Raw genomic sequence first — 111,561 nt, 5'->3', positions numbered from 1 at the left:
ACATGTGTAGGTTGTGCACAAATTTGTATGTATGCAAATTGGAGTGTGTGGCTGCATCTATATGGCTCGTTGCATATTTTGCATCCTGAACAGCGGCAGGGAGATAAGAAGTGCATGTGTGTGCATGTAAATTAGACTCATCTGTTTAATGATTAGGGAAAGTAGCAAATTGTGAAAGAAGTGTGATGGAGGGAGCTGTAAGACAGCGCAGAGGACGAAACTACTGCACAGTTTCGTTGAGTTACCTCGGAAGCTGTGGTTTGGTCTTCGGGGACAAAGTGCTTGTAGGATGAGAACTCAAACGAGACAACATTTATCACTGCTGTTGTTCGACCTGAAGTAGCCACGGCACTCATGCATATTCCCATCTGATCTAATTCGAGCCTATAGTGTGGCAAGCATTGAGGTGAACCCCACTGAAAAATCATGGATGCAGAAGATTACAAACCCTAATAATAGTTTCAAAAATAACATTTAACTGTTGCAGGAGTTTGTCGTTAATTGTTTGAAAACCTGGAACGTCTGCACAAAATTAAATATGAAAACATCCAGGTTTAGTTTGTTATTTCACTGTGTACCAAAGTAGTGCACAACATCACAATGACAACCTCTGTAGAACAGCGATATTCAGCTTTCGTGGCAAATCACGGCCGGCAATATGATGTAGAATGAAAATAAACTGATTCACACTGTGATTTTTTTGTTCGTTTGTTTATGTAGTAAATGATTAATAATGTCCCTTGGCTGCTACTCAGTTGTTTTAAAAAATGAATCATTTCAAGAAGGATGAGTTGTAGGCCTGTAAATGCTTGTTGATTTGATCTGATAAATGCAATGTGCCTAACCTGGCTAAAAATAAAAGGATCACTGAGGTTTGTACAAGCTTTAACTTATTAGACTAACTGAGTGCACTGATTGATTGTTAGTAGCCATATACAGTAATTTACTGATCCTTAAAGGAAAGGCACCAATTATCACTAAGAGGAGGAAGAAAGACATGACTCAGATGATAAAGGGAAACAACACAAGCACAGCACACGCACATATAAAACATAAATACTCGCACACCCTCACATATGCTCCTTACACAACACAGTGTGTGGCGTAAACACTGGACGGAAGAGTTCTCCGCTCTTCCCTCAAGGCCTGAAGCGGCTCAACTGAACTGCACGACGCAGATGAGACTCAAGATACAGAAAAAAAACAAATACATTTTGAGACTCTTGCACTCAGTACAAGAGATGATGTTTAAAAATGCATAAGCCATTAAAGTGAAACATGTTCTTTTGTACCTCCGGCCCTCGGAAAGCAAACGTGTTTTGCTGAGAGCTTACAGCCAGCACTGCTGCTCTGGTCCTGCAGGAGATAACGGAGGACTGCTCAAGCGAATCGACGGCTGCAGCAGAATTTCAGCTGACACTGTTTTTGTCTCATTCTGTCAAGAAAATCTATTTGTAAGCCCATTGTCGTTTTTCTGCAAAGAGATAAAGTAAAACGCAGGGCAGATATGTCAGAGTGGTTGAGGCCACTTACAATGAGAGGGGACAAAGCATCTGAGTGACAATGTGAGCAACTTGAACTGAAACAGTGGATGGATTAGTGGAACTCTGGAACTGATTTGCAAGTGCGATGACTGTGACAATACCTCAGTAAGCGTGACATATTCTTTCACAGGGCTTGTTTGGAAGTAGTGTTGTTAAGTATTTGAGGATCGGTAGATGGATTACTTTGCTTTAAACATTTCAACCTACTCCAGGTGAAGGTGACTACCGCACCAAACAGGGGTCTCTCTGTTTATGACACTGTATTGTTATTTATCTTATCTTACTTGTCCTACATTTGTATATACATTTATCCCTAATTGTTTTATTTATTTTACTTATCTTAATTTCTTTTCTTCTACTTAATTTCTTACGTCATTGTTGCACCGCCTGCTCTTTGTGCCTTTGTAATTGCCCCCTGGGGACAAATTAAGTTTTCTGAATCTGAATCTGAATTTAGCTGAAAAATGATGAGTAATAGATGTAAACAATGTCATTTCAATCACATCATAAAAACACTATTAGTACTGCCACATTTGTCTCCTTTGCTTTGTATTCACCACAATATATTGGGCATGAATAAAATTTCTTGTGAGACGGCACTGAAAATGTCACTAATAAAACAATGGCCACAGTTCCTTAACTGGATCTACATAATAAATTCAAGCCTTGTGCCCTCTGTTTTCAATAATGGTATTAATTCTGATATTTTCTTCATAAAGAAAACCATCAGGGATGTAGTCTGTCCTCATGTCAGTTTACTATAGCGATTGAACCCTCAGCTTCTGCTATCAGATCCCACCAGGGGAATCAGGTGATTGACATGAGTGGAGCTACACATAAGCTGTCGCTGTATGCAGATGACCTGCTCCTCTGCACCACTGATCCAATCAAGAGTCTCCCTCACCTCCTGGACTTAGTGAATCTCCTTGGAAAGCTCTCAGGCTGCAAATTAAACCTGTTGAAAAGCCCACTATTCCCTGCTAACAAGGTAGCTAAGCAACATATTTCCTTTGAAAGTCTATCAGGAATGCTTCACATACCTCAGAATCCGTGTCACAAGTTCATTTAGTACTTTTTCAAAGTGCTTTTATGGTGAACAAAGGGAGACCTGGAACCGTGCTTAAACATCCCCTTCTCCCCTTCGGAGTGCATTCATTTTGTCAAAATGAAAATGCTGCCCAGGTTTTCATACCTATTTCACATAATTATCTTTTCTCTTTTTTTGTAACCAAAACCCTTTTTTAAAAACAGCTGGACCTTTTTATTCCTACCTTTATTTAGAATGAAGCACTTCTCAGATTAGAAAAGCAAGTCTAGAGATGATCCAAAGGCATTCTAAATTAATATACACTAATCAGCCACAACATTACGACCACTGACAGGTCAAGTGAACAACATTGATCTATTCGTTACAATGCAATGTTCTGCTGAGAAACCTTGGGCTGGAGTATTCATATGGACGTTACTTTGACAAGTATTACAGAACAGCTCTAGGAAATAACAAAGATCCCAAGACACAGACCCACATCCCAAGCTGATTAAGCATTTAAGGGATATGAAGCAGAACAGGGGAATAAGCCAGATCCACAGAGGACCAACCTGCCTGTGGTCTTTACTTTTGACCTATTTGCAAAAATACATGCAGGTCATTCAGTTCTTTGTGGTAGGACATCTACGTCTCTTTGAGACACAAGCTTTGGTCCTGCCAACCTCTGACTGGCTTCTGGTCTCATCAGTATAAAACAAAGCAATAAAACCTAACCCTACTGCTGCTATCTGGGGAGTAGTCCCAAAGGGGCTTTCGCGTCAACTAGGGTGTGCAATCGCATTTACTTTCCTTTATTCAGGTCCAGAAAGTGATACCAATGCTTAAATTACAGAAGAAATAAATGTGTTTTACAGTGATCTGGGGGGACCTGATCGCTGTTTATTAGATACGTTGAGGATATTTCATTTGATTTAAACAAATAGGCTGGTCAACTGGAATACAACATACAACGCCTTCTTGGTATGATGCCTGGCTTGCACTGCCCGATGATGACAGACTGCATTTTTCCATACGTCAAAATGGTAAGAGATGACACCAATAAAAAGAAGTTGGGAAGACAAACAACAGCAGCATCGTTTTCCCTTTCCCTGTTACTCTGCATAATCCTCAAAGCAGCCTGCCAACAGTTTTCACAGAAACTTTACTTCTCCTCCTAAGGATTATCCTGAGTAACTGGGACACACGTTGTGAAAAAGTGCTGCTGTTGTTTTTCAATTTTCAGAGTGCCTCTGTGAATAGTGCTATAAGGCGTATACCATAGAAACACAGCATCCAGTTTGATTCCAGTTGGACTCCTTTGTTGTAATCATATGCCTCTTTTTTTTTCTTTTTTTTTTTGCAGTGTTGTCGACAGGTTGTAGTAATACTAGCTTTTATTTACTGGTTGTGAACAGTTCCCTCGATGATTGTTTGAGTTCATTAAAGGTAAAAGTAATTCAGTAATTAGGAAAAATATGCTGATAGTTCTTGGCCACGTCAACTATCAATGGCGAGAAAATAAAAAAAAATAAAAAAATAGATACTTGAGCTACTAAAACCAGTTTGTGTGTTTGGGTTAGCGGTGACAGTTTGATATCCCGATTCCAGCACAGCGAACAAATAGTTGGCTATTCACGTCCAGCCCTATCAGAGATGTAAAGTAAGTAAACCTACTACTGTGCATTATGTTTTTCAATACCTTATGCATCCTTTATTTAACCTGGGAAAGGCTCATTGCGATTAGGAGTCTCTTTGCAAAAGCTCTTGAAGTGTCAGGCTACTTTGCAACTGATTCCAAGCAAAGGGTATTTAAGTGCAGCTGTGAGATGCTTTATATTTATGCTACTTCCTACTTTAATGCCACTATATTTGTGTGAGCAGAACTATCTCCAGCTCAACCCCAGTAAGACGAAGGAGATGGTCATTGACTTCCATAGGAGGAAGACAACCCAGACTGCACAGCTGAACATCCAGGGTGTGGACATCGAGATGATGGAGACCTATAGACAACTGGGCGTTCATCTCAACAATAAACTGGACTGGTCCAACAACACAGATGTCCTGTACAAGAAGGGCCAAAGTCATCTGCACCTGCTGAGGAGACTGAGGTCCTTTGGAGTGTGCAGGACTCTGCTCAGGACATTTTATGACACTGTGATGGCGTCTGCTGTTTTCTATGCAGTGGTCTGCTGGGGAGGAGGGAGCACAGAGAGGGACAGAAAGAGACTGAACAGACTGGTCAGGAGGGCCGGTTCTGTTCTGGACTGGTCCCTGGACCCCATAGAGGAGGTGGGTGAGAGGAAAATGTAAGCATAGCTCACATCCATCATGGACAACCCCTCTCACCCGCTGCATGAGACTGTGGGGGCTTTAAGTAGCTCCTTCAGCAGCAGACTGAGACATCCACCCTGTAAGAAGGAGCACTACAGCAGGACGTGTTATACAGTAAATTTGGCCACCTGACAGCATAGTCTCAGGTATAATATTTAAATGCTGCTTGCATGTTAGTTTATGAGTATTCATGACTCAATAGTATAACACAACATATAATATAAAAAAATAAAAGACTAACAGAACCTGTTTTGGTGTATAACGAATACTTTTACTTTCATTTCATTTTGCTGTGAATACTTACAAGACATATGTTATTTCAGGAGTTCTACAATGTAGGGATTTTACTTGTGTGTATTTTTAAATGGTATCATTGCTTCCTTTTACTTAAGTCAAAGATTTGAGTACCTCCCTCATCACAGCAAAGACTAACCCGGGGGCAGAATCACTCCATGCAGGTTTAAAGCAGTTAACTTGAATTTAGGAGCTCCATTAGTTAAATGGTCCACTAAACGAAATGACCCCAAAACCACAGCTTTCCTAATGAGAACAGTTTGAACATCTGACAGCCTGCAGTTACAGTAATCATGCAAACAAAATGAAAATGAAGTGCGACTCAGCTCAACTGATGCCAATGTTCAGCCACTTCTTTACCTCATATTAGTGAGCACCAAGACAGTAAATTATGAAAGAGTGTCTTGAGCATATGATTTGTTTTGATACCACTGGCTCCCAAAGACTCGTCACTACAGGGACACTAAAAAAGAAAAAAAGAATTTGAGGCTTAAAAGACTTCAGGAGGAGTATCCCTTTAAATTTGATGCCGTGGTTTTGCTCAGAGGATGTTTTGAAGCAAAGGCAGTTGAGGATTTGTTCCACGTGCATCCTTCAGTGATTAATTAAACAAAGGAATCAAGGCGTGATTCCATAAGATGAATGATCCGAGGGCTTAGCAGTGCTACTCCCACACCAGAAGCCTAAAGGCAGCAAGCATGTGCATTTGCTCTCATGTACAGCCTGGATAAACAAACTATCTGTGTGCATATGTACATGTGAACATGCAGCCACACACACACAAATGCTCACTCATGCAAAACACATACAGTGCATGCACACAAGCTTCCCTCTGGAGGTTACCTCCCATCGACCACTGCTCACTCATGTGTAGATAGCACGTAGTTTTCTCCGAGGCACAGTGCATAACTTTAACTATGGCACACACACTGCACAAAGAGGCACACCTGATCTCATGCTCCTCTTTGCCGCTGCTAGAAGTAATAAATGAAACATGAATGCTACGCTGTTCCTGCTCATTGTTAATTTCTGACTGACGCAGTCGCAGCTCACTCCATCATTTCTTTCCCCTCACATGGGGATGATGAAACCCCTCATCCCCAGTCATATGTTACATTATTAACAGGCATGCTGAGTTTGACAAGTACATGGCAGACTGGAGGTGAGAAAGCAGGACGTACGGTGACCTTCGCACCTGAACGTTTCATTACTGAAGTTTGGGTGACGCAGAAGTGAGGACAAAACTGGAGAGGACGTGTATTCTCAATCTCCTTTTCATCTTCCCCGTGTGTAACACTCACGCGTGTGCATACGCTCACCGCTTGTTAATAATGTAGCAGGAGCACAGTGTGCTATACATACTGATCACAGCAGAGGGCTTATACAGGACTTTTAATATTGCACAGATGAAACCCTTCACTTGTGCATGTTTGGATTTCTCTACTTGTATTTCCTAGCCTCTAAAATGAACTAAGTTTAACCATATAAAATCTACAAATAATCCCAACCCTTTAACAAAATTTCCAAATAAATTTCATACAATAAACACAGACTAAAACACACAACGTCATGTTGTTATTCTTTGACTGGTCAGCCAGCGGTTTCAACACCGTTCGCAAGCATCTAGCATTGTTCTTCCGATGTCAAAGCCCTAATAATAATGTTTTTACTACATGCTAATAATACTATTCTTGACAATGGAGTGGACAGTTTTATACGATCTGTACTGCAATTTACATGTCTACTGTATGTGGCTACCAAATGTACACCTAGCAAGGAAAGAAACAGATTTCATTCAGCTGGAAACAACAATATGCCAAAACTTAAGCATGTAGATTTTATGTCAACAGTTTGGTGTGTAGAGTCTTTACAGGAGACAAGAAAATGTATTGCATTTGTTCAAGTTCCAACAAACAATGTTTATTTAGGGAGGACTTCTAGCAGCTCTAAAAGTCTTTGTTCTCTGTTTCGTGGATTCTCCACAGATGCACCATGCAGGTGAGAGGTTTTACACCACCAATTCAATAAAGTGTGACTTGAAACAAGAGAGAGCTGACAAACAGTGTATTTTCTTTTCTCTGCCCATCATTGTTACCAGACCTTAACAAGATTTAGTCAGGGACACACATTTCTGCCAAAGAAATCAGTTCTCTTCCTCAGAAAATGCTCTCCTCTTTGAGGCAGCTGTTAAAGAATCTAAGCAGCGACCACCTGCTGGGATAACTGATGCCCTCCTATAACACAAACATGACTATCACATCTAAAATTACATTCTGATGTTAAATGGAGATCATAAAAAATGCAGCATGCACGGATCTATAAGTTTTCTGTTTGTCTGATGTTACCCAGATTGCCAGATCGTGCATGAAACACAATCTACACACACAATCCACACACAATTTCAACCCATCTGTCATTGCAACCTGGCAATCCACAACCCCCAAAGTGATTCAAGGGGCGTCCGCACAGCTGCTCTCAGCAAAGGCAGGCAGGCCGGTTGAATGCTGAATGAATCAGCTATCTAACTTATATGTTGTCAGAATTTCAGGGCAGGATGGCGTTCCACCTTAAAAAGAAACAAAATCACACACACCTGCAAATGTAAGGAGAAGACTGAAACGTTTCCATTTAAATCTGTACTCTCAGTGGGCCATTACTGGGATGTTATGAATGTTCATAGCGAGCTCTCGTTTGGTCCTGGTCCAACACTCTGAATAAGATGTAAATGGAACCTTTAGTAAAGGTTCAGATGTAAATCAAACTTTCCGTCTGGTGCCTCGGAAGTCTCTTGTGGTTTCTGGGAGTAATGTGGGTGTCAATGGAACAAGCCCATGTCTTTTGCGAAGTCTGTAGGGGCGATTTTAAGATAGAGCACAATGGTAAAAATTATGTGAGCCAACACATCAGCCCTCACTGACTCAAGGACATTGTTCAGGAACAGAAAAGCACACCGTCAACGTCGACCTTCATCACCAAGACACAGACAGACAGGCAGAAAACATCTCAGAGTCAGAACTCACAATGTATTTCATTTTGCAACTACTTCACTGCTAGTTTGGCCGGCGTGTTCACTGATTCTGTGACTATGACTGTATTACCCACAATCACCCCAAAGCCTTGCCAGAATGGATATAAAAGAACAAAAAAAAATGTGCTGCATAGTCCTCGAAAGAAATGTAAAAATGAAAGAAAACATCCTTAAACGTATTGCAGTTTCTGGAATTGGAGTTCTTGATGCCAACAGAGAGAGGCAATTAACATGCTGTCGCTTTGGCAGTGAAAGGGCAGAGCAACGTCTTTGCAATGCTGCCGAGTAAGCGGTTCGCTGGTCGGAGATTCTCCATCGGGGGAGCTGTTGTGTTGAATCTCCACGGCAATTACCCAGGCTTCACAATCTGAGCCGCTACAGCTACACTTATGAGTGGAGGGAGCTTGTTGACATGAAAGTATAGTAGGAGCTAGGGCAAACATGCACCAATGACACTGTAAGTACATGAATAAATAACCTAATTACATCCTTAAAGCAGGTGGCAACACGTGTGCGCAAGCTGGCACTGGAAACCTCAAAACACAGAGGCAATAATATGGATTTTGTATGATGGGATTACAATGCGCCTGGGTGGGATGAATGAACACACACACTCACATGTGTGCCCACAGCTAATTTTCTCTTATCCCCCCCCCCATTTGTCGACATGCAATTAGATAAGCGAGTGTTCGACGAGGCACTTGGCGCCCACACGCTTCCATTTCAGAGCTGATTTCATAACTGTAGAGCTCAACTCCACCAGCCCACTTTGACCAAACTCTATCAAACAGGAGCCCCTCATCCCTCTCCAACACAGGGAGTCACATCCCGGCCGCCCACTCCAAACTAACTCATTTCCCCCGCTGTCACACAGTGTCTAGCCCTAATGGAAGCACTCGTCATCCTCCTCCCCCTCCGCTGCCCCACGATCTTATTAAATATGATTCGCTCGCACTCAGCTTAACCATATTCTGTGTTATGAAGCTGGTCAAAATTGCTTTGAAAATTCAATTCTCTCTTTTTTCCGTGACGGCTGTTAAAAGTCAATATTAGAGAGTTGAGCGGCGTGGTGATTTTTGATTCAATTTTCAAATGTCATCACTGAAAACATGTTTTAATAATGTTCGGAAAATGAAAAAGTGATCTATTTGGCTGAGTAGTCCAGGAGAAAAAGTGGGAAAAAAAGAACATTTCTGTAACCAGCTACTAAAAAATATCTTTCTATTTCAAGTAAGTATTTGAAAGGAAAGCTGTGACTTCACTGTGAGTAAAGCAAGTGCATAAAGCCAGGTAAAACTGCTGGTTCTCAGTAAACTCCTATCTCTGAAATGATACAAAAAGCACTAAAGACACACAGCAATAAATTATTTAAAAAAACAATTGCCCGCACTGATGCAATTTCTTCATAAGCGTGTCGGTAGGTTTCAGCCGAAGAGCTTGTTGGATGATCAAACAGTGCAGGAAAGCCCCTCCTCCCACATCTTTCTGATGCTAGAATACAGTTTTTAAGCGGGAGGCGCTGCTTCAGGTGCCCCGGAATTAAAAATCCAATTTACTGTACCCCATGAAAAACGTTGGGTGACTCCCTCAGCAGGTCAGGACAAAAAAACAACAACAGACAGTACAGAGCAGTAGCAAAATACAGAATTACACAGTAAAGAACACACGAGACACGCACTACAAAGACGCTTCACAAATTAATGCTTCTCAGATAAATATGACTCATTAAGATCATAAGACCAATATTATCACCTGTCACATCAGCCGCTCACTTCGCAACAGCAACCTCATCCACCTCCTCATCCCCAAAGCCCGCACTGTCTTTGGCCGCTATTCATTTCAGTTTTCTGCAGCCCTCGACTGGAACCACTTACAAAAAACAATGAAACTCAGTGTATTTATATCTGTATCTTCTTTTAAAAATATGGTGAAGCAACTTTTTATCGAGTCCTGTACCTGCTTTTAGTGTATTTTATCTTCAAAGACTTTTATTGCTACGTTTTGTTTGGGTATTGTTTTCTTATGGATGTATTGTATTTTCTGCTCTGTGCTGCCTCTTGGCCAGGTCGTTATTGTAAATGAGAACCTGTTCTCAATTAACCTACCTGGTTAAATAAAGGAAAAATAAAAATGAATAAATATTAAAGTCAGTGAGTTCAGACTTGAGCAGCTTTTATCAGACTTGGTTAAGTGCTGATAGAACAGAGGGGTTTACTGTAAAGGGAGACTAACGGGCAAACAAGATCAAGGTCAGACCTATCAGTGGATTACAAAGGTGGCTCAATTTTAACTCGCTAAATCGCCATGGTGACTTATACTGCACAGTTACATTCAGAGTTTGGGATTAAGGCTGGTATTAAAAAGGGCCGCTTTTTCTTTTCCTGACGATTCTCTCTCATTCTTAAATGAGGAAATAAGTTATATCTGAAAACCTTCTGAACCACACTATAGTAAGGCCACTGAGCAAATTAATTACAGCAACTCCCAAGTTGCCGCAGAAGCCTGCATGCATTTACTTGGTGATGCATAAAATACATAAAGAGGTTTTTGTGTTTGGCCACAATTTGCTGCCAACTGTGTTTTAGAGTGAAACTAATAGAGAATTGATTAGTTTATTAGTATTTTTTATTTTTTTTTGTTGCTATGGCGCTGTGAGAGTGGCAACCAGTTGCAGCGGCTCCTACCTACTTTCTGTGTTTTTAGCTCTTTACTTTGGTTTGTCTTCTATCTTTTTAATATTTCAATTTCACACAGCTGTACCACGTTTGTGCGGGAACAGTGGAGATGCAGATGGCGTTTTTTGTTGGTCTGTTCTTTGCTTTTTATGAGTTTTTTGGGTCTGCGTCTGGTGAGCAATTGAGCCATGGCTCTGTTGTTTTTACTCTCAAGAACAGCTGTTGGCGCTGAGCCAGGCCAAGCCACCGTCGTAGGAGAGACTGGGCATCCCCGATGAGCTGGAGGAAGAGGGGATGCAGGGCAGGAGTGAAGCGTCGGGAGACGAGGAGATGCTACAAGCCGTCCGTCCATCATCATTGAAACATGAAGTCTCTCCCTAACGGGCTGGAAGAGCTAACGGCTAACAGCTAACAGCTAACAGCACTGACCCGGCTGCAGTGGGAGTATCAAGAGTGCAGCCTCATGTTGTTCACGGAGTCATTGCTGAACAAACTCACTCTGGACTCGCTCGTAACTTTGGATGGATTTCACCTGGTCAGAACAGACCGGAGCTTGTGGGAGAGAGAGTTAAAGAGCAGCGCTGCACGAAGGATGTTGAACTGCTGGTGGTTGGTTTGCAGCCGAGGGAGTTTTCTCACTTCCTGCTGATTACAGTTTACATCCCTCCCTCGGCTGATGCTGCTGCAGCCTGTGAGCTCATCCATAGTTCAGTGTCCCAGCTGCAAACATCACACCCTCAGTCTCTGATCGTCATCCCAGGAGATTTTAACCATACATCGCTCTCTACACATTCAGCCAGTATGTGGACTGTCCAACGGGAGACGGTGGGGCCTTGGACCTGCTGAGTGCGGACACCAGGATGCATATTACTTCATTATTGTTATTTTCTTGTATTTTCTATATTTTTGGATAATGCTGTGGCGTGCAAATTTCCCAGGTCTGGGATAAATAAAGTCGACTCTATTCTATTCTATTCTATTCTATTTATCACAGAGAATATTCAATCAGTAACATTAATTTAACTCTGATTTAACCAAAACTGCTACCAAAAGTGTTTTCCACTTATCCTACAGTATCAGATCTAAATGCATTTCTTGAGTATCGTGTTTAAATGAATGAAGGTTAACGGTTAAGAGCTCTGATGTGCAGCTGCAACATTAGAATTCAACGGCGGACGTTGAGGGTACTAAGGGACAAGATAAATATATTCCCTCACATCATTAACAGTTTTCTACCAGCATTCCTCTCTTGCATCATTTGTAGTAACAGCCCTTTTTACCACAGTAAACTGTTATATTCCTCATAGCTCTCAAGTATAATAACCTGCCTTGATACTATGTTTGGGTTTTTAGGTTTTACAAAACCAGCTAAAACAAAGAAAGCCTGGCTATGTTGAACTTGCTTCATAGTACACAGTTTTTTTTACATCGCCAGACTGACTCTTCCATTAATTTGTGGCCATTACAGAGAAAAATCTAATTTTCCAGTGCATGTATTAGTCCGACAGCTGCTAACTCACCTGTAACAGCATATTTGTATAAAACAGCACCATCAGCATACATCTGCAGTTCCACAACACTTCCACAGCGTAGATCAGCATGAAACTCCATCCATCCACCACCTATACACCGCTTTATCCTTTAAAGAGCAGGATCAGACCTGAACATTACGCTGTTGATAAATCTAAAATCAGCTTACGTCTGTTTGCTTTGAATTCTGTTTCACATTTAACAAAAGTTAGCACAGATGATTTCTTAACTGCCGTGATGAAGTGCTTTGAATGCCATTTGTATTTACGCTTGGCTTCTTCTTCATGCCGACAGCGCCTGAGGGTCATGGGCATTGTTGTATTTGAACCCATCTGCCATGTCAAAACGATGAACAAACCACAATTTCTCAGAGGCAAAGCTGAAATAATTACAGCTGATAAACATCTGGAGTCAATACATTATCCAGCAGAGTCCAGAACATCCTCTCACTTCGTCTAACAATTTTGTAGTTTTTTTTCCAAAAAGTAATCTGACAAGCACACAACTGTCAGGAGGTGATTGTTTATGTATGCAGAGGTGAAATCTCATGCAAGACTAGGAGCTTTCTGTCCACCAGTCTTCTGTTTTTCTTCCTACAGTTATTTCTCTCACAGCAACACAAACGTATTTTAAGGCACACTGTTTAAAAGTGTTTGCGATTGTCCCTATTTGTATGATTCATCTTGTCTCACTACTCTATAACAGCAGTTTTTCTCCTACCTTCAACTGTGACCTTTCGCAACAGCTATAAACAGTTTTTCCTTCAGGCGTGTTTCGACAAAATTTTCACACAAACTAACTCACGATAAAACTCTTAAAACCGGCTGCAGGTGTCGGCGGATGCCACTACCATCAGGGAGGCATCTGTTAAGTGCCAGATTCATTCTGCAGAATGACGTAAAGAACTATCTTCAGTAAAGAAGGAGTCCTGCAACAGATGGTGTCGTCCCCACAAAGCTCTCATCTCAATGTCATCAAGACAATAGACACCGAGACAGCAGCCTTGAATCCACAGACAAACTGTGACAACTTCCTCAAGACGCTCCGAACAACCTACCTGCTGTTTTAAAGGGAAAGATGGTCATATCGAATTCATCTGATTAGTTTTTTTTTTCCATTTGCTGAACTTTGCATGAGGTTTATTGATGGATAAAAAAAGATTCAAGGCCTTATTTCTGAAAGCAGTCTTACTTTTAATAGATTTAAGTAGTCACCAATGAACATAGTACAAGGTATGCAAATAAACCTTACTGACGGTTTATCTAGCAATACTGTGATTATACTATCTAGTCATATTCTTTCTCTTTCATCCCACAAATAACTCATCACATATGCTGACTGTAGACGTTCCTCCCTCTCTTAAACCAATCAGATTTTGCCTCCATCTCTGAGCCAATCAATTTGTCAGCTGTCACTTCAGTGTCTGATTGATTCAATGCTCCTCCATTTCCTCCTTTCATGACCAATTTTCATCACAACCAGATAGTCTATAGTGTCTATATGCTCGTCAGTAGTTTTGCCCCGCACCATATCCACCATCTGAAGATCTGCTCCTCCACTGCCACCAGTGTCAAGACGGGAGACTGAGCAAAGGATTTCTTTCAGGCTGATACAGATATGGATTATTGGTAATCAGGGAGGCCAGTAACCATTATTTTGAACCGATATACTTTAAATGTTATGTATCATGTCTTGTGATAGAAGGGAAGCTGTTATTATGAACTAGGTTTCTTCATTAATGAGGATGACTACCCATTAAAGTGATGGTGACAGAATGTTGCTCTCCTCCATTTACAGTGAAACTGAAAATGGTTGTCTTTTCCGGCAGCTACGTCTGCTGTTTTTGCTGTTTTCCTAATCTTTTCCTCTTGCATAATTTGTTAGAATTAGTGATTTGTCGAGTGTCATCTGTGGCTGTCATCTGTTCGCCTCTAGCATAACCCAGCTCTTTCAGCTGTTAGCATAGCCTTAGCCAATGTTAAAATAGCTAACTGTCTGATATGTGCATCTTTTTCAGCTTTTGCAGGTTTTATCTCTGCTAGAGAGACATATCTGTCAGTTTCAAAACAAATCAAACTTTGCTCTAGATAGCATTAGTTACAGGCCTGATAGAACAGGCCTTAGGGGCCCCATGATCAACCATGCTGACAACCTTTCAACCGCTCGTCTACATTCCCCGCTAAAACAGACAGCCACTTCCTTGCATTCTGGCTCTGTACACAAGTTGGGCAATTTTAATCAAAAGTAACAGCAAAGCTGTCCGAGATCCTCACCCTCAGCATCCGCCTCTCCAACTCCAGCTGCCTTTTAAGCACTTTCACCTCACTTACAATCTCACAACACATCCAAACTTTCTGTCTTAATACCATTAACTGTGGCCAAGCACTCCATGTTGCTAAACTGGAAGGACATAACAAAATTATCAGTGAATCACTGGCTCGATCTGAAAACCTGGGAAAGCTTGCAACAACCCTTGAGGACAATCTGATCCCATTTAACAACACCTGTCCTCCTTTACTGCAGTTCAGCCGGAGCTGATTCCTCTGTACATCGCCTCACTCACTAACTCAGGTCCTCTCAACATCACTATGACAACTTTAGCCTAACAAAATAACACACAATATGTTTGCTCAACATCATGACTGGTACCCCCACGCACATTTTTTTCAATGTCCTAATGTCATTGTGTTTCTGGCTTCTGGATAAATAAAAGCAAACAAAATCAACTCCATGTAGGAGATGTTCCTTTATAGCTCGAGGTATGTTGACCCCCTTAAAAAGATGATGTTCTGATGGGGTCTAATTACCAAAGACTCCAAATATATTCATTTACTTTCTCCTTACGCTGCACATGGCACATCATGTCAGATAAATCACTTGACTGGTATTTGAACCTTTCTTTGATTGTTTTTGGTTTCCTGATTGAGCTATGGTTATTTACAACATCCATCAATGTTTGTGTGCATCTAGGATGGGCCATATTATGCATACTGTTTTTCATTGTTCCGAAACATAATTATGTGTCCTAAGCATAGCTAGAAACTTACAAGATAGAAGACCCTCTTTCCCTTTTTTCCCCCTCCTTTCTCCATAGATCAGAGTCCCTGAATGAGCCATTCAGATTTGCAGCCAGTTGTGATGCCAAAACAGTATGAGTACTGATGGCTCCTCCTCCTCCTCTGGGCTCCTCTCTGTCACTCATTGAACAGAGTAAAAACAGAGTCTTTTCCTGAAGGAGGCATGAACGGCAGCAGTTCAGTTGAATTTGAAACTACACACACTAAAAAAAAAGCCAGCCCATTTGGAGCAGGGCTAAAATCAGGGTATGACATGTATGAAAGAGTGAATAATCTGTGCAGTACTTTGAGGTGAAACTTGAAGGACACATTCTGGAGACATGTGAGACTTACAATAAAGGTCCCATATTGTGCCCCTTTCCAGTAAATTATTTAAAGTCTCAAATGTCCTTAGAATGTGTCTTTCCATTTTTAAGGCACAGCAAAGATTTATATCACCATGACTGTATAAGTCCCGGTCCTCTTCTAAATGGGCCGTTTCAGTATCTGTGTCTTTAACTGTAGCGCTGTGCAGTGGCTGCATTTCAGTCTCTATTTCATACTTGTATAATTCCTCTGTTGTCTGACAACACAAAAAGAAAAATATGGAATTGAGATCAGGTTTATTAGGGACTCAAATGCAGTATATGTGAGCACAGAGAGCAGGAGAGAAGCCAAGCCAGTTGTAAATACTGGCTGAGCTTAGGTTTCGTTAAAGCACAACAGATGCCATTATAAAACCACACTAATCCACCCAGCTCATGTTTACTTGTTTCCAATCAGTCTAAAAGTTCTACCATCTGAATTTCCTTCTCCTTTACCATGTCCTCAGTGCTCTGACTTGGACATATGATCAAAGCTAATGGTAACGTTAGCCACACAGGCTGCAGAACACACCAATATTGAGGGTTTTCCTACTATTGTGGTGACATTGCCAACAAAAATAAGAGTAACCTGGTGGGTCTTCAGTTCCTCAGAGGCTGGGAGAGCATCAAGACTTTTGTGTTCATGCTGGTAGCCAACAGTAGAATATTTGGCGTATTTACTACTGTAAACCTCAGTGGGTTTGGAGCAGCTCAGTTTATTTCTTACTGGCTTGTAAAGCTGGGAGGTTATCTAGTTGGGTGGGCTTCAGGAATGGCAGAGGTAAATGTCTTCATTTCTTAACAGCTTACACTTAACACCGACAGGTTTATAGCAACCACAAAACCCAATAAAAATGGATTTTTACCATATGGGGCCTTTAATTTGTTAAAAGGGATATAACATGGGTTCTTGAAACAATACTACTGCTCTTAGCTAATGAAAAGTTCATCCATTATCTATACACCACTTAATCTTCATTAGGGTCATGGGGGCTGGAGTCTATCCCAGCTGACTTAGGGTGAAGGCAGTGGACACCCTGGACAGGTCACCAGTCTATCACAGGGCTACACTTAGAGACAGACAACCAAGCACACTCACATTCACACCTACGGACAATTTAAAATCACCAGTTAACCACAACATGTCTCTGGACTGTGGGAGGAAACTGGTGAGAACCTGGAGAGAACCCACGCTGCGCAGGGAGAACATGCAAACTCCACGCAGAACGATCCCAGGCCCAGGCCGGGACGCAAACCGGGCCTCTTCTAGCTGTGAGGCGACGGTACTAATACTAATCGTTCAATAGTTATTTTACTTTCTTGTTATTCTTTTCCTTGCTCAGTCCTAGGGCGACACCAACAGCCGGAACCAAATTTCTTGTAAGTTGTGTACATACTTGGGCATTAAAGTTGATTCTGATTTTGATTCTGAAAAGTTGACATTTCTAAATGCATATTTTGACAGTAACTTTTTTTTTTTTTTTTTTTAAATTAATAATGGGTTGTCACAAGTTTAATCCCTGGAACAGCCACATTCCTGCTAACAACTTTGAACAGCCTCTGTAGAGCCAGTGCTCTCTTTACAAATCTTGTTGGATTACTCAGCACAACATTTGCCCTTTTAACGATTTGATTCCTTCTGCAGCCAAACCCTGCTAAAAGGTGCATACACTATACATTGAGACACAATAAAATGTGCTAACTGTGCTCCCCAGAGGTACCAGCTGCATATTTGCTCATTAAGTTTATTGCACTTGTGGTTTTCTGCCCTCATAGTAGCAGTTGAAAATGTGGAAGGGCACCTTGAGGGTCGATGGAGGGCCGCTGCCCTTCGAGAGGCTGACAGAGTCATTTGTCAAACGGTGGAAGGCCATGAATTCACTGCACCCGCTGTCTTATCCGCATGTTTAACCCCCTGCACTCCTAACACACACACGCACACACACATTTACCACCTGCCCCTGCAGCGTACCAAGGGGATCCGGATCTGATGGAATTAGAGGGAGACAGAGCGGGAGAGTGAGGTAGAGGGAGACAGGGAGAGAGTTTATTTAATTAGGGAGAGACAGGAAGAGGACTGAGTGACATCATTTCAATGTCGCCTCGCCACCCCCCTACACTGAAACTGTTCACTGTCAAGAGCTCCATCTGGTTGACACATGACACACACACACACACACACACACACACACACATATTCATGTCCACACACGTATCCACATGGACACACAGACAAACGCTGCATGCTCCCTCACTGAGTCAGTAGTTCAGATTTAAAAAAAAAAAAAAAAGGCTCCTCGTTTCACACATCCGAGCTTTTAATCAGATGCTTCACTGCCACCATATGGCTGTGACATTCTGCCCATGTCACTGTTCATGCAGGGGTCCATCAAGCCAGTCCTGTCACACGTGACACACTCAGATTGTGTACCATGTGACACCAAGGCTTGAATGGATCAATTTAAAGGAACAACTTAGTTTTTTTTGGCAATTGTCCTGTCAGTTCGTGTTCTCGTAGAATTGAAAATATTTTTTTAAAGAATTTGTGACAGTCCACACAAAGCTTCTGGAGGCTGTTGCAAATAATAATCATAATAAGAGAGATAGATTCTTTATTGATCCTTTGCAGGAAAGTGCTCACTTAACAAGCTATTACTTAAATCAGTAGTGAAATTATTTATTTCATTAGCTAATCTCTAACATAAAACCGCTTATAATATCAATGTATAGAAAAAATGCAATATAAAATAACCACCCCAACAAAATATTATTGACTACAAAAAATAGGTACGTATTCCATAGCTTTAGTAAGTCAACGCAGTCTGCAAGTAAAATGGCATGTTTCTTCAGTTCACTTTCCATATTCTAGGAGAAATCCACCACACCAGTTGATATTTTGACAATGAACCCTTCCTGATTTTACCAACATCCTAACATAAAAATTTGGTTTGTACCTTGTTAATATGTCCATATGTTTCTTTTGTTTTTTAAGATATTTTTTGGGCCTTTTTTGGGGGGGGCTTTATTAGATAGGACAGGGGCTGCAAGGTGGTGCAGTTTGTTAGCACTGTTGCCTCGCAGCAAGAAGGTCGCCGGTTCGCGTCCTGGTGTTGGCACCGGGATCTTTCTGCGTGGAGTTTGCATGTTCTCCCTGTGCAGCGTGGGTTCTCTCCGGGTTCTCCAGCTTCCTCCCACAAGGTCCAAAAACATGTTGAGGTTAATTGGTGATTCTAAATTGTCCATAGGTGTGAATGTGAGTGTGCTTGGTTGTCTGTCTCTAAGTGTAGCCCTGTGATAGACTGGTGACCTGTCCAGGGTGTCCCCTGCCTTCACCCTAAGTTGGCTGGGATAGGCTCCAGCCCCCCGTGACCCTGGTGAGGATTAAGTGGTGTATAGATAATGGATGGATGGATAGATAGGACAGAGAGAGAGGAAAGTGGGGGGAGAAGAATGGGGGAAGGACCTGCAGCAAAGGGTCATGAGCGGGACTCGAACCCATGACCGCTGCGTCGGGGACTGCAGCCCCTGTACTTGGGACGCCAGCTCAACCAGGTGAGCTATAGGGGCGCCCCTGTCCATATGTTTTTGATATGGTAGAACACATACCATGAGCAAAATAAGCAGTCGACGCCAGTATTTCCACCATGAAACTACAGTGTACCAATGACAGTCTCAAAAGCACAAATTCAGACTTCTGGGGTTTCATTTGTAACAAAACTGAGGAACCAATCCAGTCTTATGAAGCTCCATTTCATATGTAAGATGGGCAAATTTATGCACTAAATGCTAAATAGCATATTGCCAGCTGTGTGAAGCACAGCAGGTACCTGTCCCCTGAGCTGCAACCAGTCTGCATTAGCCACCATATGGAGCCTACGTGGAGTGTTGTGACTATGAAGAAGGAATTATTTTATAAACAGGACTGTATAAACCACATGTGACACTGTGTTTTTTTTTTGAAACAGCTCCTCTATACACTCATTATGGCTTGTTAGATTTAAATTAAGAGTGTCTAATTTTTATCTGTGTAATATGCAGATGGATTTCAAAAAATCAGAAAATTAAGGTTATCTTTACTAAAAGAAAAAGGCAAAATTGAATCTGTTCCATGACCAAAAAGACACAACACAGGCTTCATCAATTATATACTATATTTTCCTCCAATTATTTTAAAAACTCTAATTTTTATGATCTTGGCTTCGTGCCGAGAATATGAACACAGCTCTTGTGTTAGCTAAACAAAGACCAGATGGCTCATAAAACGGCAAGTTTCCCAGGGGACAAGGTTGTAGGTCTGCCCTATGTCCTCAAATCACAGGTGGAATTGGATGTCAAAGTCCCATGACCCCTTCTGCAACTCTGCAACTTCAGAGTCACGTCTTGCCGATGGGCTGGGATGAGAGTAAGCACCTCCAAGTCTGAGGTCATGGGTCTCTGCTGGATTGCTTCATCTAGGCTGGGTGCAAGTTGCTGCCCCAAGCAAAGGAATTTAAGTTTGTCGGGATCCTGTTCACAAGTGACGGGAAAATGAAATTTGAGTTGGACAGGCAGATTGGGGCAACATCAGCATGATTGTGGGCATTGCACCAGACGTTGGTGATGAAGAGGGACTGATCTCGAAGGAAAAGCTTTTAACTTACCCTCATTTATGGTCACGAGGCCTGAGTAGTGACCGCAAGAAAGAGGCTGCTGATACAAGCACCCAAAATTAGTTTCCTTTATATGATGGTTCTTCACTGGGCTCAGCCTAAAAGATAACGTAAGGAGGTCGGACATTCAGAAGGCTTTCGAAAGAGAGTTGTTGCTTTGTCACGTCAAAAGAGTCCAGCTGAGGTGGTTTGGCCATGTGATTAGGAGGCCCCCTGGGGACAATCTTTTGGAGGATTTCAAGGCTTGTCCAACTGGAAAGAGACCTCAGGGTGGACCCAGAACTAGCTGGAGGGATGACATATCTCATCTGGCCTAAGAACCCCTTGGGATTGCCCAGGAAGAACTAGAAATTGCTGCTGGGTCAAAGGACATCTGGCATGTCCTGCTTAGCTTGCTGCAACCCGAAAGAAAAAGGATGGCTGGATGGTTGGATAAATAGTAAGATATTTATTATATAAGATGTATTGTCTGAAGCCCTGTTCACAGCTCTGACACCATACATCATGTGTTCATGCTAACATCGAGGTGCAAGTGCTAACATGCTTTTGTTAAGCAGCAACATTGTAGAACAGCTTAGGTTGTCAGCTTGTTAACAATAGGAAATGGTGTACCGCTGAGACTGGTATTTGGCGATGAAGCAAATTAACTGACAAGTGGTGAAGGAAGTAGGCCTTGTCCCCATGGCAACCATAATGTCCACAGCTACACAATTTTGTGGCAATCCATAAAACAGCCGTTGAGATATTTCAGTCTGGGGACTAAAGAAACTGCTAGCATGGCTACAACCAAAGCTTTAGCTATCAGGGGAGGCATTCTGTGACTGTCCTCTCTCTCTCGCTCTCTCTCTCAAAGCTGAAAAATGACCCAATCCCTTGAAAACTCTGCAGATTTCTTTAAAACTCCAACCATCCCATCCCCTCTGAATGTACAGAGCCACTGCGGTGTACCTACACTGAGTCCCGGAAGCACAGAGCATACGTGCATGAATTTTTAAACGGTTCACAGCACATGCGTTGTGTGACTGTGGAAGCTTTTCTCTGTTTAGTGTTTACCCAGTAAATGTATGTTTTGTGTGACTCAGCATGTCTGTATGTATAGCAGTATATGCTGAAAAGACAGTTTGTGTTCAGTATGTTTGTTTCCTTGATTGAGTGTGTGTGTGTGCAGCTCAGCATGCAGGGAATGGAAGAAGCTGCAGTGAAGAAGAACCACACAGGGAGGTGAGAAGTGATCGGTGAAGTGTGCTTCGTTTATTCTAGAGTGTGTGTCCCATGTACAGTGCTACTGGAAGAGTAAACCTCCCATGGCTGGATCAGTACTTAACCACAGGGAATGAGAGCTGTCAGTAAAATCCAGCATGAGTGCATTTTACACATGAGCAGGCGACATTTAATGGATCGCCTCCATTTGCACAGATGGAAGATATTACATATTTGTTAACGAGTGACGCTGTCATTGTGTAAACAAATATAATCTCCCATTGATGTAGCTTGGATCCTCTGCTTGAGGAGATTTCCAAATCAGATTTGCTGGACAGATTGAGGTTGGAGATTTGTTACACCTGAAACTGAACAAATGTATGTTTAAAACAAGCTTCATCCATGTGTGTTCTCCAAGTCTGAGATTACTGTTTTAGTGCAACAACAACAACAACAAAAAGCAGGAAAAAAAGTAGATTCTGTTTACATGTTAGGTCAAATGGGAAGGAAGCCAAGAAACAAACTACCAACTGCAAAAAAGTTAAAAGAGAGCATTGACACCACTCTGATAATTATCTGTGAATTATGAAGCTAGAGCCAGCAGTCAATTAGCTTCATTTAACGAGTGGAAATGGGGGAAAACAACCAGCCTGTCTCTGGTAAAAGGTTACAAAATCCATCTAAAGCTCACAAATTAACATGGTCTGTTTCATTTATTCAATCTCTGCAAAAACCAAAGAGAAAAAAAAGACAATGACAGTGTCAATGTCAATTTGCCATTTCACTGGGTGTTATGTGTGGCGAATGAAATCTTCAATCTTGCCGGCATGTTGATGTTGCCCAGCAACCAGCAGACTCACTGTCACTGCTCCTGACCAAGACATAGTCCATCATATTAACTCCCTGTAACACAGTGGATTTTTTTTTGTTACTTCAGTTTTTTTTTAACATCAGCAAGAATGAGAATAAGCATATTTCCCTAAAACAGTCCATGACAAGCAACATATTCTCCTGTTATCTAACGCATGTGCTCACAAATATTTAAATATTTTTGAACATCAACGCTCCTCTTCGAATATCCACTTTGTTTTGCAATAGCTGATGTTTTGTAAATCAAGGTTTTAAAGAAAAGTCATTTTTCAGCTTAAAAATGTTAAGGTTCAGCTTGAGGCAGACCTCTGTTGAGCTTGAAACTATAGTTAAGCTATTTTACAACGTGTCCAAAGGAAACCACAGGAACGAGTCTTTTTGTAGTGCAGAAAATAATTTCACCTCATTAACGTCATAATAAATCTCTTCCTGTTGTTGCTGTTCTACTGTTGGGAGGGAAAAGGAGAGGTCACATTTATTCATAATAGCTGAAAGTGAGTTAAAATGAATGTGTGTATGTGTGCACATGCAGGCGAGTGCTGGTGATAATGATAAATTATACAACTGAGGTTTGACCACGTCACAAGACTGACAGCTTATTTTAAGGCCCGTACCTCATCCATCAGTGTAACCCTAACTGATCACAGCAAACCCACAGATTAAGCTTCGTCCCAGTTCATGAAAGCGCTGCCGTGGCACTACATGACGACCTCGGGGTCATGCTGAGACGGATCGGGGCCAAGCAAAAACAGCACCCCAGCAGCAGGAGCAGAAATCATCAGGGAGGCTGTAAAACAGCAGGGAAATGGCTTTTGCTCATAACCCCTTGTCAGGAGGGGTCACAGCACAGATTATTTTACACAACATGTCAAAGTGTGTGGGTGCCATTATGTGAAATACATGCTCGCGGGTGGAAATGGTGGGATCATAGTGATTTTTTTTTTTTTTGGCCCATAATAAAGTCCCTTGATAGCAAATGCTCGTAATGGACTGCACTGAGGTGAGACATGGGGAAAAAACTGCAGCTGCAGCGAGCACCACAGAGAAGCTCTTCTGCTGCCGCTGCTGAAATTGAGTTCTTCATGGAAATCTGCTGCTGTTGTATCACATTTATTGCATTACTCTGATATATGAAACAACACGAGATTCTGTCAAAGCAAATCTCCCTGAACATTTGTAGATATTAAGAAGGAAGGAAATAATGAAAAATCTAAATCATCTTTTGGACGCTTCACCTTTTTAAATTTGCCACTTAAACACACATACTGACGTCGCAAACCACATTAGCACTGACATGAAAGGCAAGACATCGTGCTGCTCGTACAAAATTACACTCCTGAGGAAAATGGGAGTTCAGTGGAGGAAATAAGCAGACGGTTTGGGGCTGAGAGGAAGAGATGGCTCTTTGATGTCATGAAATTAAAGTTTGTGTTCTCTCCGGTCGAGAAAACACTTGAATGCATGAGTGTGTCTGCACATGCATGGCAGGAGAATCGGTGTGAGTGCAGTCAGCGGTGTGTCATCACGCATGTACACTGTATAAATCTTCTGTGACAGTGCATGCTGTGCGTGTGTGTGTGTGTGTGTGTGTGTGTGCGCGCGCGCAGATACATGCTTGGGGAATTGAGTCAACCTCATGAGTTCAATACTTCCTCAGGGCCCGGTGAGGATCCGTTATCCCTCACTGGGCTAATGTCAGCTGTGTCAGTTAATACAGAGGCTAGTGTTTCGCTGCCACACACTGTCACACACCATTCATCATAATTACAGAGTTACCATCATTTTTAATGGCGCTGCGATCCTGTCATCGGGATTGCAACAGAAGCCCGCAATTAAATTGTGATTTTTTTTTCAGTGTTATAGCCGGCAATACTGAACAATTTCACAAATGGGAGAAGCCTGTTCGGGGACACAATTTGAGACAATTAGAGAGCAGTTTTTAACTCTAAATCCGATTAATCAAGCTTAGTTACAACAAAGACGACATGCACCAGTTGACAAAGTCCAGTGTGTGAAGGGATCAAGAAGAGAGAAGATCACATACGCACCACAAAAACCGCCTCTTCCAAGCAAACAACTAAATTCCTCTACTAGAGCTCCAGGAAAAGCCTGTTAGTCTGAGGTGAAACCAATCGAGGCCACATTACCCACTTTTCTTTTATCCCAGCGGTGCTTTGAGGTGCATGTAACAGCACCTCTGACCCTAAATTAAGGATGCTAGTGCTGGCAAAGAGCTGGAAAATAGCCTTACCAATGCTGCTGATTGTTGAAAATTCGAAAGAGATGGAGAAGAGGAATCAGGATGGAGGGAAGTGGAGAGAAAGAGGCTGACAGATTGAGAGACAGAGAGAGAGAAGATAGACAGAGAGGAAATAAATGGATAGGTGGGGGGGGGGATGAGGGGGACAGAAAGGAAACCAGAGAGAAGCATTTCTGAAAATGAATCAGATAATCAGCCTGCAAAACACCTGCGGTGACACTGACACCCTGCATACTGATGGATTCATATTTTTTTTATATTTTCATAGCACACGTGAACCTGCGCAGCATGTATGTTTAAGTCGGTGAGTGTAGGTGTGTGTATGTGCGCTAAGAATCACAGGCAAAGGTAAACAAAACTGTAAAAGCAATTTCACAGCATCTGCGTAGGAGAATGAGTTTGTATAAAACCACAGGAGGCACATACATATACTGTAGAAAGAGATAATTTTGAAGACTGCTGTAACGTGATAAAAAATAGAATCCCATCAGAGGCTCACGGGGGAATCGCTAATCTAGAGAAAAACATCAAAGCTTTGGAGTACAAAACAGATAAAAGCCCCAAAACAGGTACACTGTGCATACACACACACAGCTTTAATACACACATCACTCAGTGTTCTGTATTCAAAACAGGTCATATTAGACGTGTGCGTCATGGTTTGATTGACCTAATGGTGTTGTTCACGAAATCTCAGTCCAGCATCAACCCCTCATCGTGCCCAGTTCAATCCCAGTCACTGGCCACCACTCCAGACTGGTTCAAGGTGCTGCTGCCTTTGCCCCACGGGCTCTGTTTTGAAGTGCTGATTGGTTTTTGGAGAGGTTCAGGTGAATCGTGTTTGAAGGTTTTTCGATTTAAATGAGAAACTGCTTTTTTTATGTGTGAAATGTGGAGAAAAATGTGGAATCAAGGTTAGAGAGCGATTGTATAAGGGTTTGTTTTGACAGTCTGTTCAACAGATAACAAAAAGGCATTCATCGTTAATCATTTTTGTCACTATAGTGTTAGTTCAGTTCTGCTTATTTGACCTCATTTTATGAGCCCAGAGCTTAGCACTTGCTTTTGTAATTTTTATTTGTCATTTTTTTGGGTTAAATAAAACCCCTTTTTTGAAAACATCTGCGACTCCTCTTGCTTTGTTGCTCGGTCCCTCACAACTTAGAATGCTCTCTCAAAGTCCTGCTGTGTAAACATGTCAAGTAGCATCTACGGTGGTGAGCTGTGTCAAAAGGACAACTTTTCAACCTAAATTACAGAAGTTACAGGGAGCCAAATCTCACGACAACTGCCCTCCTGACCTGCTGCACCATGTCTAATCTTGGAAACATTGGGCTCTTCCACTCTGAAAACTGCTGTTTGTTCTCTTGATGGTAGCTGCAGGCCCACCTCATCACCAGTAATGATCCTTGATACGAAGGAAGGCTTATATCCAGACGCTGACTCACGCAGAATCTGATGTTTTCCTCTCTGCTCCAGTTTACAATCCATGGAGAAATCACAAATATGCTCATATTGCACATACAATCCATATTAATGATTAAACATTTGGGAAAATTGACGCTGACCTTCTTGTAGAGCATTAGATTGGATTGATATGATCCAGGCAGTTAGTTTAGCTAAACATAAAGACTGGAAATTAGTAATAAAAGAAAAAGACGACTATTGGCGCCGCTAAAGATCACTTATTACAATGTTATATCTCATTTGTTTAGCTTGAAGCGTATAAATGTGTTAATTTAATGAAATGCTATGTCCAGATTGGTTGCCTGCTAATCAGCCCCCCCCCAAAAAAAGGTGTGACATAACTCCTAACAATATATATTTTTGCATGGAAAAAAAACATGTTAATTAATGAGCTTTATTTTGTAAATACATAGATATTTCTAGTCTTTAAGCTAAACTAAGTTAACCAGCTGCAGGCTGTAACGATCATTTTAGTGAATGTGAAAAATGTGTAAAATCTAAGAGAGAAAGATTTGAGTATATGGAAGTGCAGGAAATTGAAGAAGAAATTCAGAGATAAACATGAGCTTGGAATCAAGGCAGAACGATCAGGAAAATGGACATAAAAGACACAAAAGAGACAGAAGAAGAGAGAGTTACGGGTGAAGTAAAAACACAAGAAAGAATAAGTTCTTTACAAAATTGCTCCCATTTTATCATCTTTAGACATTTAGTACTTTTCTACAGAGTTGGCTTAGAGTGCTGCTTTCTATCAGCGAGGAGTGGTTGACACTTGTCTCCCAGTGGTGAAAGTGTCATTTTGGAGTAATGCAATTCATATAAAAAGCAGAAGAGAAGGTATTATATGGGGACCTGAGGTGAGGAAGAAAGTAGAAATGACGGCAGGACAGAAGTAATTCCCTTTCCTCTGCCACAGAGAAGGTCACTCCATTTGGAACAGTGGGCAACCCCATCTAACTGTGCCCAACAAGCCACCAGGCTTAGCGAGCATTAGCACAAAATAAGCTCACGTAAGTACAGAAAGAACACGGATCGCTGACTCATATCACCATGCAGAAATGGTGGTTCAATTACAAAGCCTACTCTTTCTGCTGAAATCCATTAGACACATACTGGCCTATGAAGGACCTCTTTTTATTACAAAAGGCAAGTTTCAGTCAGCTCTCAGAGATTAGCTAAACTCAATGACACCAACTATGCTGTGCCTAACGGTACGCTAAGACCTACAGTACAGTGACCACAGTTTGTCACTCTGATCGCAGTGATTAAGTCCAAGGTTCTGCAGTTAAACTACAGTTCTGATTAACAGAGTGACCGAGTCCAGCAGCTACATGGCCGGGTTGTATTCTGAGAGTGTTTTTTAACGGTTTATTAGCTTAAAGTTGAAAGAAAATGTTTGTTGAAAAGAAAGACAATCAGGAGACAAGCAGTAAAAGCTCAGGTACAGGCTTGCTCAAGATACTGAAATCACATGTTACACCTTATTTTAATGTGTCACATATCATTGTGATGTTAGAAGGTAAGGTTGCACTTGCATTCTGTAGCCGTCAGTTAACTAAACAAGTCAGGACATTATGCTTGATAATTAGCAGATTGTGACTAAGTCTTAGTTCAGCTGGTTCGGATGCTCATATTTCTAATTACCACTAAGCAAAAATTACTGCTAAAGTTGGTGGAAACGTCAATACTTGTGCAACCATTCAGTTATTAACCAAAGTGTTGGGCAAACTGAAATATAATTAGGGGATCGAGGTTATTAAAATGAATTCTCTGGGGACATGAATGTCTTTACCAAACTTGCATTTGCTTAATGACAATAACTGAAATATTATTTATTGTCATAAAGATCTATAGTTCTGATTGTGGTGCTAGAGGAAAAGATCAGGGCATCACCTCAGTATTTACACCAATTAAGTCTAAATTGAGCTATTCTGCTGAGTAAACAGAAAGCTTGGTGGAGCTGAATGTCATCCTCATAGTGGTGCTTGAAGATCAGAGGATCAACAAAGTCAGCTGGATTCATCCTCTGGGGACCTTTTGTGCCAATCCGTCTAACTGTTGTTGAGATTTTTCAGTCTGGAACAAAGTAGCGGACTGTCTGATGAGGACACTTGCATCTCAAAGTGACTTTGACTCAGAAGAAGTTTGATGTGATTGATACAAAAAACAATACAATTCTGAACAGCATATACGTTTACTGTCTCCTGTCTCATCTGTTCTCCATTTCTGCTTATTCTACTGTAAACCAACCTTTCAACCTTTGAAAAGTGTTCTTTTCTTCTCACAAAACCTATGAAAAACCACGTCAAAGCCACGTATTTCACCAGGCTTTTTCTTTTAAGGACTCCGTATAAAATGCTCTATCGTGCCAGTTTCCAAATTGATAAAAATGTCTTGCCAAATAGTGTAAAGTGGGGTTTAACCACCTCTCTGCAGCACTCACAGCATTTTATTTTACTCTAAGCTCATGCTGAGCACTCCATTATCACAGCTTTTTCATGTTGGTTTCCAAGAAAGAGGAGTGCCGGCAGGACGCTCTGCAGCACCGACCATGGCATTCCTTTTAAATGGACGTCTCTGGGTGACCTACAAGTCTTAGTTTACTGTGCTGTTGTGTTCATTGTTAGTGTGTCTCTGAAAAAGGTCTTTGTAAAACTGCTCAGTGTGCAGACTTCCAGGGACTTTAGGTTGCACAGTTGAGAGCTTTTACATCTCTCTGTGAGTGATGGCACCAATACAGAAGGCCATGACTAAAATCAGGATTCAGCATGTGTACATGAACAAGAACTTGGTTTTCAACATTAGAACAAGAAAGGTTTTTACAGTTGATACAGTGTTTAGGTTATTATTTCACATTTCAAATACAACGTCCAAGCAATATAAACCTACAAGTATAAACACATATGAATAAATGTGAGACTGAAGCAGACACCACAAGGCAAAAGCTCAATATTTCAATTTGATCATAACTTTGAACACTTGTTTAAATACTTTATTCATTATTTGTAGTTATAATGTCAGATATATATCCATTTCTTTGGCTAATTATTTCAACTCTTCCATTACTGATTGCCAGTGGCGGGACATGCATTTTACTCCGAGGCCTTTAGTGGCGTCCAACCTGAATCACCTCTCAACACCGTCACTATGACGCCACGGCTATAGAAACCATCAATATTATGCAGAACGGCAGCATAACAGGACGTTGCACCGCAGACAGGTATCTAATGTAGTGAGAATGAATGCCATCATTAAAGCATGAAACCCAATCACTCTGTTGAGCAGGTAATCCGTGTGTTTCACTTCCAACAAGAAGTCCTGTTCTATCACCATGGAGGCTAATGCTAAAAGTGGGGTCTGTCTAGTCGTGTTTGTGGCAGAAGTTTTAATTTGCTTTAGGGCTCAGAATGTCCACTTGCTTAACTTACAAACAAACAAAAAAAAAAAACGTAATACTTTTATGATAAAGTTTTAGCTTGTGCAGGTCGCTGCAGATACGACAGACGGCCCACCACTGCTGTTTGCTAATTATGTCAGCTGTGGATCCATACATTCGAGCTAGTTGTTTGAATTCTGGCTTCTTTTGGCTAAATGTTCCAATTGTTTTTCTTTCAGCTAATTAGTCAAACTGCTTATCCACATAGCTACCTGTTTTAAATCTTTAGATAGTAGCGTTTATTTAAGCTAACTATATCAACTGTATATCCAATAGTGGCAATTTTTATGCATTATTTTAAATAATTGCATCCCCTTTGGGTTTAATTAATTGTTTCAGCTACTTTCTTTTAGTTAATTGTCTGAACTGTTTATGCACAGCTACTTATTAATGTTTTTATTACTAGCATTTTTTCTCTACGTTTTATTTGTAAAGCACCATAATAAAAGCCTATAAAGCAAATCAAGCAATGAATTGTTCTGCTCCAACAATCTCAGCATGTGGCTTTAATGTGTTAAATGTTGGTTGCAGATGAGTACTGTATAATTAGCATGGAGCTGGTCGCTTATTTAGACCCAAAAAACGGAGAAAACCACTGTCATTTATGTTTTAAATTCAGTACCATGCTTTTCAGTTAATCACAAACACAGCAATAACCTCCCCAATACAACGGAGTGACTTTACAACAAACTGCATTTAGCTTTAAAGTTTTAGCTACTGAGTCAGTTTGTGTTTGTTTGCCCACAAGGACCCTGTGTAGGTGTTTCATTTCATCTCAAAATGTCAATCTGTGTTGATCTGTGCAGTTGTTCATTATGGTGTTTTATTGTGCAACAGAAAACATTAGAGACTGGAGTTTTACAGCAAGCATAACCTGACAGAGTGACAGTTTTGCCTCACATATCCCCTGTGTAATGTACTGTTTTTGCAGCTTTTCCTTCGTTCTTTGCCTTCTGCTTCTTTCAACTGCAAAACATCAGAAAGATGAATAGATTTAAAAATCCAAACTTCCCACACCATCAGCCGAAACATATCTTAGAGGAGCTTAGACAAATCCCTTCACATTCTGAGATTAAATTTGGGGCTTTTCCCAACCTCACTCAGGTACAGAACTTTTGGCATTAGATCATCAAGCAGCTCAACCAGCACAGGGCTAATAACATTCAGTCATCTTCATCAGTTGAGAGCAGGCCTGAGCCCTTTGTGTTCACAAAGACAAGGTCAAGTAAATAGCACTTTGTATTGATTCAAGCCGAACAAATCAGGGTCCCTTTGCCTTCTGTGAGGGTGTTCGTGACAGACCTTCAGCTGTGTGTCGTCTAAAGCCCCTCTAGGTGACCTGATGGTCAGGACTGGCCTAAATGATTCCCCTCTTTCTTCCAGCAGATGGATTGAGCAGCAAGAAGATGATAAACAGGTCAAAATGATAGATGAGAGAGGGAGGAAGATCTTTCAATCAATCTGTCAGCCGCAGTTCCTGTCTCATCGGTGGGAGACAGGACTGATGCCTTTCTTGATACAGCCAGGCTTTTGTCACTGGGAGATGTGTGTGTGTGTGTGTGTGTTTGTGTGTATGCTTTCAAATGGCGTACAGTAACCTGCTACTGTCAGAGGGCGGTGTAGGCATGAGACGGGTATGAATTTGTTTTCTCTGTGTGTGGTGAATGTTTGTACAGTTTAGGTGCTTGAGTTTGTGTGTGTGTGTGTGTGTGTGTGTGTGTGTGTGTGCGAGTGTGTTTGAACGTGTTGTGCTGAAGTTAAGTAGGCAAACTGTCACCATCTGCTGCCTGGAAATACCCGCTGACATTACACATCAGACAATATGAATGCTCACTTCAGCATGTTGGCTGAGTGGAAGCAGCTCTCCTAATCCACAACATGTGTGTGTGCGCTGTGCAAGTGTTTCCTTGTTTGATGGTATTTCTTTCTACATTTAAATTCCAGGATGAGAAGATCGCCTCCTATAAGACTGTTTAAGATTCTACCGCAGAAAAACAGCACTTGAAAAGTTTCTTTGGTCACTTTTTTCCTGACAATGTTTGAGTGAGCAGGTCTTTATCAGATAGGCATCTCGACAGGCCGACGTTTAAAGTTTATCATTTGAAATAGCAGTCGAGAAAAGAGTCCCACCACAGTGTCCACAGTTTACTGAAGCTTTGATCTAATCACATGCCTACGTTGCTCACTTGTCAGGGACAAGACATCCTAAGAAGACAAGAGAGCACTACAAAGTTAAAAACTGAAGTAGTGAAGCTCTGAATTTCAACCCTGTGTTAACGCCTTTATAAAATGAATAAAGTATCAACTAGTAATGACATGAAAAAACAACAGCTCCTTCTGCTGATGAAAATAATGTGATATTATCTCATCATGTTTAAAAGCTCCAGAACTACAGCAAAATGAGCCTAGTGGAGAGGCTGTCATCTCAGAAAACATTTTCTGGGCTTTCATCTGTTGTATTTTAGTGTCAGCTGTCAGTAGGTGGCTGCTGCTGTCTTGTGACGGAGCCAAAGAGTTATCAAACTTCTCAACAATGAACCGCCTCAAATTCAAGAATATCAAGAAGAAAAAATATGAGCCCACTGGTGCAGCATGAGTTTGTGATAAATCCTCCATAAGTCACTGGGATGTGACACAGCTAAAGCACACCTGGGATATGAAAATAAAGGGCATTTTCCCACGATCCACCCGCCACTGTCCACATAATCCTTATGTTTATGCAGGAGTATACATACTGAATCCTACAAAGTACCAATAGGGAATGGCTTACTTTGAAGTACTGGGTTAACTGCATAGATCCGTTTGCTCAATTTGTCTGTGTAAGAATAAGTAGTAAACTATAATGTCAATCCATTGTTCTCCAGCTTACATTATTTCAGAGTTGTAGTTAAACTTTATTGAGTCAAATACTTCTGGAGAGTACTTTTTCTCTCCTTTAGATTCAGCTATTCATGGAGTGGCAACAGAATGTATGTGGGTGTGTATGTAGGTATATGTATATATGAGTATGTATGTATTATCTGTCACTCACAGGAAGTCTTCATCCATCCATCCATTATCTATACACCGCTTAATCCTCACTAGGGTCATGGGGGGCTGGAGTCTATCCCAGCTGACTCAGGGTGAAGGCAGAGGACACCCTGGACAGGTCACCAGTCTATCACAGGGCTACACTTAGAGACAGACAACCAAGCACACTCACATTCACACCTACGGACAATTTAGAATCACCAGTTAACCTCAACATGTTTTTGGACTGTGGGTGGAAGCTGGAGAACCTGGAGAGAACCCACGCTGCACGGGGAGAACATGCAAACTCCATCAGGAAGATCCTGGTTCCCCTACCAGGACGCGAACTGGCGACCTTCTTGCTGCGAGGCAACAGTGCTAACCAACTGCGCCACCTTGCAGCCCCACATGAAGTCTGATTGTCTATTATTATTTTTTATTTCTATATTGCTATTTTCTTTTCTTTCTCTATTTTTTATATGTTCAAAATAAAAGAATAAATTGAACTGAATCTTTGACTCAGAGTTTCAATAAATATTGTGTGGTTTCAGAATGATGCTCACTCAGGAGGACTGACTCACACACATACATATTGACTGGACTCGTCTACACAATGGCTGCTGCTGGAAAGTCAGAGTTTCACTTCACACACTCGCATACGAACGCATCTTTACACAACGGAGAAGCCAAACTGATGACATAATATTCTAATAATATTCTCTCCATTATTCGCATCATTAACAAAATAAACAGTGCTGTCCTTCCTACTCTACCTGAATACAGCAAAAATCGTGACTGGCTGTGACATAATTAGGACGACGCTCCCCGGACGCATAACTCTTGGAGGAGTAACTTATTTAACAGAAGACAGCAGGACGGATGAAGAACAGTGGTGAGCGGATCCGCTTCCTGAACGTACCGTTTTTATGAATCCTTCTTATCAGAGGTTGTGAATTTAGATAATTACTGTTAACGCTGGGTTGTGAGCTCTGCCTCCTATCCTAGTGTCAGCACTCTGTATAATCCCTTAATTGATTCAATCAGGGATTATGTACGATTTCCCTGCTGCAGTTATTTTCTGGTTTCTGCTTCGTGCTCTCTGATAGGAGCTCTACAGCGAGCGATATTGATTATCCAGCTCTTCTTGAGGGGCAGAAACTCAGTAAGTGCCAAAGCTGCAGAGATTTAAATCCCCACCTCCGGTCAGAACTTACAGAATAAAATCAGAGTGGAAACGGGATGCAGAGATTTGCGAGTTAGCCTTGAGTTGAAGTGACAGACTATGTATCCAGGCAACCATGTGAGTTTGAGTAAATCTGTGGGGAAGGGAGCACTGCGACTGAGGCCGCAGATCACGATTCCACCCAAAAAAAATCATTCGTTCATGATGATATAATGTGAAGAACATGTTTGTTTGATTAGCACAATGTTACCAAGGTCGATACAGTTAAACACATGTCAAATTAGAGTAATAATTCAACAAACATGGATTATAAACAACATTATGAAAGCAACCCTGTCGTGTCATTAAAGGTGTGCTTGTAATTGTCATAAGGATTAAAGCCTACAAAAATAAAATACTGCTTTACTTGATTATAATATATATTAAAGTGAGACCCCACAGTGCTACTATTTATAGAGAACAACCAAACTAATGTAATAATAAAGCTGGGCAGTATGGTACCATGATGTGGTTATCTGTTCCAAGTGGCAGTTTATACACACTGCAGCCCATCGTCATTTATCAAACATAATAAATACACATATTTCACTTTTGTCAGACATGAAATCACAGAGCACAGGACTAGAAATAGCTGCAAGCAAACAAGACCCAGCCAGACCAAGACATACACTGACTGCCCAGCTGTTAGAGAGGCAGAAAAGAGACGCAATAAAAAAAAATCCAAGCTCGCACATCAACTTAATGTAACTGTTATCTGCTGACATCAAACTCAGAGAGAACACAAGATTATCTCCTTGCTGTTCCTGCAATTTACTTGCAATGTTGTTTTGTTGTTGTTGCAATGTTTCTCTTTTTGTGACCAGAAGGATAGTTGCACTTTGTTCTCTCACTGAAGTTGCAAACTTCTACTTTAAAGAGTGTTTAAGGTCACCCTGCATGCGACCACCTCCTTTACCAGAGGAATGGAGCAAACAAATCAAATAGGCCTGCTGGGTACGCCTACAGTATATACAGCCAACCTTTTATAAAAAGGTTAAAAATACGAGACATTTATGGGAACATATTTAAACGGGAGGCGGGCAGGAGAGCAGGAGAAAACAGAGCAGAATCCCAGGAACAACAGGAGTGTTGGCAGGTATGAGCTAAAGTCATGCAGGGAATCAGCTCTGAGACCTCTCTAAGCTGAGCAGGTTGTCAATATCTGTGCAGAAGGAAAACTACACTACAGCAAGTCAATACTGACCAAGACAGTATGCCTTGGTTTGCCAGTGGTTTACACTGTTCTCACTGTCTCTGTCAGTGAATTAAGTCTTTTGTTATCATGTGATGGATGCTCCACACTTCAATCAGCTCCCGTGACACCAGAGCAATATCTATTTACTGCTTAAAACCATGAGGTGAGGTTGAAGGTTTAGAAAAAGCATGTTTGAATCTGCCTTATTAGCCATATTGGGTTGGACATACAGTGCTGAAGAAAATTATTAGACCACCACTGAGTGTAAGGTTTATGCCACAGCTGCCCTGAATTATTATTGCTATTAACATTGGTATGTTTCTGTGATGGTTAATACACCAGCATGTACAAGCTCTTTAACAAAAATGATCTTTTTAATGCTAAAATATAATTATTATTGTTTTCCATGAATTTTTAGATTTACTGCTTTACAAAAAAAAAAAGAAAAAACTCTAAAGCACATTATTATTTCTTGATTAAGATGTCAAATTATAGTTGTTTACTTGCATTTATGAACAGAAAAAAATGTTTTACTGGTTGCCTGTTATGTTTAAATTGCTGTAAATTGTTAGATTAATTTCTGACATCTCAGAGAAGCCCAGTGAGCCGGCTTAAATTTGGGTATAAAAAGGTGAATTCAGGGCTGCAAGGTGGCTCAGTGGTTAGCACCGTTGCCTCGCAGCAAGAAGGTCGCCGGTTTGCGTCCCGGTGAGGAGACCCAGGATCTTTCTGTGTGGAGTTTGCATGTTCTCCCCGTGCAGCGTGGGTTCTCTCCGGGTTCTCCGGCTTCCTCCCACAAGGCCAAAAACATGCTGAGGTTAATTGGTGATTCTAAATTATCTGTAGGTGTGAATGTGAGTGTGCTTGGTTGTCTGTCTCTAAGTGTAGCCCTGTGATAGACTGGTGACCTGTCCAGGGTGTCTCCTGCCTTCACCCTGAGTCAGCTGGGATAGACTCCAGCCTCCTGCGACCCTAATGAGGATTAAGCGGAGTATGGATGATGGATTGAAGGTGAATTCAATTTGTAATTCCTCCTTCCTGTTCAAAATGGTAAAACATTGAGAGCTGAGTGCTTATTAAATCACCTTATGATGCTGGATACACTGCTTAACAAATCAGACAAGTGCTCTAATACTTTGTTTAGCACTGCATAAGGATTTTAGCTGCTTTGGCTCTCAGTGGACTTCTAAATACAAACATACAGGAAGAAACAAAATAAAACTGCATTCTAGAAATTATTAGTATCATTGAAGAAACAAAATACAGTGTGAACCCAGATTTATGGGGCAATGTCCAGAAACAGCACATAGCTTCCCTCTGAAACAAAAAAATCATGATTTACAAACACAACAGTCTACGATTCGACTTGCAGCAAACTTTCCCAAAGAAAACCGAAGTGGTTCAAGGTATTCTGACGTGAATCATCGCCCACAATTCATGCATATTCTGAAGAGCACGTATTGTGCAGCTCAGAGAGATAATCCTGCTCTAGCTCTGAGAAGTTGCTAAATGTCTTGCCAGCAGCAGAAACCCAGAGTCAGAGCAACTGCTGGGAGGGAAACCAGGGAGCAGCATTGATTACCAACATTATCACCTTCGTTTCCACCGATTGTCCTCAGTGCACACACGTTAACACACATGCACGCACACACACCGCCATCCAAGGTTATTGCAGTTTTCTTTCAGTTCAATATTGGCCGCTGCACTCAGAGTAAACTATGAAATGTTCAAGGCCTTGGATTTCTCACATAAAAACAAGAGTTTCTGGGGGTTTTCTGTCTGAGCGAGCCGAGCAGTATTGCTATGTGATTTATGAAAATCCGAAGGACTCGCTTGTTCTCATCCAAACTTGGTTCATCGCCGCTGCTGAAGCTAATAAACATCTTATTTTACAGTGTAAGAAGGCCTCTTAAAAGCAGCGTATACACGTAAAACTGCATATGAGAATTGATTGGCTTTCTCGAGGCAATCAATTCTTCTAAAATGTCTCTAGGGAACATTTGGACGTGGTGTTTATCAAATCTTTTTCTTTTGTTATCCTGCTGTTTTGTTGATGTTTTCAGCTTCTGCCAAGGAATTATCATTTCATCACACGTTCCAGCATAAAAGGTAAACACATTAAAAAAATCAAATAACACTGCTATTTTTATCTCTTTTTAAAGTTTTGTAATCAGCACACAGAGAGCTCCTGTTCACTTTCAGCAAAGTGAAAGCATTACAAAGGTAAAATGCAAAAAAACAACCAGAAAGTCCAGCCTGGTGATGCCACCAGTCAAATTCTGTACCATAATCAAATCACATCAAGTTTATTGTCATGTTGCTGTACATACACAGTAGTACAAGCAAGATGAGAGCGTTTCTTCAGGATCATTTAATTATTACGTTTTGCAGAATGCACGTCTGGGATAAGAAACTAAACGTAATCTGAAGTTGCAGGCAACCGGCAAAGACTAGAAGTTATCTTTCCCTGCCAACAAATCCTGAACATAACCCAGCATAAACCGCAATATTTGACTTCTGCTCTTTGGTTTCAAAATACAAAATGTGAATTGGGGAGCTTAGGCAAGCTGGTAGGCGGATTTTGTTCCTTTTTAATTAGAGACAGGCTAAATGGTTTCCCCCTGTTTAGGGCTAAGTTGAGCTGACCATCTGCTGGATGCAGCTTTATAGTCACCGTGCAGGTATGAGTGGAATCAGATTTTTCAACCTGTCAAACTATTCCTTCAACAATAAAAGTAGATTTCACTTGAGTAAAAGTGACAGAACCTGGACTACAATGCAGGGATGCACAAGATCGTTTAAGGAGCATGTACCTGCATGGTGATCACACTGCTTACACATGGGACAGCGGTTCTTCACTGAATTACTTGTTATAGACGGTAGAAGCTATGTAAAACTTTAGGAAATCATTTCTGCACTGAAACTGCATTTTCTTATATGTGTTTCTCATTCACTCATTCACACACCAGTGGTGACAGAGCTACCATGCAAGGTGCTGCCTGCCATTGGGAGCAACTTCAGGTTCAGTGTCTTGCCCAAACACTTCGACTGTGGGATCAAACCACCAAGCTTGTGATTGGAGGACAACCTGCTCTACCACCTGAGCCACAGCCGCCCACAATGAATGCTGTTTACACAATGTAAAGTAAAAACAGCAAGTAGATTGAGAAAGGTAGAGGCGTTGTACATGTTAAATTGTCCACTTTCACAGCATATTTCTTTCTTTTTTTCCCCCACTGTCAGTGTCACAGACATTTTCACTTCAACTCTTTTACAATCAGCCATCAGTACCTTCATATGTTCCTGTCTGAGGTGTGTCCTGATGCTCAGCAGGCTCTCTCTCTGGTCTGGAGCTTTGTGGTTGCACCTACAGCGAATAATTAGAATCAGAATCAAGAATGTCAATGTCCAAATCATTTTCTATTCATGTCTATGTGCGGTTTTGTGTGTAAATATATGTACTAGAATACAGGGAAATTACAAAATGTCATATTAGAGTTTCTGAACATATTCTGTTGCCACAGCATCTCACATTTCACAACAGCATTTGCAGTCATTTTACTTGATCACCAGGCTCTCTAACACTCACTAACCCAGAGCTTTTAGGGTTAGCTTATTCCAAAAAAACACTCTCCAGCCCTTTTCAGAAATGCACTCCTTTCCATTATCTTACAGCTTTTGAACTCGTCAGCGTCATGGCTTCATGAGCACTCTGTACACTTGTCTGTAAAAGTCGTAATGACGATCTTTCTGGACCAGACCTACTAATCTTTCTGTGTCACTTTCAGCAAGGCTGAAAAGCAAGCAGTCACATGGACAGAAATGCAGACGTGCGCCAATAACTGGAGTTTCGTGAAGCAATTTGGGGAAGGCTTATTATCACATGTCGGGACCAATATTGGTCCAAAAACATCACAGAAATGTTCCCATCCATGAACAACAGTGAAAATTTAACATCACTGCAATGAAGACAGAGAATAACCGGTCAAATGAATCCGGCTCCCCAATAATAACTGTAATCTGACAAAATATTATCAGTAGCTGAAGTTCAGTTTGTTGCTTCCAGCTCTTTGTAGTTGTTTTATTCTGAGTTTATTCATAATCCAGCAGCAACAGACAGCAGGAGGATCCATGTGAGCGACTCTCCAACAGCAGTGCCTCCATTAATTACTTAGAATTATAAATTATCCCTAAGTCAGAGACAAGACGCATCAGGATCTAACAGCAAGTCACACTGAACTACTCCTCTGGCTGTCTGCTTGGTAGTTAGATTATCAGCACACATGGAAAGAACATTTAGTGTTTGATCATAAAACAAAACAGGCAATTAGATATTTAGACAGTTTGAGAAGCATGTTATTAGTTTAGGTTTGTTTTATTGCTCTTTAATGTTTCATTTTGTTCATTTTCGAAAGACAAACATTGTGTGTCTGTCATTTGTCTGAATGAATCCCTGAGAAACAATAACATAACTAATTGTATGTATGACTGAGAGAATGCAATCACTACAGCAGATGAAGAAAATAATGTATTCCATGTCTGAAAAGGGCTTATTAAATATGATATTAACACTGAAACTCATTTACAACATGCACAGACAATAGCTTTTGTATTCATCATTGAATATTAGTTATTAGCCTACTTGCAACTCTAACAGATGCATTGGGGAAAAAAACTTCACATTAATTATGTAGGTGATGTTTGCTCAACGTTTCTACCACTACGCTTCACCTCTTGGCTGGTTGAGTCCAGCTCTACAGACTCATCAGCTCCTTCTGTGTCTGCTGAAGCCTCCTCCTGCTGGCGCTTAGCTTCCCTCGTGTAGCTGCGCATGTTAGCCGGCTAGCTAGCGAGCTAGCTAAGGTTTGTTCATGTGTTAGCATGACTTTAGGCTTCACGTAACACAAACGTTACAAGTTGTGTATTGTTCGTGGAGAGATGCATTCACAGGGAATCTCATTAGTTGTATTTGTTGGTGGTAATTATTTCCACAACTTGAACAAAAACTCACCCAGCGGCCTCACACGGTCCACAGCGACAGGTGTGGACGATACGCGGTCACGTGACATTCGATCCGCTGACGGACTCCAGCTGATCAAAAAGGTGTAGGTTTGGATGATACGGCGGTTTAATTTGGTCTAAGTTTAGCCAATGTTGGCTGCGTGTGTTTATGCAGCCACATCAGCACTAACAAACCGATATTATGATTATTTTCTTCCGGAAAGAAAAGCGTACACCTGGCCTGTTGCTATGACAACTTCAATTTAGCCTTGTTTCCGTCGTCGCTTCAATGAACGCAAAGCAAAAATATAAAAACAGCATGTAGTGTTTTTTTTGTTTTTTTGTTTGTTTGTTTGGGTTTTTACAAACTTTTTTTTTTTTAAATGTTCATTTCTTAATAGTTTGTGCAATATCAGTGACTACTATCAGTTAGATTTTATTTTCAGGAGCAATATTTCATCCTCATGTGAAGGATTTCATTTTAATGTGTAATATTTCAATTTCACATGCAATATTTTAGTTCTTATGCAACTTATCTTATCTCATCTCATCTCATCTCATCTTATCTTATCTTATCTTACCTTATCTTATCTTGTCTTGTCATACAGCATCTCTACAACAGAATGAACATCATGTAATAAGAAGGTTCTTAAAAATGACAAAGTGCAGATTGGGGCCATAAACCAGAAATCCATCAGTTACAGGCCACACTTTTGCAACTCATAGAGTTAATTAGGTTGTTGATGCTACTGGTGAAATGTTGTCCCTTGAACGCTTTAATGAACATTGTCAAACACAGAGTTGTCTGAAATGATTTCTTAGACCAAAAAACATGGGCTACAGCCCCAACTGACTTGTCAGCATCCAGCGTTGCAGCAGCACACTCTCTCTTTCTCTTGTAATCTGCAGCATTGTGTAGTTTGAAAAAAGCTCCATTTTTGGGTGGCTTTTTATAGTCACTGATCAGGGAGAGTCTGAGTACTGGTCACGCTGTCTGATTACTGTAAATTAAAGGGCACTTGGAGTAGAATTACCAGTTAAACAGCTCAAAGGAGGAAAAAAAAGTTGTGCACAATCAGCAAAAGAGATTAAATTTTGCAACTTTTCTCTAAGTTGGAAAAGAAGACCAATGTTTCCTCTACATTTATTTAGGAGCAGTGGGCCGCCATTCCTAAATCCTAGCCGCTGCTCCTTCAAATATCTTTATTTATTTATTTATTTATTTTTTTATTGTTGCAAATACACCACTGCTGCATGACTCCACCTTCACAGCAGAGTCCTGCACTGGGTCGGTGCTCGCAAGTACGAAGGTAAACTACAGATAGTTTACCTGGCTCTGACCAGGTGAAATCCGTCCAAGGTTAAGAGCGAATCCGGAGCGAGTACTAAGGTAAGCTACAGATTAAATCTTGCTCAGTATCTACTCTTTGGGGATTAATCAAGGGCGAGTATGAAGGTACACTACAGATAACTATCTTGCTCAGTACGTACTCTTTGGGGTTAATGTGACGTCAATTAATCGCGACTACTAAGGTAAACTACGGATAACTATCTTGCTCAGTTTCTACTCTTTGGGGGTTAATGTGACGTCAATTAATCGCGACTACTAAGGTAAACTACGGATAACTATCTTGCTCAGTATGTACTCTTCGGGATTAATGTGACGTCAATTAATCGCGCCTACGAAGGTAAACTACGGATAACTGTCTTGTTCAGTCTGGACTCTTTGGGAGGTTAATGCGACGTTAATTACTGGCGAGAGCGCGGCCTTGAAATTGACGTCTCGTCCAGCACCAGGCTCCAGGTCAGTCAGAGGAGGGTCGTCTTGGAGAATAGGGCAGCGACTTACCGGAGGAAAGGTAGACTTAATAGCTTAAGATAACTCAGAATAGATTTTACAAGTTAAATAGACATTCGCAAAATACTGAGGGTAATTGGGCCCGGTGTCAACTCAGTGACGCTAACGTGAGTAAACGAAGTGATAGTATTAAGCTAACATCTACACGCCATGATTGAACTGCTGACTGCATCTTCAGATCAGCGTGTTCAAATATTTCTCTAAGAAGAGAAAGACACCTGATGAAGATGACGCTAGCCAGGTAGCATTAGCCTTTTACTGACTCATAAATGATGATGGTTCGGTAAAAAAAATAGTGATCACACAGTAATCAGATGTGACGTGGGTGTAAATGATCTCACGTTAATGTTTACCGTATAAGACCAGTAACATCAGACAGGGAGGAGCAGTGGAGCAAAGTGAAGGAGAGCCGAGTGGAGGAGCAGGAGAGAGAGATGAGAGTAGAGGAGGAGAACCTAAAGGGAAGCTCAGGCTTCAGGATGGGACCCTACATGGGCTGAAAGAAATAGCTGCTTCCACTCATGGCTCTACCACACTGATCATGGGGAGTGTCCATGAACCTTTTGTCCTTTATTATTTTATTGTATAATATACATGTCAATATTTATTTTAAATAAATAAAAACTAATAAATAAATTCAGTGTATTTCCATTGTAAGACAATGATCAATAAAGTCACTGTACTCTGTCCTGATAGGAATGATCTGAATCAGGCTGCAGGGGATCAGCTGCAGCCTGGATGCTGCTGAGCCTCTCAGAGAATTTACCTACAACAGAGCCTCAGAGCTCTTCGGTAAAAAAACCCCAGAAAAATTCATTGTTCTGAGCCGTAGTGTAACTTTGCCACTGATGCTACAGCCCCATCAAGAAATTATTATTTATTGTTTTTGTTTTTATTTATTTCATTACATTTTATTTTTTAATTTACATTCAGTCGTTAAGAAGTCATTTTCAGCTGGCCATTCAATAAATAGGTTGTAAAAGTAAAATCTGCAGTCAAGTTTCATTTGTTTTCGTGGCCATGGCTCCTGGAGAGCCTGCTGCCCTCGCTGCTGGAAACAATCCTAAAAGAAACACTGAAGACGATATACATGCTGCATTTATATCTTTGCTTGGCGCACATGAGCCACTGAGAAGCGTATAACTTTAAACATCTTCTGTGCAGCTCTACTCACAGACAAACAGAGTGAGAACGGTTGCACCGATGCTGCTGCAGTTCATCCTTCTGCTCCTACAATGTCAAAGGATATATTCTGCAGCGAGTGAACGCTCTGTTCTTGAAGTTGACGTGTTGGTGGCAGGAAAAATGGACAGCTGGGGGATCTGAGTGACTTTAACGAGGACCGAATTGTGACGGCTTGACGAATGGATCGGATCATCTCCAGAGCAGCAGGTCTTGCGGGTCGCTCCCAGTGTGCATCGGGCCTGTGTATTCTGGTTCCAGCTGCTGCAGCACGGACTGCAGATCACCTGAACGCTGGCTGTGACAGAACGATATGTGAGCACGCAGAGCACTGCAGGCTCAGAGGAAAGATACGTCAAGGTTCTTCTGGGAAATCTTAGGTGTTGGCGTTCACGTGAATGATGTGCCTAAACTTTGCTGCAGACCACATAGATGTACCTTCATGTATTTCCTAATAGCAGTAGACACGTTCAGCAGGATGATACTCCCTGCCACACTCTAAAAACATGACAAAGAGTTCAGGGTGTCCTCTGAATTCTCCAGATATCAGTCAGTTTGAACAGGTCCCAACCTTCCAAGTTATAGGACCTAAACAATCTTCTGCCAGCTTCTTGGACACCTTCAGACATCTTGGCAGGTCAGAGCTGTTTCTGCAGCTCACTGATGCATATTTCTTTAGCCTCTCTGTAGAATGAGGAAAATAAACCCATCCATCCATCCATCCATCCATCATCTATACACCACTTAATCCTCACTAGGGCCGTGGGGGGCTGGAGTCTATCCCAGCTGACTCAGGGTGAAGGCAGAGGACACCCTGGACAGGTCACCAGTCTATCACAGGGCTACACTTAGAGATGGAAAATAAACCCTAGTTACATTTTGTTTTGCAGCTTTCCTCATAAAATATTGCTTAAGCAGAAGTTCAGCCTGATTTCAGAAGCTCCTCTGGCTCAGTCAGAATTTGGGGCCTGATCAAAGCGCTACTTGATGCTCCCTCCTGAAGCTGCCCGCCCAGCTCCATCATCCCACATCCAGCCTGGCATTACTCAAGCTGATCCGCCTCGTATTAGCAGATTCATTGTTCGCCTGCATGTCGGTCGCGTGGTGGGCCGATGTGGCACCTGAGCCACGAGGCAGAGCGATGCAGGTGATTAATGCTGGCAGGACCGAGTTGATCATAAATAAACAACCCGGCCGCCCAGTCGCTGTTGTCGAAGCAGCCTCCTGCCATCTGCTGCGGAGATAACATTGCTGCTGAGTGTTTGTCGACATCAGCATGACGTGAAGATACACAGGGAACTAGTTTCTGAGTTGTGTGTATGATTGTGTTTACAAAACGCAGTGATCCTGGGTGCACTGCATCCTACATGAGCAGGTGTACTTCACAGAGCACGGGTCAGGCAGAACAGGATGGATGTCGCTGAAACTTCCCTCCTGCGCATGAACCAATTATTTCATCTGGCTTCACAAGTTTGTTTTTTTGTGCGTGTGTATATTTTAAATGTTTCATTTCCTGCTCATTACTTGTTAATTATTTACGGCCCACAAGGCTGCACAGATGAGGAGGATGCAGCTTCATAGAGGGGATCAGCTGGACACACGACACCCTCTGCTGGTTACACCAACACAACTTTTACTGTGTGCAGCGGATTGCAAAGCAGATTAAAGCGGAATGAGGAGTTCAGTCATCGCACAGCAATCGGTACTGTAGCTCGTCTTTAGAACCATCAAGTCCCATTTTCTGTGAAAAAAAAGTCAAATATCTGTAATCCTTCAGTACAAGACTGATTTCACCAAAATGCACCACAGAGCGCCACAAGAAATGATTCCTGCCTTCAGATTGTACAGCTGAGTAGGTTTACGTTGGACTTTAGACTTTTTAATAATGTGCAATCACCCAAATGCAGAATGTACATTTATTTTTTGTGTTTAGATATATTTTATGTCATATTAACACTTATGTGTATATTTTTATTATATATTTTTACTTTTTCTACTTCTTTGAACACTTCTGATCGGGAGCATCTGTAACAGAAAGCAGTTTCCTCTTAGGGATCAATAAAGCATTTCTGATTCTGATTAACAAAAATGTGTCTGATTTTAAACCAGAAATGTATGCTTGAAAAGAAGAAAAATAAAATAAACTGTAAAGTGAATATATGATGGTTTTCCATCTTCCTGTCTCTCATGGTTTTGGTTTTCTGACCTATAATTTTAATCTGTGTTCATTTAAAGCTTTAAGCTGCGAACAGGCTGGAAAATATGCACGATATCTTACAACAAAAAAAAGATTTCTTGTCACTCTGAAAATTCAGAATTTCAAAGGCTCTGAGCACAATAAAGTGGGTTCGAGGAATGTTCTCCTTGTTGGCGACGAATGTGCCAAATCTGACAGCCGTCCTGTCACATGCTGCTCAAACTCCCTGAGACTTTTTTTTAATAAAATGAGCTTCTAACATGGAGGATTAATTCCAAAGCATCTCATTAAATGACCTGTCAGACACAGATGTGCTTAATACCGTTAATACTGGTGCTGCTCAGTTTAAGATGGACCGCTTCCAGCTCCGCCTGTTGTCTCTGCTGCTTCACTGAAACAGAGCCGTCGTTGACATTATTAGTTCCACTTGGTCTTCAGCAGCTGTGACAAGAGGCTGGAAAAGGAGAGTTTACAAAGAAGTAGTGTTTTGGATTCCAGAGTTCCACATCAATGATTTGTTGGAGTTTATGCTCCTGAAACACACTCTTAACTTTGCTATAGTCCTATTTCGCTTTTTATTTCTATCTGTGTCTGTTAAAACTCCACAAAGGTCATCGATTAAACCCCTAAAAACTCATCTTTGTGCATCAAATTCACACAACTTAAAGTTTTGTCCTTGAAAATAATCCCTTCCAGCCTCAAAATGGCTTCGATTTAGCTCTACGTAGTTGCTTTGGCTAGAAAGAGTAGATTTGTTAAGTGTCGCTGCAGCTCAGCACACCAGCTCACCCGTGACTCTGTTCAAACGCTGAAAACTACGTTACACAATGAAAAGTTGTAATATTGGAGTAATTCAACAACAGACGTACATGTTGATAGGATCAAATCAAATCAAATGTATTGTCATCTTGCTGAACATACACAGGAGTAGATGAGAGCGTTTCTTCAGGATCCAGTAACTTAAAGCAATTTAAATAAAGAAGTGTTTGCATATAATGAAGCTGCTGATCATTCTGGAGGTTCTTCCAGTTTGTGAAACCACAGAAATTTAAATCCATGTTTTTGGTAAGTTGTAAATTCAAGGTGGAATCGCTCATTGTTTTCCTCATAATAACATAAAAACATCATATCGACACAAACCTGGTGGAAAAAAACAACAAAAAACTGAATTTTTACCAGAGAGGGTCTTTAAAATGTTCTATATTTGGCCTCTTATAGAATGAAATCTAAATCTTAATGGGACTTTTTGTGGTTGAATCAAACAACATTTACAGTCTACTTTTCAAATATCTGTTCAACAAACTCACAAGACACTAAAGAGAACTTTAAAATGCTGTTTGCACCTCTAACTACTGCTAGCAAGACTTTTCACAGCAGACATTTTGACTTGTCATCGCAGGAGAAGAGCAGGTGATGATAATAAGCTGCTTCTCGTCTATTCCTGCGTCCCAGAAACCTGCTTTATGATTCACACCGTTTCCTCCTGTGACATGAAAAAATCACTGCTGGTGTCATTTAAAAGAAGACATGAATGCCTGGTCTTTAAAAACATTTTATTTAAAAGGGAATACTGAGCGTCACCATCTCGTTCCCACACCACCAATGGTCAATTTTTATGTGCCGAGAAATAAAAGCTGGTCTCGTTGCCGTCTCTACATATCATACAGGTCTGACTGATCACAAACAGATGCATATTGCAGCAAATGAATACATGATTGTTTTTGTGGACACCATGCAGACAAACTCAGACATGACAGGATGTTATATATGGAACATAACATTACAAGGAGCACATTATTGTTGATAAAGGCAGTTTGCACAGTTTCTCTCCTCAACACACACTTAATACTTTTCAAAGTTGCACATTTACTCAAACACACACACACACACAGATTCACAGAAACACATTTATAACAAGACAAACAGATTGGATTTGGTCCCAACCAACCAGAGGGCCGCCATCACTGGCACGCAAGGAATTATATATGAAAACTGGGAAGTATTCGGTACCAAACACAGGAAAAAAAAAGAAAGAAAAAACAACACATGGATACGTTTCACTGATAAAAGCTGCAACCCATATGACTATTAAATGAGGGCAGCTTTGGGTTTCTCTGAGGTTATTTGTCACGCCCACCTCCAAACACTTTCCGCTACAATACAAATTAAAACGTGAGTATATTTCTGTGAAGAGTCAGATGTCTGTGCCCAAAATCTTACTCTGAGATCATCAAACCACCACAAATTACAAGGATTGTACGCTGCACTTCGATTTCTTTTGCTTTTCTTCTATTCTTTGACATCTTCAAAGCGCCGACCGAACAATTTATTCCCTTTACTCAGAGCTGACTTTTATATGAAATGTAAAAGAAAAAAAAAAAAAGGAAAGAAAAAAGCCGTTTCAAACCAAAGGCATATCTTTGTACACATTCTCACACATATAACACATTCTCTTCTGGTATATTACATATTTATAATGCGAGGGTAACTAGTTTGTTTTTTGCCATACAAGGAAAACATCTTTCCATCAAAAAGATTAATTGCACGTTTTTGTTGGCTAAAATATCTTAGTGACACAAAAAAAACATTGAAAATGGCACCGTTATTAAAAATAGGTCAATATATAAACACAATTGTACATTTGCTTTTCTCAAACTTTTACAAAATGAGAATTTTTTTTTCCCTTGGATTCAAAAAATTTAACAAAGGAGCTGCTGAGAATGTAAAAAAAAACAAAACAAACAAAACGCTGTGTACAGGATGATGTGTTTCTAAAACAGACCCTTGCTTTTCTTCAGATTCTTCTGCTTCCAGTTTGGCAGGGCATTGAACTCAACTCGGCTCATCTCAAGAAGCGTCTGGAAAACACGGAAGTAAGAAGACAAATAAATGTCAGTTCAAGGTGATTATATGTTGTGGGACAAATGCTGTGAGAAGTTCTTTAGGCGATGGCCAGTCGTGAGTTAGCACAATTAACATGAATCATGACTTTGGCTTCCGACAGTGAAATGAACGTGATTCACTGTGATACTGACATTTAAATGTGTGCTCTGCTTAAAGAAAACTCTGGCACACTGGGTACAGTTTTATTTATATTTGACCTTAAGGAGATTCTCTGAAATTACGTGAGGAAGAACCTTATATTAAGTCTAATTTTATGCAGATTTGCTCATTGGCAGGATTGAAGCACAAGATGGAGGTGAAAGCAGTGCTGGTTGCTAATGTGAAGCTGCAATAAAAAATGTAGTAAATGTTCCTTAAATCGATAATTGTGATGAATAATCATGACTTAAACACTGATCAAAATGATGACGATAACCATTTTGTCCATAATCATGTAGCCCAGGATGATAAACTGTAGCTCTCTGTATGTATGGATATTCAGCACATTTTACATCTTTCTACATTCACATCAGCTCTATCAGCTTTGTCACCTGCCTTCTCACAAAATTAGGTCCTATTAAATCACTCAGATCACGTAATATGCAAGTCAGACGACACCCAGCGTGTCCTACCCTGAAGTCCTGGTCAGACAGGTAGTCCTCCAGACGAAGGGGATCCACTCCTTCAGGCAGCGGCTTCCTGGTCAGTTCCTCGATGGAGTACTGCTGCTTACTGAGCTTGGACAGCGCCTCCTTCACCAAGGTCACTTTGTTCTTGGAGTTCTCGGACTACAAACATATAGAAGTCACTGTTATACCAGGACAGACCTGCATCATCATCTTCATGCTTACTGGCACTGATTAGTAACACAAGTGTTTGATAATAAAAACAGAAATATCACAATGAAAAAACAAAGGTCGCCCACCTTTGAAGTGATACTGGAGTCCCTCTCCCAGTATGGGAAGATGTTGGTGAAGGTCAGGGGTTCACAGCCTGCCATGACCAGATAGGCCAGAGGGGGGCGCCGAAGATTCTTCTCTGTAAATCAAACAGATGAACAACATGCATTTAAGCACCAAAAGCAGCAACAGTTTGAAGACCAGCTCTGAAAGTAAGTCGTGTCAGTTGAATGTAAAATAAGCACAAAATGAAAACAATGAGACACACAAATGATTATTTAGATTAGAGAGAGCAACTTTAAGGCTTTATTTCAGACTCACATAAATAATCTACAGCCCGACCGATTCTGGATTTTTGGGCCTGATGCCAATACAGGTTTTCAGAGAGCACAAAATTCTGATACTGACAAATCAGCCGATGTTATTAATAGATGTTGATTTTAATGCTGTAGTGACACTGACTGACACCTTTTCACTGCAGAAAGACAAATGCTGGATGAAAACTGAATTGTTATACATAAAAAAGTACACTGAATAAGTTTTCTCCCTTGTTTTTCCTTTTATATCCGTCACATTGATCGCCAATGATAATCAGGATCTTATGAAATGAACCGAACCTGTCTGTCTACATTTAGGGTGCAATGAAAAATCCATCCATTATCTATCCACCACTTAATCCTCACTAGGGTCATGGGGGGCTGGAGTCTATCCCAGCTGACTCAGGGTGAAGGCAGGGGACACCCTGGACAGGTCACCAGTCTATCACAGGGCTACACTTAGAGACAGACAACCAAGCTCACTCACATTCACACCTATGGACAATTTAGAATCACCAATTAACCTCAACATGTTTTTGGACTGTGTGGAAGGAAGCCGGAGAACCCGGAGAGAACCCACACTGCACGGAGAGAACATGCAAACTCTACGCAGAAAGATCCTAGGTGTCCTCACCGGGATGCGAACCAGCGACCTTCTTGCTGTGAGACAACAGTGCTAACCACTGATCCACCTTGCAACCCACGATGAAAAATACAACTTTTTAAAAAAAATTACCACTTTGGAGAAAATATAAGACATGTATTTCAGCCGTCGTCGGCCGCTTGGCTAAAATGCCTATCGGTGAACTCTGACCTTTGCAGTACTGCAGCACAGTCTCCATTGCACACTTCCTCTCGCTGTCCCAGCGCATCTTAGCAGATCCGGTGCTCTGTGTGTCTTCAGGCTGCCATCCCTGCCACAGATACACCTCCATGCGGTTGTCCAGCAGAAACAGGGCTGAAGAAGTGAGAACACTGGCGTTAGATGAGATGGTGGCCGGGAGCAACAGCAGCAGGTGATATAGTACAGTTATGTTGTCTTCTGGAGCTGCTGCTGAGGACTGAAAGCTGCACATTAAAAATGATAAAACATAATCATCTACAGAGAAGCCCGGGGGACAGTCTGTTAAACACCACTGGAAGTTCTCTGAGGTCCAGACGGGAAGCAGTGTGTAGCTTGATGATGCTGTTCGTTTTTGTGTTGTGCTTTTGTGCGTGTCCTCAGAGGGAAACCTGTCAAACTTTACTCTGTGATTCAGAGGACGACTCAAGGGAACAAAGCAGCAGTACAGCACAAAAGAGTTCAGAGCTAGTATTCTTCCTCTGGCCATCGATGTTGGCAAATGTCCCAAAAGTCAGGAGAAGAAGCTGGTGCGAGCTGTGTGACAGCTTTACTCTGATTTGTATGTAACTTCAGGTATTGCATGATCTGAGTTTTGTTGAAGATGAATGTTTGAGATTTGAATTCTTAGAGTTAATTTCACTTGCAACACTTGCATTATTTAAAGAAAAAAAAATCTTTTAATCCTTCTCCAAAAACGTGTTTACAGCATTACACCAAAACACCAAGTCAGATTTCTCAAAACTGAAAACCTACTTGGCAATTAACTTGATTCTGATTTAGATTTTACAGTCTAAAAAAGAAACATCTACATAAACACAACTTTGGCTGCGATTTATAAAAAATTCATGAGTGTGTGTTACCTGGCTGCGGTGCAGAGTAGAGGCTCTCCTGCAGGAAAGGCATCGCCATGACTCCCTCTGTCACCCTGGCGGGATACAGCTGCTCCTCCCCTTCAAACACCCCGGAGCTGGCACTCAGCCGGAAGAGCCGAGGTGTGTAGTTGTACTTCCCTGGATCTGCAGAGGACACACAAACACACACTCATTCATGATCTCTCTACTTTCTGCTGAACATCTCTGTGGATTTCAGACGCCTGTGTGTGTCGAGCCGCACCTTGCAGCATGCAGTCGTAAGCCTTCTTATCCTGTGGGCCCAGAGCCTTCAGGAACTCTGCAGGTTCAGATCCTTCCTCCACCTCCTCCACTCTCACACTGCTGGTGCTGCTCAGACCCAACTCCGTGGGACACCTTCAACACACAGAAAAGTATTGTTGCACCACACCCTCCACGTTTCCATCCATCACACATCTATTTATCCACCTGCCTGTGCTTTACCTCTGGCTTAGTTTGTCCACAGCTCTTTTGGCCACCTGCTTGGCACTTGCATGTGCTTTACATCCGTGCCACAAGTAGAGATTTCCTTTCTGAGCACTGAGCAGCACCAAGCTGGCACGAGAGCGCAGACTGGCACGCTGGCAGCTCACCTCCACCAGTGAGGCCTCCACCTCCGCCTCACCGCGGACACAGAACAACCTCCAGTCCCCTGCACATGTGAAGCACACAGGAGATGTTTTCTGCCGGAATATTGCCGTAATATTTCAGTGTGCTTATTTGACAAAAAAAAAATTAAATAAATAAAGGAACACATATTCTGGGTTTATCCTTGTGTCAAAGCAATCAGCTAAATCTGACCATTAGTTCAGATGGAACCCAAACAATTTATAAGTTGCCCGATGATATCTGATGATAGCTGCCTGTCACATATATCAGTGTATATGCTGTCCATATTGCAGAAAGAGAAGCTTATATGAATGTTGTCATCATACAGTTTGCTTAGTAGAGCAGCTCTAACTCCACTCTTTACAATACTGTCAGTAGTGTCTGCAGCACATGTAGCAGAGTACATATCACAGATGATGGAGCGGAGTCATGTGGTATCTTCATAGTAAGTTGCTAACTAGTTAGCAAAATACATTGCTGGAAATTTAATAAACAACGACCCAATCATTTCCCCTTATTAATGTTACTTTAACATATAGATGTACAGATATGTGCATGGAGAATTCTGGCTGATATACCAATATCTGAATTTTTTACTATCTAAAAATCTCTAACAGTATTGGCCCCTAGGCTCTAATGATGAATTTGAACCAACATTTTACTGTGAATTAAAGCCTCTTTATTATTTAATAGTACAAATATTTCCATTTGTCATACCTGTGTTGTTGGTGTTGTCGTCTCTGCTGCCCTTATGGATGATCAAGCCTCCCTGGAAGAGCTGCAAGAAGCAAGGCGGCTCTTTTCCTTGACTCACCAACATCTGGACAACGGATCAGAAGCAAACAGATGAAGAAAGACATACGACGTGGATAAACTGCAACCTGAACACACAGGCATTAGTGTTTTAAAACTGACAGAATAATTGAAGCGATGGGTGAACTGGGATGAACTGATACTCACTTGCGACCCCCTGTGGCTGCCCAGCTCCACCGTCATCAGAGCTGAGGTTCCTTTCTCACTGGCGCTGGAGCGACAGCCCTGCCAGAAAAAACAAGCCGTTCTCTCTCTTCCAGGAGCTCCAGCACTCAGCTCACCGGGTTTCTGCCGTTTCCCCACTGACAGAACAGAATAGAACCACAGTAAACCCAGTGGATGCAAACTCCAAAGCTAAAGCCTGTTTTCTTTTCACCCCTTGCCAAGCATAGTTAGAGCACATTTGCCTCTTTCCTTACATCTTCTATAATCGTCTATTGTCATACGTGTATTATTCATAAAGTTTTTCTGCTTTGTTTTTATTACTGTTACACTCCATTACAGAGTAAAATCCTCCTGCCATTAATCTTCTCAAGTTTTTGCTAATTTTTCATTGCATTTGAACCTCCCCTGTCATAAGTCAGTCCACTGTTTATTCTACAAGCTCCCTCTGTGCCAGAAAACATGACTCACCCAGTGTGGTGATAGAGTACTTCCAGCGGATGATATAGGCGTCACACTCGTGTAGTTGGCCGAGGCTCTCTTCTGGCAGTTCCTCTTCGCCGTGCTCTTTGATGTGCCAGGATTCTACGGCTACCGTGGCCAACTCTGCCTGCCTCCCATCCTCCGTCCTCACCAGGCCGTGGCCCCGCTGGACGTCAACCCCCTCCAGAAGTGTCTTCACCGGATCCGGCTCATTGTCCAGCAGGGCTTTGGCATCACATGGCTGCAGCTCCAAGTCAAGCGGGGAGCGTACAGCGGAGTGCACGGGGCTCTGAGCAGACAAACAAACACATTAAGTTAGTTTTAAACTTGTTACTCCGCTCAGGGCAGCAGGAGCGCCTTCAAAACAAATTGTACAGCTGCCTACAGATCAAGAAATTATAAGAAAAATCTAAGCAACAACTGACACCACCTCAAATGAACCCAAACAGTTTTATAAAAGCTGTCACGTTCAAAATAAAACTCCTAGATCTAATCACATCTACCTTGATTTCCTCAGTTTGAGCTGCTTCCTCTTTTTTCCTCTCGGCCCAGTCCAGGAACTTCTCTCTGAACAGGGACGTCTCGTTGTGCTCTGACAAACGGCCAAACAGAGCCCAGCTTGGACGACCGTCTCCCTGCCTGGATGTTACACATATCATTAATAAAACAGAGTCTCATACTTGCAGCTGTACAGGCAGAGCAAAACCACAAGAGGCTGCAATAACACCAATAATAATGTAGCAGACATGCTACATCCACTTTAAATGTGACGTAAAAGGCAGGAAAGTGCCACAATGCAAGCTAAACATATGCTTCATCAGAGCATTCCTTTTACAAATGTGTCAACTGCAGTAAAAATGAACGTCTCATACTCACTGAGGCACATCTTTATTTGTGCAGGAGGCGTCCAAAGGATTGACTCTGCAGTTGCTGTAGTCGTAGCTGCCACTGTAGAGCTGTTTGCCCAATTTGACGGCTACTTTTCTGTCACTCAAAGGCACGTCTTTGCCGTGCCAAACGTACACTTCGCCGCCAAAGTCAAACACTAAGACCTGGTGTTAGGAGCAGACAAGGTAGAGAATGTTTCAGTTGTTTTTGCAGCAATTGCAACACTAGAAACTATTTTAAACATGTACTGATATATGTGTTGTGACTATTATTGATGCCTTTATAGCATCCTAGCAGACTTCGTATACAATTCCTAGAATTCTCTGGTATGAAATGGATCACATTTGTTTTCTACATTCTTTCAAATTTCCTAGACATGAACTATGAGGGGTGTTACCTCTTTCGAGTCGAGCAAGGACACACTTGGGATGGAGGCCCAGGCATCTTCGTGAGGCACCAGTTTGTCTCCCTGGAGTCTGTACACCCCATTAGAATCGACCACCCCACTCTCATACAGCTCGTCCTCCTCTGGCTCCCCTGCCCCTATAACACACACAGAGTACAGAAATCAAGGTAAGCGTATGTGTAGGTTGCCAGAGGGCTGAGTGGTAAGACACATAATCATTCAAATGGTAAACCAGCCCTCAAAACTCAGTGCAGCTGAAGAGTTCTTTGGGGGAAGAAAAGTACCTACTGGTACCAATTACCATTATTAGAGGCACAAACCATGTGTAGCTGAACGGAGGCCAACTTCTCCCTCTGTGTTTCTTTTCACTTAACATAATGATGTGTGATGTACCTCTGTATTTGGTTTTTCCACCCAGCAGGCTCCAGAACTCTTTGGCCCACCGATTCTCAGTGTTGATGCCCTCCTCCAGCACTGTCACCTGAGGGGCCTTACAGCCGAGGTCTCTCTTGGCCTGAACGAACGCCGCCATCTCCGACGCCTGGTCACACAAAGGACATTGAACATTTTACACCCATATACAGGTGGAATGCTTAACACTGAACAGCAAAAAAGGGCACTCCAACCGGGGCTCAACACACTGTTTCAGTTTATTCACACTGTGTGAGACGGGGCGGTTTCAATTAGTGTCAGGCTGTTCGATTTAGATATGAAGCATGTTGACTCGGTCCTAAATTTGTGATGCTGTCTGAATTTGCAGCAGGTTCTTTGTGGTCGTCAAAGCTCCAAATCAACCATTGGTAGATGTGTCAGACTGATATAGGATGACTGAGCAACAACTAACAGTGTAAAAAGGGCCCTTTATGTTAGAAGCCTAGATTTAGGGTATATTGATTAAAACATGGTTTTAACCTCACCAGGTGTTTATCAGGGTGGAAATAGTAAAAACTGTTTACACCTGGCACATCATATAAACAATACACCTGAAAAAAGAATCGCATACTGAACTGAACAGATACAGGGAAAACAACTACCAACAGTAATAGTCAATTGTTAATCAAAAAAAAAAAATCTAAAGTGATGACAATCACATCACACAGTATGATGCCATTTCATCAACAGGTACAATTAGGACAGTTTATAAACTATTTCCTTGTGAATACCTAAATGTACCAAAGTATCACACTTAGCAGCAGCGCTTTCAGTTTGTAAAAAACGTGTACCAGCATCTCTCTCCAGAAAGCCTTCAGAACTAGTGCTCTGATGTTATTCTGTGTGAAGTTCACTACCTTAGCTTTCTCAATGACGTTGGCAAACTCTCCACTCCACATGAAGCAGTGTTTTGGTGTTATAAGAAGGAAGCAGTCGCCGCTGTTTAGAGAGCGAGCTGTGGGTTCCATCAAGCGCACCTGGACGTGCCTCCGACCTACAGACAACAAAGCAGCTTTTACTTCCTTGCAACAATAAGTGCTGATGTAGATCTTCAACTAATTGTTCTTTTTTTATGGTCTATTTACTTAAAATTCTTAAGAAATGACAACGTCTTTGTGGTAATTAATTACTTCTACATTCATTAGAGAGTTGCAGAAAACAGTGAATTCTTTTGTGTTTTCTGACCTTTGATGCGAATAAGCATGAGCTTATTGAACGGCAGTGCACTGTTGTTGGTCACAACTTCGGTGGACTTCACATTGCGCAGGCTGACCTTGCGAAAGTTCTCCTTGCTGGCAAGACCTGCCAAAGCCACGTCAGCCAGGTTGGAGTGTTTTGCCACTGGGTGTGAGAGAAAACACCAGAGACACAATTATCAACACCTGCCATCTAAATATTGAACTGATACTCAGCTTAACTAACTCATAATGTTTTGGGCTGATTTCTGTTTCTTGATGTGACATGTTACCAACAAATAAAGAGAAGTTACAAAGCTTTAGTAGATACCGTCAGAGACAGGGCATGTTTAATAATCACTTTTATCATGTGAGCAATACTAGACAGCACACAGGCAGCTGTGGTGCTCACTTCCTCTTGTGTAAACTGTAAAAAGGTTAACTATGGCCAGTCTAGTCTGAAGAGTGCCTATAGAGGGGAAGTGAATATAGAAAACTGCAAATACATGATATTATTATCAGGTAGCTCACAGGTACAGCTGTTTGTACTCTTAAAACATCGACAGTCTTTAAGCACAACTAATTGATTTCCGGATACTGTTGGCTTTCTGCAGTAATCTGCTTTCTTTAATTTCTTATAAACAAGACATTTTGTCCAACGTATCATTTTATTTCCCACATGAGGTGACAGGAAACTATGAGCACCATTATTCATTGACTGTAAACTAACTAGTTTTTAAAAATATGTTTTTCATAATAAAACTTTTGGTGGTTAATGCTTCAACTACAAAACCTGAAAATCACCTGCAGGTTTGAACGCTGTGTTGTCTTTACAAAGGGGACTTTTCGGCTGAACTGCAGGCTGTGTTTACACAGAGTAGGTAGAAGACAAATATAAAATGTAAGTATTAAAATATGGATAGAATATAGAGTCACTATTTTTTCCAGTATTCGTAGCAAATGTAGGCACTTAGAAAAATGTCAAACATGTTGATTCCATTTTTTTTTGGTGAAAAATTTATGTTTTTTTTTGTTTGTTTTTTAAAAAAATGATTTTATAGCATAACTTTATTGAACTGCACAGAAGACATTTGAGTTCTCTCTACTTCTGGCCATGCTTGTGCTGTTTCCATAGAAGTGCAGGACTTTATCTTGCAGTAAAAAAAAAGAAAAAAAAAGATCCCACAGTCAGTAAAAATGTGAAAAGCGTAAAAAACACCTACAAAAAACTTGAGGTACAGACGGCTAAAGCCATTGAAGTTTCTTTAATGTAACTACGGTAAGAACCTTAGCAGCTACAGCAGGTTGGTTGAAACACACTTACTTCTCTCTACTTGGATTCTCTTGGTCTCCACTTTGGCCACGTTGAGCCTCTGTTCAGTGTAGACTTGTCGGATGTCATTGCGGGCAGCCAGAGCCCGCAGAGGGTTCCTGGAGCCCTGATTCCTTCTGGCTGGTCGCACTGCTCGCTTGTGTTCTGCTACAGCAGAGGTGAGCCTAATAGCATAATTACACAAAAGAGGGTTATTTAATCATTTCATTTATTATTCCAAATGAAAATATTTTATACATAAGACATGATTGCTGTAAAATGCTTACAAACTGCACACTTCTGTTGGGAAGGCGCATAAAATACATAGCAAAAAAACAAGACAAAAATGTGATGCATTAATTCATCATTATCATAAACTAACTTGGGTGTGTCGGCCTGGATCTGGCTGAAGGCCTCCTCAGTCACAACCACACTGGAGTCCTGGAGTGTCGAGGGCGAGATGGATTTGTAGAAGTTGCCAAATGTCTCGTCGTCATCCAGCGTCATCACTTCTTTTTCCGTCTCTGCCGTCACCTCGATGGTGGACACTTTGCTTTTGCCCACGCCTGACACCCCCAACCATACGAGGAAACAGGAAGGATGGAACAGGAGGTTTTACACAACTTTTATTATTGCTCATGATGCTTTTTTGCTGACTTGTGCTTTCAGTGAACCGGACAAAGGAAAGGTCACGGTAAGGTGATTTAGATATACACTACATGTGCTGGATATCCTGGAAGTTTCCTGAATGTTTTGTTCACTATTCGTGTGTGTAGGTTTGTCTATAATGTGCTTCTCCAAAATGTTTGATATACACTGGAGCCATGCTGCAGAGGAAGTGAAATCATTAAATGAAGAACATGTGTAATAACACCTGTATACAGATACATGTAGAAAAAGCCTTGTGACAGTAAAGAAGAGAAGAAGAAAAAGGGGCATTGTACCTTTATTGTGGAGCTTGTCTAGAAAGGACTCCAGCTTGTCGAGGCGCTTATCTCCTTCCACCTTAACATCCGTTCTACTGGAAATTTCTGTCCAGCATGAACGAACATACTTAGTGTTGGCTAGTACATTATACAATTAAATTAGTTTAAAATGTACTAGTAGCTACTGAAACATTAAGAAATAAATAAAATGATTTAAATTAAAGCCTTGTACTGTTGAATAAAGTTGCAGTTTGAGAAACACAACCACAAGAGTACAGCTCAACCATCACTATTTAAAAAAAAAAAAAAAAATGCACATCTGCTATAGTAATACATATCACATGGATTTATCAAAACACTATTATATTAACAAATAATAACAGAATACAAACATTAGCATGATTAATAGATCATACCTTCATGTGGTTTCACAGGCGTGGCATTGGACTTCTTCACAGAGATAATAGGCGCCTCCGCATCTGACACGAGACCTGACAGAACACAATCGGAGAATCACGGCTGCAGCTGACAATTATTTTCAGTATTGATTAGTCTTTCAAGCACGAGATAGACAAGCGGCACATCTGACACAGCAGCAATTAAAAGTTAATTGAAAAGAAAAGCACTATCAGAGCATCAAACTGATTGCCTGAGGAGATGCTATCCTGTCCAATGTGCTTTGTGTAAATCATTGAACGCTGAGTCTGTGTGTACTGAAGGTTGAATGTCTTCTACATGCTGGTGAATGGGCTACAGTTATTGTCTGTCCACTTTTACGAAATAACATATATTTATCTGTTCATTCTTTTTGAGAACTTTGCGTCAGCTTTTCATTTATCTTTAAAAAAAAAAGACCTGTCAGGGCAGAACAATGACCTTATTTAGGCTGCCTGACCTACACTCAGAGAAGATCACTGTAATTTCACCTCTCTTGGCCATACGTCCAGCCACTGTGAACTGGACTGAGTCATTGGCTGCTCCTTTGCCTTTGGTCTTCCACTGCTCCTCCTTGTCCTTGAGGATCTTCATCCTGTCAGCCAGCGACATCTTGGGCCCCACATCTAAACTGGATTTCTGTTGAAACATTGATTCAACTTACTATTTTGGTTTAGGAATGCATAAAGGGTGCAGACCACACACTCTCATATGCTGTGGATTTTGTTCCATATGGGAGCAGACAGTTATGAAATGTTACATGAGGATAAGAAACACTCTGGTGATGAAGGATACAGAAGCAACTACCCAGGCAGAAATGAATCTAGCAGGGAGTTATGGAAAATCCCATGACTTACTGCAGAAGCTTGGCTCTTTCCAAAAGTAACTGCTTCCAGGGATTTTAACGTGTTATTCAAACTTTGTTTGTACAAAAGAAAACATGAAGAATGTTGAGTCCTGACACTAAAACACCCAGAATCCCTTTTTATATACTGAGGACATCCATCACCCACTATTCAGTAGAGCGTTCCTCATGTGATTTACTCCTGCTGCCATTTTTGCACCTGAACTCGACCATTAAAAATGAATTGGCGGTGCTTTACTGGGCCCCCCCGTCCCACCGGAGCCCTGGAGCTACAGCAATTAATGCTATTCCACTCCCAAATATGTGAAGCGTTTTATGGCTCTGCATGGGTTTTTGCTGCCACCCCTTCTTCCTTTACTAATAATGAGCAATTCACTGTATGTAATGTGCCGTGAGTGGTGACTTCCTCAGCTTACACACAGCTTAGTCTATTTTCCACATCATTTTTTGATGATTGTGGATGCAGATACCAATATCCAGGGGACACATATTTTTCCACTTAATTGCCAAGAAGATCCAGTCTCTTCTGTAGTAGAATTAACATATTTTTATCCCTAGTCTTATTGTAATGGATCACTGGCATAACACTGACGTAAAATACAATGCTTGTCAAATGTACAGATTCTTATTTTTGTATGTTACATTTCAAACAAATCTGTGAACTTTTTGATTCACGTTTTCTGCATGTCAACGTTCATTCTAGGATGGTGCCAATATTTCATCTTAAAATCAGCCAATACAGAAGATTTGCCGATACCATCATGCATCTCTATTAGATATAAGAAATACACCCAGAAAATTAATTCCAAGAAGAAAAACATATGGTGCAAAAAGACGATAACTGCTGACTAAACAAAAACGGTCATCGTAAAAGCTACACGGTTTGTTTTTGCATTCCTTTATGTGTATGTAGTCGTTTCTTGTTTCGCTGGTGATGTGTAACACAGGGCATTCATTCACACCAAGGCAGCAGCAGTGCACTCAGTTTGACCTGCATTAAATTAAAGTAAAAAGACAAACAAATGACTGGGATTCCCCAAAACCAAATAGCTTGTTTCAGTCACAGAGGAATGTTCTTTGTAGATGAGTGATGATCGGCGTGATCTGCTGACTGTCATTCTGTAACTCACAGCATCATATTTACTGTAAGCCCTGCAGAGTCCACTTAAACATTTACAGATGGCAGCAGCTTTAAAGAGAGAAAGATGTCTGGCTGAAACAGTGGTGAAATGCAGCTTGGCATTAGGAACTAGAACAGGAAGAGTTGTCAATCTTCACTTTTTTTTTTTTTTAGGTCAAAACAAAAATGTCTAATTGCAATTTTTTGACCAATACAGAAATTTAAACTTTGAAAGCCCCCCATGCAGATATTTACTGAAAAGTAAAAAGCAAGAGAACCTGTACCAAGCATAATCAGAAGCATAAAGAGATCATGACATTAAAGGTTAAAGGTTCTTTCTTTGGCAGTTTTCCCTAACAAAGACAACCCATCTTTGACTGACTTTAATAATAACTTCCTGGTCGAATGCCAGAAAGTCGTGAAAAACGGTACATTATAATTCCAGAGCTGTAGGTGACGTCATCATATCGTTTGTTTCATTTAGTCAACAATAACAATATTAAACAGGTAAACAGATATTTTGTCTGTTTTGGGCCCAGCTATATATAAGACACTGGAAGCAAAAATTCCCCTGCCACATAGTAACAAAAATAATCTCATCCAATATGTTGTTTTCCTGAATTTAAATGACTCAATCTGTAATATTTAAATGACCATAAAGTACAACAATGTCCCAGGTGTATGAACACCCTGAAACAACTGTTCGCTCAAACAAACCATAAACTCTTTCTTTGTCTGTCTCTCACGTTACACAAACTTTACTCTACTTTTTGTGGACTACAATGTCAAACATGTTGCATCAAGTGGTCAAATATTAGCTCAACGTGAGACAAAAGCTCAAAGAAATGCTTTGAATCATGCTGGTATTCACACAGAGGCAACTGAGTCGACTGCACTTAAAGAGCATTTTCCTTTTTTAACAGATAAATGTTGCCTCTCTTTCACAGACACTCACCAACAGGAACAGAGCTGCCATGCAACATGCTGGCCTGCCCATCAGGACAAAGACGAAATTCTACACAAAGTTGCCGGAAGTTTGAGTCCAAGGAATTTTTTTTCAAGGAACTATAAGGTTAGTTATCTGCGTTTTCCCTGTGGGCTAAAGACAAAACATGAGGCAAACTGGCAAACTGGCAAAGTGACGGTTGGTTTTACGCGCAATTTTTGAGTACAGCTATGAAAGAAACTGATTTCCTCCAGTCCAGTAGATGACAGTAACTCAGATGACTGTACAACAACAATGATGTAAACAATGGTGTAAAATGAAGGACTGGTGGCGTCTAATGGTAAGCATGGAGGAGATGAATTATTACTTTGCAGATGTAGGGAGTCAACACCGGCAGATATATCCAATACCGGTCAGGCTCTATTAGTAACAAAGCGGTTGAAGTAGATTTCTGTGAATGTTTAGAATTGTTTATTGTTGCAAGCCCAACACTACCAAAGTTCTTGAACTTTGAGACTTCACTTTTTCCCGAGCAGAGGAGGAAAAATAATTTCCTCGGAACTTCATTTAGACCCAAAGATACCCAGTCCCTGGAGACGGTTCCTGCGGTTGAAATGTGGCTTTACTCAACATCACTTAAATTAGACACTTCGGACAGGCGTATCCAGGGAGTAACCTATTTTACCTCCTAAGGCCCAGCCACCCCAACACACTGGAGCTGGACATTAAAGTAAACTCTGCTGATTTCATAAGAGCTTTATCTTATTTCTTTAGAAGGAGAGATAATTACAGTAGCAAGAAACACTTGTGTACAATAGTAGGATGAACTTCTGTACTACAGGACTGAGCAAATCTTGTTTCTTCCACCATTAGATAGTTAAAAATACCACAACTGTTCCTTTCCACATCCTATTATTGGCCTAGTAATGTAATAATACTCGTACAGCCATGCTACAACACAGAACTGTCTCATCACAGTCCAGAAGTACTCTCACACACTGACATAGGCTGCCTCTGGAGTCAATCAGAGAAGGGAAATACCTTGGCCTGACAGGACCCCAGAGAGAGGGGAGGAGAGGAAAGGGCCTCAAACCCCCACAGGAAACCATTTTTCTCAGCCCTGCCTTACTGTACGGTGTAGGAAGCCCTTCAGCCAAACCACTAACACAGATACAGACCACCTGTGGATCAGCAAACCACATTCATGTAGCGACGGCGAGTGTGTCGACTTCTCAGAGGGAATCGGAGGCCAAGAGGTTGTTCAGTTGAGAAATTGGAAGCAAAACATTAGGTAAATAAGTCCATGCTAACAGGCACATACACTACATATATGTGCGCACACACACACACTCACCTGAAAGGATGAGGAAAGGTTGACAAGCAGGTGTCAAAGTCAAAGAAAGGGGTAGAGTCTGCAGGTGAGGACAGAGGCCATAGGGACACAGAGGAGAAGGGGAACTAGACAGAAGGCGAAAGGGAGGAAGGAAAATAGGAAAAGGAGAAGAAGAAAGGGAAATTATAACAGGAGAATGAGAAGAAGCAGGGCAAAAATAGACTGCAGCAGTTGGCGTTAGTAAGATTCAGTATGAGAGTGTAAAGAAGAGACACGGGTCATCTGTCTGGCATAAAGTGGAGCAGGGTGGGACTGATGATAACAAGGCAGCCTAGATTACTATGTGACAGTACAATGTGCACATATGAGTCACTTACATTTACAAGGGTAGGAAACTAACTTCTGTATTTAGCTAGAATTATCTAATGAAGTGTTTCCCCTGGTAGATAGGAGGTCAAAAATGGATGCTTTTGAATTGGATTCTGTTATAATTACATCTTCTGGGTTTTTTTTGTTTTGTTTTGTTTTTTTAACAGCAGATACTATATGTGTCCAAGATAAGTTTCCTCCAAGACAATAAACTTTATCTTATCTTAGGTTATTTAGATCTAGCACACTTTTGATGTATTGGAGATAAGAAACTCAACTTTTCTTGATGATTCAACTTAAAGTCACTCTCTTGTCTTCAGCTGGTTCAGAATTCAGCAGCCTGGTTTCTAATTGGCTTTAGCAGACGACATCACATCACCCCAAACTTGGCTTCTCTCGACCGGCTCCCTGTTTGTTTTAGAATTGATTTTAAGATTTTACTGAGTATTTTGAAGCACATCTGGGTCTCGCTTAAATCTAAAGCTGATCGTTCTTTTGCCATCAGGCCCCTTGCGCTTTGGAGCGACCTGCTGGAGGAGATGATTCTTTTAAACACTTCTTAAATTCATTTTATAGACTTGCTGCTGGCTGTCCCCAAAACAAGGCTGAAGCTAAGAGGAAACAGAGCGTTTGCCGCTATTGCCCCCAAGCTCTGGAACGAGTTGCCTTTGCGCATCCGACAGGCCCCGTCACTTCCTGTTTTTAAATCTCTTTTAAAAACACACTTTTATTCCTTGGCTTTTAATACACTCTAATACATTTTAACTTATTTAATTCCACTCTGTCTGGCATTCCGTGATTAAGCACCTGCTTTGAGCTTGTTTGTTTGTTTGTTTATTTGTTTATGCTTTAACTTTTATTGTCACGTATCAATGTACAGCACTTTGGCTACCCCTGTGGTTTTAAAAATGTGCTATATAAATAAAGTGATTGATTGATTGATTGATTGCTTGTATGTGATGTTGTCTTTTTAATACTCATTTATTAATATTGACGTACTGTGTTATTGCATATTTTTGCGCCTGTTGTCTTTTTGTTTTTACTTACTCTTAATTTCACCTTAATATTGCCTTGCTTTGTTCAGCCTTACCGTCTGGCTCCCTGTTATTATCTTCCTTTCGCTTTGTCTGTGAAAGCACTTTGTAAACCCTTGCTATATAAACAAAGTTATTATTATTATCTTCATTGTCCTCACTAATACATTTTCCTGGAATCAACACACTGAGGACAATGTTTCCAACCTATAATTAGTCTTAATGCATTTCAGTTTCTCTGTGGGAGCTGCAGTGTCAGTGTTTTGGCTCTTGGGGAGATGTCCAACCAGGCTTTGTTGAGTCATTAGTGGAATATGAAACCCAGGCATTTAGCAAATCCTGAAGGATTTGAAAGCAAACTCTGCATTTTTAAACATTTTTTAAGCTCTGTGTGAATGTTGTGGAGACGTGAACATGAGTGCTAAACAAGAACAGCATTTAAAGTCATAAAGCAGTGTTTTTTTGTGTGTGTTGGATACTATTAATTATTAACTGGAGGCATGCTGTCATCGGTCAATGCAGCTTATGACTAAAAGTCTTCAAGACAGACTTTCTTTAAATTAAATTTACAACACGGTATCACTTTACAACACCGTGGTGCACAGAACAGCTTAGCGAGCTTAACAGGAAACATCTGGAGCTGGCCACGGTCTGTACCATGCATGATACATTCTCTGGTCCTCCACATATCAACTGAAGAGCAAAAACATCTGATTCAACTTGGCAGCGTTTGAGATAAAAGAACATGTATAAACATTCAACCAATGGCCTTTTCTCAAGAGATAGATGGAAACCTAACGAGTCACATGCAAGTAAATGCCCCATAGCACCGAGGCCAGTAATTTAACCAAACCACATATTATCTGCATCCGTGACATAAGTTAGTTTCCCAGAGTTCTACAGTAGCAGCCACAGCAAACAGCAGGTTTCAATTCACAAGAAATAACCTCAGATAGAATTAAAGAAAGAAATCCAGACTCTGGACACCAGCTTGGCACTCCTTCGTGCATTGGACTGTTGAGAATGCAGTTTTCATGCTGTTCGTGGAAATGCACTAAATGTTTATGGACTTTGCATTGATTTATCCCACTGAAGACAAAGCACACAAATATAAAATGATATCATTTTTTCAGTATTTGACTGGGGATTTGCTCAGATTCTGGCTGGCTGTACTTACTTATAAAAGTAGCTTTTTCCAGACTTGGAGTGGATTTATTCTAAGGTTAGCTCATCTTTGGATGAAGCATGAAACCAGACCAGAAAGTCCCCCCGAGAGGATCACTGATCTTGACATACCTCCAGCCAAAGGATGCTCAGTATAAATAAATATGAGATCACCTCTAGCTTAGAGTCCAACTGACTGTTTTAGGGATGTCCATGGGGAGCACATGGGTTTTTTTCCCCCACTGGTGAAGTACCATCCTGTAAGTTCTCCATCCGAGGACGGGTTATTAAACAGTATAGTTCTGTTTTTCCTCTTCAGTACTCACTGGCACTGGTGCTCTTGTTTATATAGAAGAGAAGACCATGTAGAAATTTGCATAAACCTCCATCATCACCAAGTACAGTTAGCATGTGTCTGCTAAATGCTCTGTGCTGACATCTGCAAAACTGTCTGACCTGGATGTTTATATACCTTTATGAGAAATGAAAGAACCCTACAAGGAACACAAAAGCTTGCTTATGGAGGAAATTATTTTTCTAACTTTGGGGAGCGGAGAAAAGGGGAGAGCGCAAAAGTCGACAAAGGAAGGAAGCATTAGCTTGGAGGACTTGCAGGTGTTTGGTCATGGTGTAGGATTTTGTTTGAACAAGGGGTAGGAGGTGTGTCCGTTTTTGTTTTTTTTCCTCTTTGGGAGGCTAGCTGAGCCCTGGATCTCTGGCTTTGGCATCACCACTCCCAAATGTGCTGTAACCCCGAGCCCTCGTAACCTCACACCCTCTTGGCAGCAACTCAGGGAAATAAGCTGATTCAGCGGAGGGAGAAATGCGTCCACAGCCAACTCGGTCTTTGCCTGAACACAAAGCTGAGGGGAAGCTGCAACATATGCTCATTTTTGTTCATTACCGCCACTTTTCTCAGCCCAGAAAACAAGCTCCAACAAAAAGGGGTTTTATGTTTCAGAAGTCTTGAGGGGGAACAGTTTATACTAACTGATCAACTTTGCAACCCAAGAACACAGGTAGTTTTTTTTTTTTCCCCCCAGTCAGACCTTACCTTTTTCTTCCAGGCATTTTCAGCATCTTGGAGCTGACTGAAGCGATCAGCCAGGGATGTCTGGACCTGCTCACATGGCTTTGGCTTCTTCAGTCTGTCCTTCTTCTCACTATTGAACTCCGTCAGTCTTTAAAAAAAAGACATATCAGTTTAAGTTTAAGACAGCAATAAAATGAACCGTGTACGTTACATTTATTATGCATTCTAGAAAAACTTAACCCTCTGAACCCCAAAAGCCCACCAGCAGGTTTGAAAGACATGTTATCTGTTTGGGAAAAAAGCCAAAATGACATAATTTATCGGAACTTCATTCTACGCGTCACACTTCAAATTTTGCCACAAATAAAATCGACTAAACTCATTCTGTTAAAAACAACCAATTCTGTGCTCCATTAATGACTCCGTTGAAATCAACAGTTACTTGACAAAGATTGGAGTTTTTGGCTGAATTGCAGGCAGTGCTTACACAGAGCAGAAAGGAGACAAGTTTATACAAAAAAAAATTAAAATGCTAGTTAAATATCTGTAGTATATAGAGTCACCATGTTTCTAGCAACACCTGTGGACACTTGGAAAAATGTTGTACATGTTAAGTTTTCCTTTTTTAATTTTTTTTTTGTAAAGTAAATATATCAAAGAAATTGAACCTACATTTTTTTTTCTCTTTATAGCATTATAACTGCATCATACTGCACACAAGACACTAAGTTCTCACTACTTTTAGCCGTGGTTGTTTTCATAGACATGCAGGGCGTTATTTTGCAGTGAAAAGTGACAAGAGCTACAATCACCCAAAAACTTATCGGGGTTCAGAGGTTTATTTTGAGCCATAAGTCTGAGTATTACAGGTATTTTAAAGTTGTATTTGTTGGGTTCCAGGAAATATTGTCACACTGTAAATGAAGGATTTTGCAATGTCAAACTTTCTGTCTATAACAAGTCTCAAAGTCTTTTTGCTCAATTAAAAATGAATTTAAACTCTACTTAAATATTTTAAGATGATGTCAAAGAGGAGAAATATTCATTATCAAAAGCTAACAGACTGTTGCTCAGGTTTCAGTATTGATGCCTACAGTAGACTGTTAGCTTTCACTAACTGTAATCAAGCATAAAAGGTTTCACTAATTTTAATCGCTATGTGTGTTTGTATACATTCTGACCTCTGTTTGAGTGACGAGCCCACGCTTCCTTCCAAACTGCTCTCCAGCTCTTCAACATCCTCCGACACCGTGGAGGTCTTCTCCAGGCTCTCGTCGGGCGAAGGACTCCGCATCTCCTCGAAGCTCCCTCTGCTGCTGCTGCTGCTGCTGCTGCTGCCGCCTTCCCTCTGCTGTCTGTCCATGCTGAAGCACCCTCCGTCTGGGAAATCATCAGCTAATGACTCATCCTCATTCTCTCCATTGACCTCTTCTTCCATCTCATCTTCCTCCTCCTCTTCCTCCTCCTCCTCCTCCTCTTCTTCCTCCTCTTCCTCGCTCTCAGGATGGCTCAGGGTGACACTGCTCTGTCGGGCTGGCACCCGCTCAGGCATCGAGCCATCGCTGTGGTCTGATTCCACGCTGGTAGAGCGGCTTTTCTTTAGGATTCCCTTAATGCCCTGAGGGCCCGAGTCTTGGCGCTGCAGCGAGGAGGCAGACTGGCAGGGAGGACTGGGAGGGGGAGAGGCGTCTCTGGTCTTGCTGAGGGGGAGAGTTCTGTCAGAGAGGAGACTGGAAGGCTGTTGTGGAGGGGAGGAAAGAGAGAGGGCAAGCTGTTTTTACTACCAGCCATTACATTCAAAATATATGGAAAAGACTAAGTAAACCTGCACAACAACTTGAAGTGTATTCTATGGTTTCTGACATTTTCCAGTTTCAGCTCCTCTGTAGTTTCTGCACAAACAGTGAAAACACATTTTCGTATTCCTTGTCTGGGAGACTATACAGCACAAAACCATCATCAAAAACGTACACTCCCATTTCAACTTTCTGATTTCAGGGAGCTACTGCTGCTATCAACAGAGTCTGGGTTAGTGTGTCAGACGAGCATGATGATGGGTTAGAGGGACAGAAAAGTGAGAGTAAGCAAAAATAGAAGACACATATGGTTGAGAAAGGAGGAACAATGGTGGTTAGAAACAGGGATCAAGTGAAAATCCAAGAGTTATGAGCTGAAACAAAAAAATGAATGTGTAAAGAAGGACTGGGACGGGTTTCTATTTCAAATCTACAAGACTTGACTGGGACATCATTATGTAAACGGTGTTGCAAAGCCAAGCTATCTGGAGATATATTAAGCATTTTAAAGCTGCAATGCTTTTTCTTTTTTCAAAATGAACAAGGAAAGATGCATGTTTTGCGCGTGTTCATATGTTAGCACTTAAACGGCACAACAGCAGCTGAAACAACAGCAGACATCCTACTGACAAGTCAGAAGTTATGAGGGCGTGCTGATTTAGGAGGAGATGAAGGAAGGAGCAGATTGCGAGGCCAGCTGGGTGTGAAAGTGCAATGCTAACGTGGTGGTCCGCTTTAATGAACACCAGAGTGCGTGACGTGTGTGGGCATTTGTGTGGAAGCATGTGTCCATGATTTTATTACTTGTGAGAATCAGTTGAAGATCTGGGCGACTGAATAACACTTTGTCCAAATGAGTTAAAGAATGCGTGTCCAACAGCACATCAGCGACGTGAGTTATAATCTACGTGTCAACCTCTAAAACAAAAAAACTAACCTAAACCAGACTGGAGAGAAACAGAGCCAAAGTGAAGGTGAGTAAGGGTTTTGGAATTGGCTTGCATGTGGAGGTAAGTGCAGCAACAGTGGTCAAGAATACGATCTTTCCAAAGACAAGGCACAAAGATGGCTTTTATCCTTAAGCCTCTGATTTATGAAAAGTATCTCTGACAAATAAAACACATTTATAGGTTCTGCAGTGCAATTTTTAATTTCATCTTTTAACAATATTTTAGTAGCTTTAAATACAAAAAGAACACTGACCTTTTTTTCCTCTGCACTGGCAGCATAGTCACACTGCTCCTTCCATGAAGGCGTCTCTGTAGACTCTTTCTCTTCCATCATCTTGCTCATATCACTTTTAAGGAGGCTGAAATTTCAACAAAAATGGACACGTATGTTACAAACAGAGAGAAAGAAAGGAAAAATGTAAAATGCAAAAACAAATCACCCAGAAAAAGCTGAATTTAAAACACAGACTAAGACATTTAGCAATCATAATGCTGCCATCGTGACATCATCCTTCTGTTTTGAATATATTCCATGTGGTTTGAGCTATAATTACCGTTTGCATTTATGTAATTTATATGAGTAAAGCTTGTATCAAAGTTGTACTCGACACAACTGCAGAAGATTTTATGAACACAGAGGGAGCTGTAAAAATCAATGCCAGTCACTGAATTGGTGTTTTCCAAGCGATGCAGGCACCGTTCCAGCAGAATGATAAACACTGAATGAAGAATTCACTAATACCCCGCAGTAAACCCTGGCAAGCCCAGCCTCAAGCTCATAATGATCTCATCTGATCCTGTTTCTGACCTTTGAAAGGTAATGATGATAACAAACCTTTACTTTTGCTTTCAGCATGCTGCTCCCTTTCTGACCACTTTTTTTTTGTTTTTCTTTAAACACAATAGTTTTCATAATTAACTCATCAGAAGTGATTCATTATGTATTGCATACACTATATTGTGTGCAAATCAGTGAAGCTTTGCTAAGTAGGCCAGTCTCAGGGTTCAGCTGGAAATGCTCACATGTACTGAAATGATTTCTGGCTTGGGAGGAAACTGAAAAGTTCTGTTTAAACTCCTTGCAGACAACAAAGTGACAGGAGTGAATTCAGTTACGCCTTTAACCTATCTAATCAGTCGTGCACTCCAGAGGGTACAGTGCTAAGTACAGTCTGGCTCTCGCTGCTGCAGCTATTAGCTTCAATCTGGTTTGCATCACCATGGCTACCACAGACCCCTCAGTGTTTGCGTGTTTATGCATGTACATGTGTGTGTGTGTGTGTGTGTGTGTGTGTAAGCGCTGGAGAGAGTGCACCGTATTAAAGGCAAGCTCTTCAGGTTTATCTGGTTCATCTCTGCAGCTGTTTGCAACATTAGACAGCCTTTCAATTGGCCTGTAATTACTCCTGTGCTTCAGCCTGTGTCTGACTTGCTTTCAAGGTATCGCCACCAAACTGCTCGTGTCGTACCAAATATATAATGCACCACAGCTGACGAAAACATCCGAAGTTTTAATGTAGTTAGTTTAATGAAACGGTGTGGCCATGTTGGTATGCTTACCTGGTCGATCCTTCCTCTTCGTCACCGATGATTTTCTGATGTGTCACTCTGTCATCAGCACGCCAGCCGCTGCCTCCATCCTCCGTCCCCACGACTTCCTACAGGTACAGCAAGAGAGAGGGGAGTGCAGGAGCCAAAACGTTAGACTGAAGTTTAAAAGGAATACTGCTCAAGTCCTAAAGCAGCTGTAAAGAATATCTAGATAAAGGAAGTGAATGAATGAATAAGACTCCACCCATCCACTTGAGAAAACTAGTTAACCCCTGCAGCGCTCCAGCTGACTTGCTTAAAACATCAGTGTTGTAATTTGCGAGAAAGTACGAGACATCCACCCATCCTGAGTACATACAGTTAAAATTAAAGCAGAAAGGGATGAGCGCGGCCAGGGCTACATTTTCCACATTAAAGCAAAGCCTCCTCAAGGGAATCGTTGTGGTTTGTTTTTATTACTTTTTACCATCTCCATGGTCAAATATTGCTTCAGTGGGCATGCTGACTCTGGCCTGGCTCTTTTTAAGGGAAACAAAACCCACCAACGAACACCTCTAAATCTTTTTAACGGTTTATTTCCCTAATTACTACATTTTATTTTTGCACAGACTGAACAAACAAGACATTACGTGTGAATTACATAACATTAGGTGTGTGTCGCTACCTTTGGAGAGCGACAGTCCAGCCCCATGTTTCCAGTCTTTAATCTAAATCTTGTCAAGGAAGTGAAAAAAGTCGACTTCCCCAAAACATATTTCTTGAAAAGTAGAAGGATTTATGCATCTCATTTTATCTGTCTGTTTTTCACAGTCTACTAGTCTGGCTTTTTCCAACTTATACAAAGTGTGAAGCATGCAGGTGTGTCAGTAAACACTCTGCTGAGCGCCTGGGGTGACCTGGAGAGGATAAGTGGATCTCCAGCTGTGAAGAAAAACACCGGAATCCAAATTCCCTTGAATTAGAGAACACTTACAAACTAATTGAAGCTCACTGATTATAAAGAAGGAACTTATGTTTCACTGAAAAGGATGTAGTGCCTTCTGCGAAACAGATTTTTCATACATGCAGGGAACTCAAAATATAAATGAGCTGTATCTTTCTCCAGGAGTCTCGGTGTACATATTTTATTTCCTCCATCTGCGTTGGAAAGCAGACGTGCTGTAACTCTGTCTTCTTGTGATGGAGACACTGACTCACCGATTTTCATCAGGGAAATGTGGAGGGGAAGTGAGTGATAAGGAAAAAGTGAAGACAGGAAAGGGATATCTGTCACTGCTGATGACGGTCAAACGAGACACCTTAAAATAACAGATCTAGGTCAGAACAAAGGATAGAGGATGAGGAGGGGAGGAGGCAGTGTAATTCTAAGATGGACTCTTTGTGGGAGCCTGTTTTCCCAGCAAGTTTTTCAGTTAGAGCAACTTGCTGCCATCTGGGTTCACTTGGCCAACCTTGGCACCACTCCTGCTCTGTAAAGGCCAAGTTAGAACAGCTATTTACATCAAACATCATGAAACCGAACCACTTCTGAAACCTAAGCAGCCTGGGAAAGCCCCATACTCGGTTCATTTTTAAGCACACATGCGAAGATCTCCCTTAGGATTGGGGACGTTATCAATGTTTTGTTCCTGAGTGCATCTTGTAGCCCTCTGGACTTTTCTTCCCACCGCTGCTCTAAGACCTTCATGGACTGTGCGAGCTGAAGTCATGACTTTGGCCAAGCGTGCATCCAGGTGCAGAACAGCTCAGCGCTGTATGGAGCGGCTCAATTTGTTATTAATGGAGCAAACTTCCAGGGGGGATTGGAAGTGTAGACCAGCTGCAGTGGAAAAAAAGCTGCGAGTAAATCAGCGAGGGAAATGAGAAGAATTAACCGAAGACTCAAAGAATTTAGATCGAGCAACTGTGACATCACCTGGAAGTTTATAAATTAAAGTTTCGAACCTTGGATTTGGTTTTTCTGTGATTTTGCAGGTGCTTGGAGCCATTAAATTTAAATTTGGGCAAAAAGAGGATACAGCTTGGATGCAGCTGAGGTGGGAAAGTGCTTCCTCAGGCTACAGCAGGGAAACTGGATCTCACACATGTGCAAGGAAATGTTTGACACAATTAATAGATTGTGTGCTACATACTCAGTCATACCATTTCAGATGACATTACACTGGGTGGTATTCACTTCCTGGAGCATTACCCGAACCCCCAACTGTAACCTAAACCTAACCCTACCCTGACTGTAAGCCAAGTCTTCAGACCAAAATGTAATGATTTATGTTAATTGGAGATGCTTTTTAATCACTGAAAAAGAGGAAGATCCCCACAATGTGGCTATAGCAACTGATTTATTTCCCCACAACAGGCACGCAGACTCCAAAAAGCTTGAGACCGAGGGCAGATCAAAATACCGTACCTTAAAAAGAGACATCTTGGAAGTTACACTGCTCTTGGCCGAGTCCGCAGGCTTCTCACCAACTGAAAAGAACACACACATACATAAGGTTGAGCATGAATACAACAGTGAGAATTAATTTACCCAAATAGCGCAAGTGCTTCAGTCAGGGTGTCACCTTGGGATAGAGTTTCAACACTGACAATGTGTTTTTTGTATCCACAACATGATGTGTTGTTGGGGCACACAAAGACAGACTCAACAGGTATTTTATTGCATGCATGCACAAACATATTTGCACAAACTCTCCACACACTGATGTCTCTCCCTGTTCAAAATAAGCAGCACTAAAAGGGTCAATGAGCTGTGCACAGACACACACACACAGACACACACACCAAAGGTTTTTGGGTCAAGTGGAAGTTTTCCTCGCTGGGGAAAAGTGTAGAAAAGGAAATTGAAAATCATATTGGCTTCACCAGTGTTTCTAAAATGTCTTTAGACCAGAAAAGTAAACGAAAAAAGCCACTAACCTCAGATTTAGTCTGAAAAGTCACTGGGCATCTTTGGATTCAGTGAGTCTTTCAGTAAAGCAAAAGATATCTGACTTTTTATAAAGAGGGGGAATACATTTACTTTGTGTTTGTGGATATATGCTAGAGAGAACAAGGCCTGTCTAATCAAAAGCAGCCCTGAGAATATAGTCTTCTAATCTGAACAAAGAGAACCCATTAAATTTAATGGTACTCCAAAACAACACAAATTTCTTAAGTCAGCACACTTAAATCCACTCTCCCACTCACTCTAAATCTGTTTTTATTGCCTCGACAATGTGACATTTCTAGTCCAAATGATAGCACGACTCTGACAAACTCAACGTTTCCAAGGGAAAGCTCCAGTTTAGATTTATGTTTCCAAGCTCCCCTGCAGTCCAGATCTTAGCATGATTTAGGTCAGATGATGAAACATTAAGCATCGCAGACTGGTGACTCCACTCAGACTACACTCTTATAGTTTTGACTTCAGTCCAATCTTTTTTACATCATCATCCATCCAAAGTCCAAACTAGAGACAGAATGAGGGGGGGAAAAAAAAGACTCAAGAGACGGAAAAATCTCCACTTAAGTTTACGGACTCAGCTGTAAGTGGTTTCATCCATCTTTTAAGACTGCTCACTTACAGCTGTTGAGAGCTTATTGGATGGTCCTTTGACCTGTCCAATAGAATATATAGAAATAATAGCCAGTGGCCTCTGAGGAATAGTTTGTTACAACATCAAATCTGCATATGACTTACAGCCGAGCTTGCCTTTTTCCGTCACTAACAAAAGTCAAACAGAGCGCATTTACTGTAAACATGCTGATGTTTACATCCTTACAACGGGCACCGTTACCTGCTGTGTACAGTATAATGATTATGTGGGTACCAGCACCACTGCAACTTGGTGATTAGTTCATTAAAAACCAGTTAAATGTCTGCATGCATGCATCACTGACTCGCAGAAAAGCTAAAGAGTCGGGGAAACCCTCGATGCGATCATGAGAGGCGTTTTGGCTCAGAGCTCTGACTCCTCTGCCAGCTTGGACAGGAAGCTTATCAGCCGTATGAATGCACTGCCAAAGGCCTCTCAGACCCACAAACACATCTTGTCTTCTAACCAGAAAAACACACTGCTCTTTTTCTCTTCTCGTCAGCATATCTAAAAGTCATGTCAGACAGATAATTAATTGTTATTACTGTGTTCTGTATTCAAGAAATTACAAAATCCTTATATTAATATACATCATGTGTCTAAATCATCTTATCTTAAATGCTTGAGAACCTCCTGTTTTTTCAAGAAGAAACCCACTTGAGTCAAAAGTGGATTTACTTTTTTTTACAATGTGATGGGAAATATATGTATTTTTTAAAAAACGTAAAAACATCTGGGACACATTTAGTGTTTAGGAAGAAATATAGTAAATCAATGTTGTGTTTAAAGAACAGAAAAGCCACTTAATGCGGCCATATGTGACAGGCAGCTGAATAGTGACTGTTCAATTTTGCCTTCGTGTTGTCTTTTAAATTTCACACCGTCTCAGAATCAGTTTACTGAGAAGAGAACGCAATCGCTGATGCTGCGAGTGAGTCAGCGCCTTCGTCAAATACACTAATCACTGTTTGGATAAATCCTGTGATTTATTTACACATGGATACATCGTTGAGTCATTTATGCTTGCTGTGCACTTATAGAGCGTCGAGGTGAAAAGGTGTTAGATAAGAGAGCTAGCATAAATAAGTATAGATGTTTTATTCGTGTGTGGATGCCACTGTCATTGTCTAAGCTGTGGTCTGCTCGGGACAAAAGCCTGACAGTGGACGACACTAAAACTAATCCACACATGAAGCAGCTGAGAAGAGGAAGTTATCAAAGCCTTTTCCCCATCATGGACAATATCCCCCGCCCTCTACAAAGTGTTCTGGCTAACCAGAGAAGCACATGTGGCCAAAGACTAACAACAACAAAACGCTCCGCTGAAGGTCACGAGGCCATTCCTTCTTGTGGTCATCAAGTCAAATAATTCCTCTTTCCGATGAGTTTATTTATTTAATGATTTAATGTCCTAAATATGTGAATTTGAGCAGCTATTACAAAACAATTTCCCTGTGAGGATCATTAAAGTTCATCTCATTCTCATCATGTAACCTCAACGTAATTGCTTCCAATCTGACACTTAACCTGTTATTCACTGCAGCTTTAACTACTGACTCTGCATTATTAAATAACAAGCTGTGATTACATGTAAAAACAAATATGACTTCCAGACTTCCTGATTAGCTTCAAGAGTGAACACCGTGTTGAGCAAATAAGATGCTACACAACATTGCTTCACGTGCCATGAAATAGTGAAGTAACCGTCGTTTCGTTTTCTTACGCAGTGCAGCACAAACACATTACTGACTGGCAAGTAAACAAAGCAGGGCTGACAAATCTGTTAGCATAGAACCATACAGGTAGGCCAACCAGCGTATAACGAGGCAGGAAGCCACTGACCCAGACACACTCTCAGGCTGTGGGCTCAGGTGGCTGAATGTCAGTAGAAAAGCAGCCGGAGGTTCATATGTAAACTTGGCATTTCCTTCTCTTTATAGCAGAAGGCTTCCAAATTCAATTCTAAAGCCTTCTGACTGAACCAAGCCTCTAATGTAACAGCATATAATTAGTCATTATGAAAGAAAGAAACACAAGCGTAAGCACTCGCTCACAAAGTCTTTGAATAAAACGTCTGCCAGCACGTGCCAAATATTATCTCCTTCATTTTCTGAAAAAGAAAACCATCACCTAAGGGTAAAACACTCACATTAAATTATACATCAACAGCAAAGCTGAGCCAAGCACGTCAGATTTATATTCTTTTACTCCTCCTCAGTGGAAGAGTGCTAAAAAGCCAACATCTATAAACCAGGTAGGTAATCTGACATCAGCAATGAGCTCAGTGTTCCTTTCACACTGAGTAATAGACAGAACTTGAATGAGTGTAGCGATAGAGCAGTGAGTGGAACAAAAGAGATATGAGAGTGCAGTGAAAGTGGAGAGTTCATCTTACCCTTTGGGTCTTCTGTGTCACCACTTTCCAGCAGCCTACGAGAGAGAGAGAGAGAGAGAGACAAATGGGATCACTCTCACATAAGACAGTGATGACAGAAATTACATATGTGGTAACACTGATGCTGAAGAAAATAAATCTTACACACATTACTGTAATCCACAAATGTACACTCAAGTCAAATGGGAAAATAGATCATCTAACATCAGCTAGCAAAAGGACAGCAAGCCACTTACTGTGCCTCATATCATATGCAGCGTACAGCATTTACTCATGTTGCCCTTCCAGTCCCGTGTTGGCAATGATATAACAGCAATGTCTGTGCAGCGACTGAAGGTGGCCATTCATGTCTAAGTAATGGGCGTTAAAAATGGATGGGGACAGCAGCTGCCTGTGGGGTAGCAGCGATGATGTAACAGGAGGAGGGGAGAGGACTGCTTTTAACACAATAGAGAGTCGTGGTGGACATCTGGGAGGGGTCAAAGGCTATTGGAGAAGGGGAGACAGACTCCAACTGCACGATCGAAATCAGCAGCGACTTAAGCATTTTTTAATTGACTAGTACATCCCTGTCTCCATGTGTAACAGAATATAATACAGGGAATTCTATTAAATATTACAGTGAACAGTAGTGATGTGCTGTCCAATCTTGTCACGTCGACAGCATGTATAGCTGTTCTGCTGTCACAGTCAAAGACAATGAAAAGCAGCTCATTGTTCAGAGGCTGGAGATATATTATGTAAATATGGGGCAAATGTGCAGACAGTATTTCCTGCAGGGAATTGAAGGTGTTCCTCATACACAGCTTACATAAAATCAGACAAAAAATAAGGAAAACTATAAATGGATATATGACATTGTTGGATCTAGCCCTGCCTCCAATTCTGATAGTAAAAAAGTATGGGGAGGGGGTTTCCAAATGTATGCTGTCACAGAAGAAGCTGTTGTCCCTTTAGTTGGACTTTGCAGCTGAATTGTGCCAAAAAATGTCTCTAATAAATGAAGCATTATGTCTATGTGTCTGTTTTTCATGTTACTTGATCATGCTATCATCCACATTGCCAAGTGTGAAGCTGTTAGGAGGAGTGGTTCTGACTAACATTAAATGACAGTCAGTGAGGATCTACGTCAGGGCTGGGCTGACTAATCGATGTAATTGATTACGACAACGACACATTGAAAAGATGGCTGAGCCCAGTGAAAGCACGGATGCCCCCGGAGAACAAGCTGCAGCTAAAAATTCATTAAGAAAGAAATAACTTGTTCACAGTCATCTTAAGGGCCAAGCGTGGCTTTGACACATCCATATGTGCAAATGTGGGGACTGAAAATGGACAGGGCCTGCAGTTCTATTAATATCACAATAGGTATGCGTCAGGTCACATTGCCCCTCACATCAAACACAGGCAAACACTGAGTTGCAGCACCATGTCAGAGTAGCACCATGTCAGTGTGATTACATCAAGGTGTTCTGATCATAGTGGTCGTATACAGCACAGGATTTTCAGCAGAATTTGGAACTCCTCAGTATGTTTTGGCACCACTGATGGAAAGCAAATCAAAGAACCTCCAAAGTCCACTAACGACTACCTCAATTACAAGTCCTTAAATGAGAAATTTCAAAAAGCTGTGACTAGGGAGAATCTCCTTGTACAGTCGCTCTGCAAAACAAGCATTTCTTTAAGCACCATTTGTTTTTCTGCCATATGTGTGAACTCTTGTCTCTTGTCATGAACTGGCCTTAAGCGTGGGAGTATTTTAGACAGAGACCCAACAATATGGTGCTCTGTAAGAACTGAGGATTGGAAACAGATTACGACACAGTACAAGTACTATGCACGAGCACTTGAAGTGAAAGCATCCCAGAGCGCCTTATCGAGGCTGCAGCGACAGATGGCACCATCCTGCCAAACAGGCACATTCCAAATGGGGACTGCAGTAATTCATTTAAATGGTGGATCTGACTCATTATTGTCTGACTTTTTCTTGGACTGATGTCATACGAGTCCTAAAATATTGTTGAAAAGTAATTTTTACTGCAGCGTATTATTACGAGTAATTCTGGGATTGAGTTTGGTTACGGTGGAAAGTTTTGTTAGTTTTGGGCTGGCTCGCCTCCTTAGAGCTTTGTGATGTAGTGGAAATCAGAATATACCAGACCAAGGCATTTATAGCATTTAATTCAATTTTTGTAGATTTTCAGAAAATTTACTTTTTTTGTTGTTTGCTTGAGATAATATCAGTCAAACTGAAGTTGAGTGGGTTTGACTCAGTAGAAATGACAAAAATAGAGATAACTTAGGTTTGATTGATATTGTCTCATGTAGATGATGGAAAAGTGGGTTTTCTGATGGTTTGTGAAGATGGAATTATCTGTTTTTGCAAATGGAAATTAGCCTTGTGCTCAATCAGACATATTTACTGCAACCTGAGATTGTATGTTCATTAATACGCACTGTCTCATCCAAATAAACAAATAAACATGTAGTTGGAGATGGTAGATAAGAAATTAATGTAGGGTTTGCAGTAAGTAAACAGCCTAAAACACACCAATCTCTCGCTGCAACACAACTAAAACTACTTAAGTGTGCAATGTACCCATTAAGGCCACTTGAAAATGTGTTTGCACACCCCTCTGATCTTGTTGGATGCCACCTGTTTCTAAAACACTTTAAAACCTTCCTTTACAAACACAGGACTCAGTGACACTTCACCTACCCCGCCCGCACTTTGACAGTCAGCTGAAGGCGAGGCGAGACATGCATCAGCCCTACGCTGTCAAAACTAACCAGAGAAGAAGAATGGAGCGCAGTGCAAAGAGGAGGAGAAAAGAAGTTGAGGAGAAAGCAGCTAAACACACATTCAAACCAATGCAGGCGCTTCATTTATCAAACACTTAGAGCAAACTTTCTCCATTAAATCATGTCATACACACAAAGCATGAAGGGAGACAATGAAACACAGAGAGAGGGGATGAAATAAGAGGATAAAAATGTCATGTTACATAATCACTGTGACATATTTAAATAATTAAACTTTATTGTATCTAATAAGTGCGCTTAACTTTAGGAAAACAGAGTCATTCATTTTGGAGGTACTTCAGCTCTGTAATGGTTCAGCCATGTCAACAATAATTAGCCCCAATCCCATTCTGTCTTGTTTCTAATCCAAGGCGACTGTCTAACCCCACTGAGCCAGCAACACAATGACTGGTGTTTACTACACATGCTTAATAACACCCAGAATATCCGACCCAAAATACTGCACATTAACACTCCCACTCATGTGTAGGACATTTCTGAGATGTTGGCTACGGTTAATACTAAATCTTTCCAACTCCTATTATCTTTTGTAAGTCATATTTTTGCATGATAATGCTGCATTGTATTAGACACACACGCCAAGTTTCTCTACTTATTAGTTTGCAGACTGATAGATAAAACAGCAGTGCACTTATGTGTGTGTACTATTGTTCAGCTGATGACATTAACTACCACACCAGGGAACTTGACGTCACAGTGTTGACTGTTAAAGTAGATTAAGGAAACTAGATTACATGTACATGAACAGATATGAGGTTAAGCAGTGGGACAAGACAGAATTTCTAGATTGTATTTCTTAAATTTAACTGTTCATCGTAAATGTCAAAACGTAGTGTTTTGGAATGTCACTCTACAACTGTGACTTACACGCAAAGGATTCCTGTCTGTGGCAGATAAACCTGTTGACAGTTTACGTTATCGCTGGGACAGCTGAGCTTCAGTTTCCTTTATGCTATTTCTGTAACAGACACTCCGCCATGTTGATCATGAAGGATCAGTGAATATGTGTGGAGTTCTGATCATAAAGCACGTGTAAGTTCTTTTTAAAAGTGCAAACACCTCCAATCACCCCCGAGAATTTGGTGAAAGTGACATCATAATCCAAACCAGTACAATCTGGCAATCCAATGAAGAGTTGTTAGCTGACAACAGTAACTTCTATTCAACCTCTTTTGTGTGTTGCATAAGCGTGCCTGTACACAAGACTACACAGCTGAACTATGGACTGTGACACGCAGCAAACGTCATGACAAAACTGACAGGATTAGTAGCTAACGTGACAGGCATGCGAGAAACACATCAACATGTCAACCCGTCTCTGTGCTCTCTGTAATTAAAAACATAGTCCATAACTTTGTGTGCGACTTTACTCCGTGTTTTGCCAAATATTCTTTGTGCTGTGGTAAACCTAAACGCTAAGAAAAGTTTCTTTCGCATTTCATAATTTGGAAAACAAAAATGTGATCTAAATCCATATTTTTCATAATGGATCACTTTCAATACTAGATTCTATGCTTAGACCACATTTTAAAATTAGCACTGACATGAAAAAAGCAAAATAAAAAATAATCAAAGCAAAGCTGAGCTATGGAAGATGATCTGGGCAGCTTAGCTTAGTTTTGCTGAAACATGTCATGCTGTGTTTCTCAACTCTCTTACAACACAGGATGTGACTTTCCTAGTTTAATTAAATAACTAGTCCACAATGTCTAACAGTCAATCAATCACAGCTATCTAGATAACTTGCTTCATTAAACACAAGGCACGAAAGCTTGGCAGAGCTCAACAACCCTGCACCCGCAAGCCCCAAACTCTGACATTATCTCAACACTCTGTCCATTTTAGCTCTTCTCTCTCAATCGTCACTCCCTCAGGCAGTTTTTTCAGGAACAGACAAGTCCGGCTATGTGCACACAGCAGAATCCCCAGCTTGATTACAGCTCAAACATCCCCAGACCTACGACTGGACATGTTTAACTCCATCTGTGTATAGTTCTCAGAAGTGCATTCCTGGCAACCAATGAGAAAACTTCTTCCAAAAATCCTGCTGACAATACTGGTTCGTTATTTGCAGACTTGTTAAATATGCGTGAACCCCTATAGGAATGCACAGTGAACCAAAACAAGAAGCTTGTATGTAATCACAGCAAAACATACCAAAATAAATGTGGCAGTTCACTGCTTAGCACACATGGCCAATTTTGGAAATGCTAGCAGTCATGTTTACTTCAAACAGAAGATAGCACTAATGTGCCAATTTGTTGCCTCCTCTTCACTCACTGGGAGCCAACAAGCCCTTTTACAGTCATCAAATAGCTGTCTTTACTACCTAAGCTGCAAATGTTCTCTAAATCAAGGCATATCTCTTCAACTGCAACAGAACTAAGCTGATTTACATGCAAGTCTGCACGTAAATCTGCTGCTACACACAAGTAGATCTACATTAAAATTAAATGTACTGCAAAGTTTCCTGAGGAGATCCACTGGCACTGGCTTTCTGACTCTCTCTGCCTGGGCAGCTTTGTGCTTCATGTCTCTGGCCAACTTCATGTCAACACTGCGACTGGTCTTGCACAAACAACGTCCAGAATAATGTGCATTTGTCTTTAACTTGTAATAATATGAATAAACCCACCTGGAATGAGATGACGTCTTTGAGGAGGAGACAACCTCTGACTTTGAGGAGAAAACTGTGTCTGTTTTGAGGAGAGTAGTGGCCTCTTTCTCCTGGACTGGCTCATCATCAGCGTGCTCCACAGGTTCTGCTACTCGACTCCTGAGGCCCCTCCTGGTATATGTTTGCTCTGATCCATTATCCTCATATTTTTCCTTCTCCTTGGTTGCTGAAGACACTGTGTCGGATGTGTCGCCAATTTTCCTGTCTCTCCGGACATATTTGGAGGTGAATTCCTCTGTGTTGCCGTAGCGTTCGGCCAGCTCCCTCCTTCGTTCTGCCTTGTAGCGAGCGATTCGCTCAGCCTTGGTCTCTGGGGCAGAGCTCTGCAAGGTGTCTATTCCATCCATTGTGCAGTTCAATGCAGTTTGAGTGACAAAATTCAGAAGGTGTTTCTTCAAATGATGCTTTTTAAGATCTCCTGTGACAGCAATGTCTCACTCCGTCAAATTCATCCCAGTGCTGCAAACAAGGGAGAGAGACATCATTAGTACATGGTGACTGTAGAGCACAGTTTCAGATGACTGGTTCTAGAAAGTTGTGTAATACTGGACACAACAGGATGTATGCTTCTCCAGCTTTCAAAGGAAACTGGCTCAGCTGCAGATCTCCAACCCCTGCCCTGCCCTGCCCCATCCACCCCCGTCCATGCCCTCCCCACCCCCGATGAAGATGATGTCAGCCAGCTCAAAGGCAGCCGACCACCGCAGTGAGAGTCTCATATAACCTCTATTCCATCGACTCACTTCACAGAGAAAGTCAGGAGTGCACATCAAATAACATCTTTATCCCATTTTATTCCTCACTTAGCTGAGGCTTTGTTCCCAGGCTAATCACCTCTTGAAAACTATCCCCCCTCATAATGACTAAACACAATGCATGAGAAAATATAAACAGCCTGTAAATGTGTTTTTCAGTGCATTACCCCTGTTGTAGATTTGCAGCCTACGCAGGGTGACTGCGACGTCTCGAACAATGCGTGTCAGGACAGGCTTCAGGTATCTGTGTCTGTGGTAAGGATAATCTGTTTAACATCTCCAAACCACAAGAAAAGCTGCAGTTTGATCCGTTTTGATTTTTCAGTACCTAGTTACAGTTGTGAAGTAGAAAATAAGACGTTTGAGTTGAACTCAGTTTGTTCCATTAAGAATTTCACAGTGCAGAAAACCACACGTGGCTTGGAGAGGTTTGAAAACTGCAGTCATTTAAATGCGTCGCCAGCTGACAACAGCAATAATCATTATGTGTGCGCTGTTTCTGGCGGCTCCACACCAAGCACAGGGGCTTTTCCACAGACATTTCTCACGGCACAAGTATGCTTGTGATGCTTTGGGGCAGTCAAGGATAAGAGAAAAAGGGAGATGAATAAATGGAGGCATACTCGGGCTAAAGAGGGGAATGGGTAGTCCCTCGGTCTCCCTCCAATTATAAGACCATGAGTGAATTGAGCACATAAGTTCCTCAAATTGATTAGGAAATGGGAAAATATAAATGAGAGTTCTATGTCTGGACAATGTCAGTAATGAGAGAGTCAAGGTGAAAGAGGGAAAGTGAATGGGGTCACAGCAAGAGGGAAAATAGAGGTGAGTCGGGTCATAAGGTGGAATAAATGAGCTGACTTGAAGAGCTTATTCTGTAATGATGACAAGCTTGAACAAATCTCGAGTGCACCCCTTCTGGCCTCTGACCACCTGCTGGTTTATAAATACCAGCCCAGAATCATGACTCTTGGACCTCTTAAGAAAAAAAAAAAACACAGCTTTGAAATATTACACAGGAAATCGGTGTGTGTATATATGTCAAGGAATATGTGCCTGTGTGTAAGTGAGTACGTGTGTGTCCGTCTTCACCTTGACCTCTCCCATCCCTCCTCCACCTAACATAACAGTGCTGGGCTAAACACTCAGATACCACAGTGCCTCCCTTGTGTACATTTAAATGTAGTTTCAACATAAACTGTGACTCTTCTGGACAATTACACGCTGTCTGCTTATTCTTATAAGCCTGGAGATGTCTAAAACACCTACAATTCAGCTAATGTATTCTCTACATTATGTAGAAGGAAACCCACCATCTGTTTGGTACATTAACAAATCAGCACAGTTCACGTCTATTCCCGTTAGTCCACTAACAGGCATCCATACCTGATTACAGTAAGCCAGAGCAGAAACAAAAACAGACGATGTACGTACTCAGGCTTAGATGAGGATAAAGCTTGTAAAATGGAGTTTACTATGCAATATGGAAACCAAATGGCCTATTAAATATGCAGGTCTAATCAATTGGTAGCACTAAATCCACTACTACCGAGCCTGAAGCTTCTAAGAGCTCCACAGCTCGATGGGAAAAGGATGTTGGGGGAGTTGTATTATATTTCTGCTTGAGGGTTACAGTTTAGCATCTCAAAATAAATTTGGTTATACAGTCTGTGACAAAATAACACAAAATTGCCAGAAAATGTGCAAAATCCAGGAAGCAGAATAATGTGATGCTGCCTGACAAAGAGCCATGTTGCTCCTCAACAAGTAATGCAGATATCTGCAACTCGGCTTTCCTTTTGGGTTTGAAATGACTGAATGTTACTTCAAAGCAAAGCCTGTGAATTGCCTTATGAAGGCAAAAGGACCCTGAGTTTGGATGTTGATTTCAGGACTATGCACACACTTACATAATTCACCTAGGTCACTACCTATAAAAGGAGTGCTACACAGTACACTAAAGCTTGTCCGTGGAGACCCAGAACATCGAGGCTGCTTTGTTTGGAAGCTGCCTCTGTTATTTTAAGCAACAAAGGGGACTGAAAACACAGTTGTGAGTCATAGATTAAAAATCATCACTCCTATCAGCAAAACGTGGACTCACCCAGAATATTTGTTTTGCTAGGTGATTTAAAGCACCAAAACACTGCATGGTGCCTTTACCTATTTATGGTTATTTCTTCTGAAGCACAGACAGGTGGAGCAACCAGAATTATGCAGGGTCAAAGAAACACTGAGACAGCTCTGATCAAGTACTAACAGTAATAACAGAGATGATAGGTGGTTTTGGAAGGAGGGACAAAAACATGCTTCCATTTGCATTAAATTAAAATGGATAAGTAAGCTGGGTCAGCCCGACTCAAAAGGCCGTCAGGATCACACTGATAGTTACAAATGAGGTTTTCTTTTGATAAGACAGAGGAAAATATCTGTGATTGGCTTTTGTGTCACATGTGACAGTGCAGCTGTCTGGCTCGATATGTAGTCACACCAGTCCTACCTGCTGTTTCATGTGCAATATTATTTCTGCTCCTCTAGGGCATGTAAACAAACTGAATCCTCAGTTTCCAGTCACTGGAGTGTTCTCTGACCTTTCCCTGCCCATTGGGAGTTGTTACTGGCTACAAGAGGAAGATCTGTCTTAACAAAGGCCAAGTGTGTCACTTCCTAAACGTGGCCCACATCCTTCTTCATAAAAGCTCGATTAAATAGGAAATGTTACTCGAACCTGGCAAATGTCCAGAACTCTCTTGGGAGATGGGTAAAGGCAGTGAGAAAACTCTGAATTGTCTCAACAGCATGGCATCTCCTTTGCACTCGAAACAGTTTGGAATCAAGTGTCATCACTTCCTCTAATACGTCTAAGCACTGCGTGATAGTCACATTTTTAAATATTTACTTCCCTGTGTAGACGTCCAGCCATTATCAGTAGTTAGTTAAGATTACATAACACTCGTTTCAGGCCTAACAACTGTAATATACCCCAAATACAGAAGTAACAACAACCAAGACGACCAAGAGTTTCTGTTCTTTTTAATATATGTCCATGGATCCTTTTTGGTCAGATGTACTCCTATAGCCCTGTTGGATAAACCCATGTAGCCCTTCATAATCAACATCCTTTATGTGAAACTGGATGTCATTTAACCCGATTCAGAATACAGAACAATTACACAAGTGAACGTGCAGTGTGTCACAGACTGGTCGTTATTGATAAGCTGAGTCAACTTGAGCACCTGAAGAAAATGTAGTCAAATTTCATTATGTCAACGTTACTCACAGCCTGATGTCATTATCTGCAAGCAATGGGAAGCAGGTGTTTCATGGGAAATGAATACCTGTCACAGAGTTCCACAGAAAGGACACATACACGTTAACTGTGGATGTTTCTAAGATAAGGGCCAGACAATAAGCCGCCTCAAAGGCAAACGCTGACCTGTAGCCCACTAGACTGTGTATTTTTTCAGAAATCACATGTCCACACAAGAGGACAGAGCAGGAATGCAGCCCACACCCTACTTATAAACAGTGGATTTGCATGGAAAAGGGAAGGGGGATTTTGACTATAAAATATTCAGGGGACTTCTCGTAACGTGAGCAACACCCAACCTGGGGCTCAAAAACACAAAGTGACAAACTGAAGGTGTAAAGTCAAGCAAAATGCATGCAAGCGCGGTTTAGCAAACAGTTAGGGTATTGTGACATGTAGTCAGCTTTTAACCACAAAGCCCACAGCGCTCTATAAGTCATCAGTTTAATGATGGAAGACACAGCACTACTGCAACCGAAGGCAGATACAAACATGTCCATTTTTTGGCACTGCCTTTGTTCAGCTTCACTGGAATTCCCATGAGTCTTCTACCTTTATCTTTTCCTTGAAACCCTTAGTTAACACCACAGAGACTTACACCTGAAACTGCTCGCGTTTTGACAGTTATTAGGTTAAAAATATACACTTCTGCAAAGTTACACTCATGCTTAAAATGGACACTGCACACGGTACATGTTGCTTTTATTATGACAGCAGTTTGCCACTGTAAACCTTCAGGAATCCAAATAAAGTCACCACAAGCATCAGACAGACATTTAGACATCACTTTTCTTCATTGTACAAAAAAAGCTGAAGACGGATCCAGCTGCCGACACACTTTCTTCCTGAGGGAAGAGGGTGGAGAGTGGAAAGTTTGCTCTGCTGAGGAAACCAGGTGCCAGTGCAAAAACAGACTCGCGGTCCATTTTTAAGAAGGACTTTCGGCTGGAACCATAAAGGGGCAAAACAAAAGATGGAAGTATCCCATTCACTCTTTGGTGGAGAGGCAATTTCAATGCACAGGATATGTGAGGGCCTTACAAAAGCACTGTTTCCTTGCTTTGAAGTTTAGGCACATTAGGTGAATCTTTAAACACTCAAATGTTACTGTCAGTATTCCAGTGTAAGAAGAGTAACAATCAAATTCTTATTTAATGTTTATGCATCCAGAAAAAGTAGCATATCATGCTACAGTGGACAAATCGAACTAAATCAAATCAGATTATTGCCTAGAGGTATAAAAAGGCAGTTGTTCTGGGATTTGTCAGTATACAGGATGCTGCATGTTTCTCTGCATGGGTGTGTATGACTGCAATCAGGTCACGTGACCAACCATTGAAAGCAGATAGGCCTGAGTACGGGTCAACAGTCCCTAATCCAATAACTCCATCTTCCACATACTGTATATTAAGCACTGGCCTCTAATGACTCTGTTCAAGTAAACAGATGCATCACTAAACTGCCGGGCAGGGGGGGGGCAGATGAAGGGTGTGTCACACTTTTTTAAGCCACCCTCATACAACAATCAACCACATACTGAGTGGCAAATGTGTTTCTCATTAAAAAGGAATCTTTCTGCACTTAAAAGCGGTTTAAGTACCTTGCCTGCAACAACTGGAGAATTAAGTTTTAATTGAAATCGCAGAGGTTCGCAACACTTCATCCTGCTTTAAATGCGCCAGCACTAATAGAGAGCTTCAAAGGACGATTCTGACAGGAGGGTGTGTTTGTCTAACAAGACACAGGCACTTCACTCACATGACTCAACTCTCCCCTGGCTTTGAGCTGTAAAGGAAAAGCAGGACAAGGGGGCAGATGGGGGGTTTCAGTGAGAGGAAGGAAAAGCAGCTGAATGAGGAAGAAGAGTATGGAGGGAGGAGGAGGATACAAAAAAAAGGGGGAGGATGAAAAGAGGAGAAGAAGGGTGCATACAACAGCGAAAATGAAGGAAACTGCAGAGGTCAGAGTAGGGGAAAAGAGGAAAGAAGTAGGGAAAGAAAGCGGGGAGAGAATGGGCTTTTGTGGGGGTGGATGTGATGGCTTTGTGGGGCATGTGTTTCCAGGGTGCCAAGGGGCCCCCGTCTGGTGATATGGGGGGGTGAAGGGTGGAGGACAAGATCTGCTGCTGTAGAGGAGGAGGATGGGACAGAAACAGGGCTCAAGACTAATCCATCTCTCCCTCTCCCTCCCTCTCTCCCCTCTCTGTCACACAAAGACACAAACTCCCTCAAATCCCTTTTACCAGAAGTCCTGCTGACTGTAGCCAGTCACCCGAGAGCCAGTTGACATAACAACCCCCGGGTACTCATGCCTGCACTCTGCTTTGCCTTCGTAACTGACACTGTAAAAATGTACCGACCGGCTTGAGACGGCGCTACCCTGGTCACCAGGAAGACAAAGAAAGTGTGCTGCTTCCCTTTCCTTGAAATCTTTGTCAAGGCGAAAAACAGCTTGTGTCATTCAAACTCAATAAAGCTTCAGCGTTAAACACAGGACAGCATGTGTGTGTTTTCTCCTATTTACAGGCTAGCTCTTTGTCCCCAGTCTTCCGGCTTTCCATTTGCTGCATTCAGACGAGCCATTAAATGTGACGTATGGGAAAGCAAACAAGCAAACGCACTCACAAACACACTGGAGTGCCCGCTGACACGCAATAAGAGAATCACAAAAGCGGGCCAAGAGAAACACACACACCAGCTCTCCAGCAAGGCTGCAATCATGGAAGTTGGAGTGGTGAGTAGGAAGGGTGGGGTTTATGGCGTTTTATCTAGCCAGGGGATCATACGATTGCATGCATGCACACATGCGTAACACATAAAGTTGGACTCCACTCAAAGACTCCATGTAGGCCAGAAGCAAACACCCACGCAGATTTTTATAAAGGCATATGAACTGTAGTAGCTGCAGTTAAAGCGCTCACCCTCATTCCAGACTCCAGCCCTGCTGCATGCTGACATACAGAAACAACTACCGCGCTCCAGCAACACCTCGAGTGCACAGGTTTCGCCAACTTTTGATGGAAAATGTGCAAATTGACCAGGACTGGATAAAAACCGTGCCAACCATTTCAAAACCTGAACTCAAGTCAGTTGCTCTGAGGAGAACTGCTGTTCAGTTGAATTTATCTTTTCCCTTCCGTGTGCACTTGTAGTATTTACTTTACTAGTTCCTGACGCCACATTCCATCAAATATGCACCGACATATGTGGCTATTAAAAAAATCTAAATGTGTAAACTGCCAGCAAGGGGAAAGTTTGACAAACAAATGAGTTTAGACAGTAACTAAAGTGGTTAGAAAATGTATGACCTCATCTTATTTTTCTTTTAAAGTAAATGTGTTACAGGTGGGCAATGATTACTGCACACATGATGATAAATACTATTAACTATATGTGCATGGTGCCAACATATATATACTTTGATTTCTGTAGCACCTCCGTATGTGAAAAGCCATGCAACTCTGGCTACTTCTACAATTACGCTGTGTCAGACACTGAAATTTGTGACCTCTGCTGTCATTCTTGCTCACAGTTCACTGCAGACTAACTACAGAGTTGTCGTCCCCTGGAAGTCACTGTGAGATTTTTCCACTCGCCAACAACTTATCAACATGGACTTCATCCCCAGAATGGCGGCCTGTAAGATACAGACAAGGCTGAACTGAGAGAGCGGGGGCAACATGAGGGGGGTGGACTGTCTCATCCGGAGAATCCTGCTGGTGGGGTTTCTCCCTCTCAGCTCTGTGGTGTCCGCTGTGCAGAGCAGACACCATCTGGCCAGCTGGAATGCTACCAAGCAGGGGGTGAAGGGGTTAAGGGGTCTTCTATCTTGCAAGGGGGAGGGGATGGGTTATGGCTAAAAGATGGAGTATTAACAGTATTAACCCTTTAATGCCAGACAATCCGAACTCTTTCAAGTGTCAAATAACGCATGTACTACTCACGGTCATGCCACATGTGGTGTCCTCTAACACTTAGCAAGAAAGCAGATAAGAACATTTTCTAAAATGTGACTTTAACTTGAATGTTCACTATGTGAAGCTTGCAGAGAGTTATGTTTTGTGGTTGATGCTGCAGGCGGCTGATGATGTTCCCATTTAAAAATAAAGTAACCACTTACTTTAGCAGATGTTCACATTAATTCGGACTTGAAAATACAACTGGTTCCTCAATTTCTGAGAACCTGGCTTTTTTTATGACACGACAGCAGAAACTTAAAATACAACATTCTTAATTCATGCAAAATCTAATAGCAAGATCCCGATCCTGACTGGACTTCTGGGGCCAATTCACGAAGTATGAAATTCAGGTATGATACATCAGCTGATCTCGTGTGCATGTGTGTAGAAAATTGGAAGGTAAATTGCAAATGGAAAATCATAAGGTCATTGTCGATTAACATGGTAAGTTGCAAACTAGTTAGCAACTTACCAGGAAGTCAAGGCGCGACTCCACACCACCATCTCTGTTACATGTGCAGCCAGTGCTGTAAACAATAAAGTTGGATCATTGGAGTCTGTAAAAATAATGTGAGCATGTATCAGAGAACATACATGCCGATACTGTTATATCTCTGTCAGTATCAGCAGATCATATCTTCCAACCAATATACTGCGCTGTAATAATGCTAAAAACATTGTATGTTTAACATGAAAACAGGCAGCATTATTTGGATTTGCTCTGTAAACTTTCACAATTAGTATAAATACAAGGCAGTCATTAAATCTATTTTTCAGCTTGCATTGACTGAAAGTGTTGCTGTCTTTACACACAGTCCCTACATATGGTTTACCAAAGAACACATTCGATTGTGAATGTTTTATTCATGGTTCTTTCATGGCAGCATCTGTCACTCACATGTGCATAAAGGCAATGAAACCCTGGTTGACAGGAGCAGAAAGTGTTGGCTCCAAACTCGCTTGTTTTGAATGTAGATCCAATTTTATTCTAAGGCTTTATTTTCAGTTGATCATGGTGTCAGATGAAATTGTGCTCTGGCACAGGGCTAAAAACAAAGTGAAATGCGGTATGGAGAAAGGCTTTGTGCTGCCCCTACGCATGGAAACTATTATGCGTGTGTGCAAATCAAACGAAAGTCTGAAGCATAACCATATGTTTATGTGCCATGCAAATATTAAACCGGTTAATAGGCGTCATTGAAGCGGGCCTTGGCGGTGGAGTTGCTGACCAAATACAGTTAGTATCTCGGTGTTGAAGCTGGAAGCGCTCCACTTTAACTGCTAGCTAGGTTTATAAATATGTCTTAGTGGAGATTAGCCTGAGGGTAACCCCTAGCACTCTTCCCTGTGGAGTTCCTATCGCTTACACTGTCACATCCCTTCTGCTTTATATAAATATTTGTAATGCATAACTTCATGTCTGTGCAGCTGACATCAGACTCTACTGAGAACTGAGGAAGGGAGGACAGGTCAGGCCGACAAAGCTGGAGAGGATCGGCTGGAGTGGGTGGATCTTGTGCCTGACTTTCTGCAGCCAACTTTTACAGTTCAGCTGCTCTACTGTATGTTACTTAACTGTTGAGTAACACAGACAAGTACTGTACAACTCAAGACTGAGAAATACTCTTATAATGCTTACATCTCACTGACTAAATGTATCAGTACGTACAGTAACTACTGTATTAAGCATACACTGTTTTATTAGCTCTCAATACACAAAACTTTTACCAAAGAGCAAGAGTGATACACTTGATTAATTTTTCTTAATAGAACTGCAACAAACAATTAGTTAATTGTCAACTAATACATTAATTTTCTAAGTCCAAACGATATATCTGTCTGCCAATATTATCACCCTGTACTAACCTATCACAGATATATTGTGAAAACCTATTTTCTTTTGAGTGCTTAATGCAGAAAAAGATACCTGAAGTAAGCTAGAAATGGCATCATCACATAGTTTGTTCAGCAGAGTGGCTCCAACTCTGTTTACACTGCTCTCAGCACTGTGTGCAGCACATACAGCAGAGTACACATCACACGGAGCAGACAGCGTGGTGTCATCATGGTAAGTTGCTACCTAGTAGGGATATTCTTGATTAATAGTTCATCAATTAATTGCTGTTAATAATTTAACTTATTAAAAATATAACAATCAATAGGGCAGAAGACAATGACCATGCATGTCAGAAAAAACATCATGGATTTGATGTAGTACCTGCTTGTTCCACCAGGTGAAACCTTTTACTGTTTATTGAGAAGGACGACTGCAGCTCGCTTGCGGTGTTTAATACGCTTTAATACTCACGACCAGAGGAGGCAGTGGCTCAGATTCCAGGCAGTTCCGTGTTGGAAATCACAAAGGACCATGGGAATGTTAATATTTAAATCGAAACTGCTAAATGAGTAGCTATGTGAGTGTTATTTCAGTTGCATTGTGTTTGAATTGTGATTGTTGTGATTGGATGGTTGAGGTTGTTTTCTGTGTTTGGGTGACCCAGAGTATTGTGGGGGTTTAGCGAGCAACAGGTCACCATGACAAAGACTTCTGTAGTGGTTAATGGCTTCTAGCCAGAACAGGTTCATGTTTACTGGCACAGTATCACAAAAAAATCCATCATCAGTGGGACTCTATTCTGCATTCAAGCCTTCAGCATGTGATTATAAACACACAGTGCAACTACAAACATAATCACAAACAACAAACAAGCCTTAAAGACCTGTTTTGCCCTTTCACTCATTCTTTCCAGGTGTAGAAATGCATAATAGGAGAAGCATTAACAAGAACAACTCTATAAAGACATTCACCAACAATATGATGTAGGGAAACATTCCCCTCTAAGCATCACTTCAGTGATCCAAAAGAGACTTAAAAGTAGTTAGCTGCTAATTTCAATCTAAAATGAGGCAATCTGGGCGTACTTATTTTGGGCCTTCCTCCTTTAGAGCCTTGTTAAAGTCCTTAATTGCCCATATAAATCTAACTTACAATTCTAATTTAACAAGAGGGTTTTTAACATCCCTTCAATTACTTTTGAGCTCGCAACACTCTCTGGGAGGTACACGCACTCAGTGCACCAAGAAATCTTTTAGCATTTTGACATCATGTTGGCAGTACTGCAGCACAATATACAGAATAAAGGCCCAATGGGAGCTCTTCAACCCATCTGTTGTATAAAAAGAAGGGAAATGGCAGCCAAAAAATAAATACACAGCCACCATCTAAGCAAGGCAACGCTTTGGTTCCTCAGTTTGTGACCTGATCATTCAAGGGGACTGGCCTGTGATTCAGAGCCTTGCAAACCATGGCATTGTTTTCTTGTGGTGTTAGTTATCTGGGAACTGAAACTTGATTCACAATTGCACTTCTAACAATGTGCACTGAGGAAAAAGAAAAAACAACAAGTTAATGTTCCAGTGCAAAAAAAGACAAGTCTCTGCAGCAGGAGCCCTCATCCATGGCACGCTCCTCCACCCTCCTAAAGGCCCTCTCACCACTGTTGAGTAACAAGATCCCTGCAGGGGCAACACAACACCACCATCAGACTGACACGAGGCGTTCAGGTGAATGATAATACCGACTACAACCACATAACACTCACTTCTGCTCGACAACAATGGAGCGCCTGTCTCTTTGTTTGGGGTCTTTACACGGTCCGAAGAAAAGGCAGGTTAAGAGCAGCAACATTTTGTAGGTGGGACAGAAAAAAAAAGAAAAAAACAACCATGACAAGAGCCACTCCCTGCTTTCTGGTCCTGCTGCTCAGCTCTGTGCTGGATATTACTCAGTCACAACTGTGCATTGTCCTCCAGCTTTCTGTCATTTTCCAACAACATAACAGCACAAAGCAGCATATTCTGTTAGTGAAAAGCTGAGGAGTCATTTTAACATGTGCTGTCCTGCTTTGTGCCCGACACATCTTATCAAAGCTAGCATCGGTTTTCTTTCTTTTTTTTTTTTTTTGTCTTGCTCAACACCAGCTGGCTCAGGAAGATCCTGGGAAGCCAGTTTTGACACAGGCAGCCGAAATGCCTTACAGTGGGAAAATTACAGTCTGGCAAGCCTCAAATACCATAGCCCTTGGATATGAAGCTTCAATGAGTTTCATTGTAGTCATCATTTGAGAAAAAGTAACAGCTACTCTTGAAATGACAGATAGCACAAAACTAAAAGAAACCACACCATTTTTTCTTTCTTTCTTTTTTTTTGCAAGATAGGAATCAAGTAACATACAATGTAGTGAACTTCAGGACCATTTCTCTCCCTAACGCTACATTATTTTGAATTTGCAGCCTGGTGACAGTGTTATGAGCCAGACCCAGTTAAAATCATAGGAATAAATAAACATAGGCTACACATCACAAAGAGTACAGTCACCATATTTCAAAGCAAATCAAACAAGGCTCATACACGTCCAAGCAGTCTGCAAGTATTTGCATAGCCACGGCAGTTTGTCACAGATAAACATGACTCTGATTCCAAACTATTTTGTGTCGACCTAAATAATCTAGTTTGCGCTGACATTACTGCAATCATTTCACCTCAGCAGAGGAGGAAACATAACGTGTGCAGTGACAGTCGGCCCTAAAGTCATTTCAGCTTTATCACACTTTTTCATCACTTTGTTTTCACAGGTGGTTTTTGCACAACACAAACCCCAAATGCTCACTTCTCTCTGTTTGCAAAAGGACTGCTCAGGGTTAGGTCATCGCTGTGGAAAGAGGGCAGGAGAACTGCACTCAACAAGTCTCTGTTGGCCAATTTGCCAAGTCCAGAGCAAGGTGAAAGAATAAAACCAGCTGGCTTGGATGTGCTGTCACTTGATATGTCACACTGGGACAGCCTTAACAACAAAACAAGTCTGGATCCAGTGTAGTATTTGGTGTTGCTCTCTTTGTAGGATATAGTAATCTGAAAGGCACAAGCCTGAGCAAATAGGTGCAAGTAGTGTTTGATAAAAAGTACAGCTTCCTCTCGTGGTTACTTTCCTGGTGAGAACGAGGCTAATGATAAAGGAAGGAAACTCCCCTGACTAATGCAATGACAGCTGCTGAGAATGAGTGGATGACAGTGTTTCGACACTAAACAGTGCATCATATCCTTGAAGGCAACACTTCGTACTGACCGATGTTTCCTTAAACCTGCCACCTAACTTCAAATAGGAAGCTTTGTGCTAAAGCCTCTAAACACAACAGAACTTAAGTTACGCTGCAGGAACATCACAAAAACACGAACTGACAATTCTTACTGTGTCATAACATACCTGTAATCCTTTCTGCGCGTCTCCTCAAGCTTCAGCATACACTGAGATATCACTCTAAGACCCCTGTGAGGCAGCTGTGCAAACAAAATGCGCAGCACAGTTTCAACTGCTCGGCAGCGATGTGTTTTGGAAAGTTCGTGGCAGAGCTAACGTTAACCTGAGCACGTCGCTGCGAGGCGGAGGTTAACCGGCAGGAGCGACGAGTCCTCGACGAAGCAAGACAGAGAAGTGAATAAACGCGTGCCTTCTTCAGAAGACAGTGTGTCTTTCGATACTCATCCTCCGGCAAAACTGACAGAGGGGTGGACACAGCTCAGTCCTGTCCGGGCGGTATGCACAGACAGCGGGCAGAGCTGCTGGCAGGTCCGGGCTCTTCAAACTTAAAATGCCTTCTCGCTTCTGATTGGTCGAAACTCAGCGCCGTGCTGCGTTCATGTGCCGCCAGTAAACGCCCTCCTCCCTGAGCGTGAGGTGTAAATTACATACACTGTCTATGGTTAAATAAAACGTATCCGTGTTTAGCAGAAACACAGTATAAAAATGAAACAAGTGAAAAATTACATGTTACATTTAGTTAGGAAACAAGCTGTCTACAGAGTATATTTAGATACTTCATCATTTCTTGTTTCTGGTACTTTCTACACACTGTAGTTTTTGGATGCCCTACAAACTTAAACCAGCTTTTAAAGGTATAGTATGTAACATTTGTGCATTCATGTCTATAGACTACTAGGCTAACTTTATACATGTTGTTGACCTTTTTTCCTACATCATCCTAATGTGTCCAACAGTGTTTAAACCGAGAGAAATCCGTGATTTTATTCAATGTAAAGGTGTGTTTAAAGAGTGTGAAAGGAAGATGACATAAGCAAATAAGGAGCCGATCTGTTTTGTTTGTTTTTTGTTTTTTTCAATCTCTTGTTTTTGTAGCTCACAATTATTTTAGTATAATTTTTTTGACCATGAATAACAGTACTGGGCTACCCCTAGTAAATTTACTATATGATGTTAGTTACAGTGGCTGTATCAGTTGTTGGCTGTAATGGTAAGCTCCCTTTTACATAAGCTAACTTAATGCTAATGCTGATTTATTAAAATTAAATTATAGTTGACTGTAATGGTAAGCTAGCTTTAACACAAGCTAACTTTAAGACTAATGCTAATTTATTAAAATGAAATTATAGTCGACTGTAATGGTAAGCTAGCTTTTACACAAGCTAACTATAAGGCTAATGCTAATTTATTAAAATTAAATTATAGTCCACTGTAATGGTAAGCTAGTTTTTACACAAGCTAACTTTAAGGCTAATGCTATTTTATTAAAATTATAGTCGACTGTATTGGTAAGCCAACTTTTACCCTAGCTAACGGTAACTCTAATAAAATTAAATGAGATAACATGATGTGACTAAATGTAACTTCAATGACGCATTAGCTCATCTGTGTACATTACTTCTAAGTCATATCCATGAACCGTATATAAAGAGGTCACATCATAAAGATTCCTATCAACAATGGTGTTATGACAACAACTCTGATGATCCCACGCTAGGATTGGGTGATAAAATAGCAATGTGTACCAGTGGCAGAAACCTAGTCAATAGCAATATGAAAATTCTTTGATAGTGTTTCAACAAATTCATGTATGTACATTGTCATGATACTGACATTACCTGTGTACCTCAGTTACATTCAATGCTGGTGTGGTGCAGTTGCTAGCACTGTTACGTCACAGCTAGAAGGCCCTTGGGTAAGGCCTTCCTGTGTGGTGGTTGCATGTTTTCCCTGTTTGGGTTTTCTTTGGGTGGTCCGGCTTCCTCCCACAGTTAATTAGTTTAATTGGTCACTTTACATTTTATTCAATTCAAGTTCAAATGTTAAATTCAAATTATCCCTTTTCTCTGCTGGTCAGATAAAAAAAATAGAAAGTATTTCATTAAAATGATCAAATGTTAGCAAAAGAGACTAATATAAAACATTTCATCATGATTCATTTTTCAACTTTATTACCCAGCCCTCAACTTCAGAACAATATCAAACCAGGCTTTTTGGTATTGTTTTGAGTGAGAGCCCCCTAGTGGCATAAATACGGCACATTTAAATATATGAATTGTAATAGTTTGCACCTGTGGTTTCCAGATATTTGGCTTTATAATCTGCCTCGCATATATCCGTTAGAGTCATTCTCCCATGATTGGCTCATCAGTGAAATGCAGGTAATCCTATTTAGGATTTCACACACACACACACATACACACACACACACACACACACACACACACACACACACAAAAGGGAAAATCCCACAAACCATTAAATTTTATAGAGCGGACCGATGTTTTTTCGTCATTACTGTTTCAATAAACCCCTTCTGACCCACCATTGCTAGCGGCCCTTGTAATGCTGAACAAAGGGAGTCACCAGCTCCATTAGTGGACTTGTTTGCTTGCTGCATCAGCAAACTGAAAGAGGACATTGCAGACACTTTCTTCATGTGTTTATTTAATTCATTTAAACTGCATTCGAGGGGAAGGGACTGGTATCTACAGTGGGATGTTTATCATTGTAGTATTGCTTTACCAGTTTTCTGTAAATTTGTTTGAAAGCTAGTTCTGTTTTTGCCGTTCTGCGGTCACACAATCATAAAGTCAGGTTTATCAGCAGCTTCTTTGTTTTCATGTGTGTCACTGCACAAACATGCAAATGCACACTTGATATATGTTCGTCATTTACTTACACATCCAGCAATATAATGCAAAACAGGTGACGTTTGCATCGACAGTGGCTGGTATTGTTCACAGGCTTGCGTTAATGTTGTTACAGCGCACCCTACTGCTCGTATTTAGACAGTGAATGCATCATTTGGCATTTAACATATTGTTTTACAGTCAGTAGGAGGCCTAGCTGACTTTTATATGTGTAAATAAAAGGAGAAAAACATTTAAATCCTGGAATTTGACTTTCTTCTTAAACATAATGAACTGGGTTTACTCAATAATTAGCACGTTACTCTGAAATAACTAATTAGCTGTTTCTTCCTATTCCAGGATAAATGAAATAAAAGTGTCACGTTTTATCAACATGAATTAATTTATAGTGTTTTTCTTTGGTCTCTATACTGCAGCTTTGTGTGTGGAACGTGTGTGAGGGGTTAAATCCATAGCAACACGCTTTCAGTTAGACTTATCTTGATCCGATATCTTGACTAGATGAGATCTAGCTTAATTGCATTTGCACCTGACATTAGGGATCTGCTGCATGTACACTGAAATTGGATTGTATGGGCATGTAATGGATGTGTGTGTGTGAGTGAGAATGATTAATGATCTTGTCTTCTAATCACATCTTTGTACTGGTCACACTAAAAATAAGTGTCATGCCACCAAAGGTTATGTGAATTTGCTTTGCTGTAATACCCAGAGACGCCAGCGTGCACGCTCACACGCACGTACGGAAACTGCTACTAGAATGTAAAGAGTGCATCTTCTGCATTTGTTTGCTCTCGTCGTGTCAGAAACAATATTTTCCTGTCTTGGCAGAACTGAACGCGGTGAATAACTGACATTCAGATGACAAATGTGTTCACAAATACAATTTCTTTCCTTGATTTGGAAGAGTAAGTGTTTTGCAGTTTATTTTTTAAACCCAAATTCATGTTTATTAATGTTGGCGCAGCTTGACGTCCGCTGTCCTGCCACTCAGTCCGCTTCCCTTCATCTTCACTGCTTCTGCCTTCAGGTCAGTTGGGGAACACCAAGCCCACCTGTTAAACATAAACACATTTATATAAATTACCATTTACCGGCAGCTTTAAAATCCTTGCTGGACCCAAATCTTTTCCGTACAGAATAACAACAATGTCTCCTGTCTTGCTGCACTCAGTACCTTGTCTGGGCTCATATTAGGGCACATCCAGTTGTACAGGAAGTAATGAACACTCCGGTCGCTGATAGTGAACTTGAGCGTCTCCAGGAAACTCTGGTTGTCCATCACATCGAGGGCACAGAAGATGTCGACACCTTTCTGTTAGTGAGGGAAAAGAGACTGAATAAAACTTGGAAAACGATTGATGTCAACAGTCCTGTTAAAGTTTTGCAAAGGGTGATGATTTAACTGCGTATGTCATTTGGAGGGAAAGTTATGCAAAATTGATGGCAGGTGATTCATTGAGGTGATGTTATGTCAGTATTGTAAGTTGTAATGGATGTAATCACATGTGACTCAATCAGCAATATGCAATCGATTTATCGCCTGTGTGAGACATTGTTAACCCGTCTTAGCATCTGAACGTGACGCATTCACAGACGTCTGAGCTTCTTGTTCCATCACACTCACAGCTTTAGCCAGGACCAGCGCGTCCTCCATGAGGTCGGTCAGCTCTGTGGCAGCAGAGGCAGTGTAGAGGAGATGAGCAGCTCTGAGGCTGGAGTGAACCGGGTGATTCAGCACTCTGGAGGAGACGCTATAGAAACTCACCACATCTGTCAGCGCACCATCATCATTCTGTGCGTGAGGGGAGGAAGGAAATCAATTATTAACTTTGGCAGCATACTATCAGCTGAATTCTTGTTTTGACAAAAAGGTGAGAAGGGGTTTTTTCCTCTCTTTGAAATCATTTCTAGTGGAGATATTGTAAAGTCTGACCTCCACCACATAGGTGTCAACCACATCCTCCCTCGGCAACAACCAGTGCTCTACTTCCTGAGGAGACAGGAGGGGGCTGAGCTGAAACTTGCAGAGGTTTTTCTGGAGCAGCGACTGTATCCCCGGAGCATCTTCTTTGGTCATGGGGCGCAGACCTCGTACCTTTGTCGCCTTAGAAAAGACAAAATGAGGAAAAGCAAAGGAGACAGTGCTACGAGGATGGCCACTGTACAAATTCATGACACAAAAATCAATATCTTCACATCTTCTGTTTTGCAGTCCAACATCTTGGACATAAACTTGAGTGATTCTATGATCAGCCCTGCGTTGTGCACTAGAGGCAGTTATACATTTTGGCCTCTAGGTGGCAGCACAGACTAACCTCAGGTAGGCGGTTCAACTTGAGGGCTCTCTGCAGGCTCGTGTTCTGTCTCAGACCTGGGTAGTTGACCTCCATCAGCTTACGGGGATTCAGAGGGCGATGCCAGAGTCTAAAAGGATTAGATTGTTTGTTTGGCAGAGACAGTGAAGGTAAACATCGCTTCATAAGGAAAACGCCACAGACCTGATGTACAGGGTGTTTAACTCAGGATTATTTCTAGGCGTTCTTGTGCTATTAGAGGATAAGAAACAGCATACATGTACTTAAAACAAAGAGTGCACATTTGGTATTTAGAAGAGCAGAAACCAGCACCCTCAGACAGATTTAAAAATCACTCACTTTTGTATTGTACTACAACTTCTAGAAGTGGGTTTGTGAACCGTGTGTGGCAGCTACTACCTGCAGGAGCTGATTGGTGTGGGCAGCACTATGCCGGCCGTGTAGAGCGCCTGGTAGAGGCCCTGCTGGTTCACCCGTCTGGTGAGCTCTCGGATCAGAACTGGAGTCATCCGCTTGAAGCGCAGTTTCTTATGAACACATAAGAGTTTGACCTGCACCACCCGCTTCTCCCTGCACAACACATTTTTTGAGCCTTAGCTTCGAGACATGCGCTAGAAAATTACCACAGTTTTGTGTTCTGAATACTAATGTCACTCATCAGATTTCACACAAATACATAAATTTGCATATATCTCAGAGCTACTCACGTCTCATATATGCGAACATCTGCAGGAACGGCAGCAATGAAGCCGACCAGCTTCTTATTGGTGTCCACTCTGACGCCGCAGTGCCACTGGGGCAGCCAGTCAGGAGGTTGTAAAGCCCTTAAGAGAACACAAACGACACTGTCTGCAGTACAGCAATAATGGCACTTAAATAAACTCCGATTAATCATATTTCCAAAAAAGGAACTGACATGACGATGCTGACTTAACCTCAGGGACAAACCCTGAAAGCAAATGTTAATTATTCCTTTCAAAGTAAAAAGTTTTGATCATCCCTGAAGGTAGCGATAGCGTTTATGGAGATCACTGAGTAAAAAGGCAGCAGTAATGAGATCAGAGTAGTTGGCTTGTTTCTGATACGATGAGTTGAGTCAGATCACAAAGCCGAGTGGGGAAAATTACGCTGTCCTTTTAAGACACATGCTTTAATTCAGTGTAACACAGAGACTAAAAGCAATGCGGCGGGATTACACTGAGCAGCTTCCAGCTGTGAGTCTGTGAAACATTAACCCCTGCTGGGCCAAAGCAAAGCGAGTGCTTCTTCACTACATGAATAAAAAAGTTTTAGAAAATACATTAATACTGAAAATGTAGAAATCAAAAGTCACTAAATGCATCTGCTTGGAGCTCACCACTGCAGATACTCCAGAGAGAAGTCAAGTCGGATGGTGTTGTCATCGTCTTCTGTGTAGTTCTCGTTTAGCAGACTGCACAGTTCTTTTAACTGAAATGGTGGGAAAGCACTGAGTTTGATGCATGGTCTTCAAATAACATGCATTTTTCCTGAGTTTACATTAAGAAAGAAGCAAAAAACGAGCATCTGATGAGTGTGAAGTGTTTTGTTTTGATCCATACAGTACGATACCTACCACTGGAGGGCTGCTCAGGTCCAGAGTGTCCCAGGAGAAACCCTGAGGGAGTGAGTATGGTTCCTCTCGGACACTGGCCTCACCCTCTGCTATCGGGCCGTGAGTCGTAATATTGTCACCTGAGGACACACACAAAAGAAATGAAGGTTTCTGTAGAAAATGAGGTACACATAACTTAATTCTCAATATTTAGTTCATATAATGACTTTTTATACTACTTGTACTTCAGAGCATTTTGGGACTTCTTGTACAAAAGCAGGACTTTGTGGTTAAATGAACATTAAAAGCCCACACGACTGAGAATTTAAATCTATTTTTATAAAAATAAAAAAATAAAAAATCCATGTAATTACTATGAAATGTTATCCAGATGCGATAAGCAGTGGAAATAAATATTTAGAAATGTAATGTTTTGAGGATTTTGTCCCACATGGTTTGTATTTCATCCAGTAACAACGTACACATGTTTTTTTTGCTCTAAAAAGTAAATATGTGCAAATAAAATGTTAGACGATGATGCTGGTTTGAAAATATTGATAGAGTTGCTGTGGTTTTACTTTGATTATTTCTGCACATGGACGAGCACGTGTTTTAATACTGTAAGGAGGACTTTTATTTTGGTAATTAGCCACATTCACTTTCTGCAAGATGAAGAATGCGATGGATACCGCTGTCATTACTGTATATTGAATGTAAAACAAAAGTGTTTTAAAGTGTCTTTCCCATTCTTTGTGCTAAGCTAAGCTAACAGGCTGCTGGTAGAAGCTTCATGTTTAATGGTCAGACCTGAGAGGTGTCAAGCCTTCCCATCTAATCTAAAGTATCAGTCTTTTACTGTTACCAGAACCACAAACCAATGTTTTTGTTGAAGTTTTTACTATGTTGTTGAAAAACCAATGACTTCTTACCCAGTTTGGGAACAGGCTGCGTGTTCCAGAAGCTGTAAGCGTGTTTCTTGGCCTGCTGCAGGGTTTTCGGCGTACTTGGGCCCAAGGAGAAGAGGTGAAGGGCTCTCTGGATCTCCTGCTGCTTCTTCTCTGGCAGAGAGTCCAGCTGGTACAGAACAGGACGGGGAAAGGACAGGTTACCGTGGTAATCCGCTGAAGTGAGAAAAGTTTGACTGCGCCTACAATGAACTGACAAGCAGATCATTTCGGTGTGCAAACATACCTGGTTTATGTGTGAGACAGGAACAAAACATCCAAATGATATACAAGTGTGAACATAGTGCACATTAATACTGTATGAATGCCCTCACACAGAGACACATACCAGTGCAAACGGGTCTCTGGGTCCCGCTGGTCTCCATGCATCCTCCTTCTTTTGCTTCTTTTTGCTCTTTTTAAGGCTGCCGCTCTCGCCGTCCGTCGGCTTCTTATCACTAGAAAACATTTTTATGCGCTGAAGTTTCCCATGTACCCGTGTATCAATACCCTCAGCTCAGATATTCAGTCATTTTTTCTGAAAACAGCGAGTACTTACTTTGAATCAGTCATTGTAAGTGTGACTCCTCGAGGCTGGGGGTGAACTGGGGAGAGTTTTCTGACACATTTGCGGTTTTTCCAGCTCTTATCTCGGCGAGCAGCGAGGGGAGGAGAACGACCGCCTCAGCCACCCAACCCAAACTCCCACCCAGCGGACAGATAACCGAGAACAATACCAACAATTAACTATAACTTCTCACGGTCTTCATGTGTCAGACGGCTGCTGAATCGAGCCCTCTGGCAGCTTAAAGCTTACAGCAGCTTGATCCAGGTATCGGATTTAATTGGTTGAAATTGTCTAATTGCAGAGTTTCTTTATGGTCCTGCATTTAAAATTCAGCAGTTTTTCTCGAACTTTAGATCTCCTGAGGGCTAGATGACTATTGCACATATTCAGTGGAATGTAGCACTGCCACAGCAATATGACCAAGAAATCCGAGCGCCGATTAGTTGAAGATTATTCTGAACAAAAACGCACAGTTTAAATGTTATTGCTTATCATTATACACATTGATGACAAAAAAGTAAGTAAAAACACATGAAGAGCCACTTTTGTTCAACAAACTGCTTTTGTGGCATTTTGGCATCATAATCAAAAATTACATATATATGTTTATAGGGATGACTCAAGGTTGTGAAATTTCCTGGGAAGAGACTCAAAACTGCATCACAAGTGTTTGATAAGTGGGCTCATTGGCCCTTTATCCGGTTTAAATACGGCTTCTTTTACTTCTCTGTCAAACCATCTGTCTTCTCTGTCCAGAATGTGAACTCTACTGGTCACTTTGCTGTCCGACATGAGCCCTTTATCATCTATCTAAAGGCTAATATATATGAAATTATTGGGATTAGCATATTTTGGATGACTGACAATCTACACACACATATACTGTGTAGTCAGGGCCCGACCGATATGGATTTTTTTGAGGCAGATGCCGATTCCGATATTTGTCAGAAAAAACTTCCGATGACTGATTAATTTAAAAAACATATAATGAATAAAATAACTTATTTTTTGGTCCCTTAATGCTACAACAACAAAGAAATGAATTACAGGCAGAACATTTTACTGTTTTACAAAACATTGTCCTCTAGTATTTATTTAACTTTACAACAGAGGAATTTTCAAGCACAAAAACATGTAGACATTTTCACTCAAATCACCTCTTTGTAAAGGACTAAACTACCCGATGCCCCTTAATTGTTTTAGTAAACATTAGAAAAATGATATCTAGAAAAACACATTTAAAAAATCTGCCTATATTACTTTTACTGCTCATATGTTTATTTTCCACTGAGAAGGGAACATAAGTTTTTGCATCAAATTTAGGAGCCCATATTAACTTATGGTCACGCTGAGAAAGCAACTTTGAATTTTAAAGTGTGATAGGTCCTTATCAAAATAAAAGCTCTTTACCAAAATAAAAGACGCCCTGGTAGTAAGGAATTGCTCAACAGAAAAAAGCACAAATGCCAACCTTTGACCACTTTCTAGTATACAAACTTTCATAAAATCAATCTCGCACTCTGTGGATACAAGGGCAAGAGATCAAGCCCAATATTAAGTTGCTGACCCCTGTGTCAATGTGCTCCAGGAAAGAAGGAAAGTTATGTATTTTAAAGCTTTGTCAGAGAGTGGAGCAGTCTAGCTAGTTCCAAGGGATTTGCTGTTGTTTTTTTTTTTTAATCCTTGATTTGTGTTCTATCATATTCTTAGATTTGACCTTCATTTTAATAAATCAATTTAAAAAAGATTAAATAATTACTTCAAAGAGATATTTTTTGTTCTTGTTACAGTTTTCATGTCCGTCGGCAACTGCAGACCTTTCACCCGGCTGTAATATTATTTATTAATCAGCTTTTTTTATTTGTCTGCGAGTCTGGTGTTGGCTCTTTAGTTTGTCAGGCAGCTCATTATCACACAGAACCCCAATTACAGTCAAACAAGTCATTCAGTTTGCTCACTAAACCCAACAGTTCACGCTTTCTCCCTGCTGATCATTCATGCCACTTTAATTAACAGTGTTTGTGGCATCTCTTGCAATGTGTACGATGAATGTTGTCCCCCTGTATACCCCCCGAGGGAGGTTTTAGTGCAGTCCCTGTGGAGTCGGCTGCTCGCTGCTCGGATTCATCTGGTGAGCGTCCTCATGAGTACTGAGCTCAGTTCATGTGCGTTACCATTTCAGCTATAAATGGTCCACTCTGCTTTGATCCAAGTGTTTTTAGCTAAAATATACTTGTAAAATAGATGCACCCTGCATCCTTTTTTTTCTTTTCTGTTTTAAAGTGCAGCCTGGAGCTATTTTTGTCCATACGTCATGCTTCCACTGTGTTATTATCAAGCCACTCAAAGCTAACTGCCAGGAGGAGAAGGACGCCACCAGCACCTGTCATCATTCAGGCTGAGTTAGTGGAGTCAGTGCAAAGTTCATACACAACTGGCCACTGGATAGAAAAGATGGACAGTGCAGGAGAGGCCAGAAGAGCACGCTCCTGTTGAGTCTCAGGTGTTTCAACATAACACAACACTTTACACCTACCAATTACTGGTGGCTGCTGCGCTTTCTTTTGCATGCAGCGCCGTGCTGGAGAGGAAGCGCCGACTCTTGGTATGCAGACAGGATGACCACAGCGGTGACACAGCTGGCTCAGCTGCAAACCCTGGAGGCACAAGAACAAGACGAGATGAAATTTCCAGCTGAACGCCAGACAAAGCATCTCTGGTGAGCTGATAAAGCTTCTAATACATTTCATATCTAAGTTCATCTCTATATCTAGCATCAAGTTTTGTTTTGTTTTGCTTTGTTTTGTTCTAGTTGTGTCCCATTTCTGTTTTAAAATCTGATCTGTTTTCCCCAAAAGTCATTAAAATTTAATCTTATATCGGAACAGTGGCCCTCTCAAGGAGTTACTGAAAGACTCATGTGGAAAATAATTCAACCGTTTCGTCAAGATGGGAGGAAAGTAAAGTGGAATGTTTTACTAATTTCAGTCTATCAGTGGTAATTACAGTCATGTTGCACAGATAAACTAATCACAACCTCAATTCACAGCATAAACTTGGATATTTGTCTATTGTGTATCTAACACACTCAAAATTGTGATCAACTAAACACGATGTCTTGATAACCACAGCACACATTGAACTCTGGCACAGTGCAGGAGAGTGATAGGACAGGACACACCTGCATTTGAAGTGTTTTGGAGGAAATCAGCAGTTTAGGCTCTGGGCATAGTTTAAAAATAACAGTCCTTAACATCATCTGACAAAATGATGAAGTTTGAATTTGAGGGTTTTTTCCCGACACGTTAAAAACATTTCAGACACTGTAATCACTTTTTTTTTTTTTTATGGGTGGAAAACTGCATTATATGAGATGAATTGGTCCTTTAAAGCTGTTTTAGTCTTAAGAAACAATTGAACTGGTTACAGTTTAGGTCACAGAGCAGGTAAAATAATGCAGAGACACGAGGATAACAGTGTTTGGCAGAAGTTTTACGTTCTGAAAATGTTCTGGAATGTTGCATGAGAATGTCCTTCATCATGTGACCAATGTTACAGAAGAACGTTCTCAGCAGCAACATCCCCAAAACATCCTCAGAACACTGCAGGCAAAATGTTCCACCTTTATATTTATGAAAATATAACATTTCAGGAACGTTTTTAAAAACAAAACATCTTGAAATCCTTTTTTTTGAATGTTGGTTTGAAAATCGTGACAATTTCACAACATCCACTAAATATCCTGTAAAAGTTCTGCCTTAGTTCACTTTTAACTTAATAGAAACATTTTTTAAACATAAAACAACAAATATCCTTAAAACTGTCTTTGAGTGTTTTCTTTCAAACACACTTACCGTAGGTTGTGTTAGCCAATGTTGTGGGAATGTTCACTGCTTTCTGGGGTGCTTCCTGATGAAGTCGAGGTTTACATGAAACAAGAAAAGAAAAACAATGTCAGTACATCAGACAGAAACTTGAATATTCAGCTGCACTCCGTTACAATAATGGAAATCGAGATATTTTCTTTAATTCGTCCCTATTTGGACAGAACATGATGAACAAACTAATGAAGATTCACACATTCGTATGTGACAGAACCGTCTTGTTTGCTTTTCAGTAGAGCTTTGTTTTCAGCTCATCTGCTAAGAGACACCTTACACATTATTACACATATTTTATCAATTGCTTGGTTTTTGTTTTGCTTTGTTTGCTGGCTGCCTGCATGTTGGCGCACTTTAAAGTTTCTAGATATGAGACGGAGATCGACAGGTTCTGAGGAGACATTCTGTTTTCAGTAACTCCAGCATCTGATTTTTGCAAAAAGCGCCTGATTTTTCAGTTTATTTACTAAAGCGTGTATCTCAAAATAAATAAAATATTATTATGAGTGAAAAATAAATAGCTTACACCCCCTGAAAAAAAAATAAAAAAATAAAATAAAATAAAAAAATCAATGTCCTATGTGTAGATCTCAGCCTCTAGATGGCGCTAAAGCACCTACAAGACATTACAGCTGATAAATAACAAACTGCAGTGTGTCAATTTGTTGCTCTCTGCTCTGGGGATGTGAGGACAACCAGGCAAAGGTATGTTTGCTGTGTGTGTGTGTGTGTGTGTGTGTGTGTGTGTACTGCAGGCACCACACACACACACACACACACACACACACACACAGCCAGAACCATTACTAATCTGTAAATAGATCTGTATTGCTGTAATCTCTGCCGAACAAGATCTGCCTCGCTTTGTCTCGCCTTCTCTTCTTCTTCTTCTTCTTCTTCCTCTTCTTCCCCATCTCCCTCGTCTGTCTCAGCGCCTGTGACTCTGTTGTTTGCAAGACTGGATGAATGAGCAACAATCTCTTCATCTCTCTTTCTCTGCTGACTCTTGTCTTTCAGCCTCTCTGACTCACTGTCTTTCAGATTTCGTTTTCAGCTTGTTGTTCTGCCCTTGTTCCATTCTCTCTCTCTCTCTCTCTCTCTCTCTCTCTCTCACTTATGCGTGTTTTTATTTTATTTTATTGTATTTATTATTATCTCAACTCACTTATTCTTGGTAGCAAATAAGCCGTCATGATCTCCAAATATATAGCATACATTTATTTAAAAAAAAAAAAAAGAAAAGAAGTGTCATGCCATTAGGAGTCGGCTTATCTTTCTGCATTTGGCCTAAATAATCACTGGACTACATCATGAAGCAGTGGGTCTTTGCTTTTTTTTTTTTTTTTAACAAGATAAAAATTCAATTTTGTTTTCTAACATATTTCGAGAAGCACACATTTGATCCTACAGTCATATATTTAAACCACCACGAGGAAAACAAGCTTTTTCAAGAATTTAGTCAACTAAAATATCAGTAGATATAATATTCTTCTGTAAAAAGAGTCAATAAGTGGCCTCAGAAGCTAGTAATGCCCCCATTAGTAAAAATATCATCTTGCAGGCATTTTGCATAATTGTTTACCAGTTGCTCAAGTGTTTGACCACTCTTCCATGTAAAAATCCTTCACAAGATGTTTGAGGGTTTTATTTTTGCATGTGTGCCCATTTAAAAAAGTAAAACAACCTTATTATGTTTTAGTTAGATTCAAAAATCAGGAATTCGCCTCGGCCGTTCCATAACCCTTCATTTCTTCTTAGAGTCAGTCCTTGGTGGATTTTCTTGTGTCTTTAGGATCTTTATCCTCTCAAAGGTTGTCCTTCCAGTTCAAATTTCCAACAGATGGCCGCCAATGATCTTTGAGCAGTCTTTGATATGATGCATAGTTGAACGACTGCCCGGCGCCCGAGACAGCAAAGTACCCCCACATCATAATGCTTCCACCTCCGTGCTTTAAAGTTGCTATAAGGCTCTTCTCATGGAAAGCTGCCTTTGGTCTGAGCCAAACATGTCTGCTCTTACTGTAGTTCTCTAGCTTTGATCCATCCATAGTGCAATATTCCAAAAGACTGGCTCTCTGCCTATGTGCTCACTGGCAAATTGCTATAATGTTCTTTCAGGACAGAAAAAAAAAAGCTTTTTCCTGGCATGCCTCCCATTCAGGTCAAATTTGTGCAATAAAGTACTTTGACACAAAGAGTTGCACAGATCCCGTGATTCCTTTTTTTCTTTCATTTAACATAAAACAGTCTGTTCTTGGGCTGAATCTTCTCCGAGACAAATTGGTCGTCGTTTAAAATCTACACCACTTGTAGGTGATTTTCCTCACTGTGGAATGATCCTTGGTGTCCCTTGCCAGACTCACAGGCATCCTGAAGGCTTGGATCCATTTAAATCCAGGAATGATAACACCACACTTCAATAGCAAAGACAACACCAGACCCCAGATGGCCAAAGTGTTCTTATGTTCAAATTAAAAAAAGAAAATTATATGAATAAATATATATAGTCTGTTTCAAAGAGGTTCAAGTGTTTACTTCTTCAAATATGCTGAAAAAGTCAACTATTTCCATGGTAACATTTTTCATGAGTGCCCATGGCAGAACATAGAGAAGAAAAGCAGCTGTCTGACTCAGTAATGTCAGCTAGACAGCATAATGTACAGCAGGTTGTTATGACCAGCGATTATCAGCTAATGACTAATAACCAACCAAAGCCGTCAGTGCAGGAAATGGAGCAAAGGTGAGCTACATGGCCAATAAATAGAATTTTTTTCTCTGCGACAGAAAGAATGTGTTGTTTGCTCTTTCACCTGTACATGTCATTACTTTACATATTACGCTCACTGCACGTTCTCATGGCATTAACCGAACTTTCGTGGCACACTGTATCTCCAGCATTGATTTCTCATGGAGTAAATGGACAATCTTTCAGGTGAAACAGGAAAAAAAGAGGACATTTGGAGATTATCCTAAAACAAAAGCCCATCTTCCTTGACATTAGTTGAAACTGGACACATGATACTGCGCATAATTACGTCCAGTTCAGCTGTGCAGCTCTTTGTAGCCTACCAAAAAGTGAAATTTTTTGTCTTTGAGTGATGCTGAAAACCTTTTGACCATAGTGCTTTTTTTTATTTATTTATTTTTAACCCTTAAGGCTTATTTTTTTAGCAAAATGAGGCATTCCTGTTTTTTAAAAGATTGGATGTGTCACCTGCTTTAATTACTTTAATGCAACAGAGGAATAGTGGACATCTACGGAGCCCGTCTGGTGACATCGATAAGAAATAAAAATAACTCGTTCCCACGCATTAGTAAATCGTGGCCACAAGTTATTAATGCGTGGGAACGACATAGTTAAATTGTGGCCTCGCATTACTAATATGAAGAAACAAGAGAAGTTGTGGAGCATATTTCACAGTGCGGTCATACCAGCTGTCGATTAAGGTTTTCCTTTTATTTTAACCCTGGAATGAACTACACCGATATCCTGCGATCTCTTGCGATGAAACACCGTGTGATAATTATGTCGTTCCCACGCATTAATATCTCGAGGCCACGATTTACTAATGCGTGAGAACGAGTTATTTTATTTCTTATCGATGTCACCAGACGGGCTCCGTAGACATCAAGGGGTTGGGGTATTAAAGCTACCACTGGGCAACACCAAAACCCGTTCACACCAGACTCCACCTAAAATGGCTTTAACCACACTCACTTTAAGTTAATTCAGTTTAGAGACATCAGTTGCCCTGCTGCTGTAAAAACGTGTTACATG

General features: G+C 41.2%; 2 protein-coding genes across 3 annotated transcripts; both read right to left on the bottom strand.

Moving 5' to 3' along the window:
- Window positions 1–46,930: 46,930 nt before the first annotated feature.
- LOC103370896 (supervillin-like) lies at window positions 46,931–96,141 on the bottom strand. Of its 2 annotated transcripts, none has more exons than XM_008300084.1 (29): window positions 95,792–96,141; window positions 82,463–82,963; window positions 77,005–77,039; window positions 73,439–73,500; window positions 71,041–71,138; window positions 69,734–69,839; window positions 67,916–68,472; window positions 66,756–66,882; window positions 59,362–59,509; window positions 58,852–58,926; window positions 58,454–58,540; window positions 57,892–58,075; window positions 57,522–57,694; window positions 56,208–56,363; window positions 55,880–56,016; window positions 54,984–55,131; window positions 54,582–54,727; window positions 54,173–54,348; window positions 53,800–53,935; window positions 53,285–53,585; window positions 52,799–52,953; window positions 52,556–52,658; window positions 51,674–51,881; window positions 51,453–51,586; window positions 51,200–51,355; window positions 50,310–50,453; window positions 49,205–49,317; window positions 48,912–49,067; window positions 46,931–48,254 (listed from the first exon to the last, which is right to left on the bottom strand). In XM_008300084.1, the coding sequence occupies exons 2-29, from the start codon at window positions 82,849–82,851 to the stop codon at window positions 48,168–48,170; spliced, it is 4,497 nt and encodes a 1,498-aa protein (XP_008298306.1). In that variant the 5' UTR covers window positions 82,852–82,963; window positions 95,792–96,141; the 3' UTR covers window positions 46,931–48,167. The 2 variants fall into 2 exon arrangements, with proteins under 2 accessions (XP_008298306.1, XP_008298307.1); XM_008300085.1 differs by lacking the exon at window positions 95,792–96,141 and adding an exon at window positions 91,000–91,056.
- A 3,253-nt stretch (window positions 96,142–99,394) lies between these two features.
- Window positions 99,395–103,953, bottom strand: LOC103370895 (glycylpeptide N-tetradecanoyltransferase 1-like). Its single transcript, XM_008300082.1, has 12 exons — window positions 103,894–103,953; window positions 103,684–103,792; window positions 103,320–103,464; window positions 102,412–102,530; window positions 102,175–102,266; window positions 101,525–101,641; window positions 101,217–101,387; window positions 100,818–100,926; window positions 100,436–100,606; window positions 100,127–100,294; window positions 99,677–99,814; window positions 99,395–99,554 (listed from the first exon to the last, which is right to left on the bottom strand). The coding sequence occupies exons 1-12, from the start codon at window positions 103,905–103,907 to the stop codon at window positions 99,531–99,533; spliced, it is 1,377 nt and encodes a 458-aa protein (XP_008298304.1). The 5' UTR covers window positions 103,908–103,953; the 3' UTR covers window positions 99,395–99,530.
- Between the last annotated feature and the right edge of the window lie 7,608 nt (window positions 103,954–111,561).

Source organism: Stegastes partitus, unplaced genomic scaffold (assembly GCF_000690725.1).
Source record: "Stegastes partitus isolate 25-593 unplaced genomic scaffold, Stegastes_partitus-1.0.2 Scaffold1497, whole genome shotgun sequence".
Taxonomy (NCBI): domain Eukaryota; kingdom Metazoa; phylum Chordata; class Actinopteri; family Pomacentridae; genus Stegastes; species Stegastes partitus.
This window is presented reverse-complemented; position numbering and strand designations above follow the sequence as displayed.

Coding starts and splice junctions, on each gene's coding strand:
- LOC103370896 (XM_008300084.1), bottom strand. CDS start 82,851: ATGGATGGAATAGACACCTTGCAGAGCTCTGCCCCAGAGACCAAGGCT. Junction 51,882..52,555: donor CGACAACACCAACAACACAG/GTATGACAAATG, acceptor TCACATGTGCAG/GGGACTGGAGGTTGTTCTGT. Junction 50,454..51,199: donor CTACTCTGCACCGCAGCCAG/GTAACACACACT, acceptor TCACTTCTTCAG/CCCTGTTTCTGCTGGACAAC.
- LOC103370895 (XM_008300082.1), bottom strand. Junction 102,531..103,319: donor GCAGCCTGTTCCCAAACTGG/GTAAGAAGTCAT, acceptor GTGTGTCCTCAG/GTGACAATATTACGACTCAC. Junction 101,642..102,174: donor TCTCTGGAGTATCTGCAGTG/GTGAGCTCCAAG, acceptor TGTTCTCTTAAG/GGCTTTACAACCTCCTGACT.